Source organism: Pithys albifrons, chromosome 1 (genome assembly GCF_047495875.1).
Source record: "Pithys albifrons albifrons isolate INPA30051 chromosome 1, PitAlb_v1, whole genome shotgun sequence".
In the NCBI taxonomy this organism is placed as follows: domain Eukaryota; kingdom Metazoa; phylum Chordata; class Aves; order Passeriformes; family Thamnophilidae; genus Pithys; species Pithys albifrons.
In genome coordinates this window covers 88,231,388-88,375,566 of record NC_092458.1, presented here as the reverse complement: position 1 = coordinate 88,375,566, position 144,179 = coordinate 88,231,388, and the positions used below count along the sequence as shown (strand labels likewise).

General features: G+C 41.1%; 1 protein-coding gene across 1 annotated transcript; it reads right to left on the bottom strand.

Moving 5' to 3' along the window:
- Window positions 1-49,769: 49,769 nt before the first annotated feature.
- Window positions 49,770-141,959, bottom strand: TBX15 (T-box transcription factor 15). The gene is made up of 8 exons (XM_071572074.1): window positions 141,439-141,959; window positions 89,174-89,387; window positions 80,392-80,493; window positions 78,471-78,642; window positions 77,939-78,106; window positions 73,576-73,640; window positions 66,494-66,591; window positions 49,770-51,940 (listed from the first exon to the last, which is right to left on the bottom strand). Exons 1-8 carry the CDS (start codon window positions 141,638-141,640, stop codon window positions 51,156-51,158), a joined length of 1,806 nt encoding a protein of 601 aa, XP_071428175.1. The 5' UTR covers window positions 141,641-141,959; the 3' UTR covers window positions 49,770-51,155.
- Between the last annotated feature and the right edge of the window lie 2,220 nt (window positions 141,960-144,179).

The window sequence follows — 144,179 nt, the reverse complement described above, 5'->3', positions numbered from 1 at the left end:
TGGATTTTGTGTGAGTAGCAGAACAGCAAAGAAGCCAAAATCATTTCCCATTCCAACACTTTAGAGGAACGATACAGATGAGAATTCATGTAAGCTAATTGTCTCAAGCATGAGTGGCAGACACTGCAAAAACATGCTATAAAGTACTTCTCAGAAGTGCATCACTTAAAAATAGGGTTGTGGTTCTTTCAAAGCAAGATAACTTTCAATTGTTTGGTCCACTTTGTATTATAAACTGTGTTTATGAGTACATATTTTAAAACAGGTTTATCTAAAAACAAAAGCAGCCAATCAAATGAAAACCAAGTACTGAAATAATCTAGGACACATAGGGAAGGGCCATGGATTATTTTGTAGTTAAATCTCTCCCCACAAATTGACTAGAAACACAACAGGGCTGAACTTCCTAAAAGACCAAATTTTATGAGCTCAGTCTATGATCTAGGTCATCTCAACTGTTTAACTGAAAGCTTCAGGACACTTTTGTAGGCTTAACATTTTATAAAGTCAGCATTCAGGCCGGGGCACACCTAGTGGAGGTAGATTGTCATCAGTTTAAATTAACTCCTGTTTATATTTTTCACCTCAGCTACTTGGGAAAGTTAAGCTGCTATTATGAACTATTGCCAAGAGGTGAATACACTTCAGTGGTACGTGAAGATCTTGCTTTTTTTTAGTTATGTTTATATTCCACATGCTCTAAAATAAGCTTCTGAAGGTTTTGCGATTGCGAACCTTTGTAGAACATACCTTCTTCAAAACCTTTCTTCCCTGTTTGGGGCTCCAACACAGACATACACACACAGACACACAGCTCTCTCAGGCTGGGAACATGAGAGGGTTGCAACAGAGTCATTGCAGGTCAGTGTCAAAAAGTTTATGGTGTGAGGGGTGCTTGGAGAAAGGATCCATTGAATGATTTCAGACAAGAAGGAAATTAGTGGAAATCTCAGTCTGTCTGCAGACAATTTAGAAATAGAGATAATTTTTTGAATTATTTAGTTTGGCTAGCTCTAGTCAGAAAAAGAGCATGAAGGCATGGATCTGTAAAAAGCAGAAGGGCACATAGCACATTACCTTAAAGTATGACTGAGCAGCTGGCTACGTTTGTAATGCTGACATATATGTCCATCCAAAAAATCAGATTAGGAATAAACAAACACAGGAACCATTTCAACCTTATATAAAATCGAAAGCTACTTGTCATTAAATGTAATATTGTGTTTTGAGTTAAAATATTTAAACTGTATTCTTAGTATAGCTTGTGATCTGTTTAGAGTGTATACTGTAGGAGTTTTCTTGACTTTTAAATCCAGCAGTTACAGCTCACTTATCTACACTGTCTCTACTGAGAGGTATTCAGCAGGCAAGTTACAATTTTTGGTGGGCAGGGCACAGGTGCATCTCACAGGTATGGCATTGAAGTTGTATACAGAAGGTCCCTTTGGATGTGACTTTGAAAATTACTTGCGCAAAGGACAGATGTGCCTGGCCATTTAAACACAGTGAAGGGTTAAAAGCTGTTCCCTTGAGCTCATTTCTGATATTGGTACAGGGTTGAAAACACCAACTCGCTGATTGATGGGTTCACATGGGGCGACCTTCGCATTAGCAATGTGACTCTGGTTGCTGGGTAAACATGGGCAGATGGATCCAGCTCCAGTGATTCTCAGCAGTGACGGATGGCAAAGGTATTTCTGATCCGCATCACACCCTGCAGATCCCATGAAAATGACTTGGCACAGGGCAGAAAGTATTAAATTCGGGTGACAAATAATTACCTGATATCAGCTGAGGCTTCTTTAGAAAGGTTATGCTGCAAATAACCAGCTTTTATATAACTTTGCTTTCATGAAGCAATAGAAAGTCATACACATACAATTTATTTCTTTGAGAAAATGTAAGCCAGCTATTGGCTGATAAAAACTGCTCTGTGGGAATATATATCCAAGTAATTGTATTCCAGTACTGCCTAAGGAATCAGTATGGTTTTAGAGGGGTTTAGTAGGTTTTTTAAAACATACATGTTTTTCTTGTTGCTGTAGTTGATGGTGTATGTACTTTTTCAGTGGCAAGAATTTGCATTCAGAGATGTTTACTCAGAGTAGTGTGGTTTCATGAGTCTTTGCTTTTCAAAATTTTCAGTTCAAAAGTTCTTGACTTTTATTTCTTCTTCTATTTTCATGACTCTGTTTCTTCAGCAGCAAGCCCAGCATTTTAATTAAGTGTAAGGTCAATAAATACTCATCTGAAATTCAGTCCATTGCTTTCAAGATGTAGCTTGTTTGTATATAAAAATGACTGGGGTGACCATGTGTTGAGAAGGCTCCAAATGCTTTATGCCTATCTTTAGCTGATAGGTGTCCCTTCCGCAGGATAACATCCTCAAAATGTGTCATGTATGAGTGCATGTGTTCCTGCAGTGAGTTAAAATAACTGTTTGCACCTTCTGTGCTGCATGTTGCCATTCCTGACAGGATAATCTGGTGTGGTTGTATTTGATAGGACATCAATAACAAGCCTAGAAGTTGGCAAGTGTCATCTCCCCAAGATGGAGTGTCTTGTTTCTCTGGTTGTGTTGTCCTGTAAAGCTTCTGTCACTATTTAAACCTTCTTCACTAGAGATGGCAAAATTGCCAGGTGGCCCAAAGTTCCCCTCTTGTTTCTATGAAGAAGTCATTCTCATGGCTTGCAATACAAAGGAGCACAAATGAATAAAAATAATGACTAGTGCAAGTTTCTGGATTAGGTGAAGAAAAGAAGAATGGGTGTAACACTGCCAATGAGCAAGCAAACCATCTGAATTTTTTTCCTTCTGGATGGGGGTTATATGTCTCCCTAGGCTTTCATCTCTTTTTTTTTTCCTTCCTTCCTTCCTTCCTTCCTTCCTTCCTTCCTTCCTTCCTTCCTTCCTTCCTTCCTTCCTTCCTTCCTTCCTTCCTTCCTTCCTTCCTTCCTTCCTTCCTTCCTTCCTTCCTTCCTTCCTTCCTTCCTTCCTTCCTGCCTTCCTGCCTTCCTGCCTTCCTGCCTTCCTGCCTTCCTGCCTTCCTGCCTTCCTTCCTCTCTTGCCTTCCTTCCCTGCCTGCCTTCCTCTCCTGCCTTCCTTCCTTCTTCTCCTGCCTTCCTTCCCTGCCTGCCTTCTTGCCTGCCTTCCTTCCCTGCCTGCCTTCTTTCTTCCTGCCTGCCTTCTTTTCTTTTCCTTCCTTCCTTCTCTTTCTTTTCTTTCTTTTCTCCTTTCTTTCGTCTGGACAGTTTAAAGAAGAGTTTTACTCTGAAAGTCACTGCATATGGGTTCATTCTCATCTTCTGCAAAATCCACACCTTGCTTCAAGACTGTAAGCTGCTTTTGCAGAGTCAGACAGCGCTGCAGAGCTGCAGTAGCAGACTCCAGTTCTCACTGTATGTTCTTTTCAATTGTATTACAGAATTTCTTAAAAAGTAGAGCTGAAACACTGAAACTGGCCTAGTTTTCTTTCAGCAAAACATGCTGTTCTCTCAGTCCACTACATCTTTGGTGTGTTTTCCCTTTTTTGCCAATGGCACTCCTCCCACCAGCAAACTTCACTACAATTGATTTTCAGCCCTTTTCCTCATGTCCACACACTTGTCTCGATCATGAAGGGATCTAGCTGAATAACGTGAGAGGTAGTTCAGGAAATAAACACTGGGTAGAGCTTGCTGCAGACAGTAGGTATGTTGGACTGTAGCATACTAGGACCTCCCATACTTGTTTCCCACTGTCAGAGACTGAAGTAGTTGATGGCTTAAACATTCTAAGATCACCAAAAGACTTTTGTCCACTGTAGCAGATTGAAAAGAAACAGCTACTCACCCAGCAAAGCCCACCTCTCCTTGAATATGTCTGCTTCAGGACCTTGAGATTAGATAAGTAGGTGCCCTTGTCCAACTATCCCAGGTGCACAAGGATGTGCATATCTGAAGCTACAAACTGGATTTTCAGATAAGAGAAGAGGCTAATAAGACGCAAATACTGTGAGGTGGGATAATCCTTCTTATCATGCCAATGTCTCCCTTACATGATGACTCTGCTGTAAAAATCCCTCTGGAGAACCTCAAAGACATTTCACATCTAGCCTGGGCCATTCATCTGAAATGCTGGACCATGATCAAGGTGTCAGAGACTTGTGACATGTCCCGTGACATGTCCTATGACACCATACATTGTAAAATTCCCCACCCTTGGACAGGTACAAGGCATTTCCATCTGGGCTTGAAGTGTAAAATAACTCAAAGTCTTTGAATTTTGAAGGGACTTCCCCCAGTCCAAATGGATCCAGACCATCACTTTGACAGGACTGTGACCACCAGTTCTAACAAGAGACATGGAAGCTGAAACCACGAAGTTTCATTGCTGGATCCAGTGGGTGGTGACTGTCTATATCTTAGGACCCTTATCCTTTCTATCTCTTTCTCTCCCTTATATATTTTCTTAAGTGTTATTTTTATACTTTCGTATTGCTGTATTACTATAGATGATAACACGCAACACAGCAACATACCTGTTTATCTTTGAAACAAAATTATTCTAAAATAGACCCTACCTATATATGTTTACAAACACCAACTATTGTGTGTCATTTCACTCTCATCCACCCCAAGGGATTTACTAACAAGAATCTGGGTTACCCTTCCTTCTGCAGTGAGTTGCAACACCCACTGAGGCACAAGATGGGGAAAGCACTTTCAGCATGAAGCTTCACATGGGTACATGCTGGGGAAGAAAGGGTGGCTGTGCTGCTTGTCCCTGCATAGAGAGGCACTTGAAGCAATGATGTGCAATGCCAAGTGTTATGCAGAGGTTTCAAAACACATGACCTTTCGAGGAGCTCCCAAAACAGCCAGGCTGGAGGGTGCCATTTCTCCAGTCTCAGTGCAGGGCATGATTTGTTAATCATAGGCAGATGAAGTGTAAGGCAATTTTTTTCCTAGTTTTATCTATATAATTGACAGTATTTCCTTTAAAATGGCAAGCTGAAGATTGAAACATATTTATTGAGTCCTATGAACTCTAACAATGAGTTCCTTAATGCAAACCCAGAGTATTCTGTGCTCCCAAGAATAAATTTTGTGCTCGCAAGAATAAATCCTGATGTTTGGAAAGGGCGTATCAAACATAGATGGTGCTGTTTGAAGCTGGCTTTTGAGAATGAATGATGGCAGTTACCCAGGGCTGTGTGTCAGGGGCACTCTGGTTTCACAAAACTGTTTGTAGACTGAAACATTTGCCTGAGTTATGTTTAGTGTCATCTAGTCAGAATAGTCAGAAAAGCAGTGTGATGCTGGAGGGTAGTCATAACCAAAACAATCCCAGCTGTCAACACAGTGGGGAGACTTTTAATTTTGTGGGCCTTAAGCTAAAGGCCAGAGTAAGTGGTTGACCGAGTGGTGCATGTCATTCCCCATGTTTGGGGCAGAAGGAGGGTGTGGTGGCCCTGGAATTATGTGCTCAGCACCTCAGCAGCAGAGCCAGCAGAGTCAGCTTGGCCATGCCACAGCTGCATCAGGGAGTTGGAGCAGAGTGGGAACAGAGCACAGGAACAGAGAGGGAACAGGGCTGAGGCTGGGGTGTCCTGTGGAGCCTAGTGCTGCTCTCCTGATTACAAACCTCCATCAGGTGCAGTGCCACATCACCACCACCCCTGGAAATTTAAACTCAGCTCTAACTTGCTGATATATGCAATGCTCTTTCCCACATGATCAGATCAACAGCTAGTGTGCAGCCTATGTGGATTACTTATCTTTCCCTTTCCTAGTGTGAACGACTGTGTGCATGGGAGAGAGCAGTGTGCAGTGTCTAGGGGACCAACCCAGACAAATATGCCATTTACGGGTCTTTTCAATTGCAAAGACACTGCAGCACCTCCAGACAAGAGAAAGCACAGAATCAAGCTCCATGTATAAATTAATGATCTGTATTGGAGTTGGATTCAATTATCCTTATGCATCCATTCCAACTAAAGATGTTCTATAATTCCATTCAGGGCTTGAAATTCTGCAGATACCATATATTTAGCAACCAGTAAGGTAAGAACTACAACAGGAAAAAACTGGGATGTAGAGAAGGCACCATTAGTTATACCAGAGTGAACTACAGCAGTCTGGTGCCACAAGACAGAATGAACCAATAATTACAAGTTACCATCAGAATTCCCCATTTGTTAAACACTGATGTCATGCTCAGATGTATTAGTATCTGGAGGCACTGCACAAAACTGTTGCAAGACATGAGTTTTTAGTCAATTTTATGTCTTCTGTGCCTTTTGCATACTGATTAAATGCAAGTGAAATAATTGGAGACATGGAAGATGGAAAAATCCCTGCCTGTCAAATTCAATATTTTCCTTAATTTTCTTCTAGGAAACCTTCTAGGCAAATTCTCAGCACAAACGTGTTACAAATACTATGTATTGTCATTAAAAATACCACTTCTTACTGTGAGAAATGAAGGAATTTTGATAAATTCAACTAATTCACAAGGAATTCCTTTTGCTCCTTGCAATGAAAATAAGCTATTTATCTTCATGTTTGTGCCTAAATAGTTTCTAGAGAATTAGCTGCCAGTAACCTCAAGCTGCAGTCCTGCTGCGTCAAGTACTGTTTAGTCACTTGGGGTATTTTAAATACTAGTTGTAGGCTTATTCTGCCTTGATTCAGCAAAACATTTGCCTGTGCTTTAGTAAGAACAATTCAAACCATGCTTCTGAGCAAAGCCTGCCTTTTTTATTTTCTCTTATTCTATCCATTGTTATTACATGGAGATTTATGAAGTTTTTAAGTTAGTGAGTGAATTAAGGTCCTGGAACCATCAACCAGAAGCTGTGAGAGGGAGCTGGGCTTTCTTGTACCAAAAATGGTCTTCTGTGATAAGGTCGATATTGCACTCCAGACTCCCTTGCACTTACAGTTTCTGACTTCTGCAGGCTTCAAGGAGTAAATGAGAATCACATAATACTGAATACTGTCTCATCGTGTGAAGAGGTTTGCTGGTTTGGACAGAAAGCTGGGAATGGTATAAATTTTGAGTGTGGGCAAGCATGATGCACTCCCTCCCTTTTGTCACAAGGTGTAGGATGTGGCTGACCAGATGCAGACATCTCCCTCTGAGTTAGACGTCTGGATCCACAGTGTCCCTTTTACAGAGCGCTAGTTAGCTCATTGTAATTTAGACATCTAAAATGAGTGAAACAGACCCTAAAAGTGTTTCTTTCTCTTTGTCACTTTCAAGAGGACCCAGGGCAACCTGCTGAGTCATAAACTGCTTCCTTGCAGACACCTGAAATTAGACATGGTGAATCCTACCCTAACAGTTTGATCCACCTGCCTTTGAGATTATCTCCAGGTGACCACTGGGTATTGTATTGGTCTTTAAAGCCATTTGATGTGGAACACAGGGCAGAGGTTTTCACTCAGATAAATGCAGGTAAAGGAATACTGCATGATCCCATGAAAAGATGCTGCAGCATGTTAATAGTGTTGTGCAGGTCCATGACTCTGAGACAGCTGACACAATGAAATGATCTCCCCTAAGCAGGCAGATGGAGGCTGAGACCTAAGTTGTGCCATGCTGGGAATAACATGGGTGCTGCTGGAGATGGAACAAAAACACAAAGTATTTTTATCACCCTGTCAGATTTATCCAGTCAACTTCCTTAAAACCACAGTCTCCTTTCAACAACTTGACTTTCCAGCTGGGAGATACAAGTACTTGAGCCTTTGCATCTCTCAGGGATTCCCTTGTACTGTATCTGATCTTTTCTTCACTCTCTTCCCCCAAACCCATAGCAATCACAGTCTTGGCTATGCATATGACATGTTTTAATTCCGCTTGCAACCACTTCATGGTACAGTTAGCACTAATCACAGTCTTTGCTCACCGCAACACAGTGGGTTCGCAGAAGTCCAAGTGACAACTAGACACCCTGTCTGCTATGCATGAGCTTGGACTATGTCTCCAAGCATGAGTAATAGTTGCCTAACAGCAGAAGTCCGCAGCAGTTTGTTCCTGTTTTAAATAAGTGAATTTCTCTACTGTCTTTCTGCAGGGTCCAGTTGAGCACATGGACTCACCTATTCTAGCCTGTCTTCTTCCCATCACTATGTAGCAGGAAATCCCTGGATGCAGTGTGCCTGGCAAAGGTCTTTTGAATGACCAGGTAAGAAAACAGAAATGCCACCTCAGTCACTACTATCAACAAATCAGCCACATCCCTTCATTCTTCTCTAAACAACACGGACCTTTGGCTTGGCAGGCTTGTTTGCAGGAGGAGAAATGGAGTGTCTAAAGTATCACATTCTTGTATCTCTTTAAAAGTTTCCATGGCTGTGATGATGAATGCTGGTATTCACTGCTGTTCATCTCACCACTGAGCACAAACTAGAAGTGAAAATAAAGAAGGAGGAGGCAGCAGCAGAAACTTGAGAGAGGCTGAGAATCTCTAGGAGGCAGCATTTGCACAGTACTTTAAGGAAAGAAAGAGAAGATGTGCACACATTTTCTTATGCCTGTTTCAATATGCCCTGATCTCTGATAGTTCTTCTCCCTCCAGTGAGTACAGCATAAAGGCACATGGAAGAAAATTTCCACTGTTGAAATTCTCCAGAAGGAATAACTTTACAGGCTGTAAAAGATTGGTTGTGTTCTGGCAACAATTTCTAATAAAGCTGGATGATTTTAGCAGCTGAAGACAAGTTTGTCTTTAGCATCTTCCCCATCTTAGAAACAGGTTTGAATAAATGATTCCTGTCACACAAGAAAACTCTCTTGCTCATTGAAATTTCTGGGTTCTTCAGCATCCTTCCTTGGGTGGTAAGTGTCTCACAATGAATGGCAGTTACTGAAACACAATGCTGTCAGCTGGCCATGGAAGCATCCTAAAATACAGAAAGGGGACAGATATATGTGTCTCAGAACAGTGTTTCTTGTGACAGTACCGTACACTGATATTTATGTTTCACTTATATTCAAAATTTCTTGTGGGCTTCCTTTCCCTGGGCATGACTGGTTTTCTCTTCATTTGTCTTTCAAGTTATAATGGAAACATGGGAGATGTTATGCTGAAAACTATTTGGAGCTACTGAAATTCCAGGGAACAGGACACCCAACAGAGATGTGTCATGCAGGACAGCTTTTCATTAGATTTTCTGAACTGGTTTTGCTGAAGAGTTAGGAATCCCAGCCCAGATCAAGTATCTGTGTGGATCTGTACCGGATGATGATGGGATGGAGCCTCCTGAAGATAACAGCAAAGCTGTTGCTTGTCTTACACACATAGCATGGACACTGTCTGGTTGCATCTGGGATATTTGCTCAGCTCTTTCTATGCCTGACAATCATCTGGACCACACCAACACTAGTGGCTCCTAAGTCTTACCCTGCGTAGGCAAAGGGCAGATCCTCAAATTCTTGGATATCAAAGGCTGTTGTTCCATAGTGTTATAATACTGCATCCCCTTGTGCAGAGAGGTAGAACATCACTAAGAGAAGCCTGGACTTGTTCTTAGTATCCTTTGGGGCTGTAAACCTCCCCCATACTAATGCCAGAGAAGCCTTATGTGGGAATATATCACAAACTTTGACCTGAAGCTCCCCAAGCTCTTTGAATCCTTCACAGCTTATCAAAGCTTTTTTTTTGCTCAGCTAACATTTTTGTAAAGTTCCATGCTATTTTATCTCAGCTAACCATGTTGCAGTTTAATTCAGTCAGCAACAATCTGTTGTGGCCCTTCAGATCAATTACTTCTCTCCCGGCTCAGACCATTCTTGCGAATTATTACCACCTCCTATAAATACGGCTGTGAGGTTGCAAAGTGTCAGTTCTCCTTGGAAAGATGATTTATTTAAATAAGTGCAGAAAGAAGATTTGGGCTATTTTTAGGTTCTTTCTATGATGCTATACAAAGATTTTTGCACCATGTTTCCCTGCTCAGCTGTGCTGTCTCTGACTTTTCACACAGTGGAAGAGCCATCCACAGCAGTGCTCACATAAGACTCAGCAAGTGCCTCTCACTATTCAGTTTTGTTATTACTAATTTATTCTTCATCTTGTATTCTGCAGTAAAACTAAGGGACCTCCCACAAGAGTGAGACTGCCTCAGGTAAGTGCAATACCTAAATGACACTGACAACAGAGAGTTTACTTCACTTCAGCTGAAGGGTCATTGAAAAGCCCAGCTACCAGGTGGGACTGGTCCAGAGTGAAAGCTGCAAAATGTATCTTGAATAGGAAAGATACCAGGGGCTGTATGTTCTAGTCCTGAGGACTTCACTGTCACCATCCAAGCTTGCTCGGCCATGGCAGATGAACCTTGGGAGTTAAAGGGTGGGGCCAGTTCTACACACGCTGTGCTTCACCTAAAAAATACACTGTGCAGGCTGGAAGGGCACACCCACATGGGTAGAGCCCTTCCCAAACCTGTGTTTGCAAAGCCTAGCCATGCATACATGTGAATAGAATAGCTTCTTATCAGGAAACTGATTTTTTGCAGGGTCAGAGTTACTTTTAGTGAAAAAATCTTTACCTGAAAGAGGAAATGTCTTTTCTACTCTAGAATGGTGCTAACCTGACCTGGAATAGCAAAGGGTTTGACAGCTAATGTAGTAATGCTTATAGGAGAAGAGTTAGGCTCATGTCTGAGTTTAGAGTTTTGATTTAGTTTTGAACCCCTAACATAATGAGTGAATGATCATAGCCTGCTATTACCAGCAGTTTCATCTACAATCTCTCTCCTTTTGTAGACAGTTTTAAAAGGTTTTCAGCATGTCTTAGTGTAAAAAGCACAACATTTGTTAAAAGCAGAAAATATGGACAAGATGTGAAAGCTATCTGTGTCCTGAATGTTCCTGCTTTTGTCATTTGCCAGGACGGAGGTGAAGTACAAAAAGGCTTAAAGACTTCCTAGATCACTTAAGGAGTCGGCAGCAGATCGATCTAGTACACCTCATAATTGAGGTCCTTTTCCAGATGTCAAAACCATTTATTCTCCATTTTAGTTTAGAACTTAGAAATTACAAGCCTGACTTTTGTCCTTCCTAGAAGTGAGTAGGCCTTTTGTATGAACTGAATAAAGCTAAGTCAGAGGAAACTCTAGGTCACATTATTCCCTGTGAAGCTTCTTACCTTACCATGGAGTCAAGATGTTGTACTTCTGCACAAGAAGGACAAGAAGTCCCTTCAGGTTCCTTTCGGAACTCTAAAAATAACACTTCTCCTAATATATATAAGTGCTAATTAAGTTTTTGCTATTCTTCCACAGAGGGTTATCAACATAGTTTACAAAGTGTCATCTTTTAGCAACTGCTCAAGAGTTGGCTGTTTCCCATCTCATCCCCTTGACACATTTACATGTTCCTTTTATACAAAGATACAGATTAAAAAACCTCCCTGGTGTGTCTAGGAGATTTTCAGTCAGAGAGAAAAAAAAATCACTTGCCAACTTGTTCAGTAGCTGGAAATTACTTGCCACATCCACAGACCAGGAATCCTTTTTATTTTTGAATAACTAATCGTGCTGATTAATGGATCACATAAAGAGGCTCAAAATAAGTCTGGCACAAATATAGAGAAGGAGGAGGGTAAATGGGATGAGGACTGGATGGGTCTGCAGCAGGACATTGGTGGCGTGAATGGCATAGCGGGCACATGGGAAGGAAAAAATGTTTCATGCTATTTGTAGCTCAAAATTACAGCTACAGATGGTGATGCTGTCATGTAGCAAGGGCTCAGGACACAGAGAAAAGGCAACCTGCACTGCACTGACTTGTCTCCCCTGAAAGCTGGTGTCTCTCTGAAGGTACATGGGGCCTCATTGCCCCTATAGCAGGGCAATACATAAAACCTGATAGTACCCTTGACTGGAGCTGTATCCATATCTCCTGGTGCGTTTTTTTCCAGTGTTTTACTATGCAGTGTATTTTGCTGTTCCTCTTCCAAAAGCAGTATTTTTCAGCTTCTTTTGTCAGCTGTTAATCTGCTTATATTCAGCTCCTATTGTACAGTGACACTTTTGTGTGGAAACACCAGACATACAGTCTTGGCAAACAGGGACAAGCATGTCACTTCAGAGGGCTGTGAGAAGTGCAAACTCATAGTTGGTGCAGTCTGTGGGGAAGACAAAGCTGATGATGTGGTAAAGGATGGAGAGGAGAGAGCAATCATTCAAACTATTGATTCAGTCTTGATCATGTGATAGAACAGAACACTTTGAGCAAAACTAGGCTTGAATAAATACAAATACCAGAGTGTGCATCTAGCTGGACAGAATGGAAAGCTCTCTCCAGCATGGGAAGGTAGGCATACATCCTGAAAAGCAAAGGCTCTGGAAAGGTCATGGGGATTAGATAACTCCAGGCAGATGGTGAGGCGGAGTAAGAAACAAGTCAGACTCTACAGCCCAATGAGGAAAATGAGGAATGGAACACGAGCAGTCTAGTTGTCTTATCAAGAAGCTGCTCACATTCACAAGTTGTTACGACATAGCCATGTGCCACGACAGTTAAGTGGGGTCAGAGAACCACAGAGAGTATTGGACATGGCTCTCCCTATGTGAGTCTACACTGCCTTGTAGCACCCTTGGTGCTTGCAACCCCTGTGGCTCAGCTGCATCCCAGAAATATCCCCTCCCGCAGGACTCCTCGCTGCTGCTGGCAGCAGGATGCAGCTGGCAGAGCTGCCGTGGCTGTGGGCTCTCTGGCATCACGGGCCAGGTTAACACTGCACTTCTTGAGCAGCATTGCAGCTGTGAGTGGCAAACTGTCACTGTGAGAACAGTTACTTTCAATTTCTAAAGTTGCTTGCCATTATTTTGTGTCTGAAACAGTCTGCAATGACTCATGGTTTTTGAAACAAGAATAACAAGAGTGTAATTTCATACTTTTTGCCATGGTGAAACCTCATTAAAAGCTATGAGGTGTTTGGATCTGATGCTGTTCACACCTTCCCACCTCCAATGGCACAGATTCCTGCGGATAGGACTCTGCTTTGGGGACTAAACAGAATTTTGGTCACCAGGAAACAGAAATCCTTTAGAAAAAACTGTGAAATAATTTTTCTGGGAGCTTAAAATAAGTGAAATCTTTCCCATTAAACAGTGGTAATACAGAAGTCTATGTAGGCCTTTCCCAGCAATACATAAACAGATTTCTGCCACAATTCAATAGCTGAGCTCGGCCTCAGGGAAAGATATTTCCCTTTTTAAAATGGGAAGTCAGAAAATAGTGTGGAAATAACGACATGTTTTCCCATTACTAGAGTATTATGGGATTGTAATGAATCAATAGAGGCCCATCAGTGCTGTGAACACATCAAGGCAAAGATGAAATGCATCACCTTTCCCTCTCACCTCTCTCTCCCAAAAACCAAATAAACAAAAAATATTTTCCTATGAGCTGAGATTGCAACATAGTCATCCATATAGACATTAGAAATAAATATTCTATGATTTCCTCTGTCCAGCTTGCTATTTGGATATTATACAACAACCTGAAATTTAAATATCACCAACTGCATATTAAGCTCATTAAGCTATATTTAACAGTCCTGGCTTATATTTCTTTGTTTGTGGTAATACATTTGTCTGTGTATTGATATAAATATGTAGCTATGGAGTATTTATTATAGGAGGTCAGATATTTCCCATGAATATCTTCTTCTGAATGGAAATTTAGTCTTTAAGAGCTCTGAATTTCCCTATGGCACTTCTGCTGGAGATTTTTACTCCCCATTGGGTAAAATAAAATGCTTTGTTTTGAATTAACTAGACCTAAATTGAAATACTTTGGTGTGTCAAACTGAATTAAAACATTTCGTGAAGGGCAATTCAGCTTTAATTTATGTCCACAAGAGTTACTATGTGCCTTGTGGACATTTTAATTTATGGACATCATACGCATCGTAGTCGTCTCTCTCATTAAGTTTTTGCAATGTGCTTTGAGAGTCAGATGGCCACAAAACATCACAGGATGCTGGCTGGGAACTTCATCAACCGGGAAACATAATGTATCACCCTCAGGAGGCAGCACAGTAGTTCCAAGGGACACACAGTTATTTCAAACCAAGCTGAAGCTGAACTTTTTCTGAGAAAGGACACACTTGCTTTCAGTAAAAACATTACTGATTCAGCATTTCTTCCACATTTGCATCCAAAATAAATATTGACATCAGAACTTTCAATATAACAAAACATTTAAATTTGTTCTACTTTGCTGGCTAATAAATAAGTTCTACCTTCAAGATTTTAAGTGCTTTTCCCTGTCTGTTACAGAGGAGCATGCACTATTGTTTTTGATGCAACACAAGCACCACTGACCTGCCATCCAGCAGAATTATTTGCCATGACTTTGGTCAGGAGCATGAGGGGAGTCTGGTGAATTTCAATATAAGCTTGAAACTTTCACATCTTCCCATGGGCATGAGAAATGGTAGATCAGAGGAACCAGAGCACAGAAATAGATAATTTTTAAAATATGTTTCTAACACTGAAGAATAATTATATAGCATGAAAGTTAAGACTTTAATTTCAAAATATTAGGAAGTTCAGAGTCATGATTGTCTTTGTGAGTCTATGCCTGTTGGTTGCATTCTGGTAATTACAGAATGCTAATTACATCAGCATGCAACACAGGACATAAAGCTTGAAAAATATTTACGTTACAGCCTGGGATTAAATCTATTCAGGCATAGAAATATGACATATCTTGGGGTGATGCTGAAAGAAGGCAGAGGCTGCTATGGAGCAGGTGCTCAGGTGATGATGGAACATGTAATTTGTTGTGAGCTGAATGTCAAGAGTGTGTAAAGCCTTTACACAGCACCAAAGGAGTCTGACTGACATCAACATTGCATGGAACTGCAAGAATCCAGTATGCAGTTACCTAGTTTGACTTTCAAGCAGGACACCATGACTAAGATCTTATTTTTTACTAAAAATGATTAGGCAAATTTAGGGCAGATTGTCCGGACAGCTTCTGCCAAGTCTGGCACTCCAGGCCAGTACTGCAAGAGAGAAAGGGCAAGAGCGGTCAGTGCTGCCAGTATCGCTTTGAAAACAGCAAGTACGGAGTGTGTTTGCAGAGCCTGTATTGAGTCACAGCAAAAAAGCAGAACAGTGATTTTGTCTGGGTTTAGGATTAGGGGACTTTTCACTTACTTGGTTTTTGTTTTTCATTAGGCTGTCAAGGGTCAGGACAGCTGTGTCGCTGAAACATGGAGGTCCAGACTTCAGACAACATCAGGCATAGGATTATGCACAACACCTGATTGTCCTTTCCAGAGGAAAATGCTCACATTCCAGGCTGAGAATACCTCAGTCCAGTGTCTGCTTCTCTCTGTCCTTGAGGGCACAATCATAGTCACAGAGAAGTTAGCTACGTGTCACTGAGAATTTTGTCAGACCCTTTAAGGCCTCCCTGAGGACTGCTGTGAGGCAGCAGGCTTGTCTTTAGAAAACCTCATAGGAAACTTGATTTGCCAGCTGAAGTGATGAGGTTTGCTGTATCAAAATTAGTGTGAGCTCTGGATGCTGCCCTTGGCTGGCCCAGAGACAGAGTCCTATCCAAGCTGCTCATGACCTTCATATAAAATGCCAGCTGTCTTCCCCTTCTTTCTAACTCTTCAAGGTCATGAGAACATGAGATTCAAATCAATTGAAGTCAATTTGTTGCCATTCCTGCTTTCTTTGGTGATGTATACAGAGCACCCCACAACAGCATCCTACATAGATCCTCTCAATCCTTTGTTTTTCATCTCAAAGCCTTGACTGTTTTGAATATGGGTTTATTTAAAAGATTGTTCTGACATCAGCATTGGCACCCAAAGCACATCAATGAGGAATGTTGGAAAACTAGCCTGTATATATCCTCAAAACACTGTCACTGCAGAAGAGGATCACAGACCATGCTAGGACAGCCACCCAGTAAGTGAGATGTGCATTCCTAGACTAAGGGGGACCAGTCCTTCCCTATTTGTACCACATCATGCAAAATCAGATAGGGAAGATCATCTGTGCTGGCATCATTAGTGACTACAGGGAAAACTCCCTTCTTCTCAACTTGCTACCAACCCGCAGCAGTCATGGAATGAAACAGATGTGGATTTTGCATTGTAATAGTCACTTGTATTTTATAGGCTTGGATATGTCAAAAAAAGAACACTGGCTTGAGAGATCCGTTTTTATGTGCCACAGTTTGCTTGTGAACTTGCACCAACTGGCTCCATGTGTTGCTGGATTTGGCATCTCCATGGAGGAATCTCCCTCCAATTCTCTCCCAGGAGGTGACCTCCATGCTTGAGAAAGATGAGAGATTAGCTGAGCTAGCAGAGCATGTGCATAACACTTCTGAGGAGAATGGAAAGTGCTGCATGGCTTCACCAGAGTCCTGTTACACACACAGCACTGACAACTGCAGAGAGAAAGGAAAAGGTCTAGAAAGCACAAGAGTGGCTGGAGCACACAGAGTAGTGTCATGCCTAATGGACATCAATTTCATGGTTAAAATAGTGGGTTTAAGTTAAAGGAAGGTGATTATTAATATTTTAGACTGATTGGCATGCAGAATTGAAGTCCTAGGCTTATGAATAACGTCTTAATACTGAAAGAAAGAAAGAAAGAAAGAAAGAAAGAAAGAAAGAAAGAAAGAAAGAAAGAAAGAAGAAAGAAAGAAAGAAAGAAAGAAAGAAAGAAAGAAAGAAAGAAAGAAAGAAAGAAAGAAAGAAAGAAAGAAAGAAAGAAAGAAAGAAAGAAAGAAAGAAAGAAAGAAAGAAAGAAGAAAGAAAGAAAGAAAGAAAGAAAGAAAGAAAGAAAGAAAGAAAGAAAGAAAGAAAGAAAGAAAGAAAGAAAGAAAGAAAGAAAGAAAGAAAGAAAGAAAGAAAGAAAGAAAGAAAGAAAGAAAGAAAGAAAGAAAGAAAGAAAGAAAGAAAGAAAGAAAGAAAGAAAGAAAGAAAGAAAGAAAGAAAGAAAGAAAGAAAGAAAGAAAGAAAGAAAGAAAGAAAGAAAGAAGGAAGAAAGGAAGAAAGAAAGAAAGAAAGAAAGAAAGAAAGAAAGAAAGAAAGAAAGAAAGAAAGAAAGAAAGAAAGAAAGAAAGAAAGAAAGAAAGAAAGAAAGAAAGAAAGAAAGAAAGAAAGAAAGAAAGAAAGAAAGAAAGAAAGAAAGAAAGAAAGAAAGAAAGAAAGAAAGAAAGAAAGAAAGAAAGGAAAAAGTGAAACACAATGAGAAAATTAAGTTGGCCATGCTGATAATGCAGGCATCATATATTGATATCAGATATGGTTTACACAGACATTTATGCATACACAGTAGCACATACAAAAGCACACATCCTAGATCATATATAAAATAGGGGAGATTTCAGTTAGCCAGGTTGTTTTGATGGATCTAAGGCTTCTAATGCAGATTAATTTGCTCAGTATTTGTGCTTGCTAATGACAAATGCCCATTTTCTGTCAGCTAACTGTAAGGAAGTTGTAAATAAAAGTAGAACACAGAAATTAAAATAAAATTACCTTTCATTAGCAAAAGCTGAAACATAGTTTGCATCCTGAGGTGCTACTAAACACGTGCCTCTCAGGATGAGGACTTTTCTTGGAGAACATTGAAACCTCTAGTGGTAATTTTCGGTTAAAATGACGATCATGAAAAGAATCTTGATTGAAATGATCATAACCATCATACCAGATGCCATAACATGAAGACATCCATAAACTAAAAAACAATATCTACTTCTGAAAGAAAGCAAAGAGCCTGTCCAATTTCTAGAGAACAAAACTTGGAAACTAGCCAAAATAAAGATCTATTGCATCAGTGTAGCATACTGGTAGATGGGGCATAGTCCAATGGTAGCTGAGTCAATCAGCAACTGTGAAAGTTTAAATATCTTAAATTATCTCACTAACTTGCAGTCAAGTTTTTTTAATGTTAATCTGGGAGCTTTTTGAATACTGGATTTAATTGCTCAAGTTTTGAAGAACTAGAAGCATTCCAAGGAAATATTAAGAGGCTAGGCTGACATTTTAGAGATAAATGGCATAACAGGGGAAGTTACAGGTCAGTTAGGGTGATATTGATGCTGGGAAAAAATAGCAGTGGGACACAATCAAAAAAGAGTTAAAGAACAAGAATTCAATGAGTGTTAGTCAATGAGGTTTCATGGAAAAGGGATTCTATTAAAGTAAATTAACTTTGTTCATTGAAGTGATTGCATTCCTGACTGACAAAGCTGATTCAGTTAAGGTAGGGTTCAATTCCTTAAAAAAGTGTATTGAAATACTTTGAATTCCCATTAAAAACTACAAGTCTACCAAGGCAATATTGCACATATTCAACAAATTAGAAATCAGCTAAGTGACTGAAAACTGTGCTTACTAATGGGGAATCTTCAGTAAAGGGACATTTTTTTCTAATTTGGTCCCACAGAAGTATGGGTTTGGTCTAGCACAGAGGTATGGGTTTGCTGAGTATTTTTACTGATAATCTGAAAAAAAGTATAAAAAGTAGTTCTAATTAAATTAGCAGATTGAACAAGATTTATGGCATAGTAAATGAGCATGGGAGCTTCTGATGAACCCAAAGAAAACTGAGCAATTTGTTAGGCTGAACATGCATGTGAGTACCACCAAATACACCATAGCAACAGGGGTGGGCAAAGAGGAGTGCCTTCTTCCTTGTGAGACACAGTTCAGGGTAGTGCCACTGCGAATGCCAAGAAGAATGCATGTAGTGAGGGCTGGGAAGCACACTCGTAACTGTTGTAGTGAGACTTCTTTAGGGGTTGTTTTAGGATTACACCTCTGGGGAAACTGATAAGCTGGAAGAGCTCCTGTGTTGTACAAGGTCATACAGAAATCTCGTGTCCTTCAAATAAGCTCTTGAGTATGTCTACTAAGAGCCTTCTGGTAGGCAGACTAAGTGCTCTGCTCAGGTTAGCTGTGGAGGAAGCTGTGAGAATGCCTTCTTCTAGAGAGCATATGCAATTATAACATCACCAGAGAGTTTCTACCTTCTTTAGGAGAAAAGTGGCCTTTGGATGCAGTCTATGTTTTTAGGGAGAAAGCCTGGAAATTCTGGAGGAAAGAAAGAGCAATGTGAGTTGAACAAGGGTATTGATCAGGCTGAAAGGCTGGAAAGACTTTCTTTGTGCCACAAAGAGTATCACCATGGGAAAGATCTCCATCAGACCTGTATGATATATATATGATGTTCTCTGGAAAGCTGTGAAGTAGGGAAGTGAGAATTTGATGTATCAACCACAAGCCACTTTACTCATCCTGGTGATAGGCACTAAAAGGCCAAAAGGAAACAGGCAGGTAGACCAAGTGAAAGACTTAGGAGCAATTGTTTCTTGTGTGTGAAGCTGTCTTCTCACCTAATGCAGAGTAGGTAAAGGCCCCTGGACCTGGTGTTAGGTTTGTGTCCCAGTGCTGATGCAAACTAGGCATCAAATTTATGAAACAGAAGGGTTCCATGCTGGCAAAGGCAATGTGATTCAGTTTCTGATGGAGTCTGTGTTGTTATGAGCTGTTAGGAAAAAAAATATTATCTTTGGCTGATAGTCTGACATGAAGGGCCACATTTTGAAAGTGACCTTGACCTTCCTTTGAAACTTGCACCTGCTGTTCTGCAACCGCAGATTTGCTGGGGGAGGGTAGAAATTTATTTTTTTCCATTTCTAGAATTTAATTTTGCAGGCAAAGATATAACCAGGCTTATACTGACTTAATTCAAGCCAGTAACAAGTTCATAAGCACATAGGCCATACTGCTTGTCTGCACACAAGCTTACTCTGTTTGAGTTTTATGGCATTTGGGCTTGTTATTTCAAAATAGATCATGCCCCATACTTGTCCGTGTCTCAAGTGGATAAGTGAAAAGCTATTTTTAAAATGTCTTTCAATGTTTGCATTTCACTCTGTCAAATGAACGATATGAGAATTTGCTGATAATTGCACAGCTGTTAGATTAGCAAATCCAAATCTTGTAGGTTGCTCTGAAGTGCATACTGCTGGCCTGCACTATGGCCATGTAGGTGGAACTGTCCAGGTGAAAAACAGCTCCAGTTATCTTCTGGAGAGGAGTTTGTGTTTAGATAACAAAAATGCTTGTAAGGATGACAGACATGTGAGTGAAGAACCAAATCTGTTCAGTGTGGAAAGGAGAGATGGAGTAGGTGAAGTGATAACAAAAGCAAAAGCAAAGGGCATCCCTCAATCTGAACATTGGCTTCAGATTAGAAGGGCAACCTAAGGAGAGGATTTTTTTTTTTTACATAGTTCATGATGAATCATAGTGGTCACAAAAACATCCGAGGACTATATGAGTAGTTAAATGAGGTTCAAAAGTCAGTCTGCTGAAGGAGAATAGTGAAGTTACTGTTGAAAATAATGTTTATAAAAGCAATAGTATAAACCCCTTCCCTTCTGTTGATAGAAACTAGGAAGAAGCTTTTCCCATTTTTGTATTTCACAGGCTTGGCTACAGAAAGGACACCAGGGCACATGTCATTCCCATTTGGCCAGGTATGACAATTGTCATGTCCCTTCAGAAGTAATTAGAAAAACAGGAGTTTTAACATTCAGTGACAAAGCATCATTTTATGAGTCCTCAAGATTCTCCTTTCTGAAGTCCCCACTTGCAAAAAAGCAAAATTCTTGCTTTATTTCTGATTTAATTGTATTGTCAAGGGTTTTTTAATACTGTAGTCTTCTGCAAAACTTTCAAAACCTGAATGTGATATATATAACCTTTTTTTCTGTCTTTCCATATTAAACCCTGCAACCTTTGTGCCATTTTACAGCAGTTCCCATCGGTCTTTTAGTGGCATAGCCTCAGATGTTGATATAGTTGGCTGAATTCTTTAGACCTTCTCTGAGAATAGAGTTCTTGTTTTTCCAAAACAGACACAATACACACAATACCTCATCAAATAGTCAGTTAGGCCTTTGAATTTATTATAAATAACAAAGCCTTTTCTGGAAAGAAATCTTGTCACATAAACAGTGGCTAAAAACATACGTGAGTGTCCTGATACTTTGGAAATATCTATGAAAGTAGATTTGTAGTTGCAGAAAGAGCAACACAAAGAAATTCTGAGACCTCCAAACACCTGATATGATTGAAACCTATGCATGATATATACCAGTGCAATGTCTGCTTAATTCTGTGGCCTTATCAAGTCTGTTGACTATTCACATTCTCTGGAAGCCCAGGATGACAGCAAAACATATGTGGGCATCTTTTCTGCCAGACTAAGGAGTTGCCGGTGCTGATACACCCTGTGTACTATATGAAAGTTCAGAAAAGATCTTTGAGCAAACTATTTATCAGAGATGTCATGTCAAGCCTGCAATAATGAGTGTCTCTAAAGCTGAAGATCTGTTAAGTTATGGCACTCTTGCTGCAGACACACAGACCCTACAGAGTGAAGGTTTGAAAAGGAAGGAATCAACATCATCAGGAATGTTAACAGAGTGGTGTAACAAAAAAAACTGAAACAGCACAACTGCTTATGGAGTGACAGCTCAGACTGTCAAACAATAGGTTCTGGCCAGCAAAGTTATTATCAAAGAGCTGGGCATCTTCATATTTGGAAAGTAAAATTAAATTACAATAAACTTATCTTTATTATTATAAACCAATGCAAACTTGTAGCAGTGAAATGTAGCATAATGTATAACTGGATTTACACTATCTTGATATAAAATGGATTTTAGAGAGTTTTCTTGTATGTAATGCTATTGTATATAAAAAAGAGGAAGAAAATATGGTAAGGGGTCTTTTACTGTGGAATGTAGTAGTCAGAAAGCCTTCTGAAAGCACTCAAAACTTTGGGCAACAAGCTATGGAACAGAGAGGAAAACTAGTGTAAAACTAGGAGGAAAATGGCTCAGTGCAAGATAGGAAGGAAATAATTTATTGTAGGCAATTTAACTAAATGTGGAAACGGTTTCAAAAGAGTGAAATATATTTATAATGAGCATATTTATATGGGGTACCTTTTGTTTTTCTCAACTCTGTTTAAGTATCACAGATTGGAGGTGACAGTTCTGTGGATGCTGGAAATTGAAATAGAAAAAATAATTTGAAAATGGGAAGAACTGGTATCTTCTTATGACCAAGAAAATAGTTATGTAGAATATATCCACATGAACCAAAGGACAGGCATGTGTATCTGTTCCTGAGATGACCTGTACTCTCTGACTGCAGAGCTGGAGCAAGCCCTGAGTGGTCTGATTTGTTCTCACAGTCATCTCTGCTCAAGCAGAGTCTTGAGATAGAGACTTTTGGGTTGTCAGGATTCTGTGGTTGTTGGTCATGGTCACATCTTTATCAAGGGACACAGATTTATCACTTTCCATCTTCCAGCTCCTGGGCACACTCTAACTATGTCCTGACTGCATGCCTGGTATTCATCAACCCCTATCCAGCCTGGTTTCCTTAGAACAAGGGAGATATGGGGGGCCTTAGCCGGTCTCCTGGTCTGGATAGGGCAGGGGGTTTAGGCACACAAGAGCCCTTCTCAGGGAGAAGCAACCAGAAGCACTCAGCACCCTCAAAGTATGTTCAGAAAGTCCTCCTGAGCACTGTTAACTTCAGTACTGACTAAGATAAAGCTCATTTGCTGAGGCTGAATCTGTCACTCTCACACTCAACAGGTTCCCTGGCAGCTCAGCCTGCAAAGGCCCCTGAGCATCAACCTCTACTGGTTTACCAGCAACAGAAGGTAATTGCTACCTCTGAGTGCTGGTGAGAATTAGGAAGTCAAGTGGGAACAGACAATATTCTGTTTTTGGCTCCAAAAGACCCTCTCAGGCTTCTGAGTCTTATACCTCGCACATTTCTTGTGCCCCTGAGCCCCCCACCCTGACTACCTCCCATCCTTTTACTGCTGAGCTCCATTGCTCCCCTGCAAAGCTGCAGCCCATTTAAATCAATTCTGACACCTAACACCTCTCTGTTTTCTCAGCCTGCCTGCCCCAAATATTTCCCTCCAACCTTGACAGAACGGGTATTCACAGGGCAGCTCCAGAATAACAAGTTTCCATTTTTGAGACGGTTGTATAGGGAGCTTTGTGGTGTGGCAGCTGGCCAAGGGTTGATCATTTAGCCAGAGTAGCTCACTACTGGGTAGTTAATTTGACATGCACAGCAGAGTGGTAAGGCTCTCTCAGAAGCCCAGGCAGACTCTTTTGGGTTCCCAGGATTAAATTAAGCATGAAGTGCAATGCCAAAATATCTGCACTTGCCTGCAAACCTTGCGTTCAGTGAGTTCATCAGTCCAGCAGTGGCTCATTTGTTTCAACACAATTAATTTTCTCTCGCGGTCACTGGGACCATTATCTGCTTTACAGAGAGATGTGAGTTGCACCAGGCTGTCTACAACCTCTGCATCACTAAGCTGGGACAAATGAAAAGGTGAAGACACAACAGTGACAAATAGTGGTGATGAACCCACAGATATAAGGCTGAGAAGAGCAGGTCCTTTCTCAATGGTAACAGCCCAGGACTCTGAATTCACTCCTCTTTCAGGAAATATATCAAGTGTAGAAATGACAGCATGGTTGCAGAGATGGATCCCCACTTTGTACATGTGCTTTCTCCATCTATTTAGGGCTTGGACTGAATAATCGTTATCACCACATGATAGCTATCAGGGACTAGCTGACACATTATAAAAGCCTAATGTAGCCAATGTGCATTAGAGTCTTAGCCAACACCTGAATTATTTGCCAGAACACTTTTGAGATACACTGTTCTTGTGCTATTTGTATCACTGGCAAGAATCAGAAATAGAGGAAATCTGGAAAACATTTCTCAGGGAAATGAAAAAAAAATCTGTGAAGTATTGTGGAGTCTAAGATGGTACTGAAACTCTCGTTCCTTATTCAAATGGATGTGGAGCTTGGGAGAGTTTTAGACCCTCAGACCAGAATTTCACACTTTCTGGTTGTGTTAGCAGTTGTTATTGGTTGATTCTTTATTTTCCCAACAATTTTATGACCACTTCTCTCTCCCAAAGCCTATGCGTCAGCATTGCTGTCTCTCCAAGTAAGGAAACAGGAGAATTGTGCCTACTGAACTCAGATGCTTGAAAATCAGGTGGAAAATATTTAAACTGTTAATAAAAAAGTATTCTTTTATTTCATATGGCACTGGCCTTTCCTGTCTCAGTGCTGTACCCTAACTACATACAGCATCCCAAGGTCTTTAGGGAACATTTGCTATCTCATCAGGCAGTTGCATATTAGGATGACAACTGGAACATAAACTGAAACAGCCATAAAGGAAGCATAATGGTCCCTATGGAATAGTTTTCCATAGCCATTCATATACATTTCTCAAACAGAGCTAATTGTGCACAGTACTATAACGTGACTATCAGAGCCCTGTGATGGCAAACAGAAAAAACAATCTTTACATAAACACAGTGGGGATCTGTAACACCTATTCACCAGAAAAGTCTGATATTTCAAAATACTTTTTTGGCCTGATGAATGGATGACAAAATATGGTTTTACACCGCGCCAGAAGCACTGAGACATCCTGACTGACTTCTGCCTGGCATTTTTTACTGAGATGAAGTTTTTCAGCAGACCAAAACTAGCTGGTCTATAAAAAAACCTGAACTGGAATGTTTCCACAGTAAGGGTCAGTTCAGCTTTTTTTGCAAGTCCCCAGGAGGTGTGACAAACCTCATGGGACCCTCTGTGTCCCCTGCATCCTTTATGGGCAAGGATCTGAGTTGAACTTCCTCTTGCTGTTGTTCTACCATGAGTCTCCCAGACTTTTTGTTGATTGATTTGAATTGCTTCTCTTACTTTTGGGAATACTTACATTTTCTCCCCTGCCTGGGCAAAGAGAAACTTACCAAACATCTCAAGCAAATTTTGTGGGAAAGCTGATGTAAAATCTCTTTAAACAGTTGTGTAGAAAGAAGTGTATCTACCCTATAAAACTCCATGGTCAGAAAACTTTCTATGAGAAATGTGACCCTAGCACTCCTTTGAGCTGTCTTTGATAAAAAGAGAGTTAAATATGTTTTATCTTTATTTTTTTTCTTAAACTTTCACTCACTTTATTAAAAATTTACAGTAGAAAATTATACCTTTGTACCTTTTGTCTGGAAAAAATGGAGCACTGGAGTGTTTGTAAGACTGTGCCTTCACAAACAGGCAAAGATCCAGGAATGGAAGGAATTTCTAATCAGACTGATAATAATGCCTCATGGAAGAATACAAAGAGGAAAGATGAAGGCAAATGTGCAAGCCCCAAGAGTAGGAGGATGCCAAGCAAGAATGGTGGTGCACCCAAACAGGATATATGTAAGTTTTGCTAGACAAGTGTCAAGTGCCATGCTGAGAATTTCCATCACTCGGCTCCTCTTGATCCCACAGTACACACACAGTGCAGTGACACAGCACCCAGTGCTTTAGAATATCATCTCCACAAAAAGTGATCCCTGAAGTTTCCATCCCTCTGTCCCAGGGTTAGGCAGTCACATTTATAACAGGGTTCATGAGAACTACTGGAGCCGACCATCATCCCTTTATATGGGGAGGTGTCCATGGCTCCTTGTACTCATTTTAGGACTTTATAATGATATTGTGGTCACAATGGCATTAGTCTGAGGCCAGCATTTCTCACCATTGCAGGGAAGCTGCTTCAGAACTATTCCTTTCTCCTTGTCTCTGATATTTGAATGGTCACCTTCAGCTTCCTCTGTTCACTTCCACAGGGAATATCCCACACTTTTGGACCTTCCAGCTGCTAGGAAGCCTTAACAGAACTGGATTTCCTACAACAGACAGTTAACACCTCTGGTTTATAAGAGAGTACCTCTAGGGTAAGCAAAAAGTGAGAAGGTGATGTTTGGAAGAAGCAACTGTGTTTGCAATTTGATTTTACCTCTAGGAGGAAGCTGAGAGAGTCATCAGAATGGACCTAACTTGGTCTATAACATCTTCCATTAAGATGTGAATTAAATGGTGGTGGTGATGGTAGGAGCTGGGCTCTTGGCTTGCAGGAGAATAGTTTGTGCTACTGTATCTTACCAGGGTCCCTCCCCCCACCAAAAATATTCATTGGTCAGAAAATCTATGAGAAAAACTGAAGCTGCCAGTATCCGTAATGACTGTCTGCAGCTGCCACAGGAGTCCCCTGCTGGGTGCTAAGTGACCACAGAAAAGCACTCCATGGTCACACCAAGTGGGAGATGAGAAGTTGAGGAGTGCTGTGCTGACATGGCCCTTCCCCTGTGCGGCTGGAGGCATTTGACACCTACTCTTAATGCTTTTGTTCCAAGCAGATCACCTTTCTGTGAGCTTGCTTTGTCACTGGCAAATATGAGGGAACATGGTACCAAGGGGTATGACTTTGTCATCTTTTAATTCCCTGCAATATTGGTAAATCTGGCAGGTTATGGATCATGGAGGTTAATATAGAAGGTTTGGTGTTCAGATGGCAGTGGAAGAGCTATTTGTTTTCAGATGAAGTGTTCTTAGTGAAAGATTTTTGGAACCAGCTCTTCTTGGTGTTTCCTGTCACTTCATGACCTGCCACTTCCCTTTTCCTTCTGATTAGTTTAATTTGAACATCAGGGTTTGGACCTTAACCTCCCATTCTGCAGGGAGTGGGGAGAGGACATGCATCTGAATAAAATGCCAACAGTGGCTGATGCTGTAAATCAGAGAGATTTTACAATCTGATGACAAACTGAATTCCTGTCAGAAAAGAGCAGACCTGACCCCTCCCAAACTGTCATCGAAGCCGGGTTATAAAAATCACAGCTGTCACCAAAGCATGCCAGGCCTCTGGGGGACATGCCATCCTGGGGACTCATCTGCTGCTTCCACAGCCAAATTCCAAGCCCTCAGGAACATTCCAATTGACATTTTGTCACATCTCTTGCTGGTGCATCTGTTCAGGGGCATTAACTCTTCCTAAATCACTTTATTCCTTTTTTTACCCTAAGTAAAAAACAAGGCTATGGGAGATGAAGAGGTCTGTGGCACAAAATAGGGTCTAAATGTTTAAAAGTATCTGGAGTAACTATTCCCAGTAGGCAATGTTATTACAGCAACAGCATCAGAAATATAACTTGTGTTAACATAAAGTTAAAAAATTTATTTTAGCTGACATTCGTGCATACAAAATGATAGAAAATCTTCCAAGTTATGTCCCCTTGAGCTTTGGCCACAGACAAATATCTGACTTCAGAGAAGATGGGCGAGCATAAAGTCAGACCATGATGACTATGGTTGACCTGAGGTGATTGTACACTCAGCAGTGGCGTGTAAAAGTAAAGACGTTGAGGCACTTTTCCCAAACCAGCTGATGGGGGCCAAGTTCTGAGATGCCTCTGTGTGCATGAATGAGAGGAAAGTTTCTCTATTCCACATGTGTGTGAGATAATAATTGAACAAGGCTTTAAAATTCACAGCTACAACTTGTCCTTCAGGAACAGCGGCAAAGAGGCCACGTCTCCAGACATCAGAGGGGCTGTAATGTACTGAAGAGTCACTGTTGTTTCAGAATCACAAAATCTGAATTCATGTAGGCTAAAGGTCTAACTGGTTCTACTAAGGATGGGGAATGACAGCCATCTGGCTTAGAAGAACTTGGGGAGTATTTGCTGGACTTCTCATGTTACTAGTGACAAAACTTCTAAGAGTTTCTAAAAATAATAGGTGCTAATTTCTTTACATGCAGTGTCCTGCATCCGCAATGAGATTGTTCAGTATCAACTCTTGTGCTGGACAAGGAGTTAATAAATAACCTAAAGGTCAGTGGTAGCCTCAACACCAGTGGTGGCAAAAGTGTATTTGTCACATGCAAATAGTATGGCATGAAACAGTAATCGAGTTTTTAATGAAACCTCTAAAGGCCATTTCCAGTGCTTGTAAGTCTTTTGGACTGGAAAACTTGTGAAAGCCTACCTAAGCCTGGGACCCCTTTGTGGAACCCCTACCAGATGAAAATGCTATTTTGATGGGTATGAATGGAAATATAGATGAATGGAAATTACCCTAGTTAAAAGGCTAATTTGAAAGCAGTGGTCAAATAACAATGTCAGATAACAAACCAGAGAAAAAGAAAGTAGCAGATAGTTATTATAATTTATAAATTAAAAATACATCTATAAGAAGTCAAAGTTGTTTTTAGTATAAAAGTGACCAATGTGGTTTTAAAGAGAACATTTAAAGATATCTTAGGAACAAAAAAAAAAAACTCCCTCCAAAAAACCACATCCAAAGCCTTCCTTGAATACAGGTCTCTATAACAGCTAAACTGTAAAGTCAGAAGTGTTCAGTTTGCATTTTATTCCAGTTATACGAACAATATAGAGCAGGTGGATGGAGTTTATTATGTATGATCTTATGCAAAAAGTTTGCAATATGTAGCAAAGGAAGGTGCAAGATAGAAGCTACTTAAAGAAACAAGTTTTTTGAAGTAGTGAAGAAAACTTCCTGAATAATAGTCTTTTCACAGATCTTGTAAATCTGGAAAATGTTCAAGTTTTGGAGGATTCTTTTGCTCTGGGTTTTAATCCATGGGAAAATTCAGAAACTTGCAAATGCCAATTTAGTTTTCAGCATGAAACCCCACAGTCTGTAAATGAACATCTCAAAGTCACATGCATCAATATTCTCAGTAAAAAAAAAATATCTCCCTTTGTCCTCAGAATGCTGAAAGCCCCTTCAGTTCTGTGTAAGTGTCTGAACAACCAACAGCTGAAAGCACATAGAGTTTGTCTGGATTTCCTTGAGTTCCTTGCAGGTATCAAAAGGGTGTTTCTCTTTGGTGTTTTGCTGACCAGACATGTTCTGGTGTGCTTTCAGGCTTTTGGGCAAAGACATAATGTTTGTTTTGTTCCTTTGCTTTCTCCTAAGGGCTGAGAAATCATGGAAGTCAAACACAGCTCTTTGACTGGGAGCCGGTCTGTGCACCAAAGTGCTTCTGCTGTAGGAGTCTGAGGGTGAGACCCTGTGCCACTCTGTTCAGGTACAAAATCCCTGACTTAAGGTGAATATGAGGCTTCCCCAAGGTCACGATGGCATAGGCTTGGAGGTGGTTTCTATTTCTGCAGTACAGACTGCACTTTGTTTGCAGAGCTGTGGATTGTGTCCACGGAGGGCTTCCCCAATCCTGCTGGGATGTGAGCACAGGGCTTTTCAGAGGCTTCTGCCTTGCCTGGTCCTTGGCTTTGGACAGGTTTTAGTCTTGGAATTTAATGTGAAATTATCTGGGCAACATATGTGTCATAAGTCAGTGATACACAGGAGGTCTCAACAGACAGCCTGGTGGGATCTTCTTTCCTGTGAATCTCTGAAAATACTTATAAGGGTAACTTGAGAATGTTCTGAATAATTACTATAATTAAATGTTTTAAGGTCCACAGACCAGGTACCTTTGATTAAAGACTTTAAAAGAGACTTACTGAAGAGCCATCTAAGCTATTCTTGTTGATATTTCATGAGTCCTGGTAGAGTGGCACAGTTCCAGATGCCTGGGAAAAAAAGCTAGCCGTTATTCCTGTTTTCAAGAGGATGAATTAGATTGTTCAAGCAAACACAGGCACATTAACATGGTGTCAAATACAGGAGACATGACTGGAAAAGAATTAGAGGATACCTATGCAATTAAATACCATTGGTATAATAATATGGAGTGCAGATCTTGTTGGAAATAAGCACTTGATTTGTGGGATGACATTTTGATGTAAGTTTCAGCTTTTACAAATGTCTACACTGTGCTTGTGGGTAAAGAATCTTCCTCTGAAACAGTATGGTGGGGGTTTGGGGGGGAGGGGGGCGGGGAGGCAAGAGGGGGGTGTTTGTTGGTTTGTTGGTTTGGTTTTTATGTTGTGTTTGGTTGGTTGGTTGGTTTTTCTGAATGGGTGCTTGTTTTATACAGGATTTTTCCCATTTGGAGAATGGAAACCCTATGTTTCAATTTGTATGTATTGAAGTATTTCAGTTTGCTAAATGGAGTCAAAGCCTGACCACAGCTGTTGTCTGAAATCACATTTTTTGTGAGGAAACCATGAGGACTCCAAGTGCTTACCTGGGCAATTTCAAGTTTATCAATCTGCAACAAACCATGCAAGTGGTGGATTTCCTCAGCAGGCCTCTGGAGTTAGAACAGCAAATCTAAAGAGGGAATCAACAGCCAGGCATTTTCCACAGTAGTACCTTACCTTCTGCTGCAAAAGTCTTCTTTGCAAACAGTTGGTTCAGGCAGTCAATGCAAAAGTGAGACTAGTTGCAGTACTGCTATGAGTACTGACAGCAGCGTGCAATGCTTCTGAGGATTTATAACATCCTCTTTGCTTGCACCACAGCTTGGTACTGTCTCAGGCAGCCTCCACCCTGCATTGTCCTGGAGGTCTCACCCCTGGCAGCACATGCTGTGTGGTGGATGGGTTAGAGTACCACAGTCCAGCATAGCACAGTGGAAGTAAATCAATGCTGTTATCCCTCCACATTAGATTGAAGTTTGAGCTTTAGACTCCTTATGTTTTTTTGCTTTCAAAGGGAACTAGAGAGCATAAGGATCCTCGTCCCTCTTCCTCTCCATTTATTTCCTTGTTGCCTCTGCAGCTTTCTCAGTCTTCTCCCTACTCTCAGCAACCCTTAGCAATTCTTCATTCCCCAATCTCTAGGGTTCTTCCTTCCCAGTCTGCCCTTCCTCTTGTTTCCTCTTCCTTTTGCCCCTTTCATTTTCCTTTCAAGCCATCCACCCCTTGTCTCCAGTCTTTCTACCTCACAGACTCTCAGCTGACAGGTTTCCACTTTCCTCATCTTTGCTCCTGATAGCTACTGAGTTTCAACCTCTTGAAAAATCTTTTCTCTCCCATGTCCTTTAACCTGTTGCATCTGCAGCTGGTGGTGACACAGCTGCAGTGGCAGAAGGGACAGCTAAGGAACTGCCCACTCCCACAGCTGCCACTGTAGCCTCACAGGTGTTCCTCTGCTCCCCAGCTTCCAGGTTAAAGGGTGGGGTATTTTGAATTTTGCATCGGTTGCCATTCATTGGTTATTCCTGAACTGCTCCAGTCTAAAAGAAAAGGAAATCAAATGCAACTGTGTTGATCCTGGATTTGCCGCTTTTATCTTTCAAAAGAAATCTAAGAAGTCACACGCATATGGCAACGAAGGGCCATCACAGAAAAGGATTGCATGTTACATAGTAAATATTGACAGATATGCAGCAGATATCTGGCCCATTCCTTTCTTTTGCTCTCTCTTCCTCTCTTCATTCTTCTATCTCAACAGCCAGCCCTGGTTTTGCTTTCTTCCATCTGGCAGCTCTCAGAATAATCTCACCCACCTGTTAAATGAGAGAATGTCAAGTTAAATTTACAGCAGGGCCTGGAAACAGGATGCTACAGAAAAGTATTTTAATTAAAATCCTTTAATTGAATGCATGCTTCCTTGTGAAAAGGGAGCTGCCAAGAAGGGCCTGATGTCACCACCTCTACCCCCATTTGCCACAAAAGGAGAGCAATTGAAACCAGCTCTCAAAGTGGAAAGAGGAAAGGGCATTTCCAGGGAGTTTTCTAGGGTCACCCTTGCAAATCTGTTAGATGGTTCATGGGAGGTTTGCCCTTTTACCAGAATCAGGGTTGAAGATGGTACCACAGCTGTGCTGCTTCTGTCAGGCACTTTGCAGAGTAACAGGCTGCCATGTGTGTGTAAGGATGGGCCAATATCTATGTGAAACCTGAACTCTGAATAGAAATACGGCAAATATAAAGCCTGTCCCTCACATGGAAATCACGGTTGCACAAACTCTCCAGGGAAGACTTCATGCTCTGCCTTGCTAGGAAATGGAGTGGGATTTTAAGACCTGGTTTACTGCAGTTGCTGGAATGGATGCATGAATGGAGAGCAACGAATGGATATGGAGAGGAAGATGGCAAGACTCACCAAGAGACAAATGTCTGGGGTTCCCATTTGGAGAGTCTGGATGACTACTCCTGGTGCAACTGTTTAGTAACTCTGGACACAGCCCATGGAGAGAAGAATAACAGAGTGGGTATGCCCAAACAGCCAAAGGTGAGAGGCAGGAGTGAGTGTTTGGGGAGAAGAGGGAATTAGCAAGTGCTGTAGAACTGCGTCACTGCAATGTAACTCTAGCTCTTCTAAATACATGCAAATCCATCGACACCGTATACTTCCTGTAAGCCTGAAACCTCCGACTTTTCTTACCTTGTTAGACAGTGGTTAACTGTTATGAAAAGAGTGTCACAGGGTATAAAATGCACAGTACCTGCTTCTATCTAAATACATGGTAATGCTACTAATTCATGCCATTTTGCAATATTTACAGGTTTTTCCATTAAGTTGCCCATAACACGTGGAGGGGAAGTCCAGCACCACCACATTCCTGCACCTCCAGGCTGGTAAAGGTCATTTCCCGCGAGCCTCAGGTCACAGAGTAGAAAAGTTCCCGGCACTCTCAGGTGTTAGCCAGCCCTCCTTCTTTGACAACAGAGAATCCTTTCATAAAACACATTTATTTTACATTTTGATATTTTACTCCTTCATTGGCTTATTTAGAAATTGGAAAATCTTACATCCCCTCTCAAGAAATCTGGCAGGCATGTTTGGCTCATGCTGGGAAAGCAAAACCACTGACAAACCCTCCAGCTTTTGCTAAAATTCAAAAAGGACAGTCCAAGTGTTAAAGGCATTTTGAACACCCTTTGGCAATGCTGGGGACTCAAACGCACAAGAATGAAGACCTAGGGAAGGATAATTTTTTTTTACACAGCAAATTTTGGGGTGTGAAGATGACTTCCAGATAAACAGCACAGGTCCCCAGAACAGTATATAGGTCAGAGTTTTAGCGTAATGGAGAATAGAGAAGCCAAGACTTTTGTCCAGAGCTTTTTGAGTCTCACATACTTACTTAGCAGCAACTCTGAGAAAGTGTTGTTCAGTGCAGTAACAGTTCACACACCAGCAGCCATATTTGCCTATTCTTCACCAACTCATGTCACCAAATGTGCTCTGGAAAATGTTTGAGCATAGTGTTGGTGATGAGGAGCAGGGCTGATGGACCAGGAGTGCAGGGCCAGTGCTGTAGATGTGGGTGGCTTGAGACTAGAGACAGCAGCTGTCGAGAAGCTTTTAAGATGACTTGTAAAAGAAGCAGTGACAGTAGAGATTACTCTCCCAGGCAGAGCTCAAAATGGGTATTTGTATACACATAAGATTTTATGCAACCCAAAATAATGGCAATGTCCCATAGATGCTTACCATGCACTCTAAAGAAACAAGTAGTGAAAATGCTCCATTGTAGAAGAACAATTCTAGTCTTGAACTAGCACTGAAAGGTGGAGAAATGTCCTTGAGAAACTGAAAGTTTCCACAACAACATTGCTTTATAGCTGTGTTAACCACAGTGTGCTAAAAAAGGTACTAAATGAGCTTGGAAGTAAGTTTCAGATCCTCAGCTGATGAGACATTTCTGTAGTTTGCAAAATCTGCATTTTGTTTCATGTTAAAAAATCTCAGGAATTCATAGGCGTACAATGAAATATTAAGATCCTACCTAAAATCCTTTAGGTAATCTACAGCATCACGACCGTACAGCCATTCATTTAATTTGGATCATATGAACCTCATAAGTAATTTTCAAGTAAGTAGAGGATAACAGTGCAAGAGCAAAAGACAGTAAAACATAGCTAGTGCCATACTACAAGCATTGCACAGTATACACAGAGAAGTGCCTGGAATATCCTGTCCTGCCCAGTTGTTATCAGGCTGTTAAGCTGATACATCAAAGAGTGAGAAGTGTTGTCACTTGCAGCTAGGATCAACAAGGTTGACTGAGCTCCAGAGCAATGACTATAAGTAGGAGAGTCAGTGCCATTTTAAAGGAAGTTTTATAAACAGAATAGAAAGCAAGAAAGAAAGAAAAAAAATCAGAGGTTTAGAGAGAGAAAGGCAGAAAAGAATTTCTCTGCCAGCATTTAGTCTTTCCCTAATGCTCATGGTGGGGAAAGGCTGAATGTGAACAGTTGCAGAGACTGTATTAGACCACGTACTGTTCCAATGAAGCAAATACTGTTTAAGTAGTGCCCAGCTGAGGATCCGTCTGCAAGAGGAGGTGAGTTAGGTCAAAGGATGGTTGTTTTGGGTCTCCTGCTAAAGCTCAACCCTGTGCTGCAGTTGACCCAGAAAAGTAGGGGGATAGCAACAAATGGGCTTCCAGTTGGTAGAGCCTCACAAGAGACAAGCCCTGCCAGCATGCAGTGATGCCATCTGGCTGCCTTCTTGTGGCTTTTGGCAGACTCAGTAGCTGCAGACAGCATCTGAGGGAGCCATGGTGACTGAGCTTGCCGTTGACTTCTCAGAGCTGTCATTCCAAGCTGGGTGTGAAGCCAAGCTGTGTGGCCAAAGCCCTGTGTGGGTGTGAGAAGCTGGCCCTGTCTTTTGTCAGCCTACATCTACTCTCTGGGGACACAGCTCCAGTTTCTAATGCTGCCAGGTTGATATGCCTCACTGCTCCATGGACCGTTTTTAAGGAAAATGTTAATCACATGGATTAGTTACAAAGAAAAGACTGCAAAGTCCAAACCACTCAGGTTAGCAGCATTGTTACTGGCACACTCCCAAGATTAAAGCATGTCTGACTCACTACCCTCAGATAAATGAGTGTAATATTTCTATTGAGGGAGCGCTGCATTTTGCAAATACTAAGGTTTTAATGGAAGAACCCATCTAGTGTGAGTACATCTCTGTGGATACCACATTGTCAAATATGGACTACAAACCAGAGACATGAGTATTCCAGAAGACCCTGGAGAGGCCCTGTGAATAACTCACACTGTGACACCATCAGAGGGCTTGTTTGAAGATGAAAGTCTCCAGGCTGCATACAGCTGCAGCCAGATCTGTGCCCACTGCTACATCAAAGTGCTTGAGCACTTTGGGGTACTTGAGGTCTGGAGAGTGCACAAGCACTTTCCATTGCTTAGCTGCTGCTTATCTTTCTCCTGAAGTGGGTGCAAACTCCAGAGGAGTGTGCTGGACCCAACCATTCTACTCTGCAGCTGTAATCACCCATGCTTCTGTCTGTCCAAGATCATGTTCTGGAGGGACGAGTTTTAGAACCTGATAATGTAAGAATCCCAGTTCTTTTTCAGAAGAAAGGTTTTACTCTTTCCCTAGCAAAAGAGACAGAGACTGTAATGGAATTTTGGTCACATACTGTAAGTTCCCAGGTTACTTTGGTGACCAGCTGTCTAATGCTGAGTTGTGTCACTGGGTCCTGAGAATATCTTCAGTTTTTCTTGTGCTTTTGATAGGTAATGAAGAGCTGCATGCTCCCAATCCCATCAATGCCCTCAGCGACTCTTTTTTCAAGTTGGCTGTGTGCTCTGTCAAGTTACTTGCTCTTTCACAATGGTGGTCAATAGCAGGGAAACAGCAAGAACCAGGGTGGGTTAAGTCTGCAACTGAGCCTGAAAAAACCCAAGTCCTACACTCATGCCATTCTCAACCAACTTATTCCACCTCTGTGCTTCTCTCTTAGCTGAGCCTTACACCAAGAACCACAAAGAAAAAGCAAGAAAGGTGATTCAGAAGCCCTGTATAACTCCAAGGGACTGCATTGCATCCTCCACCACCAATGCTCCCGTTTGTTACCATTTGTCACAGCCACTGGTGAGTAGGCCCAAACCCAGGATGAGCAGTGAAGTGGGAAGGGTAGCAAAGAAGTCCTCCCCACTTTTAGTAGAGTGTTACTCCTGTAAGGCTTGGTGTTCTCCAGAAAATGCATTCAAACTGGGATTTCTGGGAACAGATCCTCACCCTTCCTGGAAGCCCAGTATGCACATGCTGTCCCAAAACTGCTAAAACTTTTCTACCTTGAGCCATGTAGTAAGCTGTTTGAGCCCACAGCTAGTTAAGGGAAGGGAAGGTGTCTCACCCCAGGCACTACCAATCCAAGAGTCAGTATCACCCCTTTTCCAAATGTCCTTTACAGTGGCATTGGCTTAAGCACCATGTAACTAAACACATGACTTTCATTGCTTTCACCTATTTCTTTTTTCTTCTTTTGAATGGTCCATGGGACATTTTCTCAATTCCTGACTTACATGTGGTTGTTTCAAGTTCAAAATATGGCTGTCAGTCCTTCATAAAATATGGGCTCTGTTTCCTGTTCTTCCCCTCCCCAGAGAGGAAAAAGTTGTTGTTTGTCTCTCTGCTTTCCACCCGCCTCCCACTGCATCCCTAGCAGTCCCTCCAAGGCTCTTCCCTCACCTTTCTGATAATTTTCCTTAATACTGTGCACCTCCCCTCTCCTCTGCACCCCTTTGCCATTCACATTCTCACTCTGGACCACTCTCTTTTTGCTGTACCTCATGTTTCTCTGTGCTCCATCAAACTCACTCATGTCACTGCATTGGTTTTGGGCTCTTCCTTCCTGCACCCTGGACTCTCTTGTGTGTCTCCAAGCAGTGACCTTAGATAAATACAGCTCCCCCTGTTGCACTCACTCCCTGGCCCTGCTCCTCAGGCTCCCCCTAACCGCCTGCCTGGATTTCTAAGAAGCTGTCCCTTCTCTCTGCCTTTCAATGCTCTTTCTCCTCTAGTTAACAGTGACCTGCATGTCTCTTAGAGGCTTTCTCTTCCAGGATCATCCAGGCAGGGGAAACAGTCTGAGGACTGTCTCAGTCCAAAATTACTGAGAATGACTGTGATGTTGGTCAAGAATCTAATAGAGAATGTTGGAAGACGGAGATTTTTGGTTACTGTTGATTTGTGCCAGCAGATCCTGAGGGAAAAATATCAATATAGGATAATTCAAGACTCATTAAACATGGTCCTCTCTCTTGTTCTTTTCTTGGGCTCCCTGCTTTCTCCTGAAGGTTGTTTAGCTTTTCCTCTCTCCTGCATGAGTTTTACTTTTCTGTTTTTCTTACCATGGTTTTCTCCCTGGAGTTCAGATTACAGTGAGGGGTAAATTAATTAAATTGAAAACAAAAGAAAAATAATGAGTCTCAAAAAACACCCTCAAGACAATGTCCAGTCACATTATAGAAAAAGCTGATCATGAAGTTGCTGTACAAATCTTGGAGAAAGACTCAGAAACAAACTGTATTTGAAACTGCAAATGGGGTGGAGGGGGGAGCTAAAGGAAAATGCATGACAAATCCACATAAAGTGTCCCAGACAGCTTTTGTCTGCACAGAAATGTTTTTATGGGATTCTCTACAGAAAAAGGAACAAAAAAATTAAGGAGTTGGGTTCAAAAGATCAAGTTGCATTTTCATTGATCTCAGACTTGTAAGAGCTGCCTCATCAATCACAGTTGCTTAAAAATTCCTATTAATGGCCTCAAGTGCTGGGGCAGCCCATATGGTTCATCTTTGTAGCATTTGGGCAACTCCCTGGGAGCAGTATGAGATCTGTCAGTGTCAAAGCCAGACACTCTGCGCTCATCCCTACATTCCTGCAAGTGGTGTAAGGAGAATAATACCACTGCAAGACTGAGGAGCTCCATCTGATTCAGGATACAAGTAGCAATAGACAATGAGAAAGGAATAAAACCCAAATTATTTGGCTTTCAGAGACACTGTGGACAACTGCAAACCTGGGTAAAAGTCCCAGTCTAGGGGGTGTATGAGACAACTTCAAGCCAAGCTGCTGTATGGCATTGCACAGAAATAAACACCTGTTTGCTCTTAGGGAGGTGAGAACATGGTTGGTGCAGGATTTCAGACTGGAGAGGAAAATTAAGAGTATCCCCTATCATTATACTGAATGATGTGATTAACTGCATGGTGGGCTGGAAGTCTTGCCAGGTACAGCATCTGAGGGCTTGAGCTTGTCTTGTCTTGTCCTGAGCAACAGTCAGCATGGTGTTAGACCACTGAGTGGTGATGTTTAGACTGAGCTGTCGGTATGCAGGCAGGAGGCATGCTCCTCACTGCTGATTCCTGCCCATGGCAAGGACAGAGCTGAAGTCTTTAGCTGCTGGCTTTGTCATTGGATGTCCACATTAGTATAGGCAGAATATTAGGAATGTTCTTGGTGATGGCCTTTTCCCTCCTGCGCCCTGGACTCTCTTGTGTGTCTCCAAGCTGTGACCTTAACTAACTACAGCTCCCCGTGTCACCCTCACTCCCTGCTCCTGCTTCTCAGGCTCCTCCTAATTCCCTGCCTTGCTTTCAAGGAAGCTGTATCTTGATGATGAGCATGTTTCCCCTGTTCCAGAGGACTACTCCAACTAGCCAAACTGACTCCATGCACACAATTCCATCAGTTTTCCTTGGAGACATCTCAGATCCAGAGCCAAAATTCAACAAATTTGTCTCTCTAATGGGCAAAATTTTTCCTTTGTAGTTAGTTCTCCTTCTTTCTTGCATTGGAGAAATTGTCATGGAGACATATTTTTGAACTGAATCTTCAACTCAAGCCCATATTGGATGTAAGTAGCAACAAAATAACTCAGAAATGTACACTGAAAATGTGTGCTACAGCCTGACTATGGTAAGAGTTAAAGCACTCACAGTGCCACTGTTGTTGAAGCAGCTGAGCTGAGTTTTGAGAGGCATGAAACACCTCTGCTGTGAGGAAAGCTTGAGAGAGTTGAAGTTGCTGATCCCAGAGAAAAGAAGCTCCAGGGAGACTTTGTAACAGCCTTCCAGTACCTGAAGGTGGCCCACAAGAAAAATGGGGACAGACATTTGAGTAAGCTCTGTTCTGATACTACAGGGGTAATTGTTTTGTGAAGAAGAGGGTAGATGTAGACTAGATATAAGGAAGAATTCTTTTGCACTGAGGGTAATGAGATACTGGAAGAGGTTTCCTAGAGAGGTGGTGGATGCGCCTTCTGTGGAAATATTCAAGGCCAGATTGGACAGGGCTCTGAACAACCTGATCTAGGGGAAAATTTCCCTGCTTATTGCAAGGGGTTTGACTAGATGATCTTTAAAATTTGGACAGTTTTTGGAATCTTAAATAAACACCAGGAATCAGCAGATTGTTCCTTTCACAGATAAGCCTTACACATGACTCTTAATGTATTTGTTCACCACTCTACTCTTACTGAAATGGAAGGAAACTGCATCAGGTGAAATTCAGATTGGACATTAAGAAAAGCTGGTCAGTCACTAGAAGAGGCTCCCCAGGGAGGTGATCACAGCATCAAACCTCTAAAAGAAGCATGTGGACCATGCTCTTAGTCATATGTTTTCATTTTAGGCATTCCTGAGAGAAGCAGGGAGTTGGAATCAATAGTCTTTATCAGTTCCTTCCAAGTTGAGATATTCTATGGTTCTGAACTGTGGCAGAGCAAGCAGGAGCCATCAATATGCCTAGAAAGTCCTTTGAGTTTGCAGGGTCTTACTGCAGAGACATCTACAAGGGGAATAGAATATTAATAATCCCTACTCCCCTCATGCTCTTGATTTAGCCCCAAAGGAGTAACAATTTATTAAAAAAGGGAAATACCTGCAGCTAAACAAAGCCAATACAGAGTCAGAGAGTAATCATTTCTTCTTCAGGTGGGCTGAGAGTTCTGTGGGATCCAAAGCTTAGACTTTGCTCACACCATGCCAGTGCTGAACAAAGGACCACCTTCTGAGGTCTGAGCACAGACAGCACGAATAATTCCATGAGAAAAGTCATTTACCCCAGAAGCAGTAGAGCAGTAGACATGTCAGCCCTCCCTCTTTAGAGAGCCAGCCTTTCACAGTGAAGTGCTTGCAAGCAGGATTAAAGTTAGACTTGCTGGACTGAGGTATGCCATGTCTTGCATGTGCAGGGACCTGCACACTCATCCTTTGTATGCACACACACATGTACACGCAGTCCCTTTACAATCAAGCTATTTACAGGCAACAATGCTGAATGTCAGTGCACATTCTCAGTTTCACACATTTTCTCCCAGTCTTCTTTTCCTCAAATTCTTATGCATCAAAATTTTGAGGGACAAAAAAAGTGGCCTGCATTTTCTGTATGTCTTTTTCTTTCTAGTCCTAGAAATTTTCTCTCTTTCTAGCTTCAAGAAACCACTCTGATTATTTTCTGCTGGCAATTTTGATTCTGTTTTGTGCTCACAGGAGCAAGTACAATTTTTCTGGTGGCTGTCTCAGGATCCCGGCAAGATGCCATAATCTGTGAGACAGAAATGGTGACCTCATGAATAGGGGAAGGGAAAAGAGGAGGCGAGACTGAATTTTTGGTTTTCTGCTTTTAAATCCCATCAGGCTTTGTGTTTTCATTTCAAATTCTTTCCAAAATACTGTATCTATTTTCCTCCAAGATATTATGACGGAAATGACTTTACGCTTTGCATCTGATTATTTTTCTGAACCAAAAGCAATTACCTTTTTCAGAGGGATTTAAGACTTATCCAATAATAAGCACTCCAAAACTAAGAAAAAGAAGAGGGGGAAGATGCAAATGGTGTAGAAACCAGCAAGTCACAAAATAGTTCAAGTTCATTACAGTTAAGTAAGACCTGGAGGGACACATGATTCTCTCCCTAACACCCACTCAACTCTGAGGTGTAGGCTTATGAAATGCCTGGGAGGAAAAATTGGCCCCCGTTGTATCTTGTTTAATTTGACTGCTTGAAATGCTCACATTTTTTGGTGGTGTTTTTTCTTTTTGTTTCGTTGGGTTTTATTTTTGTTTTGGGGTTTTTTTGTTGTTGGTTTTGGTTTTTGTTTTGGTTTGGTTTTGTAATTTGGGTCTTCCTGCAGCTCTCATACCTTCCTTTAATGTAAATGTCCTTTACATTTCCAACATGCCTTTTCCCCAGCCCTCCATACCATATTGTTTGAGCAACTGCCTCTTTTTTTCTGTGACCTACACACAGCTGCTGGCACAGGGCTGTGTATCCACACACAGAGGGAGAGTAAAACCAAAGTGAAGAGCACCATTGGCACAAGCACTGTGTTCTCAGGGTCCACTTTCCAGCTCCGTGTGCTGGTAAAGTGCCAGCAATTGTGCCCCGGAGATTTCTGCTGGCCAGCAGCAGGACTGCAATGGTGAAGTTTTCCTGCCTATGCAACCCACATCCTCTGCAACCTCAGCTGGAAACTCTTTCACCACCACCTTGCCATGGGTCAGTGATAAAATACTAAGCTTGGTCGCACAATGCCTGCATGTCTGGGAGATGCTGCAACAGAAACAGGAGAAATACAGCTCAGAGTACCTATGCTTGGTGGTATCAGTCATCACACAACATGTTTTTCTTCCCATCTGTCTTAAATTTTGAAAGCATAAATTGAGCCATATTGCCTTAAATACAGCACCAAATTGGCAAAGATGGGGACTTTGTCATTGCTTCTACCAGTGATCACAGTTTGGCAATAAATGGAGCGGAAACTGTGGTAGGGTACACAAGTCCTTTGTACAGATTACTGTCTGTAAAATGGGTCTACACTTACTTGACTAGTAAGGGTTTCCATAGCTGCTTTCTAACTGCCTAGGCCATGGAAAGCACAGGATAAATTTTAAAGTACTGTCACAAAGAGGAGGTTACAGGAGGTTTTTTCCTAGCTATGCAAAGCAGCAAAAGGTCTTTAAAGATATATATATAGTTATATTGTATAGTATACTAGATATGATATAGTATACATTATATATTATATTATATTAATTATATTATATATTAAGTATTATGAGTTGTATATATATATTTATATATTTTATATAAAGTATATTTATTTTTATATAATGTATAGTATATATAAATATAGATTGATATAAAATTATTCAATATAATCAACTTAACATAGAATTTAACAGAGATTTTGAAATTCTATTTTGGTTCTATGCACAAGACTTTATTTAAACATAAAGGCCCAACAGGTTTGCTGGAAAGCAGTGAGCTCATTCTCACACTGAAGAACATGAGTTTTCACTTGCTGCCTTAGAAATGTGCTCACCCAAGAGTGTGTACCTGCCTGAAAAGGCAAAGCCCCAAGTGGGTGAAGAAAAGGCAGCTGCTGAGATCAGATCAGAAGGTTTTCGGAGCATATCCGCCTATGTCACTGCAGACTCTCTTTCAGGGGCTGCTGGGTCAAGGACAATTTGTGTCCCCATGTGTGAGGATGACATTGAGGACAGAAATTCTATTTTTAACTCTGTACATCACTAAAATAGTCTCAGGAAAAAGACTCCATCTGCAATGACTCTTCAGAGACTGGACACCAGCAGTCAGTAACATTTTTCTTTCCATTATTGCTGTGGAAAAAACTCAAAAAAACCTCCAGAGGGAATTGTGAAAAGGTGCAGTAAGAAGACAGGGAAGACAGGATATGGAAATGAATGGCTGGACACTTTGGGATTGCTACAGGTAGCTCTGGTTCAGTGAGATTTGCTGGGTTGCTGCTTTGCTGGCCTGAGAGATACATTAGAAGGTGATATTTAGAAATCATAAATAATCTCATTATATTGCAGCTGTTAGCATTCTGGAAAAGATGGATAAAAGCAGTGGAGAACTGAGTTAAAGAACCCCCTGGTGGCACACTTGTGGCAACAGATGAAGGGAGAAAAAAACCACATATATTATGGATGAATGAACCTAGAGAATTTTTAGGTTTGGATTCAGACTCAGCTGAAACTGAGATTGCCTGCTTGCCTTGTAGGGGCAACTCATAGATGCTGTATGTAGCTCCTTCTGTTGTAGAACTGTGGGTCTTGGAAAATAGCTTTAGCACTGGGCCTCTAGTTCACAGCCCACCCAGGACTGGCTCTGCAGGACTTTCTTGAGCTTCAGAGCTGCAGCTCTGTTCCACAGCTAAATTCATCTTAACAAGATATTTTATTTGGTATTGCCTTTGAATTTCCCTTTTCTGGTTCTGTCTTCTCTTCACAAACTGTAGATCACTGCCAAAACTCAGTATCAAAGGGTGTCCAACGACCCTGAACACAGGTCATGCTGATTTGCATAAGGCTGTGGCTGCAGTTCTTATATATTGTTCACTGATGCCAATACCATGAATATGGAGTAGCCTGTCAGCTTAGACCTGAAAGTGGTGGACATCAAGAGATCCCTTCACATCTGGTATCATGGCACACTCATACACTCACGAGGTGAATATGACCTGGATATTAAAAAGGAGAAGGCAAAGCACTAAGGCCATATGACAGCTAAACCTTCCTCCCCCTCTCTGTCTCTTTCACTTTGTACTATTTATAAGTCTGAGTTGACAGCTTGAACTATGGTCATGTTAGGCAGATATTTTCAGCCTTACATTTCTTCTGTGACATTACAGAACCTCCTCACCACGTCCTGTGTCATGGAAAACACAGATTCCAGAATTATTTAGTTCCCCAGTTTGGATTTCAGCATGAGTAGACCTAAGACAGGAGCCAGGGTCTTCATTTTTTCAACAGAAACCCAGTTTGATAAATCAGGAATGACTGTTAACAGGTTTTTAACTCCAAAAGTTCTTTGGGTCAGATTGTTTCCTTCTCAGATCATGGCAGTGATGGAAAAAGCTTCCCAAGTTACAAGAGCAGACAGCTGAGATGACTCCTTATATTTCATGGTGTTTGTGTCACCCTAAATAAAGAACTATTAGGCATTGTACAAAACCATTTATGTTGGTGTATAGACAATGTAACCAATTTCATGTGCTTTAGTTGTGAGTATTTAATGGTTAGTTGCCAGATATATTTAATAGCTATAAACAGTGCATACAATAGTGTATACAGTGTAAACAACAAATTTAATATAGCCCATTTCACATTGAAGAAGTGAACATCTTTTGAAGGCTCATTGTTTTTGTTGTTATATTTGAATCTGTGTGGTAGGATGCTAGAGCATCTCAAGTTCATTTGGATAAGCTCAAATTCTCCATTCAGGAAGGAGTGCAGCTTATTATTCATTATCCAAAGTAACTGAGCTATTCACAGAACATCTTCACAGACTCTATGTTGTCCCTTTTGGTGTGTGGGCATGGCCAGTTCTTTTTCATTTTGGATGGGTGCACTTTATTTTTTTTATTATAGGTTTCTTCAAGTTAGATCAACCTCCTTTCAGATAATCTTTAATATTTTCTTTCCTCAGTTGACCAAATTTTTGTGTTGGTTTCCTCTGATCTTCTGTAAAACTTGACTTTGCAATGTTCCCAGAGTTAGGAGTTGGAGTATTTTATGGGTAATACTACAACTGTAGGAACTCATCTAAAAAAATGCAAAGGACAATTGATTTTTATTTCATTTTCTGAAAAACATGCCACTGTCAATGCACACATGGAACTTACAAGCTCAAAAATAAATGTCTCCAAGTATTCTGGAGCATTTGGCATTGAACCTTCACGTCATCTTCTGGCTTTCTTTTCACTGGTGATAACGTTTTGGTGTTTGGATGGACCTTTTATATGTTTCAGGAGCCACAGATATTGAGCTGTAACCTTGGGATCTTCATTAATTATCCATTGTAAAACTTGGGTGCCACTGCTGTACTTGTCTTCTCCTTCCTCATTTTGGCTAGCTTACTAGTAAATCTAGAGGTTTTGTTGGGGTTACATTAAGAGAAATGATGCACACAGTGTGTTGTAGTCTTGCTGCCATTCTCGCATTCCTGTATTGCAGGTTTTCTGCTGTTGAGTCACCCATGCTGTGATTTTGGTGAAAGCAACACTAAAAGCCCTTACCAGTTTCACTGTCATTGATCATGTCCCTAGATATCAGTACAGGCTGTTCTTTGCATCCTTTCTCTCATGTTCCTCTAGTGCTTTTACGTACACATAGGTGTTCATACTTCTTTCTAACTGATCTTAATATTTCTGTATACAGACCTTTGCACAGCAAAGTAACAAACTACAGAGCACAGTGTTGGCCCTGGCTTGGCTGGCTGGAAGGCTGCACTCAAATTTGTGAAGGGTTAATTGTACTGCAATTCGTTCCAGATTTACTGGGAGTGTCAGTGCAGATAATTGCATCATGTGTCCAATCACTGGACCACATTATCTGTTTAATGTAGCACTCTGACAGCAGTTTTCCTTTGCACTTGTTTCTGGGTCGGTTACACCAACTTCATGCAACTGTATTCAGGTGCAATTACCTGACTGCAGAGTGAGGGAAATGTTATAAACCATCTCAGGTAGAACAGGAACTCGAGGCCATGTCACCCCTCCTACAACTCCCTGAGCACCCCTGATCTTATAAAGGAAACACTGGGAAGACTGTGGGTGTTGCAACATGTCCCCAGGGCTGTCATCAATGTAGTCTGGAGATAAAAGTCCTTCCCAGCCATGGACACTGTCACTGCGAGTGACTATTGGAGTAAAACTCCAGTTTAACAGCTGAACCATCTTGGCTGAAGCAGCACCACTGTCCTCAATATCCTCAGAGAACGGCTGATGTTCTATACTCACAGTCCCATCTGGGCCAGCCCTGTGCCTCTGCAGTACTACTGCACCCTGTAATCTGAAAAATAGTGTCCTGAGGTGTGTACAGCTTTGGATGCTGAAGGGCAGACATGGCCAAACAGAGGCTAGGACTGCTTCTAGAAGCATCCAAGGGTATCTTGCAGAAGTCACCTTTTCTCAGCAGAGAAGGGCATTATCCAGCTGAATGTCAGAGCTTCCAAAATGCTCAACAAATTCAGAACATTACTGGAATAAGAACAGCATTTGTAGGAACTTCAAGCAGTGTAAAATTACATGCTCCTAATCCTTCTCCCCCACAGCATGCAATGAGTTCCACATTGAGTCAGAAAAATAGACAAGCTCAGTGCTCCAGAGATAGACTATTGCACAACTATCCCTGCTGTGGAGGTTTATTACCCTTCCCTGAACCAGTTATCCAGCACAAAAGCCATGCTCAGTGTGCTGTCAGAACACAACAGTGTGCAGCCATGTGAACTGCTCTTTCCAGACTAGTCCTCTGTTCAGATAGGCTAGAAATGTTGGAGATTTTCACTGTAGAAAGGAGCTAATATTTGAAGAGGTGTGCTCCATACATGTTCCTGTAATTTGTGATTGTGTTGCTCTTCTGTGTTGATAAACAACAGTTACTTATGTGGAAAAGCAACCCTCCAAAAGGGTTCCAGGGATTTTAGCTGTATTCTACGCAGTTTCCTAGATGGCAATTACAGGCAAATTAGAAGAAGCAATCAGAAAACTGAGTGAGCCACTTTTCCAGCAGAAGTTTAATGTGTCGGCAGCAGCTACGGAAACCCTCCCAGCTGACTGATAGACAAACTCCCAATGATGGTCCCCTATGTGGAGTCAAAATGCTGGGCTACAGACCTGGACAAAATGCCTGGTCCTGTAGGCTGCTTCTTTCTAGAAGAAAAAGTACTGAAGAAGTCAGATGTAAATTATTCCTTGGCCACACCAACACCCACCTCTTGAGGTTCTGTTACTGCTTTTATAGCTACATTTCTAGTACATCTGTAGCATGTAATGGGCATGCTGAGCTGTTCCTCTGCCCAGTCCTTGGGTGCATTTCCATATTGTTTTTTTTTCATTTAGAATGATGCCCAACAAGGAGTATCCAGCAAAACTTATCTGCTAATGCTGATCCCACATGTGTGTGCTGTGGGTCAAGGTACCTGGCTGAGTAGGGAAAAAATAATCAAAAAAATTTTATCATTTTTTTAATGGCAAATGCTATCTGCCAGCCCTCACCTACCTCAGTAAAACTTCATCCAGTATGTTATAAATGTGTCACTCTAGCAGATCATTTACTGTAATTTTCACTGTAGTCTCTTTCAGATAATATCACAGGCTATTTACTTTAATTTGTATTTATGTCTGCAACCTGAGCATTTTACTTTAGCACACAGACCTTCACAGCCCTATGGTGCATTGGAATGCAATGCTCTGGTATTGCTGAGCTGCACCAACTGTGCTCACGGTAATATTTATGTCCTGTGCCTGTCAGTGTGTTAAGGAATGAAGCTAAATAAACTTTGCAAAGCTGGCAAACCCACTCTGATTATTTTTCTGCCATTCTTTTCATTTGTGTAACAAATTGCCAGGTTTGCACTTGGAATAGCCTGCGGTGCAGGATGAAAGGTCTATCACTGAGATTTCCACTACCCTTCCTGTGATTTGGATTGGCCCGTTAAAAGTGGGTACTTCTTCAAAGAGGTACATGATGCTTCACCTCTTAAATTTGCAGCATTGAACTGGGAGATGTAGAGCGTTCTCTTCTCCTGGACTGGAAGGAGAAGCCTACATAGGCTAAGACCAAGTGGGTCAGCCCAGTTGTGGAGTTGAGATCTCCCAGTTTCTGCAGGTGTGAATAGATCATCTGGTGTCTAATTACATCCACATGCCAGGTGAAACTTGTGGTTGGGGGATTGCACACAGGATTGCACCTCTTCTTTGTGTGGCTTCTTTGAATGAGATGTTGCACAGTGGCCTTCCCCGCACTGGGGAAATTAATAAGGTTCCTGTCCTCCTTCACTGCCTCTTCTAAAGAAACACATGAGAACTTACATCTCAAAGCTGCTCAAAGCTGGCCATAGGGTTCAAATCCTCACGGTGAAGTAGGGAAGGAAGGAAAGGGAGAGAAACCACACCACTACTGTCTCTGCCACCCACCCACACATGCTTTGCAAATGAACAATCAAAGGGCTCCTGGATGAGAGTGTGACTGTGCTAGGAGGGCTCTCAAGCCCTGTTGTTAGGGCAGTCACCCAAGGAAAGGGAGTCTTCAAGGGAAGGCTGCTCTGTGCACTGCAACCCAGGCTGCCCACCTGGCCAGCTGGTTCAAGGTGGAGCTCCCAGACTAGTCCCAGTGTAACTCTCCCATTGTCCATTGCCATCACCTCTCTCTGTGAAGGCTCAATAAGAAGTGTTAAATGGCTCAGGGCTTTGTGTCCACACACGGGTGGCAGTGGGAGAAGAGCCACGGCTGTCCATGAGATACCTGTCATGACTGGGTCCACTTTAAATTCAATGCTCACCTCATGTGTTTGGGGTGATGTCAAGGCCCTGAGCAGCTTGTGTGCTCAGGGAACTGTTCACTTGTGAGGATTTCACCTGTGCACCTAAATGAACACTAAGTAAATTATTTTAACAAACTTTGGCCCGTTATTTTCGATACTGCCCTCCAGACCCAGCTCTACTTTTGCTTTGCACAGTGACAACCATGTAGAAAGTGTAATATTTTTTGCCCATTTCACTGTTAGCTTGCTTTTAATCCTCATAGACAGTCCATGTAACTTTCACACTGAGTACTATTTGTGTACTTAAAACTTTACATCTCGGGACAGGGAAGCCTCTCTCAGATGTTTTCCTATGTTTTTTCAGTCTTAATGCTGAATATTCTGATCCTTCAGCAACAGAACACTAAGGGATAACTGTCTAGCTAACTAAGCTCTCTCATTTTATATATGTGCCCCATAAGAGCTAAATAAATATGTCCATAAATAGGGTCACTCTGAGGTCAGTAAGTTTCATACTGAAAGCAACTTCAGTTCATACTGATGCAGCAACATTATCTCAGTTTGCTGAAGAACTTGGTTGGATCAGGAGCAAGGTGCTCAGTAACCTGAAGGATCACATGGCTGAAGAGCATGGATGAGAATTTCAAAGCTCTTACCCAGAGTTTCCTTGTAAAATGCATGGAAACTGGGATACCAGTTCTTCACATTATTGTTGAAGACTGTGCGTGCACTGTGTACGTCCTTTGCCTTTTTTCAGCAAATGCTTTCATTGGTATTTTTTTTTTGTTTAATCAAGATTAGAAACATGTATTTTGATACAGAGAATGATTTTGATTTTGTTGAGTCTCTTCTTAGATGAAATACAGACCCACTCACAAAGAATTAAATGGAGTAAATAAGAAAGAGCAATCTAATGCAAACAGCCAGCAGAAAGAAATACTGGTTCACACAACATATTATTAACCTGCAGAAATTGTTGCCATAAGATGGAATTAAACACAAAAACAGAGCAAACATCAAAGCACAGATTGAAGGGTATTTTTGAAAGATTCTGAAAGGATTTTAGAAAGACTCTTAAGCTCTCTGTTTCAAGATTAACCAATAATTCATTATTAGGGCTAAACAAAAGACAACAAGGTGAGGGATGGATTGTCTCCCCTCCACAGTCTTCCCTGCCCTTCCCAGCAGCACCCATGGCTAGACACAGTAAAAGCCAGAATACAGATGGACAGACTAGGCACAAAACTGGGAATGTCATTGGTATATTTATCTTCTCCTGTAAAAACAAAAATTCTTGCAGAATTTATCTTTAAAGGTCTTTCTACCTTCCTGGTGCTTTCTCAATTCAGGAAAAAAAAGAAAAGAAAAAAATTTATTGGCACAAGGAAAGCTTTAAACTCTGCAGCCATAACTTCCAGCCCTTTTTGAGAGGGTTTCAGCTTCCCCACAGCTTTCAGTGTTAATGTCTCAATATCAAATTAGAAATATAGTGCAAATGAAAAACTGACACATACCCCAAAGTTACACTTCAAAATGAAAAATAAACTATACTGTTATTTTTAAGTATTATTGACTATACTGACTGTGAAAAAATTTTCTGAAGGGCTTTTTACTAGCCTTCAATAACCAAAATAACAACCCCAGTTGTCTTTAAGACACATTTACTGTAAAGAAGGCACCTTACAAATTCCAAACACTCAATTTTTAAAATTTCTTCAGAAGGCAAAAATTTTATTTTTATAATAGTATTGTCCGGACTTCACATTCTGGCACTGTGTCTTCACTTCCTCTATTGTGCAAACACACATGACAGTATGACGAAAATGTCTTGTCTCTAGAAAACCCCTGAAAAGCCTCACAGACAGAGAAAAACACAGAGGGAACAATTGCAAAGATTTATTTAGCGCATTCTGTGCTTGGCACTTAGAAACAGAGTTCCGTGCATAGGGCAAATCTTTATACACCTTTTTTTTCATACATATTTTACATACCATTTTTATTGCCCTCTTTTATACTCATAATAATGAATACCCCACTAGGCATATAAATACATTTATCTACAACACTTCACAACAAATCTCAATAATATCTGTATTCTGTTACTTGGTATTTGCATTTTCACACAACTTAAATGCATAGCTTGCACCAAGCTACAATTGTTTTCTTATTTTTAAAGGATTTGAAGAGAAAAGAAAAAGGAAAAAAACAGAAAAGAAAGATGTCAAAAGGCAATGATCTATTTGGTTAAACAGAGATCATGTGGCAGTTGGAAGGTTGGCAAATACTCGACCTCACTGTTTCTGAAATGCTAATGGTTTTCTATGGCAACTCTTGCATGCAAGGTCAGCTGCACTCCTGTAGAGCAAAACTCTCTTTTTAATTTGCTCCTCCCTGTATGCTCAGTCTGGACAGTTTCCTCCTGTTGAGATAAGTGCTGTGGGACACACATTCCCACAAAGGTTGTCATCCATTCAGTTTGGCTTCATTACCTCTGGCCAAGTCAACAGCAGCCGAGACCCTTCTTCCCCATGCACCTCTCCAAAGTTCAATCCCTGCTTATGCTTGAGGCTGCTTTGTGGGTTAAAACTTTCCTCTCTCCTGTCTCTTCCTTCTCCATCTACAGGCTGTGTACTGGTGAGCTCAACCCTCACAAAGAAACCTCTGGCTGGGCAGAGCCATGGTGAACATGAAGAAACCTTTTTGGAAGAAGCTCCAGCCCAGCAGTGCCACTCCTGTGATACAATGGAAGAAGGACCCACAGACCACTGTTTCCTTCAGAAATTGGCTTAGTCACTCCAGCAGTGAGGATCTATTTGGAAATGGGGAGGTCTTTAAAGTCATGGGCAGTGCAGCTTCAGAGGATGAAGCCCTGGGAGACTTCCCTTCTTCAACACCCAGAGGAGACAGCACAGGGTATGGGTCCCTCCATGCTGAAAGCTCACACTAGCTGAAAGTTAATGCATAGAAGGTATATTGGCTGTTTCTCTCCAGCTTCTTGTTAAAGTCATGCCCTTCTCTCTGCAATGTCCAGAAAAAGAGTTGCTCAGTGGCCGGTCTGGAGGCCCTGGGTTACAACAAGCTGCGATGGCTGTCAGTCAAGGCTTTCCACAAGGTTCTGTGGCACATACCTAAATGGCTTATGTTCTTATTTATCATCACAATACTAGTTCCACTATAAGTTTGAAGGCAAAAAGGTACTGGGATGGTTTCACCCCTGGTAATGATGAAGGTCCAGCTGCCTTCGATGCCAAGGAGAGGCATGGCTTGTTAGACCATGTGCACAGACATCTGTGAGGAGGAGCCCTGAACTGCACCATACTGTCTGTTGTCACAGGCATTGGCTGTCTGCTGGTTGCTGGAGGGAGGGCTGATCATGTGCATCCCGTGATCCATCCCTGTGGAAAGGTATTGCCTCTCTCCAAAGGCCCCACTGGATGGGGAAGAGCAGAGTAAAGTGCTTTGGGATGTGGTGAGTTTCTCCGGGCTTGCTGCCAGCCTTGGGGAAGCAGGGAAATTGTATCCATAGAGGTTGTAGGGATTGTGCAGGGAGAAGGCATTGTAGGAGCTCTGCTGCATGTGGCCACCACCAAACATGTGTGAAGAGGAGGAGGTGGAGGCAGGGTTGCCTGCTTGCATGACATACTGAAACTGAGAGCTGGGGAAAGATCCCAGCTGGCCACTGTATGCCTCCATCTTGCTGTTGCTGGGCAGGGAGGAAGGAGCCGGCATTCCTGAGATCAAGGATGGAGTCCTCTGAGGCATGAAGGTTTCAGAGGGCTGCGAAGCAGAAGCAGTGCTGCTCTGCAGCCGATTGTAGCCACCATCACTCAGCCCTGGGTAGCTCTGCAATGCAGCCATGTTGCTTCTGGCACACGGAGGATAATCAGACAAGTTGAGGTTGCAAAGCTGACTCTCCCGGCAGCCCACATTGAAAGTGTTGGGGGCCAGATGAAAGGCTGGAGGAGAGCAGGATGGAGAGAGAAGGTGAGAGGAAGCAGATGGTGATGGGGTTCCCGTGCTGGAGGTGGTTGGGGAGGTTCCTGTGCTGCCTCCTGCAAAGTAAAACACATGGGAGGATGTTCAGAGCCCAGAATCACATCTGCAAAATGAGACAGTCTCATTAAAAAACAGCTTAGTTTAATAAAGGAACAAGGGTGGTAAAATGGCCGCTGGAAAACTCAGCCTTTCTTGGCAAAGGCCCTCACTTTATTAATAGCATCCCTTGGTCTTTTCTTCTGCTTTTTAGTTTTGACTTTGTTTTTCAACTGAGGTTTTATTCCCTTTTAAAATGAGAGAGGGAAGCAAGCCTGCCACAGAGCAACCCAAGGCACTGGGAAAACCTTAAATAAAGTGCTGTTCCAGCAGATAACAGATCTGCCATTTCCAGGTATTCTTTTTCCGGGGGGGGGGGGGGGGGGGGGGGCGGGGAGAAAGTGCCATTCTCGTCTTTCCTGGTCTGCAGGAAGATCACCAGTTAGTGAGCTGTATGGTCCCACTGCAAACATGCTTTATCATCTGCTCAGGGACTTGCGGCGGGAAGTGGCTGAGAGCATATTGGACTTGTGCACCATTCAGCATTTTTGTCAGATGGCTCATGGTGAAGCAGGACTGATTTAACCCAAAAGTAATGCTAAAATGAAGGGCACAGAAAGGGGATCTGCTGGGATTTTCAGTCATGTGCTTAAACTTTAAAAGGGATTCCATAGGTTGTACCACCGGTGTTAACAAAATATTGATATACATGCATGTCGGTAGTATCAACGCATTATGCAATACTTATGCTATGAATGGTGGAATTGACCATTTTGCACAGCAGGGATGCTCACATGTTCTGGCCTGGGAAAATAATACTGTGTAATACTACCAGGAATGGTAACAAACTGAATGCAAGTGATATGAAGGAGATGATAGCACAACTTTGAGGTTGAGAAGAGGTTATTTATAGGCAACATTCTGATTTAGAGGAAGCGTCCTTGAGCAACTAGGAAAATGAGTTCTGAACTTAAGGGAATTCAATTTCCTGATGTTAAACCTTTTATTTTCATTTGAGTTATTCTCTTTGTGTGGTATCCCCTTTCTGCATTAGCACAACTAACACTGAAGAATCCTGTGCAAGGGGAAAAGAGGTGCTGGTAAAGAGGTTTGACCAAGGAATAAGCAGATCCAGAAGCACTGGGAAGACAACTGGTGAGGCAGCATTTCCATCATGATAGAAGATAACAGATGAGAAGCAAAGGGGCTGGAAAAGAGAGTGTTAGAGTGGGCAGAAGAAATATAACTAAGACAGAGGTTGCACACTGAGGATCAAAAATAAGGGTTAGCTTTTTCTTGTGTCACCTTGCAGGGAAAAAACCCCAAACTACACAGCAGGATTTTGAGACCAGTCTAGGTCTGCTGCAAAACAGGAGAGAAACTGAATGGAGTTCTGCTTGATGAATAGCGAATAGGTCATGTAAATGGTTAATACACTAGAAAGACAGCTTCTGTGTCAGTATATGATGGTGAAAATGTAAGTGAGACCATAGCTGTCTCTTTCTAACATACCTAGGATGAAACAGAATGGTAAGTGAAAATGTACTCTTGAGACATTAATAATATTTGTTATTTTTTGAATTTAAATTTTTTTCTGAAGCCAGACCCAGAAAAAAAGAAGAAAAACAGCCTTGGTAAGCACAGCTTGGAGTGATTGCTGTTGACCCAGACAGCATTAGCAAAATGCATGTTTCTATGTTGCTAAATCAAAGCAGTCATTCTCATTACCAGCCATGGGTAGGAATGCTTATTGGTTATTGTTTATTGCTATGCCACTGACTCCTTTAGTCATTCATTCAGAAGTATAAAAGAGAAGCATTGCATAAAATCTCCATTAAAGTTAATGAGAAAATTTGAAGTTTCAAATGGCATTATGGACTCTCTGTATTTTCTTCTTGACAATACTGAAACGCTCAAACTTGCTTTTTTATTTTAGGTCCAGAGTTCAAATGGTTTTTATGCAAATTTCTAATTTTTTTAAATGGTACATTTACCTGTTTCATTTAAAGTCTCTGAGAGACAATCTTGGGCTAATTTTGTTGTGGTAAGTTAAGTTGATACCGCTCCAGCCTTTTTCCTGTTTCTCTGTTACAGGTTGTCAGTAATGCAGCAGGGTCAGCAGAATGGAATGTCTACCTCTACAGAAGTAGTTTCATTGCAGTCTGCTTTTTGAAAGCAGTTGAATTTGCTGATTAAGTTGAGACTGAACTGAGGTACACAACCACAGACACATATTTTTGTGTTAGCCCTGCACTAAAGAGCACAACCTCCAGCAGGGAGGACAGGCAGACAGCTGAGTTCATACATCATCTTTTAGTTATCCAAGCCCAAAATCCAGGGGTCACATAATCACAAAACAAATACAGCACAAAGTGAAGTACATTCAACCCACAATTACCCTATATTTGAATCTTTACACCACATATTTCATGAACAAACTGGGAAAAGTGACTTTGTTGCTGACACTGGCTGGAGAATAAGTAAAAATATGTATACGTGAATATTTAATAACCTGTTTGAAATAAAATACATAGAATAAATTCTTAAATGTAATGTCTTCATTTTAATCTTTCTTTACTCTGGAGTTATCCTTTAAAAACTATGTGGGAGAAGAGTGCACACACCAGTTAACTCAAACATTAGACTTTATTAATCTGTTAAGGAGCTATGAGTCCTGCCGATATCTGAGGGTCTTTCATAGAGCAAGAATAAGTAGAGATTGCTAATTAGGAATGACAAGTATTGCTTAATGGCTCCAAAACTCAGAATTGTGCATTTCAGCTCACCCCCAGAGGGAGACTAAAGTGATTCTGCTTTGAATTATCCCTATTTGCAGGCCAACAGAAAAACCCTAAAGACACAACAGAGCAGTTAGGAAACAAAGTAAAAAAGATTTTTCTTTTCCCCTGTAACTTCAAAATGATGAGGAGGTAAGAGATCAATCAACAGGAGTCAACACCAAATCTGACAACCCTATTTAAGAATGCTTTGCTACCAATACCAATCACAGGCACAGGAGCACCACTTCTGCTGCAACAGAGCATGAGGCAGAAGCATGAAGTTCCTGTTCTTTTGCAGAATGCTCTTTACACCTTTAAGTGGAATGAGAAACAACACAAAGCTAGGCCCTTCTCAGCTCATTCTCTTCAGAAGGCAAACAGCTCCACTCTGCTCTGAATGCTATTACTTATCCGTCTTTGCTGGCAGCACTAAGTATGGGCCAAACACAACTTGGATTTTGTGAAGTTATAACTTGGTCTGTAGTTGTTAAAAAGTCAGCCAAATACCCCTAAAGATGGCAGCAAGCCCAGCCAGTATATCCACACCATACTACAGCCTTGGATACACAGATGTGTATGTCATTTTAATGGAAGGCATGGATACAAAACAATCTAGTTAAACTGATGCACAACACTATGTTTAGGTCTGGTTTAATTCAACTGAAACCACATTTAAGCAATAATAAAATGAATCCCTCAAAATTCTCCTATATTCCTTTGCTCTACCTGCTGTTTCCCATGGAAATAATTGCCAAAACCAAAAGCATTTACTGGCAATGTCACAGTATCTCTCACCTCCACGATTAGAATGATTCCAAAGTGACTAATTACTACTATGCCCAGAAGATAGTTTTTTGGCTCTGAAGACATCGGTCCCACATATCTCACATTTGTATAAAATACAAGGTTCAGAACTTCAAAACCTGTTACTTTGTACCTGAGCCCTGCACTGCATGGCAGATGAACGTGTCTCTCCTCACAGTATCCTGCTGTTATGTCAAGGACTTAGCCAAGCAAGGTGTCATCCTGAAGGACCCTTGCTCTCTGCCTGGGCATGCAAGTCATAACTAAGTTGACTTTATCAAAAGAATAGGAGAATTTTCAAAAAGGGAGAGTGGAAAATGATCTAGAAGTCAAAATCTGCAAACAGTACTGAGAAGTAAGAAATCATTGGTAAGGAGGGAAGGTGGGAAAAAGAAGAATGAAGTCACAGTGGACGATTTGGAGAGCCTGTTGAAAAGGTTCGATGTAGAAGCAAACCTTCTTCCTCATGCCAGCATTTCCTCTTGTGAGACTATATAGAAATGCTGACTGTGCCTATGTCAGATGTGTGACTACAAGGGTTAGGGAAGAAATTACGGCTTTTCCTATGTGCATCAACAAGAGCTGCCATTAAAATATTGCCTCAAGGAGCTTAATACTGGTCTTTCCTTCCTGTCACATGTGTCCATCTAAGCCTTGGTAATGGTGGTGTCTCCCTGTATGTTCCAAATAGAGCCTTGCTTTTCCTTTTATCTAGACTAAGTATGTGTTAAGGACAGTACCAGGGTGAACTGAAAGCACATGGTAAACTTTCTCAGTCCATGGGTATGATGTGCCTTAAAATGAGGGGCCAGAGTATTCTTGAAGCATTCAGCATGCCAGGCTGTCTGAAAGGCAACAGGGACCTCTTCCACACAGGGCAGGTCACGTAGAGAACTTCTAACACTGCAGTGTAGATGGAAAATACATCTGCCAGCAGCCAGCACTAGCCAAAGGAGCTTTCTGGCAACTGCAAGATAGTGGGGAGAGCATCAGTGCCAAGGGAGTCTGAAGAAATTGTGCATGGAAATTTTTTTGGGATCTCTTTTACAAATGAAACCATACTATTTAATTGACCCACAACTTATCCCAACCTCCTTTATCTGAAAGGTGCACATAAATCAAACTTTGGACTCCACCACAGCATATTTTCCTTGCTAATGTTTCCAGGCATTGGTTGCTACCATAACCTGTAGTGACTCCATACAAACCTCTCGGTCCTTGAAGTCCTTTCTTTGTGCAGAGGAGGAAAGAAAGTGCAAGGAGAAGTTGCAGTCAGCACAAGATGTCTGAATATGAATGTCATGCCCTGTGCAACAGCAGAGTCTCATTAGGCAGGAGAGAGTTTTAGAGCAGTTTGGGCAACTTGGTTTCAGCCTGCAGCTCTCAGCATCTCTGGTCTCAGACACTGATGACCTGGTGTTCACTGCCACATTACAAACAGATGTGGCTGTGGGTCCTTAGAGCTTGTGCCTTGACTTTCTAACAAGGATGGGAATGGCAGGGGGAAATGTCTTAAGATTTTACATTTTGATGGGTTAGGCAACACAAAGTTATTCTTTGGGTGGAAATGCTTCTTAAACAGCTCAGACCACTTCCACCTATAAGCTAGTTTAGCTTATGACCAGATACGAACTGCAGGTCCAGCCTGTGGTCTGGAGGCCATTTGGCTCAGTCCAGCAGGGCAGGCTCAGTCAAGACATCTTCCACCTTGATATGTGAGCAGCACCTAACCTAAAAGGCAGATGCTTGGATTGATAGGTGCACGACCTTGCTTGTCCATCTCCTAGAGGAGTCACAGCCACTCTTCTGACACATGCCCAAGATGTTGGCATCTTCCTCATACGATAGGCATGTCTCCAAGTACCTGAGCATGCAGGAAAAAGGGGCTGTGGTCACCAGTCATTCATCTGGCTCATAGCTCTCCTCCTGGCACTGACTGAATAACCCTCCTGAGGGGCAGTTTACATTCACTTGGGCACAAAGCCATCCTAATGCAACTCTCCAGCTTTCCAAATGGAGCTGACCTGGAGCTGGCATGTATCTAGCCAGCATGGAGCACAGAGGAGCCTGTCCATGCAGACATACTCTAAGTCACTCCTGAAAGGTCTGAGTTTTATGAGTACTACAGGGACTTGTACACATAAGTAAAGAGTCTTTCTAAAGCACAGGTAAGAGCAACTCTTCCCAGTGTTTTGCAGTGTTCCAGCCTTGGACACAACAGTAAATAAATGGGATGGCATGCATGCAGGAAGACAAATTTGAACAAAAAGGTAAATCCCATTCTCTTCCTTTGCACTTGTACACACATATATGCTAAGTATGCCTTATGAAACTTACTCTCTGTTTTCCAAGTTACTTCACCTTTGGTTGCAGAACAAAAATTAAATTTGCTTAATTGCTCAAAGATGGGAATCTGAGAGAGTAATAAGGTAAGGATGGAGTATTTGTGCAGACTGCCAGATGGTCTGACAGATAGCTTGTGAGGCCAGAGTGTGCCACTGTAACCATATGATCTCATGTCCTTTCATAGCCAAGCCTAGCACAAACCTGGATCCATTTCTGCTTCAGGCAGCACATGCCTCAGTCCTGCTTGATGCCTCCAGTTTAGGTGCCACTCCTGCTCTCACCCAGCATGACAACTTTTGCCTTGCAAGTATAACTGGCAGTCTGAGCTCTCTTTTCCCATTCCTAGCATTCCAAAACTCAAGTCTAAAACCTTCGGAAGAACTGAAAGATATTCTTCATCACATTCTTCTTGCACCAGCATTACTCACGTTCCCTCTTCACCACCTTGGAAAACAAAACAGTTTTGATGCCTCTTCTCTTTCCACAAGGCAAGAGTTGGGCCACCTGGTCTGTGACAGGCTGGACTCTCTCTTCATTCTTTCCCTGTTTCTAGGAACAAAAACTTTCCACTTTCTTGGGAATGAGGGCCATTTCTGTCTTTGCAGAGTGCAGCTGCCTTTTTTATCCCTCTATAGAGTCCTTGGCCAATTATCAAATTATGAATCTGCTGGTAAAATCTTTAAAAGGCCCAAATGAGACTCAAAATCTACCACATGCCAAGTTGCTGGATTGCAGAGGAAATATAAAGAGTGCTTTGTAGTTCCTTGGGATACAGCTCACAGAGCACACACACACAAAAAAAAAAAGAGAGATGATTATAGCAATAGGATGAAGGGGGAAAGTATGTACTGTATGGCACAAAAGTGAGGAATGAAAGGAAATTTTGGTTCAGGTTAGCAAATTATACAGAAAGACCTTTTTTTATGTTTGCCTTGAATTACAAAAATCACTGGAATAAATGGTAGATCTAGAACAACTCAGAATAATACTTTACTTCCCTTTAACATTTACAGATTTCTGCAACACAAACTGGACAGTCAGAAAGTTAGAGATAAAACCTGCCTCAGTCATCAAGATAAAACACTTTCAAGATCTAAGATTAGAAAACTACCCTTTTATTCTAATGTGGACAAAAAGTAGAATTCAAGACATCTGATTTCAATTCCCATCTATGTCCAGAGCATCAAGAGAGCTGTCCCAAAACTAAGAAACAAAACCCCCTTTCCAGGACCTGCAGGCTATCTTTAATGTGAGGGTTCCTGCTCCTCATATAAACACATTGTACTCTTGGGGCAGTTCCACGCTCTCTCAGGAGAAGGCCTGTTGGACGTTACCTTCTGTCTCACGTGCAGTTTCAATGTGGCACACATGACAGTTCCATGAGCTTTATATCAGCTCCTCCTGTTTACCTTCTTCAAGTACAGACAGATCTAGTGAATTCAGCCTTGGAGGATGATGAGTGATAATCATGCATGGTCCTTCACATTTGCAGCCATCAGCTGGGCGCAGACATTGACAAGGGGGCCAAGGGGGGGTCCTACTCTGAGAGGACACAATGAAAATAGAATGCAGAAAAGGATTCCCTGTGGAGCAAATCTTTCAGAAGGCCATGACAGTAGCTTCTACAACTTTGTAGCTGAGATTAACTGAAATTGAGATTACTTTTTTTTTTACTTCTGTCGCAGAATTAACCTGAATTGCAAACTTTTCCTGTCAGTCTTGATGGAATCTGCTTTGGGCCAACACTGGCCCTGGAAGCTCCTGCACATTAAATGATAAAAACAAAATAAACAACTATAAAAAACAGAGGCAACATGGTTCAGAATTTCTGAACTGAGGAAAAATGTCACAGTACTGTGGCAAGCTCAAAGAACATGGCATTTTCTATTTATAACAAAATAATATGCTACTCTGAGGAAATTGTGCAATTCTTCCAAGTACCATTGTCCACCTGCAGTCATTCATGGGAAATTTGATCACCACCCATCAGATAACAGACATTTAGGTTTCAGTCATTGGAAGTCAGGGTAAGAAGCTCTCTGGAGTAACAAAGCATTTCAGGCTCCTTTCAGGTCATCAAGGAGTGGCACAGATTTTGACTTGTAGCCCCTTGTGTCATATCTGGGAGGGTATTTTATTTTCAGTGTTAAAGATGAGACTTTGAAGCACCAAAAATTTCCCCTCTCTAAAGAAAAACTGTCTGCAGTTCAACAAAGAAGATGCTGGAACAGTTTGTTCCCTGTTGCTTCATTTAAATGAGGCAATCTACGAGCCATTTGAAGTATATAGCAGAAACCAGTGCTTGATCCCAATAACTGTGGCAACAACTGCTCTGTTTCAAATCTCTCTTCAAGGTCAAAAAATCAAGAAGAAAATTGAGACCAAACTTAGATATCTGACCTCTGCCAATAGCCTAGACTGCTCACAATTGATTTCAAAAGGGAAGCAGCATCCGGATTATTCTGGTGGCAGTGCTGAGAGAACCAATGGCTGCCGTTGGGAGGCAAGGGGCCAAGCAGATGAATTTTTAGACTGTTCAACCTCCCTTGGCATAAGCAGCTCCACACTATTGAGAGACACTATTTTTGGGATCTAGGATCTCAAATAAAGCCAAAAGGATCTTCATAGTAATTTACTTCTTTCTGGCTCCTGGTGCTTGTGATGCCTTCAGATGAAGTTCTAGAGGACTCTGTCTTCCTTCCACTTGACACCAGTACACATTTGTCTGCTCAGGATTTTGTTTTCTTATGGGTGCAATCAGGACAGCTCTCTCAACACCACACCCATGAGTGAAGTGTATTGTACTGAATAATTAACAAGTAGTACAGAAAAACTTTGGCAAGAGAAAGGTGATGCCTGCCCCAAAAGGGTAATGTTTACGGACAGAGAAGCTGGAAAAGCAACACTACCTCATCTCAGGGTATCTGCCTCCCAGCTGTTGACATACCATGCAGATTTAGGGTTTGTCTGGAAACATCATTCCTACAAGAAAACGTGGTTCCTTTCCAACAGTAAATGAGACTTTTGAATCTCTTCCACACCAAGAACAGGGTGCTTATCCTTTTGTGCCTATCCTTGTTGACACAAGACTGCAGGCTTAAGATGTGCCCCTCTCAGAAGAAGACAGCAGGACCTGTACTCAGTCATCAGTTTGTACATTCATGCTACTCCAGGGATAGCAGTATACCTGCTGTTACCAGAGATGGCAACAGCTGTCTTGCCAGCAAGGAACTCATCCTTCTTTGCCTTCAGTACCCTTTTAGACAATTTTCAAGTTCTTTATGCTAATCTTGAGAACCAGTAAGGCCAGTTTTACAGACTCTCTAAGAGGTAGACTCTCTGCCTCAGGTCTCCCTTCCAAGATCCATGTGGACACCCAAGCTGATGGAGACAGGATTGAATCTACTGCACCTACTCTCCTGTGGAGTCCTCAGCAAAGGCACTTATTTAAGCAAAGAGAACCCACTGAAAAGGAAAACTGCCTTGAGAACTCACCAGTCAAGGCTAAGATGTTTGACTCTTGCAGATTTGGTATGCATGTATCAAACCAGCAATTTAATGGTGAAGTAAATTTTTATGTGCTGCAAGCCCACTGAGAGTCACATCATGTGACTCTCATATGGGTCCTCAAATCCTGCTTAGGAGGCATTTCTTTTAACCAACTGCCAGGGTACCTTTGATTTCACTGCTTGCATAAGTCATCAGCTTTTGTAGGAAGGATCAAATACTGATCACTACTCCACTATTGTCCTAGTGTCTTTCTATGTCCTGGCAAAACTTACAATCACTGATAGTGATCTGCTCATCACAATATCCTGTGGGAAACTGGATACCACATAGGAGCCAGCAACAGCTCTGTTTACTCTTAGAAAGTGACATAATCCAGAGTTACTGGAACTCTTTTTTTCTCCCCCCCCCCCCCCGCCTCTTCTCTTTTTTATGTTCCCTTTTATAATCAAGAAACTGAGCCACATATTTTTAATAATGAGAATCTGGATGAGGTTCAATCTAAATTTTGAAAATATATTCCAATTAAAGACTTTAATAGATTCTTGGCTTTCCCTACATCTCATTGCCATGTGCATTCAATAATCCCAAGCCTCCTTTTTCCCTAGTAGTAAGTAGAGTGCAGTGTGGGTGACATCACTCTCCAGAAGGTCAGCCTCCCCTGGGCTTCCATTTTCTGAGCATTTCTTGCAAAGGTTTTGTTGAGGGGGGACTTCTCCAAACTGGTTGCAGATCTGCTGAGACTGTCAAACATGGTGTTTGTTCTTGTGAAGCTGCAATGACTTTTGCATTGGGTGCTCCAAAAGGAAGGTTTTGTTCTCAAGCCAGAGGGTTTCACTAACAGAAAGTGCATGTTCTTCCCCTCAGTAGGACAACAGGGTGACTGCTCAGGTCACAGACCTGCAGAGACTTGCTGATGTGCTTTACTTCAATAGCAACACATGCAAATAGAGCTCACAGACTGCTACATTCAGCCACACCAGGCATCTCTGCAACTGGTTGCAGTATCAAGCTCACCAGTTTGTGTGGCAGCTGAAACCTATCATTGTGCAGATTAGAGAGTTATTTAATCCCTGTATGAAACAGCTGCATTCAGCACACCCAGTATCGATTTTGGTGTGTCACTGTGGCCCGTGCTCAACATACAGCTTGGGCCAAATAAATAAGCAAAGCACTAGGATGTATGTTGAATGGCAGAAAGGATAATGTGGAAAAAATTATAATACCTTTGGATAGTTGTATCATGTGAATGCATCTGGAATACTCTGTGCAGACTTGTTTTTAAAGAAACTATTAACAACTTGGAAAACTTCCCACTAGAAGAGAAGTTAAATGACTGGTCCTATACACTTTGAGAGGCAGAGAAGAGGGACATAAAAACCTATAAAACAATTTAATGTATAAAGAAGGTGGATGAGGGAGAAATTTTGGTTATCTCTTAACATCCCAGAAAAAAGGATGGACATTTAGTCATAATAGAAAAATCAGAGCCACTTGAATGAAGCATTTTCTGCACAGTTGTTTCACAATAACAAGAAAATTACAGTCACAAGAGTATTGAGAATGGGTGACTCAAAGCTAACACATATTATCTCTGCAAGATAGTAGAGGCTATAACAATTTGGTATGTGAGATTCTTTTTGATTAACTATACAAACTGAGTTTTCCTTCCCAGGCATCTTCTCCATTCAAAAAATCATTGTATTTTTTTTCCTAAATTCTCTTCAATCTCTTTCCATCCTTTAAAATTACCTACAGTAGAAGATCATATTGCAACATCAGTTTGCAGCTAGAAAACTGCCTCCCCGCTGCTTACCACTATTATTTTTCTACACAAAAGTTTGCATGATTTTATCACAGCATTACTTGCACTGTCCATTGCCCGTGAAATGGCTTATGCACTGAGATTTCTAAATTCTTGTCAGTGCCAACACTTTGCAGCAAACTCAGTGGGTAGCTATGTCCCACTGTTTCATTTAGTTTTGGACAAGTTAATATTGGAACCGGGCTCTGCAAGTAATACTGAGATTTTCCTCACTGGATGGTGTGTTTGTAGTTACCATGCCAGCTTTGAGATCAGTCAGCTACTCATTTCATAATACACACTAACACTAACATTTCCAAATCGGCACTCATGGCAATAAACACTCTCCAAAAACCATCACACCTGTACAGTTATTTCTGTAAGTCAAATCTCTAAATTGAACAAACAGTTCAGTTGGATTTGTTTGACAAAATGGTTTTTGAAAAAGCAGATAATACTGTCATGTCATGAAAAAACTACCAAGTGACAAAAGAAAAGCTAAACAATTCATAGCACAGAAAAATTTAGCGGGAAAGCAGCAAAGGCACCATATTTGTGCTGCTGACATCCCAAAATTTGTCCATAAAACATAACTTTTCCTGCAACAGTAAGAGGGACCCATCTGTAGAAAATCAAAGCTGAATTCCACAGTTCCTATGGCAGAACTGGTCCAGCACTTCCCTAGACTTCATGTAACTGGAACCTATTGCTTTTTTCCTATCCAACACAGACAGCATCTTATTTCAGTACCATGATGTCTTCACTCCCTCCTCACAGGCTGGACAACCATAAAATGCTCCTCATCAGTAGTTTCTCCCACGCATGTGGCGACTTTTGCTGCTCTCACCTTGTCTCTCTGCAGTACATGTGCATTCCATTTTAGCTTCAGTGGACACATCTAGTCCCAAAAGCCTCCTGTAACCCAGTGCATTTTCTCAAGTAATAATTTAAGGGATAAAAGGAAGGCTTGGAATTCCTCAAATGTTTATTCAGAAATGTCACATGTTCACCCAGCTTTGGAGACAACAATGTGATTTGAAAATAAAGTACATGTTTATTAAAATAATACCCTGAAAACTTCTAATTCATAAATACACAAAGGTATGAGATCATAGCATGCAGCTCAGAGCACTGAAGCTTCAGGTGGGAGTGAGGAGCAAAGTCCAGGGCAAATCACCTACATGTAGAGACTGGCTAAGTCTGGGAGGATCTGAGGGTCAATAGCTTATGCTGATATCAGCTGTTGAACACCAGTGATTTACTCACCTGTCACTCAGTTCACATGCTTGAAAGCAAGGAGACGAAGAGGTATGGGCACGGTATATCCTGGTTGTCTTATATTTGAACGGAAGAACCACATGTGGCTTCAAGCCACCTCATCATTTCTTCTGTTTCTGCCAGAAATTCCAAGGCCTCCAGACCAGCATACTTGTGCTGGTCTTTAGAGGCTGTCCCAGCAGCCAGAAATTAAAATAGAGTGTGTCTGTACCTTGGCTTTGCACCTATTTTTGAGATCAGGGGTCAGCTTGTTACAGCAACTACTGAGAGGTGAGCACTGTGATAGTTGGAATATTTCTGATTCATTTTCTTGAGCTCATTTAACATGGCTGAATGCAGAGCTCAAAACACTTTTTTGTAATGAGTTATTAAGTTTTGAGAATGACCTGTGAACAAAACTTTAGTTAAGGGCTGCCCTAATCCTAGTGGTCTGTGGTGCAGTGGTGGTGGTCTGCACAGAACCAGTTGGTCACAGGGTACTGGCTTGCTTCCTGGTTTTTCAGCTGCCAAACTATATCATAGCAAGCTAAAAATACATTAAATATTTTCCTTTCCTAGTATTACCTTACCACGTAAGCCATAGCTGGACTTGCCACTACGATGTTATCTGATAACTGAGGGGAAGGGAGGCAGGCGAGCCCAAATAGTGGGTGAGACATTGGAGAGAGGCTGCTTCAGTGACTGTGACCAGGAGGAGAGGCTGTTATGTTTCTATTTAGGTAGGTGATGAAAACATTCCTGAATCCCTGCTTTAACCCATCTATGACTGTATGTCCCACCACAAGTGCTTCTCAACACAAGCCCCTGAGCTTGTGCAAAATCTTTCCTGCCCCATGTTGTGCCATTAAGAAGAGTTGGGTGGCCATGTAAAGACCATGCATGGGGAGTCTAACACAGCTGACAGGAGTGTGATCTATCCTTCTCCGGTGCTCTGCCATCAGAAAAATGAGTCACCAGTTGACCTAAGCTCTGTGGTGTTGCATGTGGAACCGGGGTGAGGGACAGTCAGCAAGAAGAGATTCCTGCACTGATTCTGCCCCAGTGATGGGCAGCCCCAACAGTCACCACTGCTTCCTTGCCTCTGGAGGAGACCGCACTATCTCCAGATGGATTCAAGGTCCAGAGGGAGGTTTTGGGGGTGATGTCAAGCTCAAGTGTGAGAGGCCAGAGAATCTGCTGCACAGGGCAGGCATTTTGTTTTGATTGTTTCTCACTGAGTCACATTTGAACACCATTTTGAATTGTATCTTCTCTTGCATGTATGTTAGAATAAAATAAAAAAGTACTAGACTGCCTTGATACATCTATTCTCAGTGATCACTGTATTTTTAACTAGAAATACTGCAACAAAGTAAATGGGAAAGACCTATCCCTGCAAAAATCAAAATAGCAACACAGTCTGAAACTAGAGATGAAAGCCCTACTTAACAAGTGAGAGATGTAAAGGGCAGATGCTATGAAAAGACACTGCATGAATAAGTGGATAACACTTGGCCTTATCCAATAATTCTACCCAGATTCTTACTAACAGAAAGTCTCTACGGCAAGACCATTGGCTTTTGAAATCAAGGTAGTGTGATTCTGAAGCGCCATTCTTGGTCTCCTAAAGACTCCAGAGGACACAGCCCCATTTGTCTTGTGTTTCCACACAAATAGCAAATGTCAACTGTAAATGGAGAACAATGTGTCTGACATGCTTGAGCATTTCCTCCATTTCTTTGTGGTCTCTTCACAATTAACTCGTGCTGTGTCATTGGGCTGGTTTGCCTAACCCTACACTCCTTCCTGCACCTCCTTGTAGCTCTTAGGACTGTAACTCCAGCACTGAGGAGAACAGGGAGATCAAGTGGTTCTATTGCACCTCATAAGGCATGGCCTGTCCACCATTTCCGTCCACCCTCTCTGTTCTGTGTCCTTTCACTGCAGTCAAGAGCTCAATGATGTGTGTGACATCCCCATTCCAGTTGCTGGCCACATGACAAAGTGTGTTGCTGTTCTTATGCCCTCTCCACCTGCCCTTTCTACAGATTGTTGCATTCCCGCTGTACACTCACCTTGCTGCTTCTGCATGGTTGTGAAGTCTTCAAAGGTGAGAGTGCGCACAGGGGGTCTCCAGAAAGCGTAGGTCTCCATAATGGCCTCCAGCCCCGTCCTATGCAAAGAAAATAGAACAAGGAAAGAAGAAGAATGTCAGTCAGCTGGAGGCATAGGCACTGAGGAAAGAAGGTTCCAACCTTTCAGTGTCAGCAGGCACTGAAAGATCACCTTGGCATCTGTGATTTCTTCAGCCTTTCCACACAGGTGCCGGGCACCAGAGTAAAATGAAATTTCCCCAACTCAGGGTTTCAAAAGCTCCTAACAGTGTCTTAATGCCTTTGTCCTTTCTAATAAGAATCTCAAGCCTCCTGTCTGCTTTTCAGGAGACACATGACTGTCAGCTTCTCAAGGTATACTTCATCATTGAGCAGGCCTACACGTTTTGTGGATGCAAGCTGTTATGCAAACAAAGAAGGTCTGAGAGTCAACCTGTAGAATCAGAGAAATTTTGTGAATTGCCTTTCCCTGCCACTCCCTAGCTCTGGATACTGTTCTGCAGTGCTATGGGAAGCCACCAAAACTGGAATCTCCTTGGTTTTGGACTTGGACTAGAAATGCATAAGATGCTCTTTAAAAAAGATCAGTGGCCTCCCTGCGTTTGGTCCCAAACTCACCACAAAGACATGACAAAGAGGAAAAGTCAAAAAATTTAGTCAGAACTTTTCTTCTTGAAGGTCTGCGGTCTCAGATTTGTTTTTATTTTCACCACAGAATTCTAGCTCAGCTGGAAGTGCCTTAACTCCACAGGCTCATTGAGGAGAGAGGTGCATTATCAGGAAAAGACCCCATGTTCTTTACAAAACAAATCCCCAGAGTTTCTTCCAAAGAAAAGGCTCTCCTCTGTGGAAGCTGTACACTGCTCTGGTCCCCATTCCTTCCCTTCCCCTGCCTCTTTTTCAGCAGTAGGTTATAGCCCTCGCACTAACTGAACACTGCTAGAGATTCTTCATCAAATGCAAGAACATATCCCCTTTCAAAGCAAAAGGCATTAACATCCCCAGAGCCTCTCATCAGATGTTGAGCTGACACTGGAGCTGCCTTTTGCTTCTGAAAATGTCTTTCTGCACGTGCCTCCACTCATTCAGTTAACTTTCCAAAGTCTCCCCGGAAGCTTGGATGCTTTAAATACATTGGAGTTGGCAAACCAAACTCTGTATTTTAAGAGGAGGTTTAGAAGAGAGGTTGTTGCATGGTGTTTATTAGCTGCTAAGCTGTTAGAAGTAGAAACAGAAGACATCTCTGCATAGCAGTCTCACACTAGTGCTGAGCACATTACAACAAAACTATTTGGTTAATACAGTGGCCTCTGCCAGCTCATGGAGCTCGGAGACAACACGGCAGTGCAGAATTTGAACCCATCTGCTAAGCTGGGCTCTGTGTTCAAAAGCTGCCCTTCAACTACTGGTATCACCCCCAGGATTTCCTCTGCTCCCTGTGTGTGAAAGTCACATGTGTTCAGACTCCATCTGTTTCTCAATACACACAGCCAGGAAGAGAACAGCACCTTTTTTGAAGCCTCATGAAAAAATCCACAGCCCAAACATTGAGGGAGGACTTTCTGGTACTGTATATCCAGGCGGCATAAAATGCCCTGAGCAAGTTGCAATGCAACTAGACCTGCCATTGAAAGGACCTGCCTTGATGGTTAAAACCACACAATATATCCAGAAATGCAGACTGAAAGTTCCAGCTGTGCTAATCCTGCTGCTCTGTGTCTGCCACAGGATTATGTGGGGGAGCAGGAGGCCAGCTCACTAAAACCAGTGGACACGTAGTCTGGCTCAGTCACTAGATCCCCATGTACATAACTCCACTTTGCACCAGCATCAGACTTCTAGCTCTGCTCTCATGACTCCCTTCCAGTAAACCCAAACCCTAACTGGAGGTGGCTCAGGGAGGCAGTAAAAGCAGGTTAAAGCTATTACCCCTGCCTCTCCTCAGAGTCTACATTATTATCGGCTCAGCAGTTGACTCATATTCAAAGTTTCTAGCTCTCCATCTACCACTTTCCCCTGAATCAACACAATTCTCACAGGGACCATGTAATTTGAAAAGGAAAAAAGCAGAATAGTCAGAAGATAGTAAAAAGAAATAAAACAGTAAATCAGGAATAATATACTGCTTTCAAGGGTTGGACTCCAGTGTGTTTGTGAGCTGACAGAGGTTAATGGTAAAGCTATTATATTCTTGTCCTGTGTGTCAGAGAAAGCAAAGATGGCACCAGAGACCCACCTCCTCCTGCTCCAGGGGCTGTTTTTCTTAGTGCAGAAAAAACGCTGTGGGTCTTTTAGAACTAGTATCTGAGAAGAACATATCCTTACTGCACCAACAAGATCCATGAGACAGCATGAGCTAACCTGCTAGGCACCCACCACACCCTGTATGGAGTCTTGCAGGAGAAGTACATGCAGCCATGCTAAAAAACAGCTTTTGGTGAGAAGGCACACCACCTTTGTGTGGACTTTAAAACCCTATCCCCAGCCTTTTTTTTGGTAGGTGATGTATTCCTATTTTTGAAAGAAAATGTTGAGGTGGTGAAGTGGGAATCAAGAAATTTAATCTCCATCAACATTAATATCTGTCTCTCCCACAGCAGTTTATGACATTGGTCTGTTCTCCTAGTAAGTAGAAATATTGCAGTGCTATTCTGTGTGTATGTTCCATCCCCTAAGAGGGAAAAGAAACCTCACCTGGCCAAAGAAGAGACCTAATCAGGCAACAATAAATGCTGACAAAAAGTAATTGTTTGCAGCATTCCTGAAATATCAGCAGTTTGGGGGGGAGCTTTAGTGAGGGCTGCTGGTACCAAGTGTGTTGAACATAATCCATGTGGCATCTTTATTCTCTTCCAAAGAACTGCACTGAAAAATTAACTTCAAACTATCTATCAGTCCATAAACCCTCCCTTCTCACACCATCTTTATGAAGGAAGTAAAAAAAAAAGTATCAGAAGAGGACTCACTGCCAGCTTTTTTTTTTTAATAAGGTCAGTCCTTTAAAAGGTATCCAAAATTTGCTCTCTCTTTTTCATTCATTCTTTTATTTTTAGTGCTATAAATTTTTAATAATAAGCAATAAATGAAACAGTTCCATTGTCTGAAAAATGAAAGGAGCTATCTGTGCACCTCCATAATCCATTCCATATGGCTGGTCTTGCCATTTCCACTGCATGCAGGATTCAGGTCATCGTTTCATTGTTCGCTGGGGAAGCCAAACTATTGGCTTCAAGTGCCCTCCTGGCTCTCTTATCCTAGACAAAAGCTCAAAGAGCATTTCCAGCTCAAGCAACTTTTATTCACTTCAGCTGCCCACATCTGAAAGGAAAATGCTGTTGTTTGCCTTCAGCCTAGGGTTTTTTTAATTCCATCACCCTGCTGAGTTTCCTGACTTTTTCCTCCTGGCCTCCTTCTGGATAAGGAGGTCCTGCAAACATCCTACTGCCAAATGAACTTTACTCAGTCTCCAAAAATAGGCTCTGTGGCATTAAATCTGCACCCTCGCTACCCAAACATTTGGCTACCTGAGCTCCCTATGTGAAAAACTCTAACTTCTCAACCCCTTGAAGTTCAGGAAAACAACCAAATAGTAACCTGCCTCATACATACATTATGTAGGTATCCTTTCATCACCAGGAACTTCTCTTGTTGCATTTTTACAGACACTTCATGTGTTTTTGCACAAACTGAAGAGGGACCAAAAATCAGGTAGAGGGAATTTCTAAGAAGCAGGAACTAAGACTCAACCTTCAAACACAGGCTAAATTCCTAATCCAACAAGGCTAATGTCTAGATGGCTGAACACCATTACTTAACAGAGTTTGAGTGTTCAAAGCCTGCAAAACATTGTCTAGCTGCTCAGCTGTTTCCACCCTTCCCTCTCAAACCCCTCACTGCTCCTTCTCCCAGCTCAAAGACTGAGGCAGTAAGCCATGAAGAGAGACACTCATGCAAATAACTGAGAGAGATCTAAGAAAGGATCTGGGAAAAGATTGCTCCCTGACATGGATAGAGGCAGTTACATCACGATGAGGTGTCCCCAGAGCAGCGGCGTTTTAGCAGTCTGTTCTAATGAAGTGAGACCACAGTAATAAGGGAACACAGGGGGAGGCTGTGAGCTGATGGAAGCAAAAGATTTAAAAGGGGAACTAGCTGTAAAAACAACAGTCCACTCTGTAATTTCTGCAGTAGGCAACAACAGTGAAACAATAACAGAAAAAAGAAGTAGAGGGAAATCATCAACCTCCATTTAATAGAAGAGCCTCTATACAAGGCAGAAAGGAAATGTCCTAGGGAAGAAGTGGCCTAAGAGTTTCTTTTTTCCCAACCTGCTCTGCATTTTTCAGGGGGTTCTTTCCTCCATCATTTGCTGGAAAACTCTACCCATGGTTCTGATTCAGCATTGCAATGTCACTGGGATATGATGTCCTGGAGCTGCCTCAGAATTCTATCTCTCCTGCTGCTGCCACACCATTTTTTTCTTTTAAGATCTTCCACAGAAAATCTCTTGGACATATACTACTCACTTCCCTGCTTCACAAATGGCCCCTTCTTCAAATTACCCTACTTCTTTTTCAAAGAAGGCCCACATTTTCTGTCATAGTCTGATGTACTGCAGTTGACTGAAGTTGTGGGAAGGATGTAGGAATGATGTTTGAGGGTGTGGGAATTTGCAGAGCACCACAATTGCTAATCCAACTGATCTAGATGAGATGACAAATACACAAGGGGAAGAAAAGCCATCCAGCACAGTTAAATAAAAGTCCAATTTGGAGAGTGATTTCCTCACACAGCTTGGACCAGAGTGCTTTTCTCCCTCCTATGTGTATATGTATGTGTCCTCCCAAAAGGGAGCAGCTGAGCATTAGTGTCCTGCTCTAGCTGATGACAGCAGTGCAACCTTAGCCAGACCACTGCTTGTGAGGCAGGCGCCTGACTGCTATATATGCCTGCAAATACCTTTGCCTGTTTTTTTCTTCCTAAAGCCTCAGGCTGCTCTCTTTGATGTGTAATACCTTAAAGATTTTAATTCCTCTTTACATCAGCAGAAAGCCTTACTGAGCCATCCCCACAGCTGCAGCCATGTAGCAATTTCCTGCTCTTTCTTAAATCAATGAGCTACAAAGATCAGTAATTCCCAACCTTTTCAGGAAACTGCCCAAATTCACTGAGCTAGGACCTTATTAATGCCTTCCATGTTAATATAGCCCACCATGTACCTGGAACTGCATCAATCCCTCTTCCAAACCCAGCCCCCAATGCAGCTGCACCTCTGCACACAGGGAAGGTCTTGTACCTGGGACACATACTACTTCCCACACACAGGAGAGGAGAGCAGAGTAAAAGTCCCATATGCCTGAAGGAGAACTGATGTTCCCAGTGGGGATTAAATGAATGGTAACCTCTTTTTGCACAGCTTCTGTAAGATGAGAACAGAGGAACTGAGCTGGGAAGTCTCTAAGTCAGTTAGATGTCTTTGTGATTGTGGAGAGTGTAGTATTAAAATGTGTGGTGGAAAACACAGGGCAGCTGCCCATTCACTGAACACTGTCCTTACCAACCTACAAAGGAGGTCGTGATCCTGGGAAACCCACAGAACAGGAGCATGCAAGCAAAAACTAAATTACAGTGCCCATGGAGACAGCAAAGGAGGGTTATGCACATGACTTTCACTTGGTCTGCACACTCAGAGCCTTGCTTTACAACCCTAGGCTTCTTGTAAGGTTCATACATCTAATTCTAAAATTAATTTAATGTTTAAAACCTTTGTCACACCAATTTCAAGGAAATCCACATCCTTCAGATATGAAATACTTAGATCTGCTGCACACTCTTCAGGATTCATGAACGGCAGAAAAAGTTAAACTTTTGTTTGGATTTTCTTTTTCGGTAACTCTGTAATGCCTTTTCCTATTACAATAGGGAGTTTTGATTAAAGTTTCTGTTTAATTATTGTGCTGTTAAAAATACATTTTTTCCTAAATAATACTCAAGATGTTTTATTTAACCCTTTCATAAAAATCCTGACAAAAATCAGGTAACACAGTCAAAGTGAAATAATCTGACATCACGGGAGAAAAACAGAAATTGAAATGAGAATATTTTTGCAGTTTTATACTGCAAGTCTATCAGAAAGTCATTTTTTCTTCTAATGTAAAGCAAATATTTGCACTCCAAGTTTTGGAATTTCCTATGAAAATTAAAATTAAAAAATGCCCTTCAGCCAGCTCTACATATAATAAAGAATAAGCTATTATTTTGCACTGTGTTAGACTGTGACCTCTTTGCCTGTTTTACAATCTGCAATCCCCCATTTTCTCTCTCTGTTCTTCATTTTAATAGCAAAAAAAAATTTAAAAAAGCTCTACAGTATCAATGTCTTGGTGAGTTCATTAATTTTACCTTATTCTATAGATATCATGACACATGAGCAATTTACTAATAACTTATCAGAGATGCTAAAGAATGTTTTAAAACATGAAAGTCATAGAAATAAGTATAAATAATCTAATTATCCAGCACAGAGAAAAAAAAAGAAAGAAAAAATACAACAGCGAAATATATATACAAAAGAAAGTAGTGGTAACAGAAGGGATACTATGGTAGAAGAAGACAGAAAATTTAAGTATACATCAACAAAAAAAAAAGTCACAGAAAAATGTTATCAAGCAGGAAAGCGATAAGCTGCCTTTACAGGAATGTTGTCTAAGAATACCTAAACTCTTTTGTCAGGGTTTGGGACTGCAGGATCCAGACAGAGGTAGGAACAGCACTGGAGGAGACTTCTGAAAGGATGTGGGATCAGTCTAGCTGGCTAATCTGGAAAGTACTTCCTAAAGAAGTCATCATTACACATTAGATTTGTTTAAGCAGATTAAAACAATCATTCTAATTCCTCTGAGCACTAGTCCACAGCAAATTTCTCCTGTAAAAAGTAATTGGGAACATGAAATGCCTTCCTCAACCTTAGATACATGCCCTGTGTGTTCATTAGGGAAAGGAGGGAAGAGGTCAGTGAAGAAACACAAACAAGTCCCTGTTACCTGTTTCTCCCAGAATCTCTGAAGCCTTTAGCAAAGGGGTTTCTGTCAATTTTTAATCTAGTGATCTAAAAGGAAGAAAAAGACAATTAGTTGATGTCTCCAAATTTTTCTCTTTAAACAAATGAACATTATGGATGATTATCACTCTTACCCAAGCCACCTGTACAATTGTCTTCCATACTTAATTCCCCAGACATCTGTTAAAGTTGCCCTTCCATTATCTATGAACTCACTATCTGCTTACCAAAGAATGGCACCAGAGATGGAAACCATGGCAGCATTAAGAAAGCTGGAGCAGTGCTTGGGCTAAGAAGTTGTTCTGGAAGGACAAGCACACCTTGGATCCAAAGGCAGAACCCCAGAAGTTGTAATTTATCAGTGGCTGTGTGGTTTGTGAAGCAGGCACACTGCCCAAGTTTGGCTGGTATCGGAGTTATCCCAGCCTCAACACTCTAGATATCCAGCAGCTGGATGCACTCATGACCCTTCAAGCAATGTCAAGGAGAAAAGGCCCAGCAAAGCACAGGCTCCAACCCCCAGAGATGGCAGCTGGCAGCCCCCTCACACGTACAAGTTGCTGCTGTTCTGGTCAGCCCCTGGGTGGCCCTTTAAGGGTTTTCTGGTAAGGAAATCTTCTTTTGTTTTTCTTTTTTCCCTCCTCTAAATAAAGGAGGTGTCAATCTAAGTGCTTGGTGTGTGTGCGTGTGGGGGGTGTGTGTGTGTCCGCGTGTGTGTGTGTGTCTTAATTCCCACTTTATTTGTAAGCATGAATTCTATGCTGGTAAATAAGAAAAATAGCGTCAGGATTTTGAGCTTACAACCTGTGGTATTCTGATCCCTATTGGCTATTCCACAAGCTGGTGTAGCACAAGAGCTCTCCTCTGCCTGCCTCACCTGGTCCTGGAGATTCTATCTCTGGGATGAAAGGAGAGCGAGATCTCCAATCCTATCAAATTTGAGGTGTTTTTGCTGAAACAGCTTGGAAGGGACTAGTTTAATACAGTCTGATCTAAAGTCAATTTGCAGGTGTTTTGCTTCTGTCAGAACCAAGCCCTTACTCTGAATATTAACCTCAGATCTGGAATGCAGCTCCTATTTTTGCAGAAGCTTAATTTGTGAACTTAATTTCCGCTAGCCTGACTTTGCAGCTGTCCTGGGACTTGTGTGTACAGAGACAGATATGTTCTGTGGAGGATGGAATTACAGGAGAGGGAATCCCTGTGGTGGATTTGCTAACATTTTACAGTTGTTTCCAGAGACACTTCTCCCAGTAAGACCAAGTTTTAAAGCCACTGGAAGGCATGCAGACAGATTCAGGGGATTTAAACATGGTTTTAATGGAAATGCTTCTCCAGACCACCAGAATCTCTTTACTGGTATTATAAAAATGTGATTGTGTCCCCCAGTTTTTTTTTGACAACCCTCCCCACATTTGGAATTCAGAGAGACAGAAATTTCAGTACTTCTTTACTTATGGTGCCAATTCCTGACAGGGATCCCTCCTTTACACTTCCCTTACCTGTGTAATTATGTCTTATAGGTCTGATCATTAAGCAAGAATCACAGTCTTATTTCCTGTAATTTCTTTTACTTTCTCTATCCTCTTTCCATGTCTGGGATACAGATAAATTTTGTGGAACATATGCATTTGGGAGAGGGGACAGGAAATTTCCCATACTGCAATGACAGCAAACTTGCCATTGTGTTACAGTATTTTTGATCCATTTTGGATCATGATTTAGGTCAAATCAAGGGGACCAGACTGACAAAAGAAGTTAGTAGTCATGGGAAGAAAAACAAGTAGTCATGGTAGCATTGTCATTGTATGTGCTTTCAAATATTGCAATATAAACTATGACATTTCATTAAATTGTTGCAATTCACAATTGTTAGAAATTGCTTACATATTACAACCTGCCTTAAGGTGATTTAATGAATCTGTCCCTCAATCCAAAAGTACTGAATTAATGTCATCCATTGAGCTCATGAAGTCATTCTATAGAAGCACGGATGTTGTCATGGAAAAAAATACTAACTTCATCATTTTTCTTCACCAGATTTTTCATTCAAGATTCCTCTTCAATTCATGGCAGAAAATTGTATACTGTATTGCCCTAATGAGCTTGATAATATATTATTTTTATTCCAAATGGATTTGTACCCTAATTCTAGTTTTACAGCAGTACCTTGCACTCTCTAAATGGACAGAGTATTAATGCATCAAAACCTTCAACAATTGAGATTATGTTTCACATGGCTGGGAAAAAAATAACCTTATGCAGGCCTTTTAATGACATCACAATGCCTACCCCAGTAAGAAGAAAAATGGCAGGAAAGGTAAATGGGATGTGCCTCTCACCTGAGAATAAAATAGAGTGTGTGTTGACAAACAAGAGAAGAGGAGCTCCCTGAGCCCAAAGCATGACAGAGGTGTGAAGACTAATGAGAATCCCTGAGGCAAAGGTATCTGGCAGATGAGCAACAGGTAAGGAGACTACAAAAAGAATGAGTGGATATAGGGAGCTGTCAATGTGTGCAACTAACATGCCTGAAGAAGCAGTGAGGGGACATCTCCTTAAAGAGTAGGACACAATCTTTCACTGGCCACTGAAGGAGAAGGCGGAGCAAATGTGTGCAAGCAGAGCCCTACCCATCCTGGTCTTGTGATCTGCCAGGGATAGCTACTCTGGGGCAACGCGTTCCAGTGCCTGACCCCCCTCACCACAGCAAAGAATTTTTTTCCTAATATCTAATCTAAACCTCCTCTGTTTTAATTTTAGTCTATTCCCCCTTGTCCTGTCAGTACATGCCCTTGTAAAAAGTCTCTCTACATCTTTCTTGAAGGCTCCCTTCAGGTACTGGAAGGCCACAATTTGGTCACCTCAAAACCTTGTCAACTGATCTTTCTTGCAGTGGGAAGAGTTTCTTTTCCCCTGTTCCCATCCTGCTGTCCACCCATTCAAGAGGTGTTGGAAGAGAGGCTGCCATTGAAGACTGATGCAAAAGGGTTGTAAAGTACCTCAGCTTTCTCCTCCTCTGTTGTTACCAGTTGCCCAGCATTGTTTATTGGAGAGGTACACCTTCTTTGACTTTCCTTTGCTGGTTAACATACCTGTAGAAGCCCTTCTTGTTATTCTTTGCATCCCTTGTCTGGTTCAGTTCCAGCTTTGCCTTACCCTCCCACACCCAAGCCCTACACAACTGTACTTAATCTCCATAGTCTTCCCAGGTTATCTGTCCTTGTTTCCACTGCTTGCGCATTTGCTTCCTTCCTTTCAGTTTGGCCAGTAGGTCCTTACTCAACCGTGCTGGTCTCTTGACTTCCTTGCCTGATTTTGTTGCTCTGGGAGATTGCTAATTCTTGTTCTGCATTGAAAAGTTCCTTAAAGATCTGCCATCTCTGTTCCATCCCTTGTTCCTGAGGGCAGACTCCAAGGGGATTCTATTGATTAACTCCTAGAAGAGCTGGAAGTTCGCTTTCCTAAAGCTCAGGTGCCTAACTTGACTCCTTACCTGACCCATATCTTTCAGCACATTTCTGCATGAGGATTTCAGTTCATATGCAATACATGTGTTCTAAGACTTATTTTGTCAACAAACTGATGAGAATGCACTTCTTTAAAAGTTTTTCCTTCACTGCTATAAAAACCCCAACGATGTGTTTTCTGTTTGAGAGAACAGACCTGGACTAGTTGTACTGCCTTAAAATTACAGCAGGGATAGTACACTGTAGTTTGTACCATGGGAAAGTAAAGAAATTTGAACACAATGCATCTCTTTATGGTTGGTATCACTTACTTTACACTAAAAGCTACAGCCATCTAATCTCCAAGGTGGTTTTCTGGCTAGATACTTCATGTCTGAACTCCGAATCCCAAGGTCCTGAGTTTGAGTCTCAGTGGGGACCATCCCCTGGCAGTTCTATGCCTCCCTGCCATCCCATCCCATCCCATCACATCTCAGATGCTCAGCAGGGTCAGCCCTGGTTAGTACCGGGTGCTGTGACACTCCTGAGGACTTCCCTGTCACTGTCCAAGCTCGCTCGGCCGTGGCAAATGGACCTCAGGACTGAAACGGTAGGGCCAGTTCTGCGCACGCTGTGCCTCACCTAAAAAATCCACTGCGCAGGCTGGAAGGGCTCACCCACGTAAGGAGTAAATCTGCATTCGCCAAGTCTGGCCATACATACATACTTCATGTCTACACACTACTCCATAACAAGCATTTTCTTTTTTTAACCTGTAAAGTGTACTCTCTTCTTTAGGTTTGTTTCGTAGAGAAGTTAATGTCTCAATCACAAAGAGCACACTGATACTTTCATGAACACCCAACATAAAAAGAGCCTGAAAGCACACAGCTTTACCTGTTGATTTTGATAGGCTGTCACTGTGGTGAAAACTGTCTCAGGGAAGTTGAAAGTTTTCACCCCATCTCCTGAAGGAACTGGCTTTGTAGGAGAAAGATCACTGCTGAAATCCTTGCGGATGACATGAACACGGGGCTGGTATTTATGCATTGAGTGTAAGATTATCTGAAGAGAAAACAAGAGGAAAAGGATGGGGTTTTTTCCCAAATATTTTACACCACATCCAGACGCACAAGGAAGCAGGGATGGAATAAGAGCTAATATAAAGAAAATTGCCCTTTTCTTCAAAGCATGTATGAGACAGATTTTGTGCAACGTGCAGAGAGAAAGATGCTTTATTGCTTTATAGAGTCAGGCAATATTTTGAGGAAAAGCACTGAAATACGGAAAAAGCTCCATAACTGTGGAGAGCAGCCACAGACACATGTCCCCAACAAAATACAGGTGCATCAAAGCAGCAGTAGTACTCTTTTAAGACTGAGAGGAGTGAGGTTGGGACAGGAGGCACCAGGATTAACTTCTAACTTACATGGCCTTGATCATCAAGCTCATTGTTGGTCAGCTTGAGCTTGTCAAAACTGACCACCTGCCTCATCCAGGTGTCTCCAGAAGCCAGTGAGTCGGGGTGGATGTAAACCCTCGGGGGCACTGGAGAGTCAGCATTGCCAGCCACCATCCACTTGGAGCTGTGATACACATACCTGAAAAAGGAAGGGGAGATCTGAGGGAAGTTGTCACTCACTCAGCAAAGGAATATGTCCAGGGCTCCCCCTCTCCTGCCACCCTACCACATGCACCCCAAGCTCTCATTTGCAGTCAGGGGAGAATGTGCTTTATTGCAACCTCCTACCTTCTAAATGAAAGCCATATTACCCCTAAGCCACTTGTTCAGACTTGATTCCTTATTAAAACCACCTTGCAGTTATTTTCCCTGTAAAACTCAGCCACATGTGCCTTCTCAACTCCTTAACCCTCTCTGAGCCAGAGCAAAAAGCTGGAAAATATGGATAAACAAAGTCCTCTAAAATATTAATAAATGCTCTCTAAATTCTGGAAATCTGCCCTGCATCCCATACCAGACTTTGCCAAACACATGTGGCTTCACATAGAAAGGACAAAAGGCAATAGATACCACTGGAACAATTGGTAAAACAGAATTTCTGGTTTGAACTGTTGCAAAAGAGGAAATTCCATGTAGTATTACATATGCTGGGATTAAAGAAAAAATTGGTTTTGTGTTCCTGGTCTTCTGTGATCTTTTGTGTTCCTGATCTAGCCATGCTATATATGCCATATATTTCTCTACCACAACTTTGCTTAGCCACTTTTTTTCTGTCCTGCAGCTCTGTCCATCTAAGGCATTTTACAGAGCCCTGAAACACCTCTGGGTTCTGCCCTGTGCTGCCCCTCATTGGGTCTCTACTCAGCTCTGCTAAGCTGTTTCAGTCTTTACCTACAAACAGTGACTCATTTCCTGTATTTTCACAAGAAATATATTTAAAAAAATAGTCTGTTCCTTTCACTGCTAGTTGGCTCTAAAGACAGAAACAAAGGGTAAGAAAAAATATTTATTTTCAATGTTAATGTTGTCAGAACCACTCTCAAAGAAAGAGGAAAATCATGCGGCTGAATGTCAAACACTATCTTGATGCCTCCCCAGGAAAAGCATTTTCCTGAGAAACACTCTGCACATTTTGAGAGCAAAAATGTAGTACTTAGCATTTGAAGCAGAGGTTCAATTCTGAATCTTTGAAATGTGGTTCAGTTAAGACTATCTGGGGAAAAGACTTGCTGTCAGGGGTCTTTTAATAAGAATACAAAAATCACCTCTGTCTGGATAGTTTTCTGGGATGCAGGAGACCATGAATCTTCCAGAGTACTTTTAAGGGTCAAAGTCCATTAATATCAGAGAAATCTCTTCTTCCTGATTTTCAGCTCAGCACTGGAGGGTTTCTCAATGATTGTACACTGTAATTCAGGACCACTGTGGCTGCTGTGCTGGACAGTGAATGCTTTTAAAAGAGAAATCACTCAATTCATCTCAGGCCACACCTGAGGTTCCTGTCTTAGTTCACCTACTACTTGCCCTTTTCTTTCTTGCTGAAGCAGTTTTGGAGGCTGCAGACTCCCCATTGATAATTCCAGTCACCAGTTCCCTCAAACAGTTGCTGCTAATCATGTCAATTGGAAATGCATAATAGGGAACTGGGAACCTGTCAGTTAAAAACTACTATTTGAAAAAAGAAAAACTTCAATCCAAAAGTGCAAGAGTATATTAAACCTCTGTGTTTGTGTCTCATGATTCTGGTCAAATCAACCACATTGGAGTAAATCAACATGGTCTCCTCCAGCACACCATTGCAATGGTGTACAAGGGCAGATGTCTTTGCTAGGCTGTCATTGTCAGGAAGTTATTACAAGATTCCTACATCTGCACCTAAAAAACTTACCTGTATCTCTTGTTATCCACAGGGACAATGTCCATGGCAATATAATACTGCTGGTGAGGATCCAAACCTGTAATTTTCACCCTCATGGCTGGAAACATTCTCCTAGGAAAATAAGAGTAGAAATGAGGGGGAAAAGTGGTGAATAAGGAAGAGGAAGTGGCTCCTTATAGCTCCCTCTGAGAACAGGAACATGCTCCTTTACACAGCCCAGTACTTGGCATACTTGGTGTGGGTAGAAAAGACTGTCCTGGCAGTGGTTTGAACTTAGAAAAGGGGTAACAGAATAACAATCTGTAAGTAATAATAAAACACTCACAATCAAGCTCTCTGTTTTCAGTTCCTAGCAGACAGTTCTGCTATACTTCACAAAAAATTGTCCTCCCTAAGGCATTTTCAGGATGGACAGTGAACCTTCTTCCCACTGTTTTTTCTCACTGACTATTCACCTATGATTATTCTTTCATATTCCATTACATGTAGGATCATTTAGCTCTTTTTTTTTTTTTTTGAGAATATCACATTTCAAAATAGTTTGGTAGCACTGGGGGTAATATTTAAAATAAATATATTGTCCTGAAAGATTTTCTTGCTCCTATGTTTATAGTTATTTAATAAAAAACATCCCTCAAATTAATCTGCTTATTAAGAATATAATTAGCATTTAAGAGAAACACTGGCACTATTGTCATGGTTTCCTTGACATCCTGGTGATATTTTATGCAATCTTTTTAATAAATGTTGTCTTCCTATGCCATATGATCCAGGTCTGTCTTTAGCATTTTCTTCTAATAGGCAAATTATGAAACTCTACACCAAGAAGAATAAATTCCCAGCCTTTCTCTTGTCTGAGCAAAAGTTTAGCTCTGCTGTGCACTGGTCACTGTTCTGGAAGTGTTTGTAGCAAGGCAATTATTTCAGAAAAGAACAGAGCAGAACAATTTTAACCTCAAAGATGTCAGGGCATAATTTACCCTTAAAAAATTTTATGGTGGTCAGTAGATCAATCTCCATTCTATACCTCCCTGAAACAGCATGCTAAGGGAATTGGTTATGCCATATTATATTTGCAAGTAATATATTTTTACATCTTCATAAAATCTGAGGAGCAGAACTGGGTGAAATGCAGAAGAAATCAAGCAGCAAACCAAAGGACTGAAAGAAATCCAGCATTGTATCACTGGCTGTTAACTCAAACCTGAGCTACTTGACTGGATTCTTAGCCCTTATCTGAGAAAAACTTGAGCTGGGGTCCTATCGGATGTTGTTAGTCGATTGGATGACTTCTACCTAGAAAATACAGGACTTTAGTAGGAGACATTCTGAAAGTAATGCATGCTCATTCAAAATTACATTCTGCTTTTCTGATAAGTAGACATATCCTTATGGAATGCGGGTATATGGATGGAAGGAGGATAGTAAAGGGGAATTTAAAATCACAATGCCAAAATAGTGGAAAATTGTAAAAGAAATGTTGCCCACTGTTTCTAGGAGCCATCCCTAGAAACCATCATGATGTTTTCCTTTCTATTTAGTGAGAAACAGTGAGATGTTGGAGAAGTAGATGTAGATCTTCTCCCAACATTTCTGTTTCTCAAGGTATTACCAGTGGACACGGACTGGAGGAGGAAGAAAACAGGAAATTTTGTGTCAATATCTCCAAATGTCTCTCAAACTTTGCAGTGCAGAGGTGTGACCATGAGAAGGTATTTTGTTCTTTCCCATCCAAGACACATATAGCCACTTGCAGAAGAGGGTGAGAAGGAGGAGGTTGATGTCCAGCCTTTATCTTACCCACAGCTCTTTCATTTCAGGACACACTGAGAACGTAAGTTCTGACCTTTTAGTAACTGCAACTGCTTTGGAAAAGGGCATTTCTCATGGAGGGTAGGGAGAGCATCACTCCACAGTTGCTACAGCACAGCTGACCTGAGTTATGAGAGACATAAAACTGTCTGCGGAAACCCTTCAAGGACTAAGCAGATTAGTGTAACTCATGATGTGAGTTTACTAGTGGAATGACTTGGGGGTGGTGCTGGAAAGGAATAATGGATTAGTCTTTGGTGGCTTGAGGGCATTACCTTTTCTTGACCACAATGGCTCATTAAATCTGCCAAGCCAAATGGGTACAGGATGCAACATTTTACAGTCCAGCTCACCTTAATTAGAGAGAGGTGGCTTGGGAGCAGCTAAAGAGGTAGGTCATGTTTCAGAGGGTTGATGAGAAACCCAGGATTAAATCTGAGCCTCTTTGGGTCCAAGTCTATGCACTGTATTGGGAAAATTGAACGCTCTGTGTGTCCTAAGAAGCTCTCTCCAAATCTGCAGCCCTGTGTAAAGTTGCAGTATAGCCTGTGGGGTTGTTTGCTTATGAAATACCTTGTAAAAGATTACCACAGACCATTCAGCAGGCTTAGAGGCTAAGCTCTAAAATGATCGGAGAGAGCTCAGCTGATCCCATTGCTTTCTCTAAGGTTTAAGTGTACTTTTAAAGTTTTGTAAATTATTACTGGTTTTCTTTTTCTGTGGGTGTAAAAGTAACTTAAGTTTCTTTGCCATAAGGATGTGGCCTGTAACTGTCACAGCAGGACTCCAGCTGCACTGCTGCGTACAAGGGGGAAAATGGAAAAGGCAGAGGCAAACAGTGGTGACTTAGGGATGTACTCATGTGTAATCCTGGTAAAATCCCTGTTCTCTGCATTTCCTCTTGGCTGGCTCTCAGTCCCCCAGAGGCACCATCCTTATAGAAAACAAGGGGCTTAAAGGTTTGGAAAGAATTCAGGCCATTTGAATATGGCTTATGAATATGATATTAATAAACAGTGAAGAATCTTTCGTCTAGAAAGGTATCAGCTAGCTTTGTACCAACAACTACAGACACGAAGGCTGTCTGTTTTCATAGAGAACGTATGATGACATCGGATATATTTTAGGAGCAGGTTTGTATCAGCAGCAGTTTGGGATGATCAAGTTATTTATATGTTAGCTTTACCACTCAGCAGGAAAACAAGTCTTCCTAAACTTAGACTGTGAACTTACACACAGTAGCCTTTTAGGGGAATATGATGTGATATGAAATAAGTTATTAAATTACTTTAAGACCACTTAGAAGGTTTTCTTAAAGCATTTCAGTAACAACCATATGCCTCAATCTACTCAATTTCTGTTTCCTTCCATAATGAGAGTGAAGTTTATGAAGATCAAATGTGAAGAAAGTGAATGATACATAAATTTCTCTAGAACATCATTAAAATAGTATTTTCTAGCACTGTAGTGTATTGATATTAAGAACCATATTTGGGAACTTTCAGCAAAAGAAAGAAATAGTTGGATTGTGGCAGCTAGCATGATATTTTTGTTGTTGTTTTCTAAAATACTCATTTAACACAAAAAATACAGTTCAATATTCCTTTGGGAAAACTGTTCAAAGAAGGAGGATAACAGGTGTATCCCCAAACCAAATTTTTTCCTCAGTAGAATAAAGCTTCAGTTTCTAAACCTTAAATTAGAAACTTAGATAAGATTAGATTTAGATGAGGATGACAAGTGTTAAATGCTAGCCATAAAACAAAGGGATGTGTTCTTCAATTGTAGCAAAAGACAGTTTATCTATTGACAGAAACAGAGTGGTCATTTCCCAGTCATAAAAAAAGCCAACTGAGAAACCCAGCAAAATTATCTGATTTAGGTTTGCAGATTAAGTGTGCAGAGTTTGCAGTGTGTGTGAGTTTATGGGGCAGCCTGAAGTTATCATTACTACTTCATATCTCATATTTCCTTGCATTTAAGACTGATGCCAAATCATATTTCTTCATAAAAAATGAACGTGTGATACGTGAGGGAAAGAAAGACAATGTGAGGCAAGGCAGGACAGGGCAAGGCAAGCCAAGGCAAGACAACGGAGGCATACCCTTCTGTTTCCCTCTGTGTCATGGGATCATGTGGATGAGACATTTGTTTTGAGAGGAAAAGCTGAGGGCAGGGCTTGGGAGCAAAAGGATTTATTGTCTATAAGGGAGAGGGAGATCAGCAGACCTTCTCAGTTGCTCCCAAAGCGGACATATTTCTGGAACCTGGGGAAAGCTTATCTGGCCCACTGGGCCAGGACCTCTAAGCTGCAGTTTAGTAGCTGTAGCCTGCCAGCCCTTACTCTGAGAAGTCCTCTCCATGGGGCCCTTCAGTATCAATAAAGCTTCATTCCAAAACCCCTGCTGTTGTCACTAACTGAAGAGCACTGAAAATAAAAAATAACACTTGGTAATGTAAGCAGCCCTAAGTACATGCTTCAAACAACACAGACTCATTACTTCAGGGACACAAGGGAAATCCATGCAAAACACCATTTAACCTATCAGGAGGAGGCAGAAGAAGACAAGGTCACCTGTTCCACTCACTGCTGGCTTTTTCTTCTTTTATTCCTGAGGCCTGGCCTCAGCACTTTGGTTTGAGCCATCCTGCAGTATGGATATGATAACTGTGATATGACAGAGGAGATAACTTCCCTCATTGCTGAGATGAGATCTTGTCTCTGTGACATGTAGAACCTGGTTTCCCAGAGCAATTTAGATGTGCTGGTATGTGTGGTCACACTTATATAACCATCTCCTTAAACAATAGGCAACTATTCCCTTCCAGAGGAGGACTCCAAGAACTCTTTACAGTGTATTCTCACAGGAATAAGTGCATATTGCACTTCTATACATCAGTCAGCTCTATAAATCAGTCAACTCTGATGACCATGGACTTTAGACAGGGACTGTAGAGATGCAGGGAGGGATTCCAATTCCTCTGCTGATGTTGCCAGGGTACAAGCATGGTTAATAAAGGAGGGTAGGCAAAAAGAGTTAAAGATGGTATTAGGACTAGTTGCTCAAATCAGTATGACTCTGCTTAAGATGAATTTATTTTATTTTATGCAGGGTCTAAGCTTGCCTTTCAAACAAAAAGGAGATAAAGGTAAGTGCGGATTTGAATGGACTGCAGCTGACAGCCATTTGCATCTTTTGTACAAGGAACAAAGGAGTCTTGTTACAAGCATCTGATTAAAATCTGACTAACGTTTTTCATGGAATGGAAGAAAGAAAAAGTTACAAGAGGACTGGAGTAAGTTTATGGAAACTGACAAAAAAAGAGACATCTATAAATACAGCATAAAGAAAAGAAAAAAAAACAAAGTAGAATTAAATATGAGTGAGAATGGGAGTCCGAAACTCAAAAAGTGTAGTCAGCCTGACATAGTCAGGATATAGTTCCAGAAATATGTTTGAAATGAGAGTGTAGGTTAGAAACTAGCATTACACAGCAAGAGCAGAAAGACATTGTGTGGTCAGGCAGGAACCAAGCTGTGCCTTACAAGTCACAGAAAATTTAGGAGCAGCTGTAGTTTTAGGCAACTGAATCTGTAATTATAATGGCTTTCAAAACAAGAAGGTCTTAGAGGACTCAAACAGGGTTTCCAAAGAGAAAGCAATAAGAGAAAAATCTTCTATGGGGAAGGAAACAGATGCAAATCACAATGTGCATCTCTCACAATTTCAGTAAGTAGTAGAAAATCTTGAGGAAAGAACACCAGTTCTGCTATTTCTTCCAGAAATCATACAACCTAACCTGTGGGATTCATCATATGTCATACATCCCACATGGAGAAACAGGACTACCTGAATCAGCTCTCACCCATCATCAACACATCATCTCTGAAGGAAAAATGATAAATATCTGAATTTTATCATTTCTGTAAGACCCATCCTCAACAAACAGGTGTATTACCTAAAGAAACTGCACAACTCTTCATTATGCTTTGCAATGGTCAACATACAAATGTAGTCAACAGAAAAAAACAAAGCAAACCAAACCCCTGCAATATTGTTAACATCACTTCTGGAGAAGAATTTCATCAAGCAGAAAAACCCCATATATTTAGTAGCTACCTAGATTTTCTCTAGGTAGCCAGGGATGAGACAACTGACTATCAAGACTTAAGGATAAGCATCTCCTTTCAAGGAGGAAAAATATTATTTAGGTTTATAAATAATTTTTGATTTGCATGGTAAGATATGTAAGCGATACATGGTCTTCCATGAGTGGAAAAATATCCAGACTGGAGTTTGCAAAGGAATTTGAGAATATTATTCATGGTGTTATAAGAAAACAAATCTTGGAAAGGCAAATATTCTTTACAGTCCATACAACTTTTCCTATGTGTATTCCCACTAAAAATTATCAAAATACACATTGCTTTGAATCCTTAAATAAAGTCAGAGTGTCTGTCTTTCTTAAGATGTGTTGTTAAACACCTCTGACAGCTGCATGAATAGAAAGCAGATAGTTCATCAGAAAATGCAGACCACGATTTTGACCAGAGAATAGAGATCTTTCCTCCAAAACAAGAGCCAAAATCTAAGAAAATCAAAACAATTTTTTTTTATTTGGGGCCAAGTTGAAGAAAAGAGAAAAAATCAGGTGAGGGAAGTGAATTTGAATGTTTTGCTTTGGGATGCTTCTTTACTAAATGGGGGTCATTTTTCCTGGCATGGTGCTTCACTGGAATTGTTGCATCATGTACCCACATGGAAGAAACTATTTACACCTCACAATAATTCTTAATCAGCTTTCTCTAATTACTGTGTAATTAGGGATAGATATCTATTGTTTGGTATGGTGATACGCAATGTGAGAAGATGTATTTGTCTGAATGCAACATGAACGGCAAGTTCCAGGAACTATTGCTGACATTAAACATTTTGATTCATATGTGTCAGAACAATAGTTTTACAGCAAAAGCTGATGAAAATTTCCCACTAACAATTGTTTAAAAAAAAAACAAAAACAAGAAAGAAAGAAAAAAGAAAACCAGCAGTGCATTTAGTATTGTGTGTTTTCCTAAAAATTTTTAAGGAACTTCAGGCATTTTTTCCATTCCAAAGAATTTAATTTCATTATTTTATATCTCCACAGAGTGTTTTACTGTGGGATTTTTTTTCCAGAGCCCTTCCTTTTCCAGGATCCCTGCCAATGATGTCAAGGCTTCTGTGAGAAATTGTGTCGAACTATTTACAAAATTCCAGTGGCATTGATGTTGCAACTTTTTGGTGACTTAAAAAAAAATAAAACAAACAAACAAACACACAAACCCCTCTATGATCAGGGCATGGCTTTTTAAGATGCCAGAAAGATCAGTTACTTAATTCAGAAATGTATGAGCTGATGAGGTCACCTTCAGATCACTAGGTTTTGGGCATGTTAGTTTGAACAGGTGTTGGCAGGCTGTGAGATATTTATGATGCTCTTTTAGTCTATCTACTTCATGTATCATAAGAGAATTAATTATAGTTAATCCAACAGGTAATAATATATTAAGTTTCTGAGACCAAATGGTCCAGTCACTAGGACAATACAGTCAGAAGCAAAGGAGTTGGTTCTTCCAATGCCATACTTAATGATGCTGGACAGATCACTTAATCTGTTTAGGTCTGAATTTCACCCTCTATGAAAAGGGAATAATAATAATTTCCTCTGTGTTTGCTTTGATATCTCCAGAGAAAGGTGTTGTACAATAGCAAGTAACTTAATTCCTGTTACTTTGCCTCTTGCATTTGAGGCAGAAGAGCAAAACCAGCAGCCCTCTCTGTACAGATGTAAGATGCTTCTTATGTCACTGAGGTCATATATCTAAAACTGGGAGCTAAGCTGGCTCTGATAATCTTTTCCAGGGATCGCCTGTGTTGTTTGTCCAATATAACATTCCCCAAATTATCTGTGCTTTCTGGGGCTACAGACCAAAGGTGCTCACTTCACAAGAACAGAAAACAAGAAGTGAAGAAGTTCTGGAAAATTCTGAGAACACAGATATAAAATAATGCTATAAACAATAGAGCAAAGCTCGGTGAAAAATCCCTTCTGGATCCCTGAGGCACGTCGGGACAGCTCCCGGGGCAATCAAGGAATTTGCTCGTCATGGCAGGCTCTGTCCGTGGTCCTGACACCCTCCTCCGTGCGTGAATAGGAATTAAAACCTCCTTAGGTGGAGGTAACGAACAGACTGGTAAAGCAAACGTGGCTAAAAGTCCTAGTTTGGGGGATCTAGAAATACACAACTAACTTCAGGTTTTGTTTTTGCAAACAAACTTCTAGCGATTTTTTAATAGTAGACAGAGATGAAGATATTCCCCTTGGCTAACAGCCTGGCAGAGTGCTGTTTGTTTTAGGGAATTTGGCACATTAGAGGCTCTTCCCAACCTCAGCTGACATGGTATCAGCTACAATAGCCAAGGAAAACATTATGCCTGCACAGTTTTTATACAGGAAGTCATTAACACTTTATCTATTTAGAACTGCAGGAAGACAGTGCAAGGGTGAGTCTGGATTTCACTATATTAGAGATTAAATCAACTGGGTCATGAAGTGCTATGGAAACTTGAAAGGAAACTCAAATGGCTCAACCCCAAATTCATAACTCACCTTAAATTCAGTACAGCCAACAGTACAATAATACTTTCCTGATTTATTTGCTCAAAGAAAATACCCTCCTCAACAGTTTCCTGCAGCTGTGAGTTCTCCTTAGGAGGCACTCACTCATGTAGTAATATGAAACAACTTTACTTGTTCTAAGAAAGCCTGTAAGAGATACAGCTCTGAAAGTGGAACAGCCATTAATTTTTCCTGCATGTTTGTTCCTTTGGCTTATCAAGAGGAAAAGAACTGTTTCTTTCTTTAGAAAAAAATATTTTTTTAGGATTTTTGGTTGTGATTTCTATTTTAACTAGATAAAAAGCCAGAGTTGTCTTACCTGCCTGCTTTTGTGATGATCATCTCTGTTCCAATGTCATGAAATCTTTTCCAGAGGTCAGCACACTGCAGCTCTACCTGGATCTCCTCCATGGATGAAGGTGGAGGAGGCTGAGGGCCTGAGCCACCAGATGTAAGGTCAGAATGGGAGCCAAATGAGCAGGATGTCCTCTCTGCCAGCACCTCCGTGTCTGACCCAGTGCTCTGCTCGGAGTCTGCAAAGTAAGGAAGCCAGGTAAGATGCTCCAGTTCTACCTACTCTGAGTGTTTAAAGGAGGGAAGAGGGAAGTCAACACAGGAAGTGCCAAAGAACAGTACAATGACCTGTAATAAGATATATATACATATATATACATACATATATATACACATATATATTTTTATATATATAAACAAATATATATTTATGGTTTGTTGTGGTTTATAGCCTGATTTGGGGCTTTGGCGTTCCAACATAGTATCTGCCATCTATGTAAAGTTTTAGAAATAGCTGACAAAAAGGACCCTCAGCATAAAATATAAATAGCAGCAAGCAACGCAGAGGATGGAGTACAAAATATAGATTTAAAAATAGAAATTAAAAACAATTAATTCAATCCATAATTTCAATCTAAGATTAGATGGGCTCACTGGAAAACTACATTCCATTTCATTGAAAATTCTCACACACTACTACTGAAGAGTTGGTTATTTTTAAACAACACTTTTTTTCATTTAAATATCTTTTTCATCAAAAACAATGAGCAATTTTTTATTTTGTTATTTGGCAGCACCATTTTGAAAATGTTTTATTTGTCCCTATAAAAACTTTCTTTTAAGAATGTTATTTCCTGGGAAGATAACCATGCAGCTTTTGGTAAAGAAACTGCTCTAGGCTGCTGAAGGACAAAAAAGGGGATAGTTAACATATGGAACATGTTACCAAGGAAAGCAATTGAAACAAACTGCAGAAAAGAGCATATGACACAACTACCTGTATGGAGAAGAAGGTAAAGGCTTGTTCAAAAAATAAATAAACAAACAAAAAAGTGAGGTTCAACTAGTTTAAAAGTCCAGGCTGGCATGGTTGGTCAGGTAGCCAATTCTTTGCAAAAATATCTCACTCTTGTGTTAAGTAGGTACGGTGTTTGTACACAGCCCTGTTCTCATACAGTAGGGCTAAGATGGAATTTTGAAAATATCTGTGTTATTCTGAAGCAGAGTGCACACCCACATCTCATCAAAACAATTCACAATGCATTTTGCAAAGCTGTGTGTTTATGTCTTGAGTGTAATTTTAACAAATTGGCACTAGTATTATATAGATGGTCAACAGCGGAATAAAGTGATGTGATGCACTACATCAAAAGGCTCAGGAAGAGCTCTGTGGATTTCAAACAAGACACAGAAACAATGTTTTAGAGTGTATTCACTGATCACATAAGTACAAGCAATCCAAGTGAAGCAATAGAGCATCTATTTACATATAATCTCAGTATTGAAAGAAAAAGATATCTTTGTCTGCAAGGGAAACCTAAGGAGACAAAAAGTAACAATCCGTGCTAAAAATGTGCTTAAATCACATCATCTAAAATTCCTTCTATACCGAGTAAATGCCTTTAACAGCCCTGAGGTCATGGAGGCTGAGTTGCAGGTTTACAGTGTTTCTGAGAGACAGTGTCTCCAGAAGTAAGCTTGAACATCAGTGCAGAGGGCTACGGGCAAGGAGAGGGGTGAAGATACCACCTGTAGAACCACCAGCCCCACCTCCTGCCTCATAGAAACACTTCTGGAAAATCGATTTTGCTGCAGTGGTACGGACATAAACTTCCAGCCCCCAGTGTCACCAGGAAGCATTTATCTTTTGTGAGAGCCCTAGGTGATGTCACTGGATGGACAGTGGACATTTTACTCAAAAGATGTTTGCAGAAAGCTTTGTCAATTATTTAGACAATCTGTCAGTACATGTAGAAATTCTGCAGAACATTAGAAAGCTTGAGAATGTATTGTTCCCAATCCATTTTGAACCTAGAGTCCTTAAAGTCTCACATGGTTTCCAAACTGGGCTGAAGTCATAATAAGTCTGTCTGTCTAAAGGAGTAGCACAAACTTACAGATAGAGGATGGCTACATGGAGACCAGTTCTACATCCAAAACTAATGTCCTAGGCACAAGGTGATTCAAGATAATATGGGATAACCTGCCGGAGTTCTGTGATCACAAGACAAATAATCTGCCCCAGAATACAGAGGGGCTGAGGCATTTGCTCCCTGTTTCACTACCCCAGCAATGTAGTAGTGAAGTGTTCCTTATCTGCTTTCTCTTGCTCAAATTATTCCACTTTAAAGGGGTGGAAAAAGTAAGCCTGAGTAGGGGTCACTATGCTTAGGTCTTCCTAGGGGTGACTAACCACTTTGCCTTTCCACAAAAAAATGAAGAGGATGCCTCACGAATCTCAGTAAGGCCTTTTTTGTATATCTGCTCATGTGCTGAACCATTAACAAGAAGTCTTACATCTTCTCTGAGGTCAGAGAATCACATAATTTAGATTGGGAAATATCTCCGAGATCACTGTGTCCAGCCTATGACCAAACATCACCATGTCAACTACACTATGACACTGAGTGCCACATTCCATTTTTCTTTAAACATCTCCAGGCACAGTGAGGCCACCACCTTCCTGGACAGCCCATTCCAATGTTTAATAACCATTTCTGTGAAGAAATTCTTCCTACTGTTCAACCTCATGGTTAGGCTTCGCAAATGAAGATTTGGGAAGGGCTCTCCCCATGTGGGTGTGCCCTTCCAGCCTGCGCAGGGGATTTTTTAGGTGAGGCACAGCGTGTGCAGAACTGGCCCCACCATTTCAGTCCTGAGGTCCATTTGCCATGGCTGAGCAAGCTTGGGTGGTGACAGTGAAGTTCTCAGGACTAGAACCTACAGCCCCCAGTATTCCCAGGAAGTCTCCCATCCAAGTAGTAATCGGGGCTGACCCTGCTTAGCTTCCGAGATCTGACAGAAACAGGCATCAAGGTGGCATGGCCTTAGTCCAACCTAAAGTAAAGTTAAACTACATTGGGAACTTGAAGTGACAGGACCCCGGGTAAAGCTTCTCTTATGGAATCCTCCTTTTGAAGTGAGGTACTAAGCTGTAGATTTGCATCTAAAGAGACTGGTTTGGGCCACAGCATCTGTGCTTGGTTCAGGTGCTCAGAAACTCTGTGTGTCCTCTGAAGTAGGATGGTAAACAGACAACAGATGGCTCTTGGCTAGATGCTGTCCCCACATCATTCCAGCATTCCCTGGACAACCTTTAAAACTGGGCATGTGGCTGGAGCCTTCGGGGCCCCTGGGAATTAACCGGAATTGCATGCTGCAGAAAATTAAATATAAGAGCCTTAAGTTCCATCTCACTGATTTTATGCTGATATCATCTCACTGACTTTGCAGACTTTTGGAGTTTTGGGAGATTTTTATTATTATGGAAGTGGAAGGCAAGCCACAATCTTTTCTTTGTTAATTCCTTTCTCATTTCTACTATCTCCAGATTCCCCTGGAAATCCTCAACTCCTAATTTCTTTTGACCTATAAATTCCCAGGCTTCCCAGGCAGATAGGAAGTAAAACATTATTCTCACAAGCACGGTGACTCTGAAGTCAGCATCAGAGAACAACCCCAACCAGTTTCTTGCACCAATACTCTGTGTCCTGTGATCTGAGCCCTCTTACATGAAACAGTGATGTGCTACTGCCTGACTTCTTTCTATAACTCAATGGACTAGTGTTCCTTGTGCAAATTCCCTGGGTTTTCATCAGTCTGGTACAAGAAGCAAACTGCTATATGAAATATTAAAAGACATTAATTTTCTAAGCAATTTCATACCTGAATATTCAGCAGAATTTTTGCTGCAACTGGAGCACAACAGGGATACTGCTCCCCTTTATTTAACCAATAGAAGAAAAAAAGCTCACTTTAGTCCTTGGCCGTATCATGCAGCTCATGCACTCAACAAATGTTTTACTCCAAACTCTCAAAGAATGTAAACTACAGGAGTGAGAACGATGACAAAAACCTTAGATATATAAAACACCACCTACCCAGAGGAGCCAAACAGACTTATTCTCTCCCTCTCATTACTTTTTTCTTTTTTTTTTTCTGTATACATGTAGTTATCTAGTGTAGATCCTGTCAGATTCCATTAGCATAAAGATTTCTCTTGGATGGAATGTGGCAGCTGTTACAAGCTGTTAAGAGTTTGGTTTTTTACTGTTTATTTTTGTTTGCAAGGTTTGTGAACATTTAGGGCAACAGGTGGTCCTTCCCTCTCCCCTGCAGTTGATTTGCTGGCCATAAGGACCAGCAGACTATGAAGAAAGTAAAAAATCCTGGACATGTAAGCGCTAAGAAAGTTTGGAGGACTTTGGAGGGTTTTTTTCCTTATGACTCAGCTGAAATTAGTAGAGTTGACACCTTGATTTTGCTGCAGGTTGCAGACAAATCTTGTGGTTCTTTTCAGATTTCTAATTTTCAAGCTGGCTTTCTGTCACCCCACAAAATCAGCAGCATAAAAATCACACACATAGAAGTGTGACCATAATGGAATCTTGATACAAAGTGTCACACCCCTATGAAAGTGAAAGAACAGAATATCACTAAGTCCAAACAGTTTGGAAGAGTTGAGATTCAGCTGACAGTGGTGTGGCAGCTGCTGGTGAAACTACTTCAGGTACACAACAATTTTTGCCTCATAACTAGTACTTTGGCTCAAGCTAAACCAAAATCTCAGAAACTTAGAAAATCCATGGGAAGTCTGACAGTGATAAAGACAGCAGGAGCAGCAGAGGTGAAGCAGACTGGAGTTCAACAGAGCCATTCAAATTAGTATGGTATATTTTGCATGGCTGATCCAACAATTGCTCTTGCTGTAGGCAAAGGTTTCTAAACACTTGATGATTGTAACCATATGGACCTACTACACACAACAAATAACACAAAAATAGTTCTGCAGGTGTTCTTATGTATTATTTTATCCCCCTGAACTTTTCCATTCACTGACATACCCTACTACAGTAATCATCCCTTCTTCCAGCACTAGGCCCATTATCAAATACATACAACTAGAATATATAACCTGTTTACTACTGATAATAGAGACATGGAATGATTGGGGCTCAAAGGGACCTTTAAAAGATCATATAATCTATTCCCCAATAATATTTATTATATTACATTCATGACTACAAGTTGCAACCAATATCAAGATTTACTGATATGGAGACAGTACAAGCTTTTCGGAACCAAAAACTTCATCTATACTCCTGCTGTATTGCACTCTCAGGCAGCCAAAAGAAGCATTCATGTAATTCATTTCCAGCCTAAGACCTTTTTGTTGAAACTACACCAGGACAAAATGGCATTAACGTCAGCAAGACTCAAAAAGACAAAACTAGAAAATGTTGTAGAGATGGGGAAATGTGGCGTAGACAAAAGAAGAGACCTGATAACAATCACAAGTGACATCAATAGGAGACAAGCTGATTCTGAAGTGAAGAATTGCTCTGATGCTTTAACCTCTAAGTCTTCTTCACCCTCCTGAAATATAGTCTTACAAGGAGACCAACAAAGCCAACAAAGCAAGTAAGATATATTAAAAAAGGGCCACTCTTACCAAAACTGAGTATAAGAACAGTAGAGTTGTTACACCTCTGTATCCCCACGGCAAACACAACTAGCAGGAAAAGACAAAAACAAACAGAAAGACAAAAAAAAATCCCCACAGTGTTTTTGAGCTTTGGGCCACAATGCAAGCCTCACATCAACTTGACTGTGCACTGCCAAAAACTGACATACTCTTACACTGTCTTATTCTGTGTAAGACTCAACAGAGAGACACAAGACCCAGCAAAGAAAAAATTGCTCTGATTCACTGGTATGCTCCAGCTGTTCTGCTCCACTCCAGAGAAGCAAAACAGCTGTAAACCTGGTTTAACCAGCAAGTTAAATTGGGTTTATGGCTTCCCAGTATTGGCAAAGAAGTACAAAGCAGCTGGCATTTACTAGTGTACTTCACCCTGGGGGTTTGCCCTTAAAAGTTAACTTCTGCTCCAGCCAGAAGAAAGAACATCAGCCACAGTTTAAGGCGGGATTTTATCTCGCAATCTATTGTAATTTTTTTAAGAATGCCAAGAAAAAGAAGCCTTACATGTTATGTCAACATAGAATTTAGGATCAGACATTCTAGAGACCATCTGTAGTGCTGAGCTGCATCAGCTGAAAATGGAGATGCTGACTGCTGGGCTCTGAACTTGTCCTTGGAAAATACAAATTCTCTTTACAGAAGTTTAAACTAGAGCTCTGAGTAATGTCACAGCATAGGATTTCTTTGTAGACTTTGTACCAAATCCTGCCATATTTTGTCAGGAAAACTGCCAGCAAGTTATCAATCCATGCTTTCATCTATCATAACCAAAAATATACCATCGAATGGATGTCATCCAAAAAACCGGTCCTACAAACTTGCCTGTCTACAGATAGTGGTATCTTATTGTTTTAAAGTATCTTATAAGCATTACTTTTCCCAGCAGAGGCTTCTGTCAATCATATTTCAAGACAATGAAATCCACTGGAGTAGTAAAACTTGGACTCAGATTTTGATGTTGTATTATTGTTTTCTGGAAAGCAAAAATAGCTTGGGTCTTCAGTATGTCAGACTAACTTCGAAGAAAATGCAATTTGGAAGTTCAGTATAGAAGAAATCAAGAAATTCCTAAAAGTCCCTGAGGAGATTCTCTGCAGCTGTCAGTCAAAATTGACTTAGGACAAGGAATTACCAGTACAGCTTCACAAGAAGACTGCTCAGTAGCAAATATTTAGAAAACCCATACTTAAAATAGTACAGGCCTTAAAAAGAGCATGCAGAAAAATAAAATTCGGTTAAATCAGGAGAAAAAATAGAAGAGCATAATATTGAAAAAAATCAGAAGAACAAAGAGAACAGCAACCTTTAAAAACATGAGAAGTACTAGGGAGAAAGTGGGATGTTGTTATAAAAGGAGGAGGTGAAACTGATGACAACTTTAATCTGGCAAAGATCCTGAACTGTACAGACTACAAAGAATTTGTCTGGCCAATGTCCAAGAGTTTGTGTAACATTAAAGAGTGGAAATGCTCTTGAAATTTAGGGACAGCTAAAAGAAATAAGAGACCAGGCTTTAGATACATTATATGCTGTAGCCTGTAAACAGAGTCATTATTCTTATAAATAAAACCATACAACAAATTATTTAGAGACCAGCCCAAATGAAAATGTTGGCTCTAAATAACCACAAATTGTGCAGGAGTTTGAAACTAAATCCCAGCTCTGTGGCAGGCCCTTCCCTGATGGAAATGGGCACCAACTCTGGGACAGAGACTCTGATTCTAGATTCTGTGGCTTGGACTGCTCTCTGTCAGACAGGAAAAAAAATCATTCGTAAAAAAGGAAAACATAACACAAGATTGATGCTGCAGAGGTGTCTATTCTCTCTGAGACCAATGTGAAATTGCTGAGAAATTTAAAATTACTGAAAAGTCCAGAAAGTATTGAGCTTTTTGCATAAACAAAGCTCAAACAAATGAAACTTAATATTTTAAATATTTGCAAGCTGATATTTGGTGACCTACACAACACAGGGAGACATTATATTTGTTTCCCTATACCATGGTCATTATCATGACAGCAGTGTCAGGGAGCCAGATGGCATCCAACCCTTTCCTGAGACCTTCTGAACTCTTGGCACTGTTGTCACACAGAAGTGAGTTCCACCAATTAACTGTGCACACAAGAAGAGAAAGAGTACTTTTTCACTCTAAAATGTATTGCTTTTATAGTATGACTGTCCATTTGCTGCAGTGTCATAACAGCATAAATACCACTCTAAGTATTTCCTTTCTAAGTGCAACTATTTCAAAAGGAAATCGTTAGATTTCCATGGGAATGGTTTCACAAGAAAAAATGGAGCTCCATTAAGCTGAAGTTTCAAGTTTAAATTGCTCATTTCATTCACAATCTACTATTTTCTTTTGGGAAAACAGTAATTATCAGTCTAGTCCTGTTGAACTGATGTTTGGGTTTGTAATAGTTCAACAAATCATTAGAGAGTAGGTTTTTTTTCATCCACATGCTACATTAGCCAAGCTGTCTTTCAGACCTCCCACACCCCTTTCTGAGCCAGGCTTTGGAAGACTATCTGCCCTCATACAGTTTTGGTTGCCCCCTATCTAAACTTCTTGACTGTAATCCAAATACTTTCAGATTTTATTCATAACAATGCTTCTCCTTGACTCTAAACACTTTAATTGCTTGCTTGCTGAATCTGTGTGATTTTTATTACATGCACGCATGCACGCACAAAACACCATACAAATATATGTATGGGATTGAATTCCTAACAATGTATTTGCGTTTTTAATCAGTGATCTGCCACTGGCTCACATAGCAGAAATAAAAGTATTTTCAATAGTACTTTCCATGGGGAATTTCTTCCAAGCTAATGTTCTGTTTGCTGTTTTGATCACCTCTGCAGAGTGACCAGATGTTTTTACTAAACAGTGAGCCTGGGGTATTTTTCGCAAGTGATAAACATATTCTTGCCTTTATTTGCTTCACATAAAATTGACTTGCATCCAAACCAGCCCATTTTCCTGCCTCTGACCATACAGGTAGGGTTGAGAGAAAAGATTCTCCAGAAGCAACTGAGCAAGGCAGGAACATTAAAAAAAATTATTTTTAATAAAATGGGGGATAGAGTTGGTATGAGTTCATGGGTGTCAGAACCATGAGAGACTGAATAGTGCTGTATTACAAGAGAATGGTGCATGGACCAGGAAAATTGTGTTGGGAACTTCAATCAAGCCTGTGGTATGAAAGGCAACTATTTCATATAAAGACAGTTTAATTTGAAATCTGAAATATCACACACACATGCCAAGCCATAAATGAAATTTTCCCCAGAATATATTCTAAAATCCCCCAGCTCCCATGTACTTCCACAGAGGAAAAGCAGCATAAAACTGGTGACTAAGCCTGAAGGATCCATCTCACTGCATATATTCTTTCCTTTTCCCATAACATCCATGCTCCTTAGAAGTGCATTTGTGGCTTGGCTTTATCTCTTTTCTTTCAGTAACTGTCTTCAGCTCAAGCTCCCAAAGTCACATCCTGACACACTCTGCCAACCGCAATCCCACACGCCAGAGTCCCTCCATGCAGTCACACACTCTGATTCCAAGAAGTGCTCGCTGCTGGACTTGATTGCCTCCACTGAGCCACCCTGATTTACGCCTGCTGAAGCTCTGGTCCCAAGTGTGATAACACCTACACTCCACAGTTGTCCCACATGTGTATATCCTATTATCCAAACAACAGATGCACCAGTGTGCAATCACACACATATTCCAACATCTGGCAATCACAAGCTAACTGTAATAACTCCACAAACTTCATTCGTCTTTGCAGAACTCACAAACACTTCATCTATACAACCACTGAAGAGGTGCATAACCTTTTTCACTTCACAGAAAGAAGTATGTGCTTTTAATGTGGTATTTACAGTCACATATGGGGAAATACAACCAATCACTTGCACTTACTCTAAAAGCACATATTTAGTCCTTCTGAATAACAGGGCATGAATGGCTCTTGACATAAACACTTCACAGGTGTAGCACACAACGTGCATACAGATATACACCTCTCTATTTCTCAGTCACACCTGTATGTGTGCCTACATGTCCTTATCTGCTATGAGGTTCACTTTTTCACTTTCTTGTTAGAAGACATGCCAGAATAAATCTGATAAAAGGAAATGGAGAATCATATCCAGAAATCTGTTAACTTAAAACCACCTCACTGCATAAGACTAAAATTGATAGTTGTGTAAATCATCATTTCTGGATGTTGGAAATTTCCAGTCTGTTTTCCTTAGTTTATCTCATCCCCATCTAATCCAAATGATAAATTCAAGGAGAATATGGGCAAAAACTTTTAACCATTTGTGTTTGGTATTTTATGAGAAATACTTTAATTCAGAATGTTTGTGCCTGCCTGACTCTCAGTTCAGCACATTGAAAACAATGGGCTGCCCCACTGTGATGTTATCAGCAAACTCTACCTTACAGCAAAATATGCTGGAAAGTATACAGCCTGGAAGCATTGAAGTTGCAAAGGTCTCAGGTTTGCCTGATTCCCCTACTGGTGATGTCAATGCATCAGTGGTGCCCTCAAAAACTGGTTGGCTTCTGTGACCTCAGATAGCATCCTTTAGGGATGTCAAAAACAGGGCTAGTAATTTTCTGTGTATGAATACCCACACATTTTCAACCATGCAGAACTAAACTATTTCATAACTCATTCTTTTAAGACGTTTAAAAACATGTACTACACTTGGAAAATTATATGCACATTTTGAGTTTATTGAGGGTTTATTTCTAACCATCTTTTCTCTAAAAAAATGAAGCTTTATGACAGTGGAAAGAATGGCTTACTGTATCTTACTGCAGATGAGAAGAAGAAATATGATGCATTCTACTGAAATGCTTTTGAATTTCTTTTTAGAAAATGAGGATGAACATTTTTATATGGAAAGGAAATATGCAAAACTCTCAAAATTTTCAGTCATACCTACAAGTAAGAATGTAAATATTCCATATATTTTTGAAATATAAAACAAGAATTCACATCACCATTGACTTCTATTTCAGCCTTTGAGATGTGAATTTAAAGTAATATCAACAGATATGCAGACAGAACACTTACTTTGCAGTTTCCATGTCTCCCAAAAAGCCCTGTTCAACATCACTCTGCCCTCCAGCATTAGAACTCACACACTGAGACATTCCTACCACACTTAGGGGTTCCTGTAACAAACAACTTGTAGCACAGAGAAAGCTGATGATGTGCCACTGTAGAAAATGCATAGAGTGGAAAAGAAAAATCTTTCAAAGTAGAGCCCAGAGATGGAAAGATCCCCATGGACATCAACACACCAAGAATTTAGTGCCTGCCAGTCCTACTAGTACTTGTTATCATTTAGCATATTCCACACAAAATGTCTTAATGAAAAAGTGTGTGACTTTTCTGATACCCAGATGATTCCTCACATCCTTCCCAGACACTGCTGTAGATTTATCTTACTGCTCAGTTCAAGAGGAAAAACAGAGTTTAATCTGTCACTGGGTTTTCATTGAGAGTAGGGTAGAAATGCACAAGCAGTCAAATAGCACATCCCTTATTATGCCTCCAAACATAGCCTTTCATCACTTAATTTATTATCTCTGGTGCTCTTGTGTATCCTCCCATGCCCTCCTAACTGCTGAAATGCTGCCATCTGTGGCTCAAAACTTCCGTTCAGCTCTTCCCATCCTATGGCTTGAGGTGCTTGGACAGAAGCACTGAACTAATAAGGGACTCACCAGCTCTCATGGGAGAAAAGAGGAGAAGAAAAGGATAGTTTCAAAAGAACACACTTTCCTCCCCCTCTCTCCTCTCACCCTTCAATCATACTTCTATCACCTTCTTCTTGTGTGGTAAAATGTGATGTGAAAAGCAGCCTGGGCTTGTCTCTGATGCTGCTAAGCTTGACCATGTGGCTACAGGAGGAGGCAGCAATTTCCTCTCCCAGTACAGTTTTGAAGCCCCACAGTGATTCTTCAAAGTGAAGCTGTGACCCACCCCTTCCAGCCCGGAGCCCTGCAGGGTCTGAGAAGCAGCTGGACTGCACTTCAGTGAGATGTGTTATGGAAGGCAGAGAAGGAGAGGGAGGGAAAGGACAAGGCTAAAACAGAAGTTAAACAAATACACAGAGTAAGAAAGGAGAAGGAAGAGGCTGGGGATTAAGACAGCTTCTTGCAATTGGTGTCTTGGCACCGAATGCTGTAAAGAGAGGACAGTCCAGGAAACACTACAATCTTACACCCTCTCACAAAACACACCAGCAGAAAGAATGACAGTGAGTCAGGCTAAGTCCTCAATGCCACACAATTCTTTCCCTCCCTTTCCACAGCTCATATCAGATTGCTTTCTACTGCCAGCTGCAGGTCTGATCTGCTTAAGCAGATTAGCTCATTTCCTCCTGAGTGCATCAGGTAAGCAGGGACTTGTTAAATCATCTGAGCAGCTTTCTTGACAAATTACATTTCATGATGGAGAAAAACCTTGACATCATAGGGAAATGTGGGGTTGCTTCAACAGGACACTCTTGGTTGCATAAAACACCCAGAATCCTGACTGGGACTCTGTTTTTTTCACTCCCAAGACTCTGTTTTTTACTTAAATTTTATAGCATTTAGGAGTAAAGAAACTAGTACTAAAAAGGCTTTCTCTGAGCAGACAGGATGCCTCACAACACTCCTTACTAACAACACAGTACAGTTGCAGGCAAGCTCCACTGGAGCATAGAGAAAAACAAAACAAAACAAATAAAATAAAATAATATAATACCAGTGGCTGTCTGAAATTAAACAACTATTTCCACGGCTGAGTCTCAAGATGTCTTTGCAAATGCCAGTTTTGCAGCCACAGTCACCTTTCTGCTGCTAAAACAAGTCAGGGTATTTAGAGAAATGTAAACTAATGAACTGTGTCAGCTTCACTGAAAAGTAGAAGCAATGAGTTTTTCCCAGAAAGCAGTAAAGTAAATCCAACTTCGAATCTATTACATCCCCTAACTCTCTCTAACTTTCTCTGCAACCTGGCAAGCCCCTCACATGCTCATTATATTGAATATTTCACAGAAAGACAGCAAACATACTGTTATGTATTTTACTCTAAAAATGTGCCTTTCTTGCAAGGAAGGCACAGCTAGAGAATAACCAATTCCACTGTTACTGAGTGGAAGAAACAGAGAAGGTCACATCCATGAGACATGCCTTGTGTAATAACTGTGGTGTTTCTAAATCCATGAAGGCATCTCCATGTGTACTTACAGGGTTGCTTAGATAGCAAGCACAACTTCCTGCTTTTTTCTTGAATAAAGAATATCTTACACTGATCAGCAATCAAACAAATATTCTGTAAGAACTTACAGTGCAGGGAAGCCCTCAGAGAGGACAGAGCAAGTGTCCTGTGCAGGATATTGCTGTGTCAACCTATGGTGTCCCTGCCACTTTCACCCCACCCCACCACTCATCCAGCCTGACTCCCCCAAAACTTGTACTTCTTGAGTCCCTCGTATTTCAAGGAGCAGGAGGTCATTGAGCACTCTCTGGAGGGACAGGTGGCAGAGTGCTTCTCATTCCATACCACAACCAGGAGGCACGTGCTGTCCTATACACTGCAACCTGAGCCACAGCAATCCCCTCCTGGAAAAGCTATGACAAAGAGCAATACCACCTCATCCCAGGGAAGATCATGGTTCCCTCCTGTATGTAGCACAGGGCACATGCCCCAGCACATGCCTCCTGCAACCAGCCAGGTTTGCTGCACCTCCAGATGTGGCATCATGCTGTTCCCTTGCTACCTTGCACATAACCCACTGTACAACAGCAAGTGTTGTCAGCAGTGTAGGGAGATGGGAATGGAGGTTATGGTCAGTGCATCGCATGCTCCTTACTCAGGGAGAGGAGTCCTTCCCCGGCTCTATCATGGGGTTCCCTCCTATGGAAGACAGTCCTTCATGAACTTCTCCAACATGAGTTCTTCTCATGGGCTGCAGTTCTTCACAAATGGTTCCAGCATGTGTCCCCTTCCACAGGGTGCAGTCCTTCAGGAACAGACTGCTCAGCATAGGTATCCTGTAGGGTCACAAGTCCTGCCAGTAAACCTGTTCCAGCATGGGAATCTTTCTCAACAGACCACAGGTCCTCCCAGGGCTTCCCACAAGGTTATGGCCTTCTTTCAGGCATCCACCTGCTCTGTCGTGGGGTCCTCCGTGGAGTGTAAGTGGATCTCTGCTCCCCTGTGGACCTTCATGGACTACAGTGGGACAGCCTGTGTCACCATGGTCTTCAGGGCTGCAGGGGAATCTCTGCTTCAGCACCTGAAGCACCTTCTCTGCCTCCTTCTTCACTGATCTTGGTATCTGCTGGGATGTTTCTCAGATATATTCTCACTCCGCTCCTCTCTGGCCACAATTACTACTGCTCAATGATTGTTTCCCTTCTTAAATATGTTAACACAGAGGCATTAGTGCTGTCACTCATGGGCTTAGCCATAATCTGTAAGATTTGTCAGCACCAGTAATTATAAGATCTGTCACTACCAACATGTTCACTATGAAATCTTTTTTTCTGGAAACTAACATAATCTTGGGACAGTTACATTTGTGTAAAACAGCACTGCAAGGATATACTTTCCTTTTTGTCCCAATGATCCCACCTGACCTCTCTGCCTTTTTGTAGCACATCACACAAAATATTAAAATCTCCTTTCGAGTACCTGATCAACCTTTCTTATGTCCCTCCATACCCACTGAAGGTATTGAAAGGCTCTCAGCACCAGCAGCTATTTCCAAAGTGCTACAGACCTCATTGAGCATCTCTGTGACTTTTCCTATGGCACCTTTCAAACACAGGAGGAAACATTTACACAGGCAGATTATTCTTCTCCCTTCAACCCTTCCCTCAGACTTGTCCCCACCAGACCCATTTGAAAGTCCTGGGAACAGTTACTGTACAGCTGAACTCATCATGGTCACCACTAATCAATGTCATCTAATGGGGAAAATGTCACTGCATAACCATATCCCTCTAATTAAACTCCTATAGTCTAGGAGTTTAGCTAAATGGTTTAGACTACATAAACAGTCTAGTTTAAGAACAATTTCCATGAATGCATGTGCACACCATCAGCTGTGAGTGAAGGAGATGAGCTGCAAAAGGTACACCCCAGTGTCTCATCAGCTGACGAAAGAAGTCCAGTGACACTGGGGTCACACTGCAATGCACAGGCACCAGGGGGCAAAGCTGAGACTCCCCTTGTGAGCTTTTCCATGTATTTTTTGCTTTTAAGGCCTAATTTCCTATGACATTCTTATAATGCTCAAAAAGCAGTATTTTCTTGCAGGAGGCAATGTATTTAAGAGAAAAGAATAACTTCCTAATATTGCCTCAGTTAAGTCAGGAGATGCTCCATAGCCTTCAGCATTACTTTGTGGTCCCCCCACTCTTGCTGTGAACAGGACTGGGCAGAGGAGCTTGGGAACTGGTGGGGAACTAAGTGGAAACTCTGACCAATGCAAATGTACAGTGAATGGTGCTTCTGTCCATCCCCACACACTGGCCCACTAAGTGAATCCTGCAGACTGTTGGTGCAAGGACTGTGTGCTACTCCTTCACCCTCAGAGCGAGAGTGGCACAGCACACAGCATCAGAGGAACCGGAGTATGTGTACTTCAGGCTATAAAATGTTTAACTGTTATACTGAGATGCTGGAGAGAAGCAAAGCAGCCTTCATGATACTTAGCAGCTGACTTGCTGCTTTTTCTGATTTTGTTATGTCTCTTTTACAGTATCATTGCTATTTCACACTTTATTCCTTTCACAATCCTTTCACAATGCACTGCCAGTGATTTACTGCATGTTATTTCCCCCCATTTATTTATGTAGTTAAATACTCCTCAACCTTTTATTTCAAAGGTTTGAAAAGCGCTCAAGAGTCTGCCAGAAATATACAGCTCTTGAGTAAAAAGTGTATCATAGTTCATAGAAGTCAGTCACACAGGCCAGCACGGTACCTCTAAGAAAGAGCAAGCCTTTTAAACTTTATAAGGCAGCATGGTTGTCTTGATAGTATAAACCACCAGAAAGCAAAAGCCTCTGTGGTAGCACAGACTGTTTGAGTACAGATCCCAATATCCCAATAAATCCTTTATTGTCCGCATACAATGTAAAGCAATTCTATGCAGAATTTCTGATAGAAAACTATTATATTCCAGTTTCTGCCATGAGCTCAAGGTATTTCTCTCTCATTTTAGACAAAGGTTGGTTTTAGGGGATTTGCACAAGGGTTACACATGTGCAAGAGCAAAGTTGCCCACATCTACTTACATACAATGTCCTCAAGCCACTGCTAGGAATATTTCCCTGTGCCCATGCTCAGCCATGCTAAATGCATCCTGGGGAAGACCTAGCTGAATCCCATTTATGAGAATTGCTCAAACCTGAGCCATTCCCTCATAGAGGCTGTGATTAATTCACGGTTGATACCTCAAAGCAGCAGTAAATCCATTAACATTCTCCATTGGCCATGATTCCTTTCTGCACAAAGTCCTCACCCAGAAGTCAGGCTCACTGACAATGCCTGAGGACTTGCACACACCATCTCAAGTTATTGCTCCCAGCACCACTATCAGCTTTACAGCAGATAGGGGCACCACACAGTCTTAAAACAATTTCACCTTGTTAATGCTTGCACCACTTCAATAGCTTTTGCACACACACATTTCACTGAGAAAGGATGTCCTGCACAGGGTGTGGAATGATGAACTCAGGCTCCAGGGGAAAGTAGGGACATGAAAGTAGCTACAGACAGGAGGAGCCTGGTCAGCAAACCCCTTCTCCCAGCCTGCATCTCTTCACACTGTTCCCTATTTCCTTGCCACAGGCAATAGCAAGCGGCAGCCACTGGTGTTCTCTAAGACTGTACAACCTGAGTGTTTAGCAGAAAAATCAGACACAACAGGCAGTTTCCTTGCTCTGCTCCTAAAGTCAGAGCATCCAGCAGGGAACATTACAGAACAAACACAGGTGAATTTTAGGTTCAAACCAGTTACTGTCTTGGGAAAGTTAATGTTCAGACCTCCTATGCCAAACACTCCAAATTTTAATTTTTAATGTCATAAAACCTGTTTCTTAGAGTCATAGGGATCTCTGCTCCCAATAGTTTTAAATGGAGCAAATAAAGTCTGTTAGGGACAGTAACAGTAAGAAGAAAACAAAGAGAAAAAGCAGAAGAAGCAAGATGAAAAGGACTTAGAAGGACATAGTGGATGGAAATAGATGATGTGGTGAGGCTATTGAGAGAACTAATTTAAGAAAGAGGAAAAGAAAATAAAAACCAAAGACCAAAGACTTGTTGAAATAAAGGAAGAGGGAAAAAATAAAGCAAGAAGAGAAAATCTGCCCACATATGCACAAAATAATTCCATGACTGCAGGCTTACTAAGAAATTAAATCACTGAAAACAATCTCAAGAATTTCCTATGTGGCTTGGAAGCTAAAAAACACTCAGGAGCCACCTCTCCTGTCACAGGGAAGGCTACAATACTTTGTATTTACTAAAATTAAGGCTTTGACTGCAAGATTGCATAGAAGATCTGTTGACTCATATTCACCCCAAAACTCTTCAGACCATCCTGAGTCAAGATGTTTTCAGAAGAAACAGAAACACTGTAGGTTGCAGGAGTAAGAAAGAGGAGAAAATACAGGAGGAGAATGGGGAAAAGGTGAAGAAATTAGTGTGAGAACAGATTAGGAGAAGAAAAGAGAGTAAAGATCTATGACAGCATAGATTTAAAAAAGCACAGAGCAATTAACAAAACTAAATAAAGACATTAAAAATTTTTAGAAGGACATAAAAACATGAAAGAAAAACATAAAAAGAAAACAGATTATGGAAAATGCAAGTCAATTGAAATTCAGAAATTACTCTGGGACGCTAAATGATTTGAACACCTTCCTAGTGCTCCCTAGGTGTAAATTCTATATATCTGTGAGATGCCCACATTGCATGAAACAGACAACCACATGCAGGTGGCACAAAGCCACATACTCTGGATTATGGAGGAAATCTATGAAACTCCTCTAATACTGAATCTTAACCCAACTATATTTCTCTGTCTGGTTTTAATTCAGGACAAAGTAATTGCAGTTCTCACCTCAATTACAACAGCTACATTATCTTCTGAAATGGCATTTCTCCTCATTTACAGTGATACTAGATATTTTTAATTGTGCCCTACTGTGCTCTCTTTCTGCACAGATATAACTCAGACAGCAAAACAAAGGAGAACAAGCTCTGCAGTGTTATACACTAGAGAAAGTATTCTTGCTTGGTCATATCAAATTAGAATGCTCTTGCAGAGGACCTTGGAATGGACTTACACAGACAGCCAAAGCCAAGACTTTCATTACTGTCCTGTGGAAGCTCAGATAGAAGCAAATATGGATTGATTTGGAAAATATGCAAAGATAATCAAGACAACAGATGACATCACATAACCACTGTCATAACACTTGGCCCCAGAGGTATGACTTCTCTCTTCCCTACCAACAGAAGCTTCCAATATCAGAAGGCACACACAGGAACCCAGGGATTAAAACTGCTGAGCTCCTCCAGTTTTTGCAGCTGTTAATCCAGCAGAGGAACAGGAGAAAACAGCATGCACAGCCTTCAAAATTCCCCTGATAGAGAAAGGGTAGGTCAAAATGCTTTACACAAAATGAGTATTAACTACATAATTTATTGCAGTCCATGTTCTTTTTCCCCTGTTTCCTCACACCAATGCCTCTCGATTAAAGGAGGTTGAGGCACTGCCAGCAGAAGGCTTGGCTGAGTGTCACAGTTCTCTATCATCAGTTTCTTGATGAGAAGACTATAATCATGGTGTCTTACCAGACTACAAGGCAACCATGACCCTTCCTCACGTGCTGTCCTCTTGCACCATATGGGGACTCTCAGCAGCAAAAATATTTAGGACACTTCATAAAACAGGGATTGTGACATATCCAGGATGCCTAAAATGATCTTTATATATCTATGCACCTTCACCTCAGTACTGAACCATGGAACTATGGAGCACAATGACCTTGTTCTAACTGCATAACCACCATAACCCACAGTACCAAACTAGCTTTGGAAGTCCTACCCTGGCCCCAGGGGATAAATATGTGATATGCAATTTATTCTTTGGCTCTTTGTTCTACCCGAGGAAGAACTCTGCAGGGATCAAGCAGCAGTTCTCCTGCAGTGCTTCTCCTCCTGCCTTGGAGTGCACAGAGAGGAAGGTGGAGGTGGGAGCAGATGGACCATGACACAAAGGTCTTGCCATCAAGCAAGATCTAAAGCTGACTGGCTGCCCACAGCCCAGCCATGGTTTTGGGTGTGTGATTCTGTGTGTATTTGTATCTGCAGTAAAGGACCCACTGACAGAAGGAAGGCAGCAAGGGCACTAGACAGTCATAAACACTGATTTAGTAGTACAACATATCAGCAAATTTTTTTGCCTCATTGGTGTTCTACTCTACTTGAGAAAGTGATGGCAGAATGAAACCATGACTGAAGCTGGTCAGAACCTTCTGATGAAATAGTTTTTCTTCAGAAAATGCTAATAAAAGTAAAAGTATATCAAAGAGATATTATTATTGTTTCATATCTGAAACTATGTCTAATTGTCTGTTTCATTTTGATGATTACAATACTTTTTGCAGTGACAATTGCAAAATTGTAAATATTAAAATGTCTGTATATTTTTCTGAAATGTTTTGCATATTCCACTTACTAAAATATTTACTCTGTATTATGTACAGTGATAGAGGAAACAGAAAAATAAGATACTGGGCAGAGCTGTGGAATAAGAACAGATGTTGGAATTATCCAGCTAATGGAAGGAAAGGTGAGCAGCTCTTGTTGCCTTTCCACCATAACCTGATTTTGCAGGTGCCCTACTCTGCTGCAGGCTCCATTTGGTGTGGCCCCATGCCTGTTGCAGTGTAAAATGACCTGACAAAGCACAACTGCTCCAAAAAAACTTGTCACCAATAACACCTGTGTTCCCCACTCCTCAATCATCTCTAGGTCAAAGCCCTTCAATTTCTCAATTGTTTGTCTTGATTTTGCAAGGAAGTCTAACCTTGCAAGCTGGCCCAGGACTTGAGACCCAAGCTGAGCTACTTCCAAGAGGTTCCCCTCCACTGAAACAGACATTATTCTTCCAATTCCCTCAACACCTTTCTTAACAGAAAATAATCTCACTTCACTCTAAGGGCAGCCCTCCATAAAATAGAAGTATTTGCGCACAGTGCTCCTAGGAATACAAGAGATTTTTAATTTTAGCACAGTTTTTTGTTTATTTGTTTATTTGTGGAGGTAGAATTTATAAGTAACAGTTTTGCTCTCTGACTAAGATTCATTCTTAAATGTCAGGACATAACCACAGAAGCAAACAATCTTTTAGAAAGTACTAATTCAATTCCCCTAAAAACTTGTACTGTAGCATTATCTTAAGATAAACAAGCAATACCATCTGTAAGTATACCCTTCTGTAAGGCAAAGTCTAAAGAAAAGCTCTTTCTTAGCCAATAAGGGTGAAAAACAGTATTTCAGTGTTATTCACTGTTGTTTCTTCAAAATTCCCTAAGTGATGAATCCAGCTCCTTAAAACTCCTCCTATGGAGCAGAAAAGCATGAGCCAGCTGAAAGTCATCTGCAGCAATCTTCTGTCCCACTGCCTTATTTTTGTTCTGGTTTAGTGAGGCTGGTTTTTTTTTAGCATGAGATTTCAACGGAACTGAAAATATCTCATAGCACAAACTGCAGCATGCTGTGAGTAATTTACAGCTGCCAAAATCATCTAAATCAAATCCCATGAGGGATTCTTCTTTCTTCGACCCATGCATGCTAGAAAACAAAAATGGCCAGCAGCCATTCGCCTTCTCCTCCTCTTTCACAGAGCAGATTCCTGCAGCTGGAGCAGTGTCTGTAGGAGCTGTACTTATGGACTCCAAAGCAGGAGCATGGAACAATTTATAGCAAGCATTTAAATTCATAACAACAGCTTCATGTCTTCTTTTTTTTTTTTCTTCTTTTTGAAAGTGGGAAAATATCAGAGGTAAACCCTGTGGTCTGGATTCTGAGCATTGCACAGTGTGTTGACCATACAATTATTTGTCATTCCAGTTCATTTGACTATATGCAAAGGCAATTCAGACATAAATCAGGATTTAATGTCTAACCAGTGTTCTGTGTGTAGAGTTTTTGATATTGCATTCAATTAAAACAGCTTTTAAATCAAACACCAAGACATCTATAAAACACCATGCAAAACAGAGCAATTTACATTTTTCCTTCAAAAACACCTACAGGCAGTTTTGAAAAATGTGTGCCTTGATTTATTGTTTGAGGAAGTTGTTTCTAAGAAGGTTTTTTTCCCGTGTTTTTAAATTTTCAGCCTCTAAAGAGAAGCCTCAGGACTATGTATGATAACTAGTATGTGCAAGGTGGGGAGTTCATCTTCCGTAAATTGCTGGAGAATGCCTGGATGAAAAACAGCAAATGACACAAAGTATTGGATGGAGTCCTTGACCATAAAGAAGACAGAGAAAGCAACTGTTAGCCAGGCTGGCAAAGTTGTGCTTGAGGTATGTTACCAAATAGAAAGAGCAAATTAGAGCAGAAAATGAGCAAAAAGAAACAATGCCATAAGAGGCATTCAGAAAGAAAATTCTAATAGCAAAAGAACTTGGTGAATAGGAATGTCATGTTTCATGACTCATGGGCCAAAATCCCCACTCAGTATTATCACTGCACTTGCTCAGTTCAAAGGAGCCCAAACACATACTTGCACAACCCGGAGCTGTGTGGGGCCCTGTAGAAAAGCAGACAAAGGAGGCAAGGAGGATAAAAAGAGACACTGCTACCCACAGGGCCTGCTCAGCTACTGTTTGGCTGTAGGCACTCTGTGGAGAAAGTAGTTCCCAGTGTTTCTTTTCCTCCACTCCTCCTGGTCCACTTCCCTGCCTACCGCTTGACCCAACTGCTCAGACCAAGAGCTGAAGTCTGGGTTTAAGCCTCTGCACACTTAGTTTCTACACAGTAGTTATTCCAAATAGCATTTGTTCCTATTAAAGGCCAATAATAACTATTCTATGAACATTGACAAAAAAGTGTTCTGTTCTTAAAATCATATATAGGCAATATGCTGCTCAGCCCAGATATAAACTTCTAGTGTCCTGGGTTTTCCAGCATGATACTGTTTTCCCTAGCTCTAATGTGATAGTCAGGCTTTCCCTTGATTTTTTTTGTCTTCTAGAGAACAGAAGGCTTCCAACCATTTACTTTGTCTTGAAAAGCTAATAAAGTAAAGCTGTTCTCCCCTTGTAGTTTGTTCACTTACACTTCTTGTTCCCCATCAATACCACAGAAAATACTGATTCATCTTTTGCTGCACAGAGCAAATCTATAGCAAAAGGTGCTGGCCAGGTTTCTGTGTGGGATGATACCCATGACCAGGTCCTATGCTCAGCTCCACAACAAAATGCAAGCTAGATTATTTTTTAGCATCGTTTCTTGTTAATTTATTTGGTTTTAAAAGAAGCTTCTCATTGTCTTCTGTGTCCCTCAAGCCAAAAGCAATTTTCTTCAACATTCTTTCTACCACTGCCTGCATGGTTTGTGGTTGAAGTCCATATATTTATAAGGTCCTATTCAAAGATATTTTCAGCACACCAGAAAATGAAAAACATTTTAAAAGAGCAGGAAAAATTAGCAACATATTAGCTAAAACTGACTTCCAATTTAGAGCCACCAGCAACCACTTATATAGTTAGTACAGAAAAACTTTCCAGTTCAGGTTTGGTTTCTCTCTGTAATTCATTTCTACGGAGTCACTGTGACCTGAACTATGCCTTCCTGATGCTTCCCTTGTGCAGAAGTAGTTTTGCACTTCAATCTTCCCAAACCCCAGTTTTCCATTATTTTATGATGATGTAATTTTTCTTTCCATGGTGACTTGCATTTTTCCTCATGAAAACTTCTGTACATGTTAATTACAGTGGTCGTCAGGCCTCTCCTCCCTTGTGAAGACAATGAACTGCACTTCCAAATACATTCTGCTTTGTGCAGAATGTCTCATTGAACGTCCTTCCAGCTCCATGCAGTCTTAGTAGATTTCCATGTTGCTTATAGTAGTCCCCCTTTTATCACCAGAAACTTGCCTGGGTATTGTCGCTCTTGAAAGATTCTAATAGAAAGACTTATTTAAGCAATGTTACTAATGCACTAAATCATACAGCAAACTCTCCAAGCTAGGTAAAGAGTAAATTATTTCACTTTGCCTTAAGTTCTCTTATTTCTTTAAGCCAGTCTCAAGAAAACTTAAAAAACCTTCATCCTGCTTTAAAACTTACTATTTTTACAGGAATGCTTCAAGGCACTATCTGCACAGAGGTGTTCTGGAGAATTATACTAAACCAATGAAGATGGTAATTTAAAGTGGATTTTCTAAAATGCTATAAACTAAAGTGGAAATCCCTAAAGAACAGGTATCTGGCATGTTCGTGTAAATTAGATAATGCTTTTTAAGGAAACAATCTCAGAATATCCACTTGTTTTCCTGTATTTCATTGTTTTGTGCAAATGCATGTATATTCAATGGATGGACACAACAACCAGTTCAAACCAAAAAATTAAGGATAAACTCTGGTACCACCCATTTTCTCCTTCCCCCGTTCTTGCCTTCTAGGAAAAAGAAGATACTGCTGCATCTTCCCAGGCTCCTTCTCATGGCACTGACATGAGTCAGTGTTAACTTGTACCAAATCTGAGTGGAATGGAAATACCTCTCTGCAAAATGTCCAGTTCTTGTTCTAACCTACAGGTCTTCAGGAAAAGAGGGAGATTTTGAGATTTCTGTTTTAGGATTAGAGATAATGGTGCTATGTAACTATTAATCTAATAAAATATTTCATACAGTCACATGCCAACATTTTTAACCACTTCATTGTGGTTAAAGTCTCTGTTCTGTATTTTATGCCTGTTTTGCGTTTTTTACACCAAACTTATCTGGAGCCCTCAGTTCTGTTGTGATCTGTGCTACATGCACAAGGCATTTTGTTGCTTAATTTTTCACCAAAAATTCACCTTCAGTCTCCTATTCATTTTTTTGGCATTTACCTTTTGTCTCTACACGGAGTACTTGCAATTTTTCAGTCTCCCAGTCTCTGGAGCCTTGTATGCCAAAAATAATTTCTGTTGACCAATTTTTTTATTTATTTTTTTGTTTGTGGAGGACTGAGCAGAAATTCACGTGTATCCCTCAGGTGATTGTTGGTTGTAAGTGACTGTTCCCGCTACTTGTTCCTTTCATCTGTCATTCTTTTTTTAACAGTGACCTGAAGAAAAATGGTTCCCTCCCATAAGCATTTAAATGTATACAATTGTAGCAGAAGTCTGATGCCCAGTTGTGGCTGGGAAGAACAGGCTCAGGAAGGATTCAAACATATGGAAATGATGTTTTGTTCTGCGAATGGAGCAAACATCAGGATCTTCTCCAGAGCTTGCAGATGGAGGCAGCACCCTGACATACAACAGGGGTGACCTGGTAGCCACCAACCTCAGGTCAGAGGACCAACTGGTGAAAGCCCCATGTCTGCATGAATGACAGCAGGACCAAGAAGCCCCAGTCCCAAAGCAGCTGCAATTCTAGAGTTACAGCAAACCATTAGCACGCACTAAGGTTTCCTGTAGCAGGTGTGAGTGCTTCCATAGAGATAATTGCTTTCATAAAAATAGTTTCTGGGAGTGGGGAGGGGACAAAAGATTAACACTTTTTGTGGTTATCAGTTTAAGGGTCAAATTGCGCTCTCAAGGCTGACTCGAAGGCTGGTTAAAAGTCTGAGGGTATTTATATTCAGAAACTACTAATTTCAATATCCCAATACATTTGAAGGAAAACAGTAGGGGTCCATAGGAACACAAAGCATGTGGGAAGCAAGGGGTAAAGAAAACACTTTTGGCTAGAGCTTTAAATAATCTGAAAGACTCAAGCCAAGACCAGCAAGGAAGTCTGCATTAGTAAGTGCTAAATGTATCAGGGAATTTACAGGCACAACATACTTCATCAGAAAACGGCAATAAATATTAGCTTGTAACCTATAAAACTAAGAATGCCGAATTAATAGGATCAATGCACTCAGATACATTAATATAAATACAAAATAACAATTACTCATGTCTAGGTCTCAGAAGTAAGACAACACCATGTAAGAATGCTGAAGAAAATTTATATTTATTGGTAACAGAGGAGGATGCTACATAAATTCAGATCAGTCCCCTAGGAGTAAGTATATTCAGCTTGGCAGGCCAAGACCACTTGTGCATAACGATTTTGAGAGTCTTGGCTGAAGAGATTTCTGGCCTGCTGTGATGGTCTGAAGTATCTTGGAAATGCAGGGGAATACTGGAAGACTTGAACAGTGTCAGTATTAAGTGAATGGGATGAACAGAGGAGCTCTGCTGACAAGCCTGATATTTCTTCTGGGCAAGAAAAACGCAAAAGCTGGGAAGGGATCCCATTCACAAAATAGCCAAAGAATAAAGATTAAAAAAACCCTATATCACACATTGCAATGGAACATAAATCTTGTTAAACAGGGCATGCTAAAGCAGGCAAATGCAAAGTTGTGTATTTAGGAACAAGGAATGCGAGCCAAACCTACAAACTGAGGATTGTGTTTTGAACAGTGGCATGCCTGAAAAGGGATGGAGTGTCACAGTGACAAGAACACTATATGAATTCTCAATGTAATGCTCTGGAAAAAAAAATACAAGAAACTGTGTTTAAACTGAGGAGTATTGAATGGGATTGGAGATAGTTTCAATCTAGATTTTAAAAATGTTAAAGTAGAGGTACTACTAATGGAATACTGAATACAGTCCTGTGCACATATTTTCTAAAGGATGTTTAAAAGTTCAATGGGATAGAGAAAAGAAAGAGCAAAATTACTTCTGGTTTTGAGAAAAATGTGTTATAGAGGAAGATATAAGGAGCTCTGTCTGCTTCATATACCAAAGGAAGACAGGGTGAGTTTATTACAATGCAGACATATACTTACAGTATAAAACATGAAATATAAGAGAATTCTTTAATTTCCTGGAGGAAGGCATGACAAGAACCAATGCAGGAAGCTGAAGCCCTTTTCTGAGGGAGAGAACACACATGTTCTTAGCAGTGGGGTGGTATCTTCTGCCGCAGGTGGTGCTGGATTCTGCAGTTTCTGAAACTTTCAGATGAAGCCTGTGTGCCTTTTTAGAAGATACTTCTCAACCAAATAAAAAGTTGACTCAGATGTTGCAATCTGTGATAGATTGAAAGGTAATGACACAATCTCATGGTCTCTTTGGTCCCTGAAACTCCATATCTCTACACTACTGTTACTTGTCATGATTAGAAGGCAGGTAGGTCTCCATGGATCTTCATCAAAGTAATCAAGAATGTTGTTAGGGCCAAAGACTATTCCTTACTCCACACAAGGATACATAAAGCTACAGGCATCTCAGACGATCTCATCATGGGGAAGTAGCTCTTTTAGCCCTTGTGTTAATTGAAGTTTCTCTTCTATTAAAGCATTGAACAAGGAAAAACTTCATCTTTGGATAATGATGATGACTTTAAGGAGCTTTCACAGCCCATTTTCTGTGTGAGTCTTTGACCCTCTTAATATTTAAATAAACAAATAGAAGTTTAACATGCGTATTTTCCCTAATACGATGTGATTGCAAATATAGAAATGGTGAATATCACTTTACATTGCAAAACAAAATACAAGCTGCTAATGTCATTTATCAGCAGAAAACTGTAAAATGCTACAGCTAATCAGCGTAACATGAAAAAAATCCTACAAAGGCCAGTAGGAGCCATCAGAAGGATATTCAGTCTACACTCTTTACAGCATATCCCTGCTGCCAGTGGAAAAAGTTGTCTGCAAAATTAAAGTACAAATACTTTTATTTCCTTTGGGGGGGGGGGGGGGGGAGGAAAGAAGCTGTTATTGGGAAAGGCGGTTATCAAAGCTAGAAAGCCAAAAGATCTAACAAGGTTTCACTACAAAGAGGATGCAGACATCACAGGAGTGATCAGTTGCCCATCCTACTCAGCTCCTCTGAGCTTCAAAACCCAAGGCAATTCAAATTAGGAATAAAACTGAAAAAAAACTGAGAGGTAAAGAAACTTCTTTTTTCTGCAATGCAAATGGACCAAATTCTGTAATGCCCTTCCATCTCCCCTGCCAGTGGCATGAATCCAGAGGAGCTCTGTTGACAGGAGAGGTATTACCAGGAGTACCATCTGCACTCACTTCCATGCTAAAGACAGTTCTTGAATAGATGGATATGACAGTAAATTTGCAGCAAAATCTGTAGGAGTAATTTAATGTTTGCATTAGGTTCTGAATTAGGCTGCTTTGCTATTCTCTAATACACTCTGAAGTGTTTATTGTTCTAGCCTATCCTAAACTCTCCTCTGTAGGCCCAGATGGAAAGAACAGGGAGAGGTGCACATTCATCGTGCTTTACATCTTGCAATGTTTATGGCTTTGATGTGACTTTTTAAGGAATAGCTTACACTGGGCTTTGCATGCACAAATTTACCACATTCTCTCACTTCATGATTTCATCCAAACCATACTCCAGAAGTTCTGGTTTTAATATCCTAATGCATTTTTTTAGTTCAGAATCAGAGAAAAATCAATACACAGGAAAGCAACACCGTCAGACTATATAGAGTTCCCCTGTTAAATTACCATCTTCAAGCTCTCTTGATCAGGTCTGATTTCCTCTTTAAACCCCTTTAAAATCTCTTATGAGCTCAGGATATCACTGCAGAGCATATCATGCTTTCAAACATGCTTTCACAACTGCTCACAGTTTCAAGAGTCTTAATAACAAGCAGCACTTCCCCCGTCTGGGCAGCAGAAATCTCTGTAGCAAGGCAGGGTGCCTTCCTTGCCTTGACTTTCAAAGAGAGGAAAAGCTTTGGGGACACCCAAAGATTTCTGTGCTGCCAAGTTATCCCAGATGGTGCAACTCCCTCCATATGTATGAAATAAAACTCTTAGTGGACATGGTCCTCTTGGCAGTGGGTGCACAACATGCAGAGGCACCACCTTGAACAGGGCACGTTACCACTCAGGTTCAGGCAGTATTTTAAACCTTGTCTTTCATTTGATTTGAATGATGTCCACAGACTGGCAGGCAAGCAGCTGCTCTGTGTGTAGGCTGTCAGGCAGGGTAGCAATTAACTCCCCTGGTCAGGCCAGCAGAGCTTCTAAAATAATTATGTCCTCCCTTCCCTGCTCTCTCAGCATCTCCCTCCATTTGGCAAATGCCTTCCACTTTAGTGGTCAGTGCCTTCTGTTAAGGAATAATTTCTGGTCACTTGAAGTTGTATTTGTGCTCCAAAGGGCACAGGACACAGCAGAACTTGGACATCCAAAAGGCCATTAGTAAGTTATTTAAGATAAATAAATTCAGAATGACTTAAAATTAACTCTGCAGATGTTAGGACAGTGATATAATATGAAACACAGATAGCAACAAAGTAAACTAAATGCAGTAAGAAGACTGAAAAGTTATTTGAAGTTTTGTCATCTCCTCTGTCTACAAAGAGGGATACTTGCTATTGCAACAGGCAGCATTGAATTGTTTATGAAAGTATCAGCTGAAAAGACTAGAATAACCATCTGCAAGCTTAAACATTGGAAAACCAACAGCTGGAAAGACAGCAGAACAGATGAAACAATTTAAATGATGCCTTTAAATGCTAAATGATTGACCAACTTAAGTCAACATGTTTTACAAGCAATTAAAAGAAAATTTAAAAAATTAATAATGCTACTGTGCTATTACAAGAAGCTACTTTGCAGACCAACAATGAAAGCTTCTTGAGATGCAATATGAGAATATACACCACACTGCTCATCAGGCCACCAGGAGAAGGAGTGGCAGTTTTATTAGCCAAATACCTCCTTTTCATCCTAAAAGCTTGGTGTTTGAAGATGGCAGATATATTCTGATCAAAGACTTCTAAAATGATAACTTAAAAGAGTGTATGTTCCATATTGTTCCATATTGTTCCATGCAGGGACAAGCTTCTTTCAATTCACTTTCTTTCTTTTTTCTTTTTTTTTTTAAGATTTTTTAAATAAAATTTAGAACAGAAAAGAAAATTGTAGTCAGTTCGTGAATCCAGTCCCTCATAGAGCAAAGTGATAAGGATTTGCAGATAAGAAGGTAACTTAAAGCTAGTCACCTTGTTAGATGCTAATAATATTCAAAAGGTGGTAAGCTCTTAACTTGGAGGATGCTCTTACTGTTGTCAACCATGTGACACACATTCAGGTACTGATGTGTTCCCTAGGACTAGCAGCCTGCTACATACAGTTACTTACATCTCTCTGGATGCCATCATCCAGTATCCTCACTCCCTACACCAAATTTCAAAACAGTGAAAGTATATCTAAATTTATCTTTATAGCTAAAAAAACACAGTAAACTCATTGGTATAAGAAACCTTGGTGGGTTGCTTGAAATTCAAGGATAAATGGTGAAGGGACCAGTAAAGCTTTCAATCTGAAAAAATCAACAATCAGTGAAGGAAAAGCCTGGTGAATCCCTTTCAGGCTGAGATAAACAGGAAGTTCCCAAAAGATTTTGTTAGAATATGCATAAATCCACAGGGACTGGATTTCCTGTAAATCTGTTAAACAGAACCAACCTAAAAATGCATAAACTGAAACATTATGTAAGGGAAGGATGGTGGACATGATTTTTAGAAAGTGGATAATATGGCAGTTTCTTCAAAAGGGACAGAAAATTAGATCTGGCAACACATTGAGAAGAGATGCTGGGTGATGTGAGACCAAAAGGTTTTATTTATTGCAGATCAATTCCGCAAAACCTAAGAACTTCTAAATTGCTTTAAGGACTTCTTTCACACAGAACCCAAAAAAATTAGTTAGATAGATAGATAGATAGATAGATAGATAGATAGATAGATAGATAGATAGATAGATAGATGTATTTATTTATATGTACAGAGAATTCTTGGATAACCACTTAAAAGGATGAAGTGAGTTCTTTCACAGAAAGTCTGAATGCAAATAAGGCAGCAGGAACAGATGAGTTTATGACCCAATACAGTGCCCTTAGACCTATTTATCAATATCACATGCAATGAAAAGGTATTTTCTCTTCCAGAAGAAATAAATCAACTAAAATTTTAAACACCAGATAATTACAAAGCTTGAAAGTTATATAGGTTAGGCTTCTTACGTCTGGATGTAGAAATAATTAAGTAAGAGAAACTTACAGTCATGAACCTAAAAATACGATTTTGAACATGCATCAAGGACTGGCACTTGCACTCTATAAAGTTCCCACAGCTCATCTGTTAGTGAATTGAATGTCTTCAAGGGGAGGACAGTTGACAAAATCATGCTGGAAGCTGAAAGCCCTTCATTTTGGCCGTGACAAATTAGAAGAATTCTCAAAATGAAACAACTGAGGGACAGATCAGAGGCAGGACCTGCACTAACTCTCTGTGAAACATTCAGTACAGGATGCCTTAGAAGCAGTGGAGATACAGCTCGGCTTCTGCACATAAAATTATTAGTCAAGAGAAAAGGAGAGTGATGCACTTCTGCATTAAAAAAAAAACAACTCGGATATATAATTACTGTGGATTAAAGTCTCAATGAAATACCTATATGTCCCAAGTCCTCAAGAACTTTAAGAAATGAAGTAAGATCAGGGATTTCTCAGATAGGACAAATAAAACAAAATGTGAAAATGAATATACTCCCTCAGATTGTTTTCCTGTTTCACCACATACTTGTATGTGTACCAGGCAGCACTTTAAAGACTTAAAAATCTGTTGTCATTAATTTCATCTGGCAATAGACAGAGCCAAAACCAAACAGTTCCATACTATTAAGGCCTCCCACAATGGGAAAACTTATGGGGCTGAAAGGCTAACACATTGTTACAGAGCTCAGCTGAAATAAAGAACTCAGCTGAAGGATGCTTTATACTTTAGGACAAAGCCATATTTGTAGACTAATTCAGAATGAGAATGGTGTGAGAAAATTTCTGCGATGAGTGCTACATGAGAAAGAGATTAAGGTCTAAAACAAAAAATTAAAGCAACCTCCTCACATGGCCTTCCTTCAGATAAAGGTAAACAGAAATCACTCTTTTCCCTTCATCTTCCTCATGTTACCATTTTAGTAATCTTAAAAATAAAGAATTCTTCACTCAATCCAATGTAAATTTCTGTTTACACTATGACAGCTGTAATACATTTAAATTAACCCTTTCGGAGGCAGATATCAAATATTATTTTAAAATTCGTGGCAAATTAAGAAGTCCTCTCTTCTACCAGGAAGAGCAATCAACAATAATCATATGAGTTCTCATGTGACCTTTTTGCACTTTTGAGCAACTGATGTAGATGAATCAAAGAAAAATTGAATAACTTCTAAAAAGACATGTAATTTTAATGGAGAAATAGATACATCAGCATGGGGAATGAGAGAAAACAAGCTTCCAGGCATGATTTGCTCAAAAACAACATAAATAAAAAGATAGTTCTATCTATGCATCTATCTCAGTAGCAGTTCAGTGTCTATTCTGTGGTGGTGATTTTTCCTACTGGAGAACCTCTTGAATTGCAAGTTCCTGTCTTGTCGTCCTGGATTGTGCCAGGGGCCAGGAATGACAGAAATGTTCTGAGAGGACTTGACCATAGCCCTAGCCCTTGTAGCAGACAGCAATATCCCCTTGGACCTGCTGGGCTGCCTACTGCCTGCTTCTTGCATGCAGTTCAGTTGATGCAGGATATCCCTCTTGCTGTGAGACCCTAAGTATGGAATGTTCAAACCTGGAAAATATCAAGTCCCATGCCTGAACTGCCCTCTCCTTTCCCCCTTAAAGATGCAGCTTGCTCATTCTGGGACACCTTGGTACCAGATGGAGAAGCCCACCAGTTCGCATTTTTAGAAATCAGTCAAGAGAGCAAAAAGTGTTTTAAATACAGTTTCTAATCTTTACTCACACAGAAGACAGAAATTTAGCAGGTAGTAAGCCCAAATGCCTAGCCACCGTATTTTTTATTAGTATTATTGATTAATTACATATTGCACATACATTACTCACATACACTTTTCTTTACATTTGTTAGAAGGCATAGTTCTTCCATTAAGTGAATGGCATCATGTTAATGTACCTGTGTATTTTGAATATCTTGGTTTGCAGTTTCTGCATGCTCTAGATGTGTCTGGACTGGGTTTTTTTAGTTGTCTAAACAGAAAATTGTCTTTGGTTTTGGTTTTGTATTTTTTCCTTTAATGGAAGGTAAAACTTAGGAATGATCATGTGCCAGACAACATCTGGGGAGAATTACCAGAGTAATGTTTCTGTAGGCAAGATAGTCTTAGGTTATGAGCATGGTGAGTTTTCTAGAGAAAAGCATAGAAAGTGGATTCTGAAGCAAAAGAGAGAAGCTGGATAGTTGGGGAAAGGATAGCAAGAAATCAAGTGAACAGAAAATAGCTGAAAGCAGCCAGGAATAAGTAAATAAACTATTATTACTTCCTAGTCAAGCAGGTGCATATTTGACAGAAAAGATGTCTCTAACCAGGAAACTTCTGTGCTTTTCATCCCAACTGGCTTCTCTTCAAAACGCAGAGGGTCTAGGAGAGCTCCTACAGTGCCTTAACAGACCAAGGAAGTTAAAGGGTATGGATGTGCGAGATCAAATTCAAGCCCTGAACCCATGTCTCAAGCTCTTGTAGGTTACTGATGGACAGTCACAGTCACACAGAAGAGATGCAGAGCAGTCTGACCTCTGTATGGTTTACACTGTGCAATTCTTACTTTTATTGAGCAAAAATAAAAGGAATTTTTCTCAGATTACACAGATAATTCTTATCTCACTGCTGTTCTGCACAAATGGCTACTGTATTCATACTTCTTTCTTCCTGGGTCAGCCTCACATATTATCAACAAGGGAAAGTTTACTCAGGTCACTGGAACTGATTTACAGCGACAAGAATGTGGATTTTGTCTTTATACTACTTCCCCTTTACGCTGATTTCTTTAAAGGTATTTTCCCCGTAATATTCTTGGGCTTCATGTGTCTGATACTGCACAGGCAGATACAACTGACTTCAAAGGCCAGTCCAACTGCAGTCGTGACTTGCATGGTATGGGTTTGGCCTGCTGAGCTCATGATAGCAAAGTTTCATCTGTTTTGTGGATTGGGCTCTTGATCTGCCATAAAAATAAATGCTATCTTCTGCAGTTATTAAATGGTAGACTGTTTCTTGTTACTACTGTAGTATACGTGTCTCTTCCATATGCCTGTCATTAAAAATAATAAATTGGGTTCCCTTATCTCATGGAGATCTCTGTTTTGGTCTCCTGTTCATTTCCACATAGTCTTGCTGACAGACTCACACAGTTTAGATTAAAACAAAATGCAGCATCCTTTTAACCTCTCACAGCAGAGGCACAAGCAGTTCACACCTTCATCTGATGTTACACTCTCTGAATGCACAAAGGAAGCAAGACAAAAGATCCTGCATGGTACAAGAAGAAATAAGTTTCCATACAAAGATGGTATTCCCACTGTGCTTCAGCATTGTTGAAACATTAACTGGTTGTTTATCATGCTGCCATTTTGTTTTGCTCTTTGCTCATTAATTGTATGTATTCTTCCTATGCCATGAAACTGCATCTATTTATATCATGCAATAGCTGTTCTGATGAGTTATCAGTTATCAATAACATGTCCAACACAGACCCAGTGCTGATTCTTGATAGTCTTGGTCCTCCAGACTATATTCCTCATGCTTCCCCCCATGAGCATTGAACTTTGCAATGATTGCACCCCAAGGCACAGAATTATTTTTCTGCCTAGCTCTTCAGCAGATAGTTGCATCAAAATCAGCAAATCATATTCTACTTTTATATGCAAATTGACTACAAGTTTCTTTAGTGAAGGATGAGGATTCACAGAGTTTGTTGCACCAGAAATGTCCTTTGTTCTATCCCACTCCAAGAAACTAAAACACTCCATTGATTTTGCAGTTAACATGCATTGCAAATGGTCACTCAAATACTTTTCAAGATAACTAATCGTCCAAAGGTACTTTCCATCTTGAGGATTTGTCCTTTTGTTATGGGTAGCTTAATTTCTTAGTCCTAAATTATTCTTCTGTGAAAAAGAAATTTTTTAAAGCCCTTAGTTTCTCTCTGTTCAGAACAGTTCATTATGCTGCATTTCAGACTATTTTTTCATCAAAGCATCATCAAAATTTGAAAAGTAAAGCCTCTCAAGACATATTATTGATGTCTGATCATCTTTTTCTTTCATACTAGCCACCCCAACCTTATTTTTGCATCAGGAATGACACTGTCTCTAAAGTTCTGTTAGTCTAATGAATGAAAAAATGCTAAGAAGTTGTGCTGATGAACATTATGTGAATTCATTAGATGTGTGCATGTGCTGAGATGATATCCAGGAATATGTCTCGACTTCTGTATCAGTGGCCACCTTGACCCTTTGAAAAAAGAACAATTAATGGACCAAACCAGATGAAATTGTTCAGTGGGTTTCCCTTGAAATTGCCAGACACTCAATATTTATTTACTACTTTCATTTTCACGGATTGTTTTCTTGCTCACAACTGTACTCGTGCTTTCAGGGTGTTTCACACATGAGCTGTAAGTTCATTCCCACTGCTATCCAATATAAGGACTGCTCCTATTAACTGTAATTAATTACCTCCATTAAGTACAATATGTGTAGAAGCTGGCTCACTCACAGTTCCATGGAGAGTCATTTGGAAAATGTATAAATTAACATTATCAGTGGTTTTAGCTCTGTTTATATTGAATTCATCTGCTGAGCATCCCTTTACGTTCCTGCCATGGCATTTCCATGCATTGTTCCACTCTCTCCCCAGTGTTCAGCTAGAAGGACAATAGGAGAAAGCAGTTCCACATTTCTATCTATCTATACACAAATGGAGTCAGCCTGTGCATTCTTTCTTTTCTTATTTTTTCCCCCTCAAAAAAGCTCCCAGGGCAGGAAAGCAATGCTGGATCAGGCCTCTCCATAGTTGTGTGTTCCCTAGCATCCCACAGAGGGATGTTGTTGCTATTATTTTAACAGCAGATCTCTGCTGTTGTTTCTATTTTAATGGCAGATTTTAAAGCTTCCGCTGACATTGGTACAGACTCCGAAGCTCAGCTAGAGAGTCAGAGGTGGTGAGCAGATGGTGATACAAAGGAGGAATGTTGTATCTATATATATTCTGATGAAATTCATATCCAGTGGTCCACACAAGAGCCAAGAAACTGTACTAAACCCCTAATATGGGCTTTTAATTAGCCTTAGGTGGTAAATGGGTTTTTAATCGGCCTTAGGTGGTAAATGGGTTTTTAATCTAGTTTCCCTGTCAGGCAGATTTTCACTCGGAGCCTGTAACTATTTATATCAAACCACTGGGAAAAAAATGAAAGGTTAATTCTGTATTAATTATTATTAGGAAAATGGTACCATTTACCAAATAAGGGGAAACATTTCATTCTGAGTTGTCAGGGCTTCTAAAACAGTCTGAGAGAAGGGGCAGTAGCTGAGGCACAGCATTGTCCAGGGAAGTGCTCCTGAGTAGTTTTTCACAGTCAGCATTAAGGTATTCTTACAGTATCTCCTTCTGGAAAAATGAAGCACAATGTCCTTTAAACCAAGGTGTCAAAGAAGTCTGCAAACCACCTTAAGGACATCGGTGTGAATCTACAGTCTCTAAATTGATAGTTTTGAGTTTTAATGTTCTGTTTACACCTTCAGGTGCTAATTTGTTTGCTAATTGTGATATACTGATTTTTGTTAGTGCTCTCTCTCCTTATCAAATATTGTGGGAAAGGAGGAGAAAAGTTGTTTAAAATACTATGTCAGGAACAAAAGGGCACAGAGAATCAGTGCCTCTTAGCAGATTGTGCATAAGCATTATGCAGTTGGTTTTGTTCCCTAAAGTGGTACTCGGTTCTGAAAGCTGAAGAATGAAACTACACAAACGACAAAAAAATGTGCGAAAGTGTGGAACATTATTTTTTCACCATCTTTTCATAAGCACATAAAATAACTCTAGCCTAAAGCACTGTTTTTAACACTGCGTTATAAAAAGTAAGGGGATAGATTGTCTGTATGTACCACATATTTTGTCTATATTTCTTAGGAAATTAGGCCCACAGAAGGCCATCAGCTGATCAATTTTCTTTTCCTCTTAATATTTTGGACCCACTGATCCAAGCTGACTCACTAGTCAGCTTCAATTAACTTTGACAGAGGGATAGATGTCTCAAATAAATTACAATTCACATTTTGTGAAAATGAATGACTAAACAAATTAGCACCCTCAACGAAGAGACTCTCTTGGCTACTTTCTCTATGTGCTCATCCTGACAGAACATCCTGAGACAGGAGCCAGATGGAGAAAATGCTTCCCTGCTCCTGGCAGAGTTGGGACCAAAATTGGTGTGCTATGGGATATTCAGAGAAATGTATCTTTGCAGAAGAGTCAGGAGGAACTAACATTTCTGGTGACATCAGGACATGATGCAAGTCATTTGTCCAGCTTCTTGGAAGAAGTTTGTTTCTCTCACTGTAACACTCTTTAAAAGTCATCAAGAGTTCAGTGCCCAGAGGAGGAGCAAAACTGGGCCTTTGGAGTGGAAAATGCTTATGAAGTCTTCCTGAAGTGCTGCTATGTGGTCCTTCATACTTTATTTTACAAGATCTAAGTAATGACATCTCTCTTTTGCTCTGCAAATGACTCTCAGTGTGTAAGAGACAACGAGAAATAAAGATTACCTTTCTTCTTCATAGCTTTCCTGCAATTGAAGTCCAAAGCTGAGTTACAGCAAAATACCTTTCCATGACTTTTACCTCAGGGTGATAGCCAGAAAGAAAGATAATTTCTCACCTAACAGCTCAGTCCTTTAGCAATCCCATTCTTCATAAAGGGTCTAATAGCCGTTTGTGCAGTGACTTTACAGAGCTCTGTAAGATGACACAGCAGGTTTGCAGTCTTTATCTCAAACTGCCCTAGCACAAGCTAAAGACAGCATGTTATGGCTAGACTGGATTTTTCAATTATGGCCATGCATGGCAATACCATACTTTAAAACTTGATAGTATCTTTGAAGGCACTTAAATAATTTAAGCCCCCCCTTTTTTTTGTCCCTCGTATTTTGGCTTCTATGTTAAAGTAAATGCCTTAATTGCATCAGATCTATTTTCCAGTGAGACTATTTTTCTGAATAAGGACATATAAAGGGTCACAATTTAATTTTGTTCTACATTCTGCCATTGACACCTTAAAAGGTGATTTAATAAATACTGTAATTTCTGAATGGACTTAAGTTCCACCATCCTAACTGCTAAATGTGCAAAATAAGATCATGCATGAGGGAAATAAAATCAAAGTCACATTGAAGTTTAATGGCAGGCAACAGAAGGACTTGACAGTTTTATAATGAAAGGAAAATATAGGATAAAAATAAAGAACCTGATTCCTCACCTCACAACTAAAATAATTTCAATATATCCTATTTTAATAGCTATTTCTGCTTGAAACTATGTACTCAGGACATGAAAAATTACATTGCTCTCTGAAGGGTCTGTCCCTTACTAAAGTTACACATCAGTTCTAGCGCTTTTATAATTGAAGTTTTAAAGAGATACAATTTACTCCATATTCTCTATTGTTTATTTTGAGCCACTGACAGAACTCTGTACAGTTTCCATTTCCCCTACAATTAGGCGCCGTTCCTACAAACACATAAATGTGAGCTCACCTTTCCTGCTGGGAGGGGTTTGGATGGGAGACACGCTGCAATAAAGGGCATGAATACATTTTGGCAGGATCGAGGCCTCAGATAGCAAGGAGGAAACCAGCTAACAGAAACCACCTTTGCAAACAGAAAGAGGCAAAGATCCCAGGAACAAAAATTAAAGTTTTATACACTTTTAAGTGCCAGTCAGAGTATTTAAAGGGAGAAGAAACTGAAGAACATCAGAACTGATCTTTCTTTTTTAAATCCAAGTTGAGAGTGTCCCTTTAAGGATTAATGGTATGGTACAGCCTAAGGTTTGCTTCATTTGGCTTTGTCTAAACTATTACTTTCTTTTGCTGAGAAATTCAGTAACTGAAAGTGCAGCTTTTTCTTCCTCACAGCTGTTTGCTCCCACATTATCAAATATTTTCCCTTCAGCTTTTGCCCTTGCCTTGCTCATGGGATGTAAATGATGCAGGAATTTCTGCTGCTCTGCTTCAGTTTAGCAGTGATAATCTTAGGCAAATGCTTGCAATCTGTCTTTCATTAAAAAAGTTTTTTGCACTTCTGTTTAACACAGCAAATTTTTTGAACTGCCCTTCTAAAAGAGGATTTCGCATCCACTTTTGCCTGGAGGGAAACCCTTGCTGCCACAAATATATCTGCTGAATAAAGGGGAATGTTCTTGTTTTTGAGAGGTTCTCACCAAAGACAGCAAACAGTTCTACCTTCAACTTCTGAACATTGCATGCTTGCTGCAAACTTAATTGGATAAATCAATACATTAAAAATGCTTCTCCTACTAAAAAGCAAGACCTTTTTTGCTGCTCTATACAAAAACAGGTGTAAAAATTCCAATGTAAAATTAAAGTATCTTTCATTATCAAATGCATGAAACCTCTTGCAGAACACAATTCCCTTATTTTTAGCCACCAAGTGTAACACTAGGATCTAATACCAGTTGCCATAAAAGACTCTATGTGAAAAATAGAAAAGGAAAAAAACTGGTGTTTCTAAAATACTTAAAATGTGTCAGATGTTTAAGTTTGGTGTTTTAGTGGCCCTAGGAAAAGATTATACTACATTCCTAAAAACAAAACAAGAAAAAACAAAAATATTAGTATAATATGATATGTATAATATATACATGTAATAATACATATTATGTATATTTTATATACATGTGCATATTATAAATCTGTCTATGTAGAGAGAGACTTAAACATGCACAAAATGTGGAGAAAGTATATAGCAAGTAAAATGGGGTTTGAACTCTGGTCAATATTAGACAGTCACTTTTTCTGAGCTGGTAAGAGTAGCTGGAATGTCTACCCTGAAAAACAATCTTCAGTTCTTAAACAAAAGAAATCCTATAACAAAAGTAAAAAGAGAGAGGGAGAACTATATTCACTAAAAATGAGGAAATATTCAATACTTGGTATACGTCAGTCATTGTCACTGTTACGCTTTTGTTTAAGTACGGTCACAGGATGGGCTGGAGTACTCAGCTGCTCACTGAATTTGGCCACAGCTTTGTATCTACATACTCTTCTGAGTGAAACAGAGAGACAAATATTTTAAAACAGCTTTTGAAAGCCATGCCCTTATAAAAACGCCCACAAAATTTAGTTGAAAAAAATGAAAATGTTAGATCTCCAGTATGGCAAATCCCTTGTGCAAGGGACTCAATAACTGACTTATTCCTGTGCTTTCCTTACTACATCAGGATCCATTTTGAGCCAACAATTTGAATTGGGAATCCTGTTATTTTCAATTGCCCTGCAAATTCTGCTAACTAAGTCTTCAGCTTCAGATTCTTTGCCTTTCCAAATAAGAAATTACTGCTTTCTGTTCCCTTGTTTACTGTTAAAATATACAAGAAGAAAGGGTGGTTTTTAGACAGAGGAAGAGGAAACGCAGCTCAGGAATTTTTTTCCCATAAAATATTCCTTTATAAATGGCAATTTTACCTGTAATTCATTGTCCACTAAAACAAAACAAGACTTCTCTTCTACCTCACAAAACTCTACTTTCATTATATCTTTATTTAGGGTTTCCATTATACTGAAATTTGAGTTCCTACTCAAATATCATCGACCATCCTTTTGAATTTATTATTAAATTATGTCAAACTCAGACCGCAAGTAAAATAATGACCCTGGTTGAAATCCTTGTTTCCCTTATGGTGGAGATAAGCGAGAGGAGTTATGAGCGCTTGAACCACTGTGCTCAAAGAAGCAAAGTCTGGCATGTGCAATGAAAATCACATTTTAGTATGTATGTGGAAAAAAATTTAGCCAACCACAGTGTAAACAGTTGGTGTGAATGTTGTCTTATTAAAGGAGGGTGACTAACCAGCAACACCTCCAAAATATTATTCTTTGTACAACTGTAATGTCCTGAAGCCCTGGACATGAATTGATGCTCTGCTGTACTGTTAAATGTAAGCAAAAATCATCACATTGTCATCACAAGCCAACAGGCTAAGTATATGCAACAGCCTAAGTGCTAACAATGAATCACCTCTTACTTTAGAAATAGAGCTGGACAAGCATCCTGATGTACAGGAGAAAAGTAATGACTCTGGCAAGTCAAAAATACTACAACTGTGAATCTGGAGTAAGGAAAAAAAAAAGGAAGCAGAAAGAGAAAAATAGACAGAAAAAGAAATACAATTTTAAGAGAAGAAATAAAAAATAAAAAGTGCATACTTCATTAGATGATCATAATAATAAGGATTTTTTATGTTTATCTGCACAGCAAACATCACTCTATAAAGGCTACAGCAAATAGCAACTATACTATAACTAGATATAATTACTTATATTTTAATTCAAGACTGTCAAGCATTTTCGTGAATACTCAGTAGTTGTTTGAATATTCATAAATTAAATGTTTGAGGGTCAGTTCAAAAACAAATATTCTCATTCAATTACAAATAATTGTAGCAAGAAACTATTGCTACTATTTGCTATTCTTCATTTAAGTTATGGTGTCCTAGCCAGACTGACATTTTAAAAAATTCTGCCTCCCCTTTTCCTCCACCCATGTGCCCCAGAAAAATACATAAATAAAGAAAATAATAAGTAGAAATTTTGAGTAGAGGGGGAAGATTGAATTATCTGTAGTACTTGATTACTGTAAGTTGAGTTTAATTATGTCCCTAACAATAAGAAATGTGCTACACATTATTTAATTAGCAATTAGAAGTTGCCTCTAGGTATACCTATAGAATAAATAACTACATTCATTGCAATAATGACTAACACAGTCTCTCAGGCATATAAAAAACTTCTGTATACTGACAATTCAAATATTAATACTATAAAGCACTGAAATATATGATGTTTATATGCAATGGAAATCAATAACATATACCCAATGCAACTGCATAATAAAATAGACTTAACTCCCTGTGTAACATCTAAAACTATTAAAAGGCCAAAGGCCTGAATAGAATAGTAGAAGTTGCAAATAGAATTTTAAATGTTATTCTAAAAAATCCCGTGAAGTTTACTGTAAGAGAAAATATTCCCTTTAGTAGAGGCTTTATAATCTTTCCTGAAATGCCTACCTTTTTTGCATTAAACCATGTAGAACACAGAGCATGGGAAGAAACCCTGCTCTTTTTCATGAAAACTTCTGCTTATTTGAAAGGTTTTCTTTTTTCCCCCTCATATATCTAAGCTACACCAAGTTATTTCATTTACTCATATGATGTACTAAGTTGCCTTCAGAAATTATTTTGAACAGTATATTTCATTTATAGGAACCATACTACTCATTATTCTGGAAAAAATATCTGGGAAGGTACCAGCTTCAGGGAGAAAGTCTGAAAACAGTTTCTAATTTCTTCTCATGCCGAGAGCAGCCAGTGGGTAGGAAATGAAGCCCTGAACTGCTCCCTTTCCTACCTCATTCTCCTCTCCCTTCACAACCATGATTATACTTTCTGCTTGGTTTTCTAATCCTTTACCTGTATTAACTCATCTCTTCCTGATTTCACCATCATTTCGTTCCCCGGAGGATAATATAGACATGCAACTCTACGTAAACACAGTGGCAAGTCAGTTCATTCCCCAGGGAGTGATGTCCCTTATCCCAGCACAGTGAGCCCCTCAGAGTGACATTAAGCATCCACTCCTCATCCAGGCTGAGCTACAGCTCTCTTATTCTTAATCTGATATTTTTCTATTGTTTCAGCTGGTGTCTGAGAGCATGACCACGGGCAGGGCATCTGACACTGTGGAAGAACAGAGGCAAAAAATGCCCCAGACATTTTCCATCCCCTTTTAGGTCGGAGTTCTTTTTCTGTTAAAGGCTGTAACCATCCTGGATTACTCGCTTATGTGTCCCATATGTACTCAGTCCAGCCTCTATTTTTTTCTAAATCAATTATTCCCAAATTGTCCCAGATAAATGATGCTCAGCACTTAAATGTAACTTAAGCAATCACTCTTGAAACACTCTTAATGAACAGCCAATTCACAATCAAATCTTTCATTCCAAGAAGCAGAACAAGGTGGGTTTTTTTTTCCTGAAGTTGCATTATATGACTGTATTTTCACAAAAGCTATTAATTATTGTTCCTTTCTGTAACAGCACACTGCTAGGCACTTCCATAGCTGCCCTTACTTTCCCCAGCCCAGGCACAATTTCCTGAGTTATGCAGTAAATAGAATTACTACATATAGAATAATCCAAGCAGTCTCTAATGGGGCAGTGTAAGCTTTCTGCTGCTCCGTCAACATTGCAGGGACCTGCATAACAGAACTTTGATGTTACAGTCTTATGTGGCTAACACTCCCAAGCATTGAAGTGAATAATGTGACTGGCTTGCCACCAGGCAGATGGAGACTTTGCTAGGATTGTCTGATGGTAAATGAAGACTTTTTTTTTATTTGCTCCAAGGAGCTCAGCACAGGAAACCTCCAAATCCTACAATAATAAATCTTCTATTTATCTTTTAAATTCTGGAGCAAAATAAAAACCATTAGGCACCCACAGCCATGAGCTGTATTCTATATTTTCCTTGCTTCCTACAGCCTTCTGGTATAAAAAAGATTAAGCTTTCTTAAGCAAAAAACTACTTCTCAGTTTAAAAATAACAGTCTTGTTGCCTTGCATGGAGTGCTGTTTTATTGTATTACACAAAGAAAGCACAGGAGCACTTAGAAATTGCAAAGACAGGCATAATCCAGGAACCTGTATCTGATCCAACCTGATCATTTTCATAGCATCAGGTATTTGCAGTAAATCTGAAGAGCAAATATGATCCATCTACAGCATAAACGTGATCTCCCAGGCATTAACCTCACTGTCATGATTATTTTACTCCGGCAGACTGACACAGTATTCCAGCAGATGAAAAAGGAATCCCCATTTATAAGCCAGAATTATTCCAATCCTGACAGTTGTGCTGAGGGGGAGGCTATTTTCTGGCTATGGCTGTCTGTTTAGGGTATCTCAAAGCAGAAATCAAATGAGAGGCCAAGATCTCCATGGCAATTACGTGTTCTTAACACTGTTGAAAATAAGGTCACAAAAGCTGTACCCTTGAAAATCAGCACCATAAAACCCTTTGAAATGCAGATACTTGGCATCTCACAGAATCAGGCCCTCCTTTAGCAGCTGCCTCCTAAGTGTGCTTCCAATAGCCTTCACAATAGAGTCTTATGCAATGTCATAGGATACTTCCAATGCCTTTATTAAAAATCCAACTCAGGGGCAATAGGCAACTTCACACGAGCACTAAAAATTTGAGATTGTCAATCCCAATTGTTACATGATATGATAGCAGAGTCCAGCAGAACCTCAAGGCTGAAGTTTGCTTTCAAAAAGCCAGTGAGAGTGTTTACACTAAGGTCTGAGAGGGTACAAAGGAGTGCCCAACAGGTCTTCTTCTATTATTTTTTCATCCTGATAAGAAAGACTGCTTAAAGCACAAACAAAATAAATTTGCAAATTTTTTCTGTGCAAAGTGATCTACATTCAAAGATGAAAGAGGGATGACAGGGCAGGACTGGGATAATTTCTTCATCAAATGAAGTGATGCTTGCAAAAGTGATCAAATGTGGTGACAATAACATCTATGAACATTTAATAACTGACCTTTTGATAAGATCCTCAGAGCAGGATTGAGGACAATCCAATGTAGTGTTTAGGTGAAAAAAAAAAGCTTGTCTGTGAATCTATCCATCTATTCCCAAGGTCCCTTCTTTCTTGCAGACTCAGATTTACAGAACTGACCTACAGGCATTTCAGGGATCAACCAAGAAGAACTTATTTTTGAAGACTCCCTGATCTTCTTATCATATGCACCATATATTTCTAAATGTTATAACTTCTTCTTGTTAGGATTATTTTCTGTGCATAGGCATCCTCACAGATGTTGGCAGCGTAAGATACCAGCACTTCAGATATCTTATTTAAGGATACTGCTATTACTAGTGCAGCTTTTAAGAAGTCTATGATGTACAGTTCTTCACTCTTATTAAAAGCAAAGGGACTCTGGTGTCTTCAATTTTCCTCTTAGTTTTGGGGTAGGTTTCTGATCAGGGAGTTCTCTATTTCCTGAAGCTCCTAAAAGAAGAGCCTTGGGTTTGTTAATTCATTGGTCATGGGAAAAATGTCACTGCTAGCCAAGAGTGCATCCAGTCCCTGAGTGTAGTTAAAGAACTGTAAGTCATTCATAACTATTCTGTGTGCTCTGGTCCACCAATTTTCAAACAATTTTTGCTGTGGCTGCATTCATATAAATGTGCTGATTATTAATATGATTTGTGTCACTTTTTAACCAGTTGGTTAAGTACTCTTTAGACATTCTAAATTGGTTCTTGTAAAGGTGGTTGGCAATAATGTCTTCCCAAGCCCTTTCCCAAGAGCTACACATGTGGACATAGCTGAAAAAGTCCACTTAACAATGACGGAAAATTTCCTTCCCAGAAAGTGAAAGCCTTGAGAAGAATGAAGAGGTGAAGAGGCACTGAGGTGAAACCATCCACTATGACAGGGACTGAGTTCTACTGTGCAAGAGGGTAGCTGAACCTTTTACATATGTATGTATGTATAGTGAATCAACCAAGAAAATACAGCTTTGAAGAAATGAAAACTTCAATCCTGGAGATTTTGGTGAAGAACTTTGATTTTTACAAGAAAAATTGGGAAGTAGTTTTGAATGTCCAAATGCTTTAGTTGAGTACTATATATAAATAAAAATGCCTTCTTTTCTTAACAGCAAATTAATTTTATAAATCATTTAAAGCTACTTTTTGATTAATTTAAACAAGGAGATTTGGAATCTGATTTTAGAAGAGTTGCATAACTTAAAAACCTCACTTAGTCTGATGATACAAACATATGTATTTAAAGGTTGGACAAATTCTGTTTTCCTGATTCTCAACAAAGAAAAAAAAAAGCTTTTCTTAAACTAAATCAAAATGAATCCTCACAATCTTAACTTCTTTTCTGCTGAGCCCCAAAGTGAAAAATCCTCCTCAGAATTCCACCATTGCTGTGAATTGATGTTTTCTGAACTAAGATATTTATTAGATGAATCCTTTCCTCTAACGGCTGTAAAGTTGCATTTGTAAACAAGCAGCAAACATCAGACAATCCACTGTCATAGGGGTCTGACTCTGACAATCCTTTCACCATCTTCAAAATACAGTCAGATCAATAGCTCAATTGAGCAAAGGGTATATGGAAATATTATTGTAAATATTATTGTAACTAGTGCTTTTGTCACTTCTTGGATTGATTTACTGATTCATTGTTTTCTGACCTTGCAGAATATGCAATTAAAAGATGCCCCTGGCATGAATATTGTTACTAGAACTTGAACTGGCACTACATTCCCTCTCAGAGTTTTAAAAATTCTTAACCTGCTTTCTAAGATATTTCAATTTAATTTTACCATACCACTATGTTATCTTTTCCTAGAACTTCTCACCAGAGCATGCTACAGCTTTTAACACAAGAAATACAATGGTATTGTATTTTGGGACTGCAGATGTTTCACAGGTGTAAAGGTTGCAATTGCAACGTATTTTAAACAGTATTGGTATAAGCAGCAAAAATCTACACCTTTTTTTTTCCCTCTGGAAACAGAAATCTCTCAGCATTGCTGCACGACTCTCCCTGTGGAAACTCTAGTTCAAGTAAAAAGCCAGAAAAGCCAACTCTTTTAGTGTTCTGCTATGCAGAGTTATTCTGGGCAGGATTAGGAACTGGAGCACTGGGAAGATCCCAGTTGTCTGCCTTTCCCTGTACACCCAGGTGCCCACTGCTGCTCTTTCCAATGGAGCCACACAGCCCCCAGGCTGACAGATACTGCCCATTCAGGTGTATACTCATCCTGCTTTTGCTGCCAGGATTTTAACATAACTTCCCGTTCCATTGCTGCAAAGTAATTGCACTGTTTAGGAGGATGTCAGAGAGCTAAGGTTAGCATAAAATCCTGTAATTCCACCAGCAGACAGACACTAACACACTCAGCCTCTCTGGGAAACTCTGTTGATCTCTGAAACATTGACAGTTTTAGAAAATTTAAGCTTTTTTCATTGAACTTGACTTTACGTCATCAATGTAAAGTACAGATCTCAATATGTAGTGATTTAAATCACACTTGAATTCATTTTACTTGCAAAAGGAACTGATGTAAATGCCATATGATCCTGTCTCAACATATCCAGGCATTTTCTGAATACTTAGACAGAATTAGTGCATTATTTAAACTAGTGTAAGCTTATTAATCTAGATGAGAAGTCAGTAAAAAATTAAGGTTTAAAAAAAGAGTTTAAATCTTTGAAGGCCTAAGACTGCAAACAAAGGTTCATACAAGAATCCAACTAATCTGTTCACACAATGATATATGTGAATAGAAATAACTCAAGTGGCATTGGCTGTGTTGTAAAACAATGCAAATTCTCTTTCCTGAATGTTGAGCTCTTGGAAGACAACTTTCAACTTTTCCATCTGAAAAAAGCATCAGTTTTCCTTAAAGACAGATACAGATAAAGCAGGACACTTCTGCCCGAGGAGAGGCTAGTTGGGCTGATATTTGATATAAGTGCTCAGTCCCAGATGGGAGGAGGGAGAAGTGATTGATGGTTCGTAAGGAATTACTTGACTTTTGCTTGTAACAGAAGCTTTTTGGTTCTCCCGAAGTTCTTGTCAAAGACAAGAAACATCTTTTGAAAAAGCAGTTTTCCCCTTCCCAACAGATGGAATAAATTTGCATAAAAAAATGCTGTAGATTAAAAATACATATGGAAGAAAGGAAAAAGTTGTTTGACAAGATGCCCTTTTTCTAACACTCTACTGCTCTGTTAGGTTTATCTCTATTTTTCTATTACCTGCCCTCTTAATACAGCGTGAGCAATTCACTTCTCTGCAGGAAGAGTTTCACAAACCCAGCAGCAGGAGTTCACCAATTCAGTAAGACGCATATTACCGCAGGGACAAATCCTTCTCGCTCTCTGTCTCCTCTGGCTCCAAGGTCAGAGTTATAAGAACTTGACTAAGACAACCCTTTCTCGAGTCCTCACAGGGCTCTCCTGGCTCTCATCTGGACAGCTCCATCTGCCTCTTGCAATTGTCTCCTCTGGGAAGGGGGAGAGCATTAGCTCTGCGGCTGGAATATAGGGGGAGCAGAGGCATTACGAGGATCAGATTTTCGTGTTTCCTTCCATTGTGTACACAAGGGAGCAATGGATCTGAGCTCAGTATCCTCTCTTAAAGAGGAAAACTGATGATCCAACAGGTGGAATGAATTCATACAATCCCAGTCACACACAAATTTGTTAGAAAGACTTCCATCAGTAACTCCCAGTCCCAAGCTGAAGGCAAAGCTGACACTCTCTGTCTTACACCTCATTGTTACAAAGCATTGCTCACGGGCGAGACTCAAGGACCACGCAAAGGACGATGTACACCAATGCGCCCTACCTCAGGAAAAAGACAGAAAAAGTTCTCTGCTAGCACTTGAAATCCTAGTCCCATCCACCGAGCACACAAACAAAAGCTGAAGTGAGAAACCAAATTAAATCACACTCTATTTGCGGGTTTAACAGCCACTGATCAAAGAACTGGCCTTCATCAATATGAACTTTGAAGCAGGGGTACTGAAAAAAAAAATAAAGACGATCCACGTATGATCAGTCGCATTCCTTCCGCTCTTATTTGCCTCTCCAAAAGGCAGACGGGCTGCGTGGCTTCCACACCCCCACCCCTGGAGGGGGTTTGCCCGAGGGCAAGGAGGAGCAGGAACCCCGCGGAGGAGCGGGATTAGGATGGACACCGGTGCAACCTGCCGGGAGAGGCAGGAGAACATGCCTCAGTTAAAGAGATGGAGGGTTTATTCTTCACAGCCACAGAAGGCTTTGTCAAGCTCTCGGATCTTAATCTTATGGATAAGCAGATGTAATAAACACATTGTAGGTCTTAAAATGTGTGCCGTGTTGTTTTCTCTCGTTGCAAAGCCTCGCAGTAGTTGGCTAACGTCGATTCAGCTGAACATAGGGAACGAAAAATTAAACTCTCATCAGTGGTTGCTTGCTTTTTGTTTAGTTTGTTGTTTGGGGGGTTGTTTGTTTGTTTGCATGTGTTTGGGGCTTTTTTTAAGCGATATGTGCATTTCCAATATATGCAAACAAAAATGCCAATAAGATGTGTGATACAAGGAGTGCACCGTCAAAATTCGTTTACAAACTCGCTCGCCTGTTTATTTGATAGAAAAAGGACTGTCCCAAAGGCGAAAAAATCCATCTTTTTAGCTGCAGAGTTTCGTTCTGTCTCTGAAGCCTGTTATCTCACCGTGAAGGAACCCGGACCCCTTAGGGGAGTAGCAGTGTTTCTATCGGGGGAAACGCGTCCACAGGGACACGTTCCACCTCGCCCCCACCCCTCCCACCCGCATCCCAAATTAAAAAAAAAAAAGTCTCAGACTTTAGACGAGGAAAGGAGCGCGCTGGCCTCTGCCTCGGTCTGTCCCTGCGCCCTTGGAGTGGCCGAGGGAAAGGCCGACGAATGCCACCGCCGTAAATGACGGTAAACAATACGTGCATCAAGGGAGGCAACGGCTGGGCCCTCTGTGACCTTTCCACTGCTCAGGTTAAATCTATAAATACCCAAAAGACATCCGAGCCCATTGTTTTGCTGCCCTCTGAAACTAAACCTGCCAGGGGGACGGAGGGGCTCCTCTCGGCAGCGAGAATCGAGGGCCGGCGGAGGATGCGGGGAGCCCGGCTCATCCCGATGGCGGGGCAGCAGCTGAGGAGGCTTCACCGAGCCCCGGGGCGAGCCCTGCCTCCCCCTGGCCCGGCCGCGGCTCCACACCCGGCGCTCCCCGAGTGGATGGGGTGGGGGGAGAGACGATGAGACCCGCTGTAATCCCGAATTCCTTTTCACAGCCTCGTGATTAGAACCCGCACGTGATTAAAATCCAGATTTATCCCCCTTTTAAATGAGTCTCGTAAAAAAGCGCATTAAGTTTAGCGACAAAATTCATGGCTGAGACATAAATAACTTGTATATTCGGGAGATATTTTTTACAAACCTGGGGGATTTATCCTCTTGTTTTTCTCACCTTTCCCCACTCCACACCCGGACCCGCCACCTCCCAGTCTGCCATCTCGCTTCTCCCAGGAAGATGCGGCCCCGGAGCGGGGGAGGTCTCTCGAGGCCACTCGATATCGCCAATAGCACCACCGAAGGGTTTGATCATGGCTGTTAAATGGCACGTAAGGGGTCAGGCAATCCGCCAAAACGGGGAGACGAGGAGCGCTGCCTCCCACGCACCCCCCAAGGCAGCAGTTTGTACACGTCCAGCACAGCGCAGCATCGAAGACGGCCAAGCCCCAACACCGGGAGGCGAATGGGGCCGCCCCGCCGACACCCCCACCTCAACCCCACTCCCGGAGGATGGAAGGGAAAATCGCCGCGAGACACGGCCAGCGCGTGGGAGAGAAATCCTGACACCCGACTGCACGGAAAAGATGTGTAAAAAGGAGAGCGAAGCCTTACTCTGCCTTTGGTCGTATTTAGTTCCCCGCAGCGAATGGTTTTCAGACCCTCCCGAGCTGAAATGGAGGGACTTCATGCGAAAAGATCGATAAATGGGGGTAGCCCGATTTACATTATCACACACAAAATTAACACATAATTTTCCAGCCCCTACAGTACTACTTGCGGCCTCTCCGCAAGTACACCGTACCAATAATCGCGCCAGCAGAAGGAACAGCCCATCGCTACTCGGGGGCAGCGGCTTTGAGCGTTGAACCTTTGGGACGCTATAAAAATTCCCCTTTCTGATTTTTTTTTCTATATCGTTGGAGATTTGGCAAGTTTAAAATACTTTAGGTGTAAAGTTTGTTCTTAATTAGGTCTTGTAAAGATGGAATTCGGTGGTCATTATAGAGCCACTAATCAATTTTCACCCAGCAGCAAAGGCACACCGCGGAGGAATTAGGTTTAATGAAGTGACTGTGCAAATTACAGTCGTGGACTTTATTTAAAGTCTATCAACCTCCTAAAAATGATTTCTCAAACTGTTCTTGATTTCCTTTGCTTTATGAAAAACATCACATTTGCTTTCTGAGGTTTCGGGCATTAGCAGTCATTCTCTCCCGCTCTCCAATCTAGCGCATGGGGACTTTTCCAATTTTCCGTTTCGAATTCATGGAGAAATGGGCAAGTTAAACTTTTAGACCATACAAAAATATATCCTATTGCTGCTAAAAATTATGAAAAACAGTTCGAAAAGAGAAGACTGATGCACAGACCTGTTGTTATTAGAAAGCGGACTTTTGTTGCTTATTCGCGTATTTATTCTTTTGATTAGGGAAGCCTCTGAAACCCTGAGCTACATTTTTTTTTTACTGGCTGATCGCTGCTGTCTCCTCTCCTTTATGCACGTCCCTCCAGTGAGAGAGACGTCTCTGGAGCCAGATTTTACCTATTTCTCCTTATGATCCTCACCAGGAAAGGTTGCTGCTGTTCAAAGCAAATTAAAATGCGGTTCCTTGAGAGCGTAGCGGGGAGAGGTCTTCGAAGTTCCCGGTCTTTAGCTCCGTTCAAAAACACTTTAAAATTTTTTTACAGCAAAGATTTTTTGACACCTGGATTTCTAATTCTTTCTATCTTTTTTTTCTTTCTCCTTTTTATTTTTTTGTTTTGTTTAGGGTTTTGTTTGTTTGTTTGTTTTATGACGGGTCTTGAGCAGCTGATTCTTATTGATAGCTCAGGAAACGTTTTGCAAAGTAAATAAAAACAAATTTTAAAAGGTGTTTTCTTCTCCAAGTGCAGCGGAGTGGACTTGGCGCAAGTGGAGGAAATTTCTGACCTTTTTCTTACACGGTCGCGCAAAGAAATCGCTTGACCTTTTCCCCTTGTCCGAATATTAAAAGTAAAGGGAAATCGTCTAAAATTCGTTTTCTCCCTCCACTATTATTGTAAGGGCAGGATCGCTCCCTCCGTCCCTTTTTAAGGCGCTGGGAGCGTGGCGTGGAGACGGCGCGGGGCAGTGGGGGTGGGAGAAGCGAGACTCAGCGCGTTTTCACCCCCGGGGTTGCCGCAGGTCCGCAGCAGCTTTGCGGCACCGTATGTTTAGGCCGAAGAGAAACGACCGGGAGAGAAAGAGGAGACACGGGGGTTCGCTGCAGCCAACTAATAGCTCCGAGCTACTGGATCCCCTTTAAATAAAAATAAATAAGCAAGAGTTTAAAATTAAAAGCACAAGACACCAGGAGGGACGTGTCGTGCTCCTTCTTCCCTAATGCCGTACCGTCGGCCCAGGGACCGCGGCCCCGGCGCTGCTTCATACGCCCCGGTTCCCGGGTGGCGCCAGACTCGGGAGCGGGACCGGACGCCTCGGAGTTCCTCTCCCACGCTGAGGCCCTTTACCCTGTCAGGAGCAGTAGGAGAGGGAGGCGAGGGTCGCTTCCACTTCGCCGTCCCCGCACGCCTCAGCCGTGGTTTGTACGCTCTGTCCCGGGAGCGGAGCGAGGCCGCGCTGCCGAGCCCCAGTGGGCCCGATCCCGGGAGAAGGATCAGGCCCCCAGGCCCTCGCTGCCGGCCCCGGACCGTGGAGGTTTCGGGTGGGAGCTCGCCTCAGGAGTGTGTCGCTCTGAGGCGACCCTCGCCTCGGCACTGGGCGCCCACCTCCACCTCCTCCACCTTAACCTCCGATTGGAGCCCATGGTCTCCGTGAAGCAGAGTCTGGGATTTGACCGGTAACTCGGAAGGAGGAGAGGGGTGCATGTCGCACCCCACTCCTTTGCCCCCGACCCACTCGGCAGCTCCGCGATCGGGAGTCGGGAAGCTCCGGGACAAGACGTAACACGTGTCCCGAAACGCCCGGGAAAGACTATCCCGACCGACAGGCACGGAGAAGGAGAGGGGGAGAAGAGGAAGCAGAGGGGACACGCTGTCCCTCCCGGGATATCATGAAGCTGTGGGGGGGTAAAGAGAGGCAACAAGAAGGAGAAAAGTCCCCATAAACTGAAAAGGGAAAAAAGTAAAGAAATCTCTGCAAAAATCCTGCTTCCTCTTCCTCTACCCCCAGTCCCGAATGTTTTCCGGGACACGCTGCCCGGCACCGCTCTCCCCGCGGACACTCCCGGCAGGGCTCAGCGGCGGGCGGCGGGGAGGGAGCGGGGCGTACGGCAGGGTCCCAAAGAGAAAGGAGTCGCACTAACCGGGGTTGAGGTCCAGGCACTGAGTCGGGTCTTCATTGTCCCCCAGCTGGCCATTGGGGCTGAGGCTTTCCATGGACAAATCCAGCCCCTTGTCCTCCCAGTCTCGCAGTTTCCTCTTTTTATTTGTCCCGATCAAGGCTTCTACCGAGAAAGCGTGCGCTCGGGAGCTGAGAGCCACCGCCGATCTTCGTCTCTCACTCATCTTATCCCCCAGCCCAGGCCCTTGGGCAGAGGAGCGACCAGTGGCTGGGAGCGCACAGCTCGGGGACCAGAGGCAGAGCCTCTTGCCTCTTTCTCCCCGCCACCCCTCCCCAGCTGGACCCCCAGAAGAACCAGCCCTCAGACTTCTGAAAGAACTACATCAGGCTGCAGATACTCCTCAGGCAGAGCCGGGAGGGTGTGCTCAGCCCAGGTCCCAGCACTTGCTCAGAGGGGCTGCAGGCTGGATTTCTTTTTTTTTTTTTTTCTTCTCCCCTTTCCTTCTGTCTCTCTCTGATTGATCCAAACTTCTGGGACTTTTTTTTTTTCTCCAAGAGTTAGGCAGTCTGTGTGCGCCTGTCAAGGAAAGAAAAAAAAAAAAAACAACAAACCTGTCCCCGGCCAATAGGAAGGAGAGCTCGGGAGAGACCCAAAAGCTGCGACCCAATGGGGAGGGGAGGGAGACTCGGGCTTCAGGGAGAGGAATTTTGGCCATCTGAGTCCTGGAGCACCGGCCCGGAAAATTAACTGTTTGGAGAACGGAGAGCCAAGTAGGAAAATCGTAGCTCTAAATGCAGAGAGGGTAACAACTCCCGCACTTCTCTCCGCCATACCCAGGTTTCCCAGAGCCTGCTAATGCCCACGCAAAGTACCCGAGAGGGGCTTTACCACCCCGCGGTACCGGATAAGGGGGTGTTTTTTAAATTCATCTATGCCCTGTATTACTTGCTCTTGCCGGCGGAATCGGTGTTGGCCCGGCAGAAGCAACGTCTCGAGGGGGTTGAAATTTCACTTCAAAACGATGTGTTTCCGTGGAGCGGAGGGGCTCAGCGGACGGTGTGGGCTGGTAGAGAGAGTCAGACACTCCTGCTCACTGGGAGTGCATTCTCTTTGGGAAGGGGGATTTTTAAAAATATATAAATATATTTTCCCCTTTCCCGCTTATTTTGTCACTTTAGATACATCGAGAATAAACCCACTAGGTACAGATCCCGGCCGTTTGCTTGAATTTGCTTCAGCATTTTATTTCTGCTCTCCTGTTCACTCTGCCCTGAAATCCTCCCGGCTGAGGCAGGTCTGCAAATGGTCCCACGCCCCTCGGTCACGCGTGGCGTGGGGCGGCTCGCAATGAAAAGCAACAAGCACTGCTTTTGAGAAGGTGACGGAACCGTGTGTTTTCATTAACTGAAATAGGTGAAGTCAAGCAAAACACTGTATAGGGAAAATACAGCGGGGAAAGCCGCGGGGGGAATTCGATCTCGAGAATCGAATACAAGTTCAAAATAAAATATGAATAATTATAAAGTACGGGAGAGAATTAACACGGATCGAGCCACTGTGGAAAAGCGGACAAAAAGACACACCAAATTTCAGGAAGGGATTATTTTTTTGTCCCATATTTCTCCACTTCTGCTCAAAAGCGCAGAGCTGCTTAGGGCAGCGCCGGTGGAAGAGTGAGATTTTTCGTAGACAGCTTTTTTATTGTGGGGCTGGACAAAAGTGGAGGGGGCACACGAGGGAGTGTAGAGGGGAAAGACATTTCCTTTTGCTCCCAGAGTGAACCCAGGGCTCCCACGTCTGCGTGGTACGGCAGAGCCCTTCAGCCCTTTCCCCGTGGCCTAAACCGCTGACTGACAGCAGCCCGCCGAGGTTCACACGCACGGAAACAGATTTCAGATGAAAAGCGTGAAAGAAACCATTTCTTCGGTTAGTGCCGGAAAAGCTAAGCCCTTGTATCTAGGCCGAGTCTCCATCACTCGCGATACACCCTTCATCCCTCTCCCCACCGCTCCTTTCCCCTCCCCTCTTGTACACCTCCTTGACAGGTCATTAGCCGCGGGCTCAGAGCCGGGCACAGCGGCGCTGCCTCACGGGATGTCGTGTGTCCCTCAGCCCGGCACTGCCGGCTCCCCGACTCTGCGGGGAGCCGTGCCGGGGCGGGAGCGGCGGGAAGAAGGGTGAGACTGAGGCAGAGGCTTGGAGGGAGTCTATAGTGGGACTCGAGAAGCCGGCACGCGGAGAAGAGCACATGTGTTTCCAGCGAGTCCCCCGGCTGTGTGTCCTTCCCCCAGTGAAGAAATGTCTTAAAAAACCCCAAACCAAACCAAACCAAACAAACTCAAAAAAGAAAAAATCCAAAACAACCAAAAGCAAACCAAACCCAACAATAATAATTAAAAAAATCCACAACCCCATCCAAAAATCAAAAAAAGTTTCCCTATTTCTGAATGCCTCAGAAACACTTGCCTGGGAGACAGACACCGAGGAAGACTTTTCAAGAAGCTGGAGGAGGATTTTAGAAAAAGAGCCCAAGAAAACAGTCGATTATTTATAGCGTTTTAGTGAGAAGAAATGGTGCTAGAAAGGCAGGGCTATTTAAACGAAATTTGGGACCTACTGCAAGAACTCAGAAACACGTACTCCATAACGTTATGTGCGGTTTCACTGGTGGGCAGTTTAAAGCAGTCCGACCCCTTTTGCGTCTCTCATATTGGGTCACTCCCCTCTGCCATCCGAGGTCTGCAAACTGTGTCCGACCACTC

Coding starts and splice junctions, on each gene's coding strand:
- TBX15 (XM_071572074.1), bottom strand. CDS start 141,640: ATGAGTGAGAGACGAAGATCGGCGGTGGCTCTCAGCTCCCGAGCGCAC. Junction 80,494..89,173: donor ATCATCACAAAAGCAGGCAG/GTAAGACAACTC, acceptor TTATTTTCCTAG/GAGAATGTTTCCAGCCATGA. Junction 78,643..80,391: donor GTGGATAACAAGAGATACAG/GTAAGTTTTTTA, acceptor TTCCTTTTTCAG/GTATGTGTATCACAGCTCCA.